This window comes from Bos taurus, chromosome 11 (assembly GCF_002263795.3).
Source record: "Bos taurus isolate L1 Dominette 01449 registration number 42190680 breed Hereford chromosome 11, ARS-UCD2.0, whole genome shotgun sequence".
Classification (NCBI taxonomy): domain Eukaryota; kingdom Metazoa; phylum Chordata; class Mammalia; order Artiodactyla; family Bovidae; genus Bos; species Bos taurus.
The window spans coordinates 98,677,846-98,815,947 of record NC_037338.1 but is presented as its reverse complement, the minus strand read 5'-3'; the positions used below and the strand labels follow the sequence as shown (position 1 = coordinate 98,815,947).

At 51.5% G+C, this 138,102-nt stretch overlaps 6 protein-coding genes across 24 annotated transcripts; 3 read left to right on the top strand and 3 right to left on the bottom strand.

The window, feature by feature from the left end:
* Positions 1–3,643: 3,643 nt before the first annotated feature.
* CIZ1 (CDKN1A interacting zinc finger protein 1) lies at positions 3,644–21,678 on the top strand. 11 transcript variants are annotated; one of them, XM_059891850.1, is made up of 17 exons: positions 3,644–3,741; positions 4,474–4,606; positions 4,837–4,952; positions 6,416–6,487; positions 8,484–8,713; positions 11,347–11,425; positions 11,633–11,741; positions 12,236–12,828; positions 13,089–13,210; positions 14,068–14,265; positions 15,015–15,139; positions 17,581–17,668; positions 18,164–18,277; positions 18,474–18,623; positions 20,580–20,649; positions 20,849–20,970; positions 21,334–21,678. In XM_059891850.1, the coding sequence occupies exons 2-17, from the start codon at positions 4,479–4,481 to the stop codon at positions 21,547–21,549; spliced, it is 2,532 nt and encodes an 843-aa protein (XP_059747833.1). In that variant the 5' UTR covers positions 3,644–3,741; positions 4,474–4,478; the 3' UTR covers positions 21,550–21,678. The 11 variants fall into 11 exon arrangements, with proteins under 11 accessions (XP_059747833.1, XP_059747832.1, XP_024855352.1 ...); XM_059891849.1 differs by having other exon boundaries at positions 11,609–11,741; XM_024999584.2 differs by having other exon boundaries at positions 11,332–11,425.
* A 968-nt stretch (positions 21,679–22,646) lies between these two features.
* On the bottom strand, positions 22,647–26,047 carry BBLN (bublin coiled coil protein). Its single transcript, NM_001195050.2, has 2 exons — positions 25,915–26,047; positions 22,647–23,126 (listed from the first exon to the last, which is right to left on the bottom strand). Exons 1-2 carry the CDS (start codon positions 25,991–25,993, stop codon positions 22,954–22,956), a joined length of 252 nt encoding a protein of 83 aa, NP_001181979.1. The 5' UTR covers positions 25,994–26,047; the 3' UTR covers positions 22,647–22,953.
* A 3,973-nt stretch (positions 26,048–30,020) lies between these two features.
* Positions 30,021–34,109, bottom strand: LCN2 (lipocalin 2). 2 transcript variants are annotated; one of them, XM_002691670.7, is made up of 7 exons: positions 33,915–34,109; positions 33,245–33,381; positions 31,754–31,833; positions 31,430–31,549; positions 31,102–31,203; positions 30,334–30,363; positions 30,021–30,207 (listed from the first exon to the last, which is right to left on the bottom strand). In XM_002691670.7, exons 1-6 carry the CDS (start codon positions 34,050–34,052, stop codon positions 30,341–30,343), a joined length of 600 nt encoding a protein of 199 aa, XP_002691716.2. In that variant the 5' UTR covers positions 34,053–34,109; the 3' UTR covers positions 30,021–30,207; positions 30,334–30,340. The 2 variants fall into 2 exon arrangements, with proteins under 2 accessions (XP_002691716.2, XP_003586723.1); XM_003586675.6 differs by having other exon boundaries at positions 30,021–30,166.
* A 17,787-nt stretch (positions 34,110–51,896) lies between these two features.
* Positions 51,897–57,262, top strand: PTGES2 (prostaglandin E synthase 2). The gene is made up of 7 exons (NM_001166554.1): positions 51,897–52,167; positions 53,466–53,663; positions 54,345–54,403; positions 54,770–54,919; positions 55,186–55,386; positions 55,677–55,794; positions 56,788–57,262. Exons 1-7 carry the CDS (start codon positions 51,898–51,900, stop codon positions 56,908–56,910), a joined length of 1,119 nt encoding a protein of 372 aa, NP_001160026.1. The 5' UTR covers position 51,897; the 3' UTR covers positions 56,911–57,262.
* A 9,766-nt stretch (positions 57,263–67,028) lies between these two features.
* SLC25A25 (solute carrier family 25 member 25) lies at positions 67,029–107,276 on the bottom strand. Of its 7 annotated transcripts, none has more exons than XM_059891304.1 (11): positions 107,209–107,276; positions 74,700–74,826; positions 74,523–74,610; positions 73,804–73,839; positions 73,420–73,531; positions 72,039–72,197; positions 70,660–70,812; positions 70,206–70,313; positions 69,939–70,106; positions 69,202–69,352; positions 67,029–69,099 (listed from the first exon to the last, which is right to left on the bottom strand). In XM_059891304.1, exons 1-11 carry the CDS (start codon positions 107,212–107,214, stop codon positions 68,915–68,917), a joined length of 1,293 nt encoding a protein of 430 aa, XP_059747287.1. In that variant the 5' UTR covers positions 107,215–107,276; the 3' UTR covers positions 67,029–68,914.
* Positions 104,169–109,330, top strand: NAIF1 (nuclear apoptosis inducing factor 1). 2 transcript variants are annotated; one of them, XR_236522.5, is made up of 3 exons: positions 104,169–105,070; positions 107,009–108,699; positions 108,784–109,330. XR_236522.5 is itself a non-coding variant. In NM_001101074.2 (2 exons), exons 1-2 carry the CDS (start codon positions 104,560–104,562, stop codon positions 107,479–107,481), a joined length of 984 nt encoding a protein of 327 aa, NP_001094544.1. In that variant the 5' UTR covers positions 104,452–104,559; the 3' UTR covers positions 107,482–109,330. The 2 variants fall into 2 exon arrangements, 1 of the variants encoding a protein (NP_001094544.1); NM_001101074.2 differs by having other exon boundaries at positions 104,452–105,070; positions 107,009–109,330.
* Positions 109,331–138,102: the final 28,772 nt, after the last annotated feature.

Sequence of the window (138,102 nt, the reverse complement as noted above, 5' to 3'; positions counted from 1 at the left end):
GGCCTCCCTGTCCATCACCAACTCCCGGAGTTCACCCAGACTCACGTCCATTGAGTCAGTGATGCCATCCAGCCATCTCATCCTCTGGAGTCCCCTTCTCCTCCTGCCCCCAATCCCTCCCAGCATCAGAGTCTTTTCCAATAAGTCAGCTCTTCGTATGAGGTGGCCAAAGTACTGGAGTTTCAGCTTCAGCATCATTCCCTCCAAAGAAATCCCAGGGCTGATCTCCTTCAGAATGGACTGGTTGGATCTCCTTGCAGTCCAAGGGACTCTCAAGAGTCTTCTCCAACACCACAGTTCAAAACCATCAATTCTTCAGCACTCAGCCTTCTTCACAGTCCAACTCTCACATCCATACATGACCACAGGAAAAACCATGGCTTGACTAGATGGACGTTTGTGGCAAAGTAATGTCTCTGCTTTTTTTTTTTTCATTCTATTTTTAATGGAATAAGTTGGCATGAAAAGGTAGGAAAACCAATTACATTTATGGTTTTAAAGTGAAAGTGAAGTCGCTCAGTCGTGCCCAACTCTTTGCGACCCCATGGATAGTAGCCTGCACCAAGCTCCTCCACCCATGGGATTTTCAAGGCAAGAGTACTGGAGTGGGTTGCCATTTCCTTCTCCATGTCTCTGCTTTTGAATATGCTATCTAGGTTGGTCATAACTTTCCTTCCAAGGAGTAAGCGTCTTTTAATTTCATGGCTGCAATCACCATCTGCAGTGATTTTGAAGCCCCCCAAAATAAAGTCTGACACTGTTTCCACTGTTTCCCCATCTATTTCCCATGAAGTGATGGGACCAGATGCCATGATCTTTGTTTTCTGAATGTTGAGCTTTAAGCTAACTTTTTCACTCTCCACTTTCACTTTCATCAAGAGGCTTTTTAGTTCCTCTTCACTTTCTGCCATAAGGGTGGTGTCATCTGCATATATGAGGTTGTTGATATTTCTCCCGGCTATCTTGATTCCAGCTTGTGTTTCTTCCAGCTCAGCGTTTCTCATGATGTACTCTGCATAGAAGTTAAATAAGCAGGGTGACAATATACAGCCTTGACGTACTCCTTTTCCTATTTGGAACCAGTCTGTTGTTCCATGTCCAGTTCTAACTGTTGCTTCCTGGCCTGCATATAGATTTCTCAAGAGGCAGATCAGGTGGTCTGCTATTCCCATCTCTTTCAGAATTTTCCACAGTTGATTGTGATCCACACAGTCAAAGGCTTTGGCATAGTCAATAAAGGAGAAATAGATGTTTTTCTGGAACTCTCTTGCTTTTTCCATGATCCAGCAGATGTTGGCAATTTGATCTCTGGTTCCTCTGCCTTTTCTAAAACCAGCTTGAACATCAGGAAGTTCATGGTTCACATATCGCTGAAGCCTGGCTTGGAGAATTTTGAGCATTACTTTACTAGCATGTGAGATGAGTGCAATTGTGCGGTAGTTTGAGCATTCTTTGGCATTGCCTTTCTTTGGGATTGGAATGAAAACTGACCTTTTCCAGTCTTGTGGCCACTGCTGAGTTTTCCAAATTTGCTGGCATATTGAGTGCAGCACTTTCACAGCATCATCTTTCAGGATTTGAAATAGCAATTTCTGAAGGCTGTGTGCTATTCCTTAAGAGGCAGACACCGTGATTTATTTAGCTATTCTCCAAAGTTGATTATTTCCCCGACCACTATTATAGATGTTTCTGTGCACCTGCTGGCTTTTAAAAAGACTTGTTTCTGATTATTTTCTTGGGCTAGATTCCTACAAGTGGAGTTACCAGGTCAAGGGGCAGAACATGTTCAAGAGTCTTGATAGAGAATTTGCAGATTACTTTCCAGAAAGATGAAGCAACACAAGAAACCAGTGCTGGCGCCCCTATTTTCACCAACATGAGCATGAGTTTCAGGTTTATATATATATTTTTTGAACTGTGGTGTTGGAGAAGACTCTTAAGAGTCCGTTGGACAGCAAGGAGATCCAAACAGTCCATCCTAAAGGAAATCAGTCCTGAATATTCATTGGAAGGACTGATGCTGAAGCTGAAACTCCAGTCCTTTGGCCACCTGATGCGAAGAACTGACTCATTTGAAAAGACCCTGATGCTGGGAAAGATTGAAGGCAGGAGGAGAAGAGGACAACAGAGGATGAGATGGTTGGATGGCATCACCGACTCAATGGACATGATTCTGAGTAAACTCTAGGAGTTGGTGATGGACAGGGAGGCCTGGCCATGCTGCAGTCTATGGGGTCGCAAAGAGTCAGACAGGACTGAGCAACTGAACTAAACCATATATATTTTTTTACTTTGGCAATTTGCTAAGCTCGCCCTGTGCGAGATGCCAGTGCGAAACATTATGTAATATCATACAGACACACACACACCCCGGGAGGGGCCACTCATTTTACGTAAAGACGAAGAAACAGGCTTAGAGAGGACTCCCGCGTCTGCCAGGGTCGCCTAGCCAGGAGGCAGAGGAGCCCCAGTTCAATCCCGGCTAGCGCCGAGATCTGCTTGGTTGGAAGCCCTGGGGAATCTCGAGCCGTGTCCGAATCTGGGCGGATGTGATGCTGTCACACAATACGCTGTCGCTTCCTGCCCTTCAGGTATAAAACCGGGCTCTGCTTCAAAGTCCGAAGCGCCCGGGCCGCCCTTCCACCCGTAGGCGGGACATCCCCTTTAGTCCCACCCACGTCCAGCCCCGTTGGCGCCTAAATCCAGGCCGAGTTTAGGCACCTGTGCTGCCGCCCCAGGGGCCGTAGTAGCGCGGGTCCCTAGCTTTAGGGCAGCGCTGGCCACGTGATTGCGATGCCTGGTTGCCCCTCCGGTCTCCGCTGGGCCAACCTCGGGCCTGCAGTCCCTTGCCCCACCGCGTGCGCCGCGGGGCACACTGTCGGCGCCGGATACAAAGCGAGCGAGTTGCCTAGGGCTGTTACAGCGGTGGTCGGCTTTGCACTACGGAAAAGAGAAAAAGGATCCCTCCCGAGTAACCGCACACTGTGACCCAGTGTGGGGACCGAGGAGTGAGGCACCGGGACACCGGACAGAGGCGAAATTAAAGGGTCTTTGAGAGTAGGACGATGAGCGCCGTTTTTTTAATCTTTGAACTCTGCCCTCCTCCCCGGCTCCGCGGCCAAACCCGAGGGAAAAAAAAGACACTTTCAAACCGAGCCCCCACCCGCACCCCTCGCCGGCCCCACCACCCTTTCTAGGGCAAATTCTTGTGCGGGGCGTCCCCTCGCTGGGTCTCGGTCCCCGAATGTACAGAGGATGGCTCCTCACCCCCTCCCAGCCCCAGCCCCACGCGGGACCCCCGGGATCGCGGGACAGTGGGGTCTTCGGGGAGGTCGGTTGGGGACAGTGCTCCTCAAAGCCCCCCGCCAAGTCCCCGCCAGACGACAGACCCCCTTCTGGGCGACAGACGGACCTGGGGCTCAGAGCCCTCCCTTCCTGATGCGGAGGTTGCGGGGCGGAGGGTCTGCTCGGTGCCCGGTGCCGGCTCGCAGCCGGGAACCACTCCCGCCGCCGGCCGCGTTGCCGGGTGAGCCGTCTCCCCCCTCCCCCAATCCCCACCGCGCACCGCCGTCCCCGCAGCGTGACCTGGACCTCCCGTCCTCCAGGGGGCGCTGCCCTGGCCCGGCCCGCAGACCGACCCTCCGAGTGGATAGGCCGGGGCGGAGCCGCGGGAAGACACGGGGACCCGCGGAGCCGCGAGCCGGAGCTGCCCGGCCCGGCCCGGCCCACCCCGCCCTGCCGGTGAGGGCTACGAGACGGCAGAGCGGGTGAGGGGAGGTGGCAGTGAGGTTCCCGGGGCGGGGACGAAGTGCGCGAGTCCGGGCACTGTTCGGGGGGACGGCCGAGGACCCAGGGGCCACTCGGATGGAGACTGAGGGCTTCGTGGGCAGGTGGGGACGCCGCATTTGGATGTGATGCTGGATCTGTCGGTAGAGGAAGAGGCTGGTAGAATGGGGTCGGGGGCGGCGGTTGGGTTAGAGTGGAGGGAAGCCTTCCTCCTACTTTGTTCGCGTAAGACAGTCAAAGGTGGCAGCAGGGTGGGGGTGGGGTGATGTTATTGACGGAACGCGCGCACCCGGGACGGGGTGGGAGCATTAGAGGGGTGTGAATGGCCCGGGGCTTGGCTTGTTCTGCACGTGATTGGCCTAAAGAAAGGCCGAAGGGTGGGGTGGGAGGTGTATCAGTGTCAGGCACCGCTCCTGGAGGCACCGGAGTGGAGAGTGGAGAGACGGAGGGCGGGATTGGGCGTTTGGAGGAGGAACTGTTGGGAAGATTTGGAGGCAGTTGGCGGGAGGGTGGTTAAACCTCGCGGCTGGTGGGATTGGAGGAGTACTGAAGGGACGGAGCGCACGCGTGGCGCGCTCTGGGCCTAACCGGGAGGGTAGCCGTGTAGCTCAGTCTGCAGCGCGCGAGGGCCGCGGGCTGGGACTGGGCGACCGGGATCCATCGACCTGACTCCCTCCCTTCTCGCAGCCACCATGTTCAACCAGCAGCAGCAGTTCCAGCAGCTCCAGCAGCAGCAGCTTCAACAGCAGCAGTTGCTGCAGCTTCAGCAGCTGCTCCAGCAGTCCCCACCGCAGGCCCCACTGCCCATGACCGTCAGCAGGTGAGCTCCCCACTGGAGGGCTGGGTGACTCTGGCCCGTGCCTTAGAGTCGCCCCCTTTCCAGACCTTTGGCCCAGGGGCAGCCCTGTCTGAGCCCTGGAGGTCATCAGTTCCCAACCCAAGGAGATTCTCTGCAGTAGAAAGGGGCAGAGAATGGAGGGGAGGGGGGTCAGAGAAGAGGGAGGGTCTGCCTCTCCCCATGACCCTCTGACCCCCGCTCTCAACACACAGGGGGCTCCCCCAGCAGCAGCCACAGCAGCAGCTCCTGACTCTCCAGGGGACCAGCCCCACCTCCCTCCTCAACGGCTCTGTGCTGCAGAGAGCTTTGCTTCTGCAGCAGTTACAAGGTATGGCTGCGGGCTCACTGAATCTCATCCAAGCCACACAGCAACTCTGAGAGGGAGCTACTGTCAATATCCCAGTTTACAGATGAGGGCACTGAGGCTCTGGGAGGTGGAAGTCCCTAGGTTGCTCAGCTGAATGCAGGTCTGTCTGATCACAGAGGAGTGCCCTTGGCCGTGGTGCTAGCTCTGTGGGCGCTACTCAGCACATATTTTGCTGACATTGAGAGATTAGATGATATGATGGATGGAAAGATCTATTTTGACCACCCTCCTTTGCATCCTGTTTGACAGATGAGGACACTGAGGTCCAGAGAAGGGAAGTCATTCTCCCTGGGTCACACAGTATCAGCAATGGCTGAGCTAGATGGAGGCCTGGGCCTCCTGACCCCTGGATCTCTGAGTAGGTGTCTCTAGCCCTCTGCATTAAGCCTGTGCCCTCACCCGGGTTTCTCCACGTGGAGAGTAGTCTTTCAGCTTTTCTTTCCATGATGCTGCTCCCAATACTTCAGCCACTGTGGGAGGAGGCAGGGGTCCAGAGACATGGAGCCAGCTCTTCTTCAGACCTAGCCCCTCCCACAGGGTATCTCTGACATGCTGACTGGTCCTTCAGGGCTGAGCACTATGCTGAGCCCCTTACAAATCCAGTTTCTTGACTCTGCTGACAACCCTAAGGGGAGATACACTCATGGCCCCATTTTACAGATGAAGAAACTGAGGCCCAGGTGTTGATTAGAGGTCTTACTACAGAGCTTTGTTCTGAGACACCGGGCTATCCTGCCTCCCAGCAGGGTATGCAGCCAGGTCAGAAGATGTGATATTGTCACTCTTCAGCCCTCCCGTTGCCACATGGGTGTGGATGATCCTAGGAGCCGGCTTATACATTATAGAGGGATGGATAGAGAGATAAGACCACATACGGAAACCCACAATGTTTACATTTTTTTTCCACTCTTTTCTTTCTCATTTTAAAAGTCACACTTCAAAGAGCAAAAGAAATATTTTAAAAAGAGGACAAGAAAATCCAAATCATATGTAGACTCACTTCTAAAGAAAAAAAATACCCATTAAAGTGTTGGTATATTTCCTCCCATTTTTTTTCTCGCACAGAATTGGGGCTTTATATATGACTGTGATTACTGATATACATGAAAAGCTGTATTTTGTTTGTTTTTCACTGAGCAGAATGGCTTGTTCATTTACCATATGATTTGACAGTTCTATAAAGATTATTTTTAACAGCTGTTTAATATTCCTCTGGAGGTGTGTGCCCTTATGTCCCTAAACTTTCTCAGCTGTTTCCTTCTTCTACTTCTTTTCTTTCTCTTTTTTGCTGCTTTAAATAATGGGGTGAATATCATGTTTGAGAATATTTTCTTAGAATGGATTCCCAAAAGTAGAATGACTGGGTCAGGGAGGATGGGTGTTTTATGGTTCTTGATAAGTATTGCCAAATTGCTTTCTCAAAGGACTGGACCAATTTGCAATGCCACCAGCCACGTATGACAGTGCCAGTTTCACCATGCCCACGGCAACACTGGGTATTATACTCTTTTCTAATATATATGTGTATATACATCTAGTCTAATTGCTTGGCAAAAAAGCTATATCACTAACGCTTTAGTTTACATTTCTTGGAGTGCTTTTAGTCACATTTCTTAGTGCGCTTGAACATTTCTCTGTGTCTGCTGAACGTTTGTAATTCATGTTGTGACTTGTCCATGTTCTTTGTCCATTTCTCTTTTAGAGTGTGCCATCTTTTATCTCACTGTTTAAGAGCTGGCTGGCGTTTTCTCTGCACATACGTGTATATGTGTTTAAGTTAATGATCACAAAATGCTTAGTAAATACCAGGCACACTTGTATATTTCACTGAATCCTCATAAAACATTGAGTCAAGCACTATTACTATACCCATTTTATAGATGAGGGAACTGAGGTTAAGACAGGGAAACTTATTTGCTCAGGGTCACAGAACTTGTACTGTGGAACCTGCATTTGAACCATTTCTCCCAGCACATCTGACCCATACATGCCTGTAACCCCTGGGTTTCCCATCCCAGCACTGGGGCAAGGATTTAAACTGTCCTTTATTGGATCAGATACTTCCCCAGTGCTCTGAATCAGATGAAGTGCCTGCCCTTAAGGAGTTCCCAGGGTGGTTAAGTGGTGGACAGTGGGAAGCGGACAAGGAAATTGTGCAGCTGGCCTGGGAACAGGGAAGCTGGGTTTCTAGGGACAGAGAGAGGGTCTGAGAAGCCCTCTCAAAGGAGAATCACCTAAAGGGGGGAATGAAGGATGACTGGTTATGCAGAGGCAGAACACACCAAGCAGAAGGAAGAGCATATGCAAAGGCCCAGAGGCAGGCACACCCAGGCTTGTTTGAGGCAGACCCATGCATGGGAGCGTGTGGCTGGAGCACAGTGGGTGTGTGTGAGAGAACTGCAAGAGAGGGGGTCGAGGGGGCAGGGCTGGACCTTGCAGAGTGAGGAGTGGGTTTCCTTCCTGAGCATCAGGAAGCTATGGATGGGTTCAGCAGAGGGAGGGGCAAAGTCAGAATGCGAGTTTTAGAAGGATCACAGTACAAAGACTGTGGCTGAAATTCACACGTGGGATGAAGCGGCTTTGGAAGGAGGAGGGGCGATAGGAGTGGAGATCCGAAGGGGAGTCAGGCTAGAGGAGGGTAAGGGTCAGGGTTAAGAGAAATGGTGTTGGCTCATATGGGGGAGGGTAAAGAGAGAGGGGAGTCAGGAGGACCCCCAGAGTCCCACCTGGGAGCCAGTGAGTGGACAGCAGTGCCGCTCCCAAAGATCCTGGACAAGCCACTCCTTCACTTTGTGTCTCTGTTTATCATCAGTAGAGAGGATAATAGTTACCCTGAAGGTGGCTGGGTGGTGTGACTAAGGCTGTTTTTAGCAAGTGCCCAGTCACCAAAAGACATTTCCTTTTTTAAAAAATATTTATTTATGTATTTGACAGCACCAGGTCTCAGCTGTGGTCTGTGGGATCTAGTTCCCTGACCAGGGATGGAACCCAGGCCCCCTGCATTGGGAACGTGGAGTCTTAACCCCTGGACTTCCAGGGAGGTCCCCAGGAGACTTTTGATGAGGGGTAGCTGGTGTTGGTAGGAGAGTTATCTTGTTATTCCAGAGACCAATCATCTTGCTGGTTCTCCCTTTGGCTCCTGTGCTGAATCTTTTATATACCTGAAAGTGTACCCTAAAGCATGCATGGGGGTGAGCAGTTTCTGGGGGTGCCCAAGCCACTGACTAGGGAGGCATTTGAGGAGGGAAAAGGGCCCCTTCCCTCACAAGCTGGAGAAGAAAACCAGCCTGAAAGCCCCCTCCCACCAGTGCTTCAGGTGGGACTGGGCCTTCAGTTCTCATCTCTTCCCCTCTGGCTGCCCTTGGGTGGGAACAGTCCCCTTTGAAGTTATCCGTGATTCCCCCATAATGCTTGGGGGCACTGACCCCTGACCCTAACCTTTACCACCCGACCACAGTTGTAACCCCCCTTTTGCCCTCTTTTCACCCACAGGTAACCTCCGTGGCTACAACCTGGCCACCCCCAACCTGACACCCCCCAGCCTCACACCTCCACAGCTGGCCACCCCAAATCTCCAGCAATTCTTTCCTCAGGCCACTCGGCAGTCCCTGCTGGGTCCTCCTCCCGTTGGGGTCCCCATCAACCCCTCCCAGCTCAACCTTTCAGGGCGAACCCCCCAGAAACAGACTCGGACCTCCTCCTCTACGACCCCCAATCGCAAGGTGAGTGGTGTCTGGGTGCAGAGCAGGTGTGGATGGGAGAGGACACATCTGGGGACCCACCAGCAGTACCCCCTCCAGCTCACACTGGCCTTGGGGCTGATCATAGCCCTCTCTGTGCCTCAGTTTCCTTATCAGTAAAATGATAGGAGAGAGAGTTAGACTTGTCTAGTGTTTCTAAAACTTTAAATATTTCTGAACCCCAAAGTGATTTTTGCTATATCCGAACACCACTCAAACTATTTATTCCCTTTTTATTTACCATTTCTATTATTTACTAATACTATTTGCTAACAATTCTCTCTTTTTGAAAAGACTGAGGTGTAATTGACATATAATACTGTATTCGTTGTAGGTATATTTTACCAACTTTCTTTAAATCAGCACTGCCCAGTGGAAATTAAATGTGAGCCACACATGTAATTTAAAAATTTCTGTATCCTGCATCGAACCTGGACTGGCGATTTGTTTCTTATATGATATTATATATGTTTCAAAAGTAATTAGCTCCAGTTAATATAAATAAATTTAAATTTTAAAAAAAATTAAAAAAGTAAAAATTTCTGGTAATCACAGTAACAAAGTAAAAAGAAACAGGCAAAATTAATTTTACTCACATATTGTATTTAACCTAATATATTAAAAATGATCATTTCAACATGTAATCGATATAAAAAATGATTATTTTTTTAATACTAATTCTTTAAAACTGGTATATATTTTATGCTTACATTTCGACTCAGCTTGCCGCAATTCCAGTGCTTGAAAGTCAGGCACATGTGCCTGCTGGCTACTGTCTGGGGTAGTATAGCTTTAAATGAACACTGCTTTTCTGTTACATTTATTTAAAAAAGAAACAATCACTATCTGAAAATTTTTTTTAAAAAAGCAACACAGTAACAGTAACTCTGAATAAATCCCCAAGCATAGAAGTAAAAGAAAAGTTACTGGGGTAAAATAATGTTATAAAATCCTAAACTCTACCCGGTTGCCGGAGAAGGCAATGGCACCCCACTCCAGTACTCTTGCCTGGAAAATCCCATGGATGGAGGAGCCTGGAAGGCTGCAGTCCGTGGGGTTGCGAAGAGTCGGACACGACTGAGCAACTTCACTTTCACTTTGCACTTTCATGCATTGGAGAAGGAACTGGCAACCCACTCCAGTGTTCTTGCCTGGAGAATCCCAGGGACGGGAGCCTGGTGGGCTGCTGTCTATGGGGTCGCACAGAGTCGGACACGACTGAAGTGACTTAGCAGCAGCAGCAACCCTGTTGCCAGCTGAAGTTTCTGAACCTTTAGTGAGCTCTCCCTGACTTGAGCAGGAAGAACCAGGGAGGTTTTCAAAGGAAATAATATGCTCCCTATGTCTGTCCTGTCCCCGGATGTCCAGACAGCTCCTCACACACACCACATTCCTGAGAGTACCCCAATTGGGAGAGGGGGCAGCACCCACCTTTTCTGGCTCTGACACCACCCACATCCAGAGGTGAGGCATTTCCCTCCAGAGAGGGGTCACAGCCTCTGACCTTCCAGTTGAGCCTGTCCTAACATGGCCCTCTCTAGTGTTTACCTTCTTGCCCCATTTTACATATGGGAAGACAGAGGCTCAGAAAGGAGGGTGGAGATTGTCCTGGGCTGCAGAGCTGTCCAGGCAGACCAAGAGTCCGGCCCTCCTGACTCTCAGACCAGTGCCTGTGTCATGCAGGGTGAGCTGGGTAGTTTCCGAAGGGCATGGAGCCCTGAAGTGGTGCATGTTTCCACTCACTGCTGGTCCCTTGGGCTTAGTAGGAGAGAGGGAAGCGGCAGATGGACCCCTGGGGCTCCCTGGGGTACCCTGGAGCCATCCGGAACCGTGTTCACTTAGCAGATGTCTGTTAAGGCCTGGCAGAGGACTCTCTGGGGCAAGAAGGCATCTGGCCCGGCTCTCCTGGAGATCCTGGGCTGGGAGGAGGTTGGTAGTGATGACAGGACCTCAATATACATAATTCTCCAGCTGATGAATGATGGCCGTGGGAAATTCCACAAAAAGGAAGTCCAAGGCCCCGGGGAGCCTGTACTGTGGGTTAGGAGGGCTTCCTGCAAGAAGCGCCTTTGAGGCCCTGGGAGAAGATCCAGGGCTTTGGGGAGCCAGAGAGGCCACCGTGGACACAGAGAGGAGAGGGGGCATGAGAGCTGAGGCTGGAGGAACAGGCCTGAGGTAGGGGCCAGACTGTGCAGGGGCCTGGGGAGGGGAGTTAGTTTCAGGCTTGGGGTAAGGAAGGAATAGTCCAGGGCTATGGGAAGTCATGGCAGGATCTCAGCCTGAAAGAGACAAGAGGCACGATCAGGTCTGCATTTGAGAAGGGTCCTTCTGGCTGCTTCGTGAAGAAGGTAAGGAATCAGGGGGCAGCATCATGGACCTGGAGGAAGTATTGCGTCGCCCAAACCTGCATTTACTTAACAGGCTGGCAGCTAGATGGAACTCCTGGACGTGATTCCCGGGGTGTTGAGGGTCTTCCCTTGGCAGCTCTGGGGCCAGGCTCCTTCATCCCCTGGAGCCTACATGTTGGAGCTGCTCTTGAGCAAGGGGGTATTTACTGGGGTGGGTGGCAGATATCAGAAATGGTTTCTGAAAGGAAGTAGGATTCTTCTTCTCAGACGACGCCTGTGGAGGACAAATCGGACCCCCCAGAGGGGTCTGAAGAAGCCGCAGAGCCCCGAACAGAAACACCCGAAGGTGAGGGAGAGAGGGAAGCTGCTGGTCCTTTGGAGGGATGTGGGTTGGGGGGAGGTGGGTGCGGGGAGCAGCCATGGAGGCAGATCTGGGAGGCAGGGCTCTTATAGGGGGCGGGGGGAATTGTGAGCCCAGGCCCCACCTCCTGGAACTGGGAACTCATACGTGCTCCACCTGGCATGGCAGTCTCTCACCTGCCCTCCATCCCAGACCAGGAACCTCCCCAGTGCCCAGATGACATCGCTAAGGAGAAATGCACTCCAGCACTTGAGCCTGAGTCTTGTGAAGCCTCTGAGCCGCCAGCTAAAAAGTCAAAGAGGTAACTGAGGCTGAAAACCTGCCTGGTACCCAGGTGTTCTCTACCCTCATTCCTGCAAAGGCAAAGGGTAGGGGTAGGTGGGGTGAGATCCTTCAAGGGAACAAGGCAAGGACCTTGGTTTCTGGCGTCGGGGGAGGTCAAACCTAATTTTGCATCTTGCCTGGGAAGGCCCTTGGCCAAATGGACTCTGGCTTCTTCACTGTGACTGGGCCACAGTGAGGTGAGGGGGCCATTGTGGAGGGGTGAAAATGTGTACTTGGAACCTCAGAGCATGGCCAGAGGGTAGGCAGGCTTCCAGGGCCTTGAATACATACTAGCAAGCTGTGGGAGGTGGGAGCAAGTGATCAGTTTGCTTAGAGGAAGCTGGGACCTGGAGAGTCTAAGGGGCTTGCGTGTACATGGCAGAGCCAGGACTGGAGCCTAGGTCAGGGCCTTTCTTGGGAGCCCCTGGGGCCAGTTGGCAAACATGAATATGATCTTCTGACCCTTCCCAGCTCAGAGGAGCCCACAGAGAAGGGGCCCCCAGGGCAGCTGCAGGCAGAGGTCCGTCTGCAGACCCGGATGATGGCACCCAAGCAGACACAGACACCCGAGCTGCTGCCTGAGCCCCTGGAAGCCCACGTGCAGCCACGATTTCAGCCCCAGGTCCTGCAGATCACAGCCCAGGTGCAGCCACAGACGCTCCCCGTAAATGCCCAGGTGCAGCCAAAGCTACAGAAGCAGGCACAGACGCAGACCTCTCCAGAGCACTCAGCACTGCAGCAGGTGCAGCGGCAGCCGCAGGAAGAGGCAGAGCCACGACGACAGGCGCAGCCGCAGCCCCCCAGGCACGTGCAGCCGCTGCTACAGAAGCAGGCACAGACGCAGACGTGCCCACAGGTCCAGGCGGAAGCACAGCCGAGGCTCCAGCCGCCGGAGCAGCCACCCAAGCAACCTCTGGTTCAGTTACCGGTGCAGCCACTGGAACCGGCCCAGGGACAGCCTCAGACTCAGCCACAGGTGTCAGTGCCAGCGTCAGAGAAAGCCCCAGTTCTGGTTCGCTCTGCAGCGCTGGAAAGATTGCCTGATACAGTAGAAGCTAGAGCAGGTAAGTGAGCAGTGACTCCCAGCCAGCCCGGTGATGGGACTTGCTCTGCTGGGACCCCGCTCCTCCCCCAGCACTGTCCAGCCCTGACTGGGTGCCGCCTGGTACTGAGGGTTGGGCTTGGATCCAGGGTTCTGGTCCATGTGCAGTGGAGGCTTCAAGGTCCTGGCCGTGGGCAGAGAAAGTGGCTCTCAGGCCCACATCCCTCAGGGCCCCGGTGGGAGATGGACTGTGGGAAATGGAGCACGCCTCTGTCATTTCAGGCCCAGAGGAGGCCCCACCAGAGCCAGGGGGCGCCCAGGCCAGCATGGAGGAGAGCCAGGAGGAGCTGACCGGTGGCCTGGATGTGGCAGAATGTGAAAAAAGAGCGAGAGAGATGCTGGGGGTGGGTAGAGATTCTGATGAGGGCTGCACTGTGTGCCCAGTGGTGGGATGGCCTCCTTCTGCCCCAGCCATGCCCCCCCTTCCCGGGACCCCTGGTGTTTCCCCTCCTGTGAAATGTGACAGCAGCCCTCCTCCTGGGTTTGCGGGCAGACCAGATTGGGTTTGACAGTGTTCCTCAGCTCTCATATGGGCCTTTATGTGCCTTTGCTCTGACAGTCTGGAGGCACTTTTGGTGATAAGGGTCCCTTCCAGCTTGCTCACCCCAAAACTAGAGCCCCCACATGAGTTACATTGCTCCAGCGGAGAGAGCGTGGTGTGGAAGCCTCCGTCTGGGGCCTGGGGCCCAGTCCTGCCTTCCACTTTGTGCTGTGTGCTAAGTCGCTTCAGTCCTGTCCAACTCTTTGCGACCGTATGGGCCATAGCCCACCAGGCTCCTCTGTCCATAGGATTCCCCAGACAAGAATGCTGGAGTGGGTGGCCGTGCCCTCCTCCAGGGGATCTTGACGCAGGGACTGAACCTGCATCTCTCGTGTCTCCTGCATTGGCAAGCGGGTTCTTTACCACTGGCGCCACCTGGGGAGCCTTACCGAATAACTGTGGCCAAGCCCCTTCCTTGCCTTGCGTCTTCGTTTCTCCATCTGTCACAGGAGGCAGGGAGAACTGAGGGGGACATGGGTTTTTGAATACTGACTGCAGTGCTGCCTGGCTGAGCGAGCCTGGGTGATCACCTAACGGCTCAGAGCCTCAGTTCTCCCACCTGTAAAATGGGCTATCAGGAGGGCTCCTAGAAGTTTAGCACAGGGCTGACTCACCATAAGCGCCCAGCTGGTGGTAGCTCTGCTCCTGCTCCCCGTGCAGGTGTGGGGGGCTGGGGGATCCCTGAAGGTCACCATCCTGCAGAGCAGCGACAGCCGGGCCTTTAGCACCGTACCCCTCACACCCGGTCCCCGGGCCAGCGACTCTACCTCTGCCACCCCTGCGGCGGCCAGCACACCCTCTAAGCAGGCCCTTCAGTTCTTCTGCTACATCTGCAAGGCCGGCTGCAGTAGCCAGCAGGTACCCTCCGGTGGGGGGGTGGGAGATCTCGTGGGCGGGTGGAGGGTTTGGGGGCTGTATGTGATGCCCAGCCTGCCTTTCCCAGGGCTGCCTCTGTGTCCACTTGGGCCCCCAAGCCCCACCTCCGGCAGCTGTACCTTAGATCACAAAACATCTCCGGACCAGCCCAGGGGGCAGGGTTTCAGAGTTGGGTGGACCTGGTGCAAATCAGCCCTGATTGACTATGTGGGTTTTGGAAAGTGAATTCCACCTTCCAAACTGAGGCATTGGTGCCTCGGTTTCTGCATGCATCAGAAGAAACATTTAGAACCCACCTCTAGAAAAAGAAAAACTGCCTCCCAGAGGGGTTCTGGGGATTCAGCAACTTGACATTGAAGTCATGAGTCGCTGGGCTAGCGCAGAGCGAGTGCAGCCTTAGTAACAGCATCACACTGGTGCGATTACTGTCACTATTGTTAGCGCTGCCCCTCTGTGCCTGGCCTGAGCAGAGCCACGGGGACCTGGAATTTGATCACACTGCTCCTCACCTCGGAGGTGCTCATGGTCTCCAGCGGGCGCAGAGGCTCTGGCTGGCATGTGCTCACTCTGGGCCCCAGTTTACCATCCTTCTCTGGCCCATACAGGGTCATGAGAGAGAAGTCCTCCCGGCAGCAGTGGGGTGGCCAGGAAGCCCAGGTTGGAGGCCTCCTCTAGCCCCAGTGTTCAGGGGCTCACTCCTCACGCCCCTTTCTCGCTCCCGCCTGCTGCAGGAGTTCCAGGAACACATGTCGGGAGCCCAGCACCAGCAGCGGCTCGGTGAGATCCAGCACATGAGCCAAGCCTTCCTGCTGTCCCTGCTGCCTGTGCCCCGGGACGTCCTGGAGAGAGAGGACGAGTGAGTGGGGGGGTCTCAGAGGCTCGGGATGGTGCAGGGGAGGTGGTCTCACAAGCAGCCCAGGCATAGGGGACCCCTGATCTACCATCCACAAGGTCTTAAGGCATTAAGATCGCCCTCTCCCAAATACTTCTTCACTAACTGTGTGGCCTGGGCCCTCAGTTTTCCTTATCTGTAAAATGGCCTGGCGAGGGGTGTAAGGCAGGAACTCATGAACTAGACAGCCTCTATGTTTTTAAAGAAAATTTGTATTTATTTATTTCTGGCTGTGCTAGGTCTTTGTTGCTGCATGCAGGCTTCCTCTAATTGCAGCAAGTGGGGCTACTCTCTGGTTGTGGAGTACGGGCTTCTCGTTGCAGTGGCTTCTTAAACAGCAGGGCACAGATTCCCTAGAGCATGCCAGCTTCAGTAGTTGTGGCTCGCGGGCTTGGTTGTCCCATGGCCCGTGGGATCTTAGTTCCTGGATCAGAGGTTGAACCTGTGTCCCCTGCATTGACAGGTGGATTCTTAACCCCTGGGCCAGCAGGGCAGCCCCTAGACAGTCTCTTAAGGCTCTATCCAGGCAGGAACAGTTTGACCCCCTATGTGGGAGGGAATTGGGTTGTGGCACAGACCCCCCACTCCCCTGGCATATGTGCTGCCTCCGACCACAGGGCCTGATGGTCAGGTGGGACCTGCTCATCTCATGGGCTGAGATTAGAACGTCCCTGGGTTTTCTCCTTTCTTAGTCATGGGGGCTTGCTCCATTAGAAATGTCAGCCCTCCAGAGTCTGGGACTGGCTCTTGGGATGCTCAGTGGGCAACCACTGAGGCCTGCAGGAGCTGGGAGGCCTCAGCAGTGAGAGAAACAGGATGGCATTGGCTCAGTCCATCCTAGGGGACGTGGGCTCTGTCTCACCAAACAGCTGCCACTCAGCTCCAGATTTCCTGGTTTCTCAGAAGCATCTAGAAACCGATTTGTATGTGAATCTCCCAATTTCATGATGTTAATAGCTAGTTCAGAGTTAAAACCAGAACAGCAGACTTCCCTGGTGGTCCAGTGGATAAGATTTCACCTCCCAATGCAGAGGGTGTGGGTTCAATCCCCGGTTGGGGAACTAAGATCCAATGTGCCTTGTGGCCAAAAAACCAAAACATAAAACAGAAGTATTGTAACAAATTTAACAAAGACTTTAGAAAAATGATTCACACCCCCCCAAAAAAAAATCTTAAAAAAATAAGAAACGAGTCCTGTGGAGGCCAAATCAGATCCTTTCCCTGGTCGGATAGGCCCTGAGTCAGTGGTCAGGGGCTCCGCCATGAGGATTTACAGAGAGTCACAGCTTGCAGCTCCCTGGGTGGGGTGAGGGGACAGGAAGGGCCCTTGGGTGGCCTCTGCTTGCATTCCCTGAGTGACGGGGAGCTCTCTCTAAAGGCTGCGTCTCTGTTAGCTGGTCTCAGTTCGAGCGGAACTTCCCTGTGGCTTTGTGGGATGCTCTCCACCCTTAAGCCTCCCCTGGCTTGCTGACCTAGGAGTTACACTTGGGCCAAATTAGCATAAAGCCAGGAGAAAGGTGACACAGAGATGTTCCTTGCAGAGTTCATGCAGTGGTGAAAACATTTACTTGGAAATGATCTAAAATATCCCAAACTATGGACTTAGATCAGTTCTTCCACTTGGTAGGAGAACTAATAATATATAGGACAACGGCAGGGAATTGCTGACAATGTGGAAACATATGCCTGATGCAATGTCAGGACCAAACAGGATCCAAAATTGCATTTGCAGAATGAGTTTGACTATATAAAAATAGATCTTGCGACAGAATGCAGAGCTGTAGCCCAAGCTGTAAACAAGCTTCAGGTGGAGAAGATTCGCTACACTGCGTCCTGACACTGCTGGATCCTGACTCGGCCCCACCCAGAATGCGGCAGTCCTTCCTTTGGGCTGTCTGTCCTTCCCTCACAGTCAGAAGCTCTGAACTGATCCCCTGCCAGACCCCAGGGATGCCGGGGTGCTGTGAGGGCAGAGAGGGAATCAGGTCCTCTCAATCCACTGTGCACAGTGCTATGGCAGTGGGACTTTGGGGGTCCCAGAGCGGGGCCTGACTTAACAGGCATGGAGACAGGTCCTGGAATTGGGGAAGGGCTCAGACAAGCTCTGGGAAAGACAGGGCATCCAAACTGAAGGATAAAGAGTTCTCAAGGCCAGATATTTTCAGCTCTGTCACCTGTCCTGGTGGCCTCCTGGTGTCCCCAGTGCTTCTAAATCTCATCCCTCCCACCGAGTCTTCTCTCTTATTCTTAAGCATTCTTCTAGACGAACCCTAGAATCCATTTGTTAAGGTTCCAAAAAAACCCGATTCTGTTGGACTTGTATTCCATTTATGGAGCATCCGGAAGAGCGGCTGTCTTTCCAACAAGAATGCGGTGTCACACATACTTGTTTTGATTGTCATCAGAGAGCCTCCACCCAGGCGCTGGTGCAACACCTGCCAGCTCTACTACATGGGGGACCTGATCCAGCACCGCAGGACGCAGGACCACAAGGTACCAGGGCGCCCCCGCCGCTGGCGGTAAAGGCACCACGTGTGTGGTCTCCAGGCCCAGGGCTGGGGAGGAGGGAGACCAGGTTGGAAGCAGAAAGTAAACGTCAGTCTTTGTCCCTGCATGGCTGTAGCTCGTGATGAGTCAGTCATGTTTCCTCTCTGGGCTTCAGTTTCCCATCTGTCCAGTGTGGGCGAGGCACCATCTCACCCCGCATTCAGCCTCGGGGCTCATGGGGTCCTCTGGCGCCTGCCCTGTCTGTCTTCTGACTGTCCTGTCTCTCTGTTGCCATCCGCCATCCCGTCTTGTGTTTGCCCGTGTTCTGTGGAGCACAGTCTGCTGATTGCAGAGTGGCCTGACTCTAACCCTAACCCTGAGACTGGAGGTAGCACACCTGAGGCCTGCAGGTGGGGGGTGGCGTCTTGCTGGGCCCTGCCCGCTGCACCTGGGAACCCTGGCCGCCCCCACTGCCCACTGGGCCTGCCTTCCATTCCTCAGTTCGCCAAACAATCCCTGCGACCTTTCTGCACCATTTGCAACCGCTACTTCAAGACCCCCCGCAAGTTTGTGGAGCACGTGAAGTCCCAGGGCCATAAGGACAAAGCCAATGAGGTAACCCCAGCTCCCTCAGAGGACAGGGGCCCAGAGCGGTATAGAGCCTTGGGCAGGCCACACAGCAGTTGAGGTGTATCCCAGTCCAAATACACAGCAGGGCTGGAGGGACTGGAGCTCTCTGGGGTGTGAGGTGTTTGGGGTGTCACATTGTGGCTGCCCAGAGCTGACCTGAGCCCTTACCCTCCCCGGGAAGCTGAAGACACTGGAGAAGGATATAGCCGGCCAAGACGAGGACCACTTCATCACGGTGGATGCTGTGGGCTGCTTTGAGGGCGATGAAGAAGAGGAGGAGGATGACGAGGAGGAAGAAGAGATCGAGGCTGAGGAGGAATTCTGCAAGCAGGTGCTTGGGGAAAGAGGGCATGGAAAGGAGGCTGGAGGCTGGACTCCCAGACCAGGAGAGACCTCCCCCCACCTCCCAGGGGCCAGGAGACGCTGTGCTGGCATTTGCAAGCACAAAGACATGCCTCAATCTAGTATTATTAGGAACCGGTTTCAACATGACAGTGTGTAAATATGCATCATGACGACGGTAGGGTGGCAGGTGAAATACGCAAGGTCTTGAAAGCCTACTTGAAATTTTTTCTTGTGTTGCGGAAGAGAAAGGCGTCCTAGGCCAAGAGAATAGCATCGCAGAGACATGGAGAGGGGAGCTACGTGGTACATATGGGAAAGTCCGTGAAAGGTGATGATGGTGATGATGATGGTGGCGAGAGCAGTCAACTTTATTTTTTTTTTAAGTACTTATTATCAAGTTCTTTACAGAGAAAGCTTGCCAGATTGCCCAATTTTTTAAATAATTTTATTTATTTGTTAATGTTTGCCTGTTCTGGGTCTGCATTGCCGCACGGGCTTTCTCTAGTTGTGGCGAGTGGCGGTTCCTCTCTAGTTGGGTGCACAGGCATCTCACCGGAGTGGCTTCTCTAGTTGCCGAGCACAGGCTCTAGAGCGCTAGGCCTTCAGTAGTTGTGGCACGCGGGCTTAGTTGCTCCTCGGCATGTGGGATCTTCCTGGACTGGGGATTTTTTATCACTGAGCTACTAGGGAAGCTCTCAACACTTTTTTTTTTTTTTTTTTGCCATGCCACATGGCTTGTGGGATCTCAGTTCCCTGACCAGGGATTGAACCTGAGCCATGGGAGTGAATGCCTGGAATTCCAACTGCTAGGGTACCAGGGAACTCCCGCAGTCAACATTTGTTGAGCGCTTACTATATGCTAGGCGTGTAACCAGGCACTTTCTTGGCAGAGTCTCACCCATTTGGATGCGAGGAAGCGAGACTCCACAGCCTGTGCTTAGAATACATCAGCTCTGCTGTCTCCCATGAGTGAGGAGCTGGAGGAGCTTTTCAGTTTAACAGGTGTTTCTGGAGCACCTGTTCTGGGCCAGGCCCTGGTCCTGGATACCAGGAATACCCAGGACCAAGGCCTGGCCCCTGTCCTCATAGAGCTTTCCAGTCACAGTCCAGGGTGGTGAGGGGGCAGCCAAAGAGGGCATGCACAGAGGGGCTGTGGATGGAGGGTTGCAGGCGTGGCCTCCAGGCCTAAACAAATTGGGGGTGATGCCAGCTTTGCTGCTCAGAAATCAGTAGTGGCATGACCTTGGGCGAACCCGTTGGTTTCTCTAAGCCTCCGTTTTCTCTGCTTAGAAGTAATAGTCCCAGCTCAGACTGTAAGGAAGGGCCACAGCCTTGGGGGTGGTCATCATTTTTAGAGGCTGTATTTGTTTGCCTGGTACGTGGTGGAGGGCACTGCTAGGCATGGCCTTGTCTGGAAGGGGCTCATGTCAAGCAGGTGACCACCCCGCCCAAGACTGTGGTCTCTGCAGCCTCTAGGAGCTGGCAGGGGTTCATGGTAAAGGCTAACCATGGCTTGGGGCTCACCAGGGTTCACCACCCTACTCCTCCATCAACCAGCTGGGTGACCCTGGGCAAGTGAGTTAATGAGCCTGGGCCTTAGTTTCCTCATATGTGAAATGGGTGAACCATAGAAAGTTGTTACGAGGATTCGATGAAATGCCACGTGTGATGTGTTGGGCATGGATTATGGCCACTGTGGGAACAGGAGGGCTTCCCGGAGAAGGGGACAGATTGAGCTGCACCTGGAAAATATAGATTGGGAAGGGCACTCTGTGGGACAGGCGCAGCACGGGCAAAGGCCTAGAGGATGCCACCCACAGCCTCCTCCTGGAAATCAAGGGGCTGGCACTGAAGAGCATGGGTGGGTCCAGGCCCCGCCTGTGTTTAGGAGGAAACTAAGGGAAGCCAGAACCAACTGGGGCCCACACTGCTGTGTTTCCAGATGAGATCCAGAGACATATCCATAGAGGAGTGGAAAGGCTCAGAGACCTACAGCCCCAACACCGCATACGGTAAGACCCCAGCCCTGATGCCACCTGCAGGAGCGGCGGGCCTCGGGTCCCAGTCACAGCGTCCTGGCCAGGTAGCCTGGCCCCTCGTCCTGGTCTCTTTGCCCACCTGGAGGGTATTAGGGGAGGCTAGGCCCCTAGGTTGGGGGGAGGCACCAGTCTGGCGTGGGGATGTGAGCGCTTAGACCCTGCTGTCCTTCAGGGGTGGACTTCCTGGTGCCCGTGATGGGCTATGTCTGCCGCGTCTGCCACAAGTTCTACCACAGCAACTCGGGGGCGCAGCTCTCCCACTGCAAGTCCTTGGCCCACTTTGAGAACCTGCAGGTGAGTCCAGCTTCCCGCCCCGCTCCGCCCTGCCCAGGGGGTCAGACTGTCCGAGCTGATGGGAAGAGCTGGTGGCCACCTCCCTTCTAGGCTTGGCCTCAGCCCCTGGGCACAGCCCCCAACGAGAGGCTCTACCCACAAAGGGAATCCAAACCAGGTTGGGGCCAAGGTCTTTTTGCAATTGTTCTGGAGCGGGTGGTGCTGAGGGATTAGCACTAGAGGTCCGCCCAGAGGCTGAGCACGTCACACAGGATCACACCGCATGTCCAACGTTGTCTCAGCGGGGCCAGGGAAGCAGCCTGTGGCCAGGAGCACGCCAGGTGGGGAGGAAGCCCGGACCTCACCTGCACTTTCTGTGTCTAGAAATACAAGAAGGCCAAGAAACCCAGCCCCACCACCAGGCCCTTGAGCCGCCGGTGTGCCATCAACGCCCGGAACGCCCTGACCGCTCTGTTCACCGCTGGCGGCCGTGCACCCAGCCAGCCCAGCACCCAGGACACAGCCAAAACCCCCAGCAAGGTGATGCCCACACCCCCTCGGCCCCGACTGCCCCGGCGCTCCAGACGCCTCAGAACCTGATGGAGGAAGCACCCCATGCCCGCCCCATCTCAGTCCCAATGGGCTAAGCTTTTTAGGAGTCTGTGTGGAGACTTTGATATGGTCGGTATTTTTACTGAAAATCCAATAAAGGAAGGAGTTTGGCCTGTATAGTCTCCACCAGCATTTCTGTCTGCATGGATAGGGGTAGGGGGGCCCTCAGCCGGCTCCCAGCTGGTGCACAGCCTCTGCAGGTAGTGAGGAGGAACAACTGGAAATCTGAAGACAGGGTCCCTCACCAGGGACTCTGGGAGTATGAGGTATTTCACCTCCTGAGCCTCAGTTTCCCTCTTAAGCATGTACCCAACCTTGGAAAGTACTACCTTCAAGTAAGATCTCATTTAATCTTCAGTGTCCCCAGGAGGGAAGTCTTGTTGTTATACCCAATTTACAGATGAAGAAACTGAGGCCTAGCAAGGTCCAGTGCCTGCAGAAAAGGTCATACATCTGGTGACAGGCCAGGATTTGATCCCAAGCCTGAGCTCTGGACCCCCATCCTGGCCTCTCTCCAGCTGGACCTTACCAAAGTTGGTGTGGGAGTGGGGGGGTCCTCACTGCTCAGGCCCTCTGGCTCCAAGTTCATGTTCATTAGTGGAGGCCCCACCCTTCTTGTCAGGAGACCTTATGATGAATCATCAGTGAGTGGGGCCCTGGCTGAGCAAGCTCTTTAGTTCTACTTCCCCATCTGGAAGGACCCTTAGAGACAGACAACCAGACCAGCCCTGTGACTGGCCAGATGGGGAGACTGAGGACCAAGACTGAGGATCAACAGCCAGAGGGCAGAACCCAAGGCTGCACAGCATGTCTTGGTGAAAGGCCCTAGAGCCCAGAGAAGCTGAGCACATCACCCAGGGTCGCACAGCATGGCCAATGCTATCTCAGCTGGCCTGGGGAAGCAACCTCTGGCCAGGAGCATATCCAGTTGGGAGGAAGCCCTGACCTCACCTGCACCTCTGTGCCCAGAAATACAAGAAGGCCAAGAACCCCAGCCCCATGTGATCAATGCCTCCACTGCCCTGTTCACCTCTGGCAGCCACTGGGGTGCTCATCCCAGGATACAGAAGAGAGAGGAGGCGCAGTTGTGTTGGAGACCCGTTTAATGTGGACACTCATGGCCTGGGCAGAATGGGGAGTGTCCAGGAGTTGGACAGGCAGGCATGGTGGGTGAGCCACTGGCCCACACCTGGCTCCAGGAGGGGATGCTGGGAGGTGGGGGCTGGCCTAGGCACACCAAAGGAAGTACCAGAAAGGTGGCCTAGGCAGGCAGAACCCCCAGGAGATCTGTCAGCCAGCCCTTGAGAAAGTATCTAAGCCAGGTGGTGAGTGTTCAGGCCAGAGCCTGAACCAGCAAGGCAGGGTTGGGGCCTGGCGGGGGGCTCCCAGAGCCTAGGGGCTGGCATCGCTGGGGGTCTCCCCAAGCTGCTGCTGGAACTCAAGGCGTGTCTGCCGGTTGGATTCAAGCAGTTCCTGGAGGCGGGCATGGAGGTGGTCATTTTTCTCTTCCAGGTGGTCCAGACAGGAGTTGATCTGGTCCAACATGGAGTTGATGGCAGCGTATTCTGGAAGAAAGGGGAAAGACAGTCAAGGTCCCATGTTTCCTCAGGGCTCCCAGGCACCCTCCCCACCACCACTATGTGCCAGCCTGTCTCTAAAAGGGCTTCGAGCAAGTCCCTACTCCTCCTTGAGCCTCACTGTCACCATCTGGAAAATGGGTGTATATCAAAAGAAGAAAGGCATTGGAGAAATAGCTTAGTGTGCCATCTTTTTCTAGGGTTAGGGTGGTCATAGGGAGGTCAGGCAGACAGTGCAGCCTGGGCAGTCCTGCCAGATGCCAAGTCTCTCTACTTCCTGCATCAACTGCCTAGAGGCCAGAGCCCATGCGCCTGAGTCGGGCAATCCAGGCCTCTGTCCCCAGGCAGACCCTACTCTCTAGCCCTGCTTGGCTCCCCTGCCCTCAGAACAGGGCTCCTGGCAGACTCCCAGGCCCTGCTCCCTTCTCTCACACCTGCCTTTGCCCACCTCAGGCCCCTTGAACCTGCTGTGGCCTCTGCCTGGAGTGTGCTGTGTCCTCCTCTGTCTGTCTTCCCTCCTCTTCTCCTGGAGGAGCCCCACCCATCCTTCAAGTGTCAGCGTGGATGTGACCCCAGCCTGGGTCAGGCCTCTATTCCTGACCCCTTGCTCTCACAGCTCCATGGCCTTCACCTCCAGCTCGACTGCTGTGATCAGGTGCCGGTCTGTCTCCTCCAGCCTGTAGTGAGAGCTCCGTGAGAGGGGGCTTGTGTCCACTGCCGTCCCCCAGTGCCCTCACTGTCACACGGTGAGCATTTGTTGAATGAATGGATGAATGAGTGGAGCCTGACTTTCCAGCCTTCTGCCTTTTCTCAACTGACCCTGCCACCCTGAATGCTTCAACCACAACAGCCATTCAAGGACCAGCTCCAAATGCCTCTTCTTCCAAGAAGCCTTCCCTGGTCTCCATCAGAAACCATCACTCTCTCCTCCACTGACCCGTCTGATCTGCCTCTCTCAGCAACACATTGTCTCTTAGGAGCCAAGGTCTGGGCCTGTGCCCACTGCGGGACCCAGTTCTGAGCCAGCCCATGACTCAGATACACCCAGATGCCAGCTTGGGACACAGGGGAAGTGGCTGGCGGTGTGTGGGAATGGCCAGTGTCAGAAAAGTGTCTGGGATAAGGGTGCAAAGGTGTCTGCCTTCTGGGGGAAGGGCACCCATTGCTCAGTTGTCCTAACTCACAGAGGACAGAGTCCTGGAAAGCCTCTGTTGGATCTTAGAGTCCAGCTCCCTTGTGGTACAAATGGGGAAACTGAGGTCCAAGAAGGAAGAGACCTGCCTAGGGTCCTGCAGCTGGTTGGTGGTGCTAGCGGAGCAGGGGCCCTTGGGTTTCAGTCCCAGTTCCTCTCCATCCCGGCAAGTTACTGCACTTTTCTGGGAAAAGGGGACAAAGTGGGTTATTATGAGACATCAAATACATATATCAAGAACTCAGGGTCTGGCCACAGCAAGCACTTAGTAGATGGTCACTATTAGCAACATTTCATATTCTGGTTAAGAGACCCAAGTGGAGAGGAGGCTGGGGAGGAGGGTGTCTCCACTCCTGGGGCTGGGCTTTGTCTGAGTCAAGTGTCAAGGGTACCTCTCAGTTCCAAGTCTTTGCCTTCCTTCCATTGAGGACACCCTCCTCCTCTATGTCCTAAATCCTGTCAATCTGCCAACTTCCACTCAACATGACTCCCGGGAGGTCCTTCCGGATGCCCCATCACAGCTCCCAGCACCTCACCTGGCTGCTCTTCACCAGCAGTGGCCGGGGGGAACCTGGCAGCCCACAGCTTACCCCATTCACTCTACCTCTTTATTAATAAAAATGCAGATCTTGAGTGAGGAAGTATTCTAAAACTATTGTGGTCTTGATGGATGGGTGCACAACTCTGTGAATATCCTAAAACCCACTGAATTGTACAATTTAAATGAGTTAATTGTATAGTGTGTGAATTACCGCTCAATAAAGCTGTTACCCAAAACAAAGCCAAAAGCAGAGTCTATACTTACCCCGCATTTACTAAGTCCTGACCTCTAAGTTAATACGCTCATCTTTATTACACTAAAGGGACTAACCATTTACAGAACACTTGCATGCTTGGAGCCTACTATTCATTCGTTTTCTCATTTAACCCTGATACATCTCAATGTGGGGGGACACTAAACCATTCTTATTTTACAGATGGGGAAACTGAGTCTCCAGAAGGTGAGAAGGGAGCCGATCTTTCTCTCTCCCCAGCCTCCTACCTCCACCCCCACTCCTTCCCCCGCGCAGTGCTGTGCAGGCAACAGGATGCTGGGGAAGCAAGTCACATTCGCCAGGGCTCCAGACCACTACCAGCTAAAAGGTGGCTGGGGATGCTGACTCAGCAGGGCGGCACGCCCACCCTGATAGCCTCCCGTGCTAACCCAGGAGGGTCCACACCCAGCTCGGCGCCCTTAGGAGTCCCCATCTCCACAGGGGCTGAAAGAGGTGGCTGAAGCAGGTCCTAATCCACCCCCTCCCCCCAAAGCGAGTGATCCCTGAAGCAGCCTCAGTTTCCTCATCTGTAAAACAGGCTCGGCTGACCACAGTTCTCCAGGGCTGCGGTTTCCAGGGGCCAGCTCGCAGGTGCTCGCCCCGAATTTCAGGAAAGCGCCTGCAGCTCCGGACCCTCCCTGGGGCGGGGGATGGGAGGGCTCTGCAGTTTCTTCCCGGCCCCGATTCCCCCTCCCAGAAGGACACCCTCGAGAAAGCAAACGTAGCTTCAGCAGCTCCCCCCACGCCACCCTACCCTACCCCGAGTCACCTGCTTCCCCGAAGCCGTCTTCCTCGCCTTCCGCGCCCGCCTCCACCGGCGTGCCCAGGTCCCCGTTGGGGCCCGACATTGCGGGCTCGGGCGCCGCAAGGGCCGCGCGAAGATGGAACGCGGCGACGGTCTCGCTGACAGCCGGCGCGGGGCGGAAGGCGGAGGCGGTGAATGGAACTCCGAGCCGGAAGGGTGGAACGCCGCCGCAGAACGCGCCGGGGCGGCCGGGAGCCGCCCCCAAGGCGGAGCCCGGAGGCTGGAGCTCCGCCTCCACGGTGCCCTGCCCCCAGAACCCCGCCCCCGGCCGAGCGCAAGGCTCCGCCCCCACAGAGCCCCGCCCACACTCTGCCTCACAGTCGAGCTCCGCCCACTTTGGCCGGTTTCCCAAGGCCCGCCCGTGTCCTGGCGGCCAAGTTGGACCATCCTGGGTGACCCCCAGAGAAACAGGCGGTGGAAGCTCGGCCTTCACCTCGGGCGAGCGACCTGGCACGAGGGCAGGGCAGCTGGGACCCCTATTCTTCCCTAGCTAGCCGGCGCCACCCCGTGGGCGAAATCGGAGACGCGTTTCTAAGGCCCCAATGTATAGAGCCTATAATTTTTGCAGTAGTCATGTATGGATGTGAGAGTTGAACCATAAAGAAGGCTGAGCGCCGAAGAATTGATGCTTTCGAACTGTGGTGTTGGAGAAGACTTGAGAGTCCCTTGGACAGCAAGGAGATCAAACCAGTCACTCCTAAAGGAAATCAACCTTGAATATTCATTGGAAGGACTGATGCTGAAGCCGAAATTCCAATACTTGGGCCACCTGATGCAAAGAGCCGGCTCACTGGAAAATACTCTAATGCTGGGAAAGATTGAAAGCAGGAGGAGAAGGGGAAGACAGAAGACGAGATGGTTGGACAGTGTCACCGACTTGATCAATATGAGTTTGAGCAAGCTCCAGGAAATGGTGAAGGACAGGGAAGCCTGGCACGCTGCAGTCCATGGGGTTGCAAAGAGTTGGACACGACTGAGCGCCTGGACAACAACAACAATGTATAGGGACGATATCCATTCACAGCCTCCTTGAGAGTCATGGTCAGTGGAGTGCAGCTTGTGGCTGTCAGTCAAGGAAGCCATCGAGGTAAGCTCTGCCCAGCTGCCATGATACCTTACTCTTTTACCAGCTTGGAAAGGGAGCCCTGCCCCAAACCATCCAGCCAGAAATTCTCTCTCCTGAGCTGGCCCCACCGGTGTGATCCTGGCCAAGGACACAGCTGAGTCAGGCTCATATCCAGGGGAGAGGGGCTTACTTACTGGGACTCCTGTCACTGTAGCTGCTCTGAGGCCTGGTTCTGGTCTCACACTGGTAGTTCCTGCCAGAAGGCCATCCTTCAGGTGGGGGTCAGGCCCAGGTGTGTGTTCCCTGATGATGACAACGAGGAGGGATCCTCTCTGTCCCGGAAGCTGCCTTGCTGTTTCTCCTGAGGAACGTGGAAGATGCAGTCATGTCCTGCAGTCAGCACCACCACTGACTTGCACGATGGCAGCCCCACCTTCTCCCTGAACCAGGTGGAGTGGAGGCGAGGCCCATGCTGAACCAGGTGGGAAGAATTGTAGTGAACAATCCCTCACCCGGGTCAGCTCACCCTCCTTGACTATAAGGGGTGGGTATCCCTCCTCTTATTCCCCTGCCTGCCAGGCCTCCACTTACTCCCCACCACCTGTGGCTGGCCACACTCCCCAGCCCTCTCTTAAGGTACTGTGCCCATGGATGGAGCAGGTGGCAGGTAGCACCTGGGCACCTCTTCCACTGGAGAGGGAAGAGTCTTGGCTTTGGAAGGGTGCTGGGAGTGTGCCTGGGGAACTGGGCACTCAGATGGGTGGATATGTGCCATCAGGTGTCCCCAAACAAGCTCCATGCATGAGCGTTCCCATCCACCTGCCATGTCTGTATGGTGTGTATCCCTACATGCGTTGGCATGTTTCTGGGAACCTGTATGTCTCTCTGAAGGTCTGCTGCTCATTGTGCCTGGGTATCCTTGTGTTTCACCCCTTGTCTGTGGACTCACACACAGAGTGGGCCCTTGTGATCCCAGGTATGATTTCACATCTGGGAGAAAACATGTGCCTGCGTTTTCCTTTGGGTGTCCTGTGCTTGTAAGGATACATGTGTTTGGATTGCATCAGCATGTCCACATATGTGATCTGTGTTTCTGCCATGTCTCTGCACACTTGTGTGCCACACACAGATGCAGGTGTTTCTGTACCCGTCAGAGGACACAGGGCTCTTCTGTCTTAGTGAAATACCATGGTCGCTGGGGGGGTGTCTCACCAGTCAACCAAAGGCAGGTGCCCAGCCCTCCTTTCTCAGCCTTGCTCACGCCTCTGCCAGGCATTCAACCCCCTCTTTCCAGGGAGACAACCCAGCCCCAGAGAATACTCTCCCCAACCCCAGGACTCCCATCCGTCAGGGGAACCAGGCAGGGGAGGCCCTTGGCTTGTCCTCTTAGAAGCTGGACTCCATGGAGAACGGGGCATGGCCCCCACCATAGTATTCAAGGAGTGGCCTTTCTTTTGGACCTGAGTGTATGCCTGGGGCCTGGGGCTAGAGATCTGGGAAGAGGGAGGCAGGTGGGAGGAAAGGAGAGGAGAGCCCAGCCAAAGCCTCACCCCCAGGCAACTGAGTGAGGGTGGGAGGATGGGGAGCTGGGTAGTGCAGGTGATGAAGCCCAGTACCTGGCAGGCCCCTTCTCTACTCCCAGAAGCCAAAGCGAACCCGGACCCTGCCCACGCCACTCCTGTGGTCAAGGTCCACAAACCAGACCACAGGACAATGCAGCCGCTACCCCAGCCAGCCCCGATCAGAAGTGGGGACCTGTCTCTAGGGTCCTCGTTCATCTCTCACTCCCCATCTCACAAAGTCTGTCATCATTCTGTCCCCAGGCCAGTGTGGCAGGCTGAATAACAGTCCCCAAAGACAACTGGGTCCTAGTCCTTGGACCTCTAGAGTCCCTTAAACAGCACGGAGATCAAATCAGTCAATCCTAAAGGAAATCAACCCTGAATATTCATTGGAAGGACTGATGCTGAAACTGAAGCTCCAATGCTTTGGCCACCTGATACAAAGTGCCAACTCATTAGAAAACACCCTGATGAAGGGGCCTTTGCAGAGGTGATGACCTTAAGAATTTGAGAAAGAGCTTATCCAGGATTATCACAGTTTGAAAAGGTGACTGGGTGGGTGTGCAAGTCTGAGGGTGGAGAAGCCTGGGTTTCTTCAGAACCCCACCTCTCCAGCCTCTGATCTTGCAACTGGAAGAAGAGGCAGGGAGGGGATTCCTGATGCCAATAAGGAGGAGTTCCAGCTCCGGCTTGTGGGTGAACAAGGGCTTGTCAGGCCCAGCCAAGTGGTGGGTGCAGGCCTGGAGCCCTTGAGTCTTTAGAATCTGGATTCCTGGTGGCGTATTTGCCTCCCTGTCATCCCCAGCTCTGCCCCTGGTGGTCTGGAGGTCATTATGGAAGGGAGGTGTGGGTGAGGACAGGACGCTGAATGGGCTCAGCATGGTCACAGCCACCCACCAGTAGGAGCCAGAGAGTGATCCCTGGGCCAACCAGGGGCAGGGAGGTTTGGCTATCAGAGGGGCAGGGGACCATGCCTGGAGACCTTCCTTCCCCTGGCACAGCCTCAGGCTGGACGTGCCTCTGCCCCACCGACTGTGCACCCCTCCTGGCCTAGCTGCCATCTTCCAGCATCCACAGGGGTCCTGAGGAAGTTGGGGGTGACAGCACCTCAGCCCTTGCAGCCCCCCTCCAGCTCCCCAGCCCTGGCTGAGCCTCTGCGGTGATGCCTATTGCAGGTGGCCAAATGTGGAAATGAGCTGTGGCCCCTTCAGTGTTTCTGCTGGGCCAGTCACTCCTTGAAGTCAGGGTCATGTGAGGCCTGCTGCTGGCCTGGGGTGGGGGACGAGGAATGGTCCAGCCAAAGCTGGCCATGGGCCCTGGGGCCGCCGTCTCTTGTGAGGACCCCAGGGGCTCCGGGAGCCATGCCAATGTGAGCCCACCCTTTGCCTGTCCTCCTCCCAATGGCCCAGGAATCCAGGAACACAGAGTCAAGCAGGACAGACTGGGGGCAGGGCATGTATTTATTTAGCAGGCAAGGCAGGGCTGCATCTTCGGGGCTGCAGGACCCAGAGAAGGGTCTCTGGGCTCTCTCCTGTCACTGGTGTCCAGGCTGGTGCGGGGGTTAACTGGGTGCTGTGCCGGGCAAAGGCTGGCGTGAGGTGGGTGGGAGAAAAGAGAGACAGGAGGCACCTGAGAGGGAGATGGGAAAGTAGAGACAGCAACTGTCCTGGGTGGGGGGCGCAGAGGTAGTTTGAGACCCCGGACCCACTGCACCCCCCTGGCTCCCATCCGCCCCCCGTCCCCAGCCATACTCACTGCAGGCTCACTGGTCATCGATGCACCGGTCTGTGGGGGAGAGAGTCTGTCAGAATGTGCAGGGGTGTGTGTGTATGTGTGTGTGTGTGACTTCTGCCCACTGGGATGCCTGCCCTGCCCCTGGGCACCCCAGGCCCCAGCCTGGCCCAGCAACTGCAGATCTGGGGGTTCCCTTCAGGGATGGGAGCAGGGGTTTGGGAGGAAGGCCTGAGGATGAGCAGCTCGGGGGGACCCCGTTCTCCAGAGCAGGCCAGCGAGGCCCTGCCACACATCCGCTCGGGCACCAGGCCGCCACCTGTTTACCTGCTGAGCCCCGGCAGTCTCCCAGCTCTGGGGGGCTGCTGGCTCCCTGGGTGGCCGGCTGGAGCCCCCTGCCCAGGCCAGGCCGCCTGAAGACAAGGCCGCCTTTCAAGTCAGTGGTGAGCAGGCCTCAAGGGAGGAGGAAAGGGGCCCCAGACAAGAGGGAGGGAGAAGGAAGTGGCCAGATGGTGAGGGCCTGGGTTGTAGGGGGAAGGGGCCCTGGGGCTGAGAGACTGGGAAAATTTGGACCTGGGCCTGAAATCCTCATCTGTCAAGGAGGAACACTTGGGGCCCAGATCCCTGGGTGCCCCACAGATGCCTGGGTTGGGGTAGGGTCTTCCTGACCCGGAGTGGCTCCCAGGGAGGGGCTTCAGTGACTGAGCAGAGGGCCAGGCCCCTCCTCCGCCCCCCTTTCCCCGGCAGGTGGGGGGACAGCAGCAGGCCTGGACAGTCCGCACTGGCCATTACCAATCGGGACAGTGAAGACGATGTGGTCATCGGTGAGGCCCAGGGACTTGGCGAAGTTGATGAAGTTTTCCCTCACTTCAGGGGTCAGCTCCTTGGTCCTCCCTGTGGTCAAGGTGGCCAGCGAGTGGCCAGCAAACACTCTATAAACATTGCTGAACGTATGAACAAGGCCTCTGACCCCTTCCTCATGGAGGGTCTGCAGAAGGGCCTCCCTCCCTGGACCCCCACAGAGGCTTGGAGCTGAACTGTAAAGGACCTCTCCTGAACCAGAGAGGACCTGGGGGGCTGGGTGGGGGTGGGTCCCCGGGGTCACAAGGGAAGGACCCACCGTAAAGGGTGATCTTGAAGTACGTCTTTTTCCTTTGAACCTTCTTGAAGTACACTATGGCAAACTGGTTGTAGTCGGTGTTCACCACCCGCACTGTGTAGCTCCTTATCCCCCGGTAGCCTGCGGAGAAGATGGGAAGGACAGGGAGGGGTCAGCCCGCCCTGGGAGGAGGGAGCTGCTTTGTTCCCTACCTGTGTACAGGGGCTCTCCACGTCGAACAGCATCTGTGTGGAGGGGCGGGGAGGTCTGTGCCCCTTCTAGGAGGACCCTGCCCCCCCACCTCCTGGAAGCCCAACCCCAGGGCCCACCTCCCTCAGGACTCACTCTTAATATTGCCCAGGGTGAACTGGCCAGGCTGGGAGCTTGGGACAAAAGTTCTGATCCAGTAGTCACAGAGGTCATCCCTGTGGGCGAGAGATGGGTAAGTGAAGGCAGAGGGGACAGGGGCTTGCACTCCTGGGGCTGGACATGGTGGGGGCCAGGGCTGCAGCTCAAGGAGCTGGGATTCTGACACCCCTGGTCTGGCCCAGCCCAAGACAGCCCATCCCCCACCATAGCAGGAGGTCCCCTCCCCACCAGCTCAGATGGGCCTCTGAGCCTACCCATGTGTGTCCCTGCCTGGTCTGCCCTGGGCCACCTGACCCTGCTCAGATCCTCCCTTTAGCACCCACTGCCCTTTCCTCTTCAGGGCTGTCTCTCCTTGGTGGTCTTCCCTACCCCCACCCCATTCCTCAGGCATTTATCCCCTACTCCTATCTTCCCTCTGCTGCTTCCCTGTCTGTAACCTCTCCTGGGGGACTCACCCTCCAAGATTCCAGTCTGTTCCATGCCAAGGACCCCTCTAGCTCCTGGATCAACCCTGACCTGAGTTCCACCCTCTCCCCTGGTATTCCAGAGCATATCTCCCCAAACCCATTCTCCCTCTGCTTCTTGCTGCACACATGCTCCAGCCTTAGTCTCCCTGGGTGCCAGAGGGGCTGGGTGTTCCTTGGCAGCCACCTTTTCTCTCTCCACCACACCCAGAGGGACCCTGCTCAGACCCACTCCTCCCCAGATCACTTCTGCGCTGGTGTCTGAGGACCTGGCAGTGTGTGGGCTGCCCCCGCTGCCAAGCCATTCATCAGCTCCTGCTGGGTAGCTGGATGATGACTTGCTGCTTCCTGAAAGAGTGCTTCCCTCTGACTCAGAGTCCACCAGCCCTTGCTATGGATGCTCTGTGCCTCCTTCCAAGGCAGAGTGGCTCCTTCAAGGCCCAGTTCTGGAGGCTACCTCCCTGTAAACCCTCGATGAAGACTTGGGTAGGTCTCCAGGCTGGATTCAGGGACCCTCTTCTCCATCCAGGAGACCCCTTCTCTCTGTGTCTTGTTTCCTGATGCCTGTGTCCATATCTATTTGCACTGAAATGACCGATAAATGTTGATCGGATGAAGGAAGAGGGCTTCCCTGGTGGCTCAGCGGTAAAGAATCCACCTGCCAATGCAGGAGATGCGGGTTTGATCCCTGGACTGGGAAGATCCCCTGAAGAAGGACGTGGCAACCCACTCCAGTATTCTTGCCTGGATAATCTCATGGACAGAGGAGCCTGGAGGGCTACAATTCAAGGGGTCGCAAAGAGCCAGGCACTACGTAGCGACTAAATAACAATAATGCAGGAAGAAATGAACAAATATTAATATCTGAATCCACTGCTGCGCAGAAGGATGAGTGACTGCCTCTCCTCTGGTCAGCCCTTGACTGTGACATGAATCTGCCTCTAGACACTCAAGCAGCCCCTCGAGTCTCCCCCACTTTCCCCAAGGACGTGGCAGCTCTCACTTTAACAGGATGGAGGTGACGTTGTAGCTGCCGTCTTCCTTCAGCTCGTAGTTGGAGCTGTACATCTTAAGCGGGTCTTGCTCTTCCTTCTTAATTGCATTCCCCGCCACGCCTACGGTGTACCACTTCCCCTGGAACTGTAATAGGGGGGCTGTAATAGGCGGAACCCACAAACCACCCTAGGGCCCCTCTACAGCACTGTCCCTGCAGGCACCCCTGGCAGCTTGCCCCCGAGCCAGGAGCCCCTCTCACTGAACAGCAGGCCTGGGACTGGGCATTCAGTTCCTGGATTGGTGAAGCCAGTGGGAGCTAGGGGAGGCCAGGCCAGGAGGGAGCCCTGAGGATGGTAGGGATGGGGTGTCCTCCCTGGGCCTCAGTTTCCTCCTCATGCAGAGGACTGAAGGTGTTCCCGTCATCCACTCACTACAGAGATGATGGGAGAGAGTGTGGACCTAGAGAAGGTCTGTCCAGGTGATCTTCTTGCCAGCAAGGTCAGGGTCAATGTGGGGCCATGGAGCCTGGCTTCCATCAGAGGGCCAGAGGGCAGGCTGAGCTGAATGAAGCCTGGGCATCCTGCCCTTGCAGGTTTGCTAAGAGCCTTCACCTCCCATCCCCTCTGCTCACACGCTTCCCTGCCCGCCCCCTGCTGCTGTCCCTCCGGGGCCCTTACCTGGTCAGCCTGGAAATTGGGCTGCAGCGGGATCCTGGACAGAGGTGGGGCCCGCAGCAGTCTGGAGGAGGAACTCCGGGCCTGGGTGTGCAGGGCCCCCAGCAGGGTGAAGCCCAGCCACAGGAGACCTACAGACATGGTTTCAGGGCAGAGGAGGCTGCCGGTCCAGGCAGCAGCTAAAGGAGGAAGCGAGTGAGCAGGCTCCCTGGGGGGACCCTATTTATGGCCCACCTGACCCGTGGCCCACCCCAGGGTGGAGTGATTCAAATTTTGCCAAATCCCGGAAGGGTGAGGCAACTGCCAGCACTCCTGCTGAAACACCTGGCAAGATTTCTGCCCCTTTCCCCGCTGGTCAGGATTGGGCAAGACCAGGGGCAGAAGGCCAGGGGGTGGGGAGGGGACCTTCCCCGGAGCTCCGCAACTTCTGGCAGGGACAAGGGCTCCCTCCACACCCGCTCTGTGCCCCTTCCCTTCACTCTGCTTGGCTCTGTCCATGGTTGGTGGTCCCTGATCCAGATGAGCTGTCATCTCTGGCTTCCAGAAGGCCCAGCTCAGCCCTAGCCCAAGTTGGGGTATGTGTGATGAGACTCCTGCTTCCAACCCCCCAGTGAAAATAGAGAATTACTCACCCTCGTAGCCCATGTAGTCAATTATTCCTGGTTCTCAGAAGGGACAAGGAAGAGTGGGGCAGCTGAGAGAATTCTGACCAGGAAGGACAGAGTGTGCGGTGTGAGCCCTGAGCTCTTGGAGCCCAGATCCTGCCCCCTGACCCCCCACCCAGGGAGCCCCACACCAGGCCAGAGGCTGAAGGACACGCATCTTCCTCGAGTCGGCCCTTCCTCTCCTCCAGCCCCTAAAGGACTTGGCCCCTGCTGTGGGTCCAGTAGATGAGACCCCCAAGCTGGACACCAGAGCCCCACGTGTGGATGCTCAGCAAAGCAGAGCGTGGATGGTACAGTCCAGGCACCATGCTGCTGGGGGTGGGGACAGCACAGGGCGAGTTTCTGCACTGAGTATGGGGGCAGGGGGCTAAGGCCTGAGGGCAGGCTATCCACTGGGCTGCTCCGGACACCAAGTGCTTTGAGTCACAGGGAGTGCAAGGACTTGGTCTTGTCTTTTTATTTTTTTTAAGATTTTTTTTTTTAAGGTGGACCATTTTTAGTCTTTAAAGTCTGTACTGTAACAAACAGTCACTTGTTACAATACTGCTTCTGGTTTATGTTTTGACTTTTTGGCTGAGAGAGGCATGCGGCACGTGGGATTCTAGCTCTCCAACCAGGGATCGAACCCCCACCCTCTGCCTTAGAAGGTGAAGATTTTTTTTTTTCATTTTGGCCACACTGGGTCTTCTTGCTGCTCAGGGACTTTCTCTAGTTGTAGTTAGCGGGGGCTTCTCTTTAGCTCTTTCTGTCACAGTGGCTTTCCTTGTTGCAGAGTGTGGGCTCACAGGCTTCAGAGAGCAGGCTCAGTAGTTGTGGCGCTTCAGCTTGGTTTGGTTGCCCTGTGGCATGTGGGATCTTCCCGGACCAGGGATGGGACCTGTGTTGTCCCCTGCCTTGGCAGGCAGATTCTTAACCATGGGACCACCGAGGAGTCCTGGAAGGTGAAGTCTTAACCATTGGACCACCAGGGAAGTCCCCTCAGCCTTCTCTTTGAGAGGTCATTGAAGCCATGTGCAGTCTCTGGCCTGGGACCCCAGAAATATCCCTGCCATGGCTGATCCCAGCTTTGTCCTTAGAGGGAGGCAGTTTCCTTCCTGGGGGCCTGGCCGTCCTTGGGAGGCAGTGGCGAGTCCCAGCCCCTGGGCAGTCACCCAAATTGCTCACCGTGAGGGCCAAGGCTGTCTGGAGGCCTGATCTGTGGCTGAAACTGAGGGTCCACTGGCCCCAAATGAGACTGACAGGGGCCTCATTGACTCTTCCCACCTGCTGCTTGGGCACCAGCGCCCCCGACCTCAGCTCTGGGGTGCCAGGCCCCGAGCGAAGAGGTTTTGGAGGGGTCCTGAGCTGGTGGGTGGCTTGTATCTTCCTGAGGCAGAGAGGCCCCCACAGGACCCCTGCCCCTCAGGCCCTGCCCTGTCCGGTGGTGAAAGCACAGGAAGCAGAGATGAGCAAAGCTTCTTCAGGATGTTACCACCAAGCCCGCCCGCACCCTCCGGAGGCACCAGAGGCCATCCCACCCTTTTCATCCCTGCTCGAAGCCCCAGGGCCTCCACCGCTGCTGCTCTCTTTGACCTTAAAAGGAATCCTCGAGTCTGTGGTTGGTCAGTTGCTAAGTCTTGTCCAACTCTTTGCAATCCCAGGGACTGCAGCACATCAGGTTCCTCCGGCCTCCCTGTCTCGTGGAGTGCCCTTAAATTCATGTCCATTGAGTTGTGGTGACTGCTAGATGCTGGGGAGGCTGATGGATGGAGCACCAAAGAATTTGAGTAGGAGAGGGGCAGTGCCTTGGATTACCAAGGAGCCACTGCAAGGAATATTCTAGATTCTAAAAACTCAGGTTACTCTTAAAAAAAAAGGAGTGGGTCCTAAGAAAAAACTAACCGAATGAGACAGAAGGAGGGGTGACCTGTTCTCTTCATTGTTTTAAGATTTCCCATTGATGTTGATAACCAATAAATGAGAAGACCTGATCTGATTGAGTAATCTCAAAAAAAAAAAAAAAAAAAAGTCAGAGTGAGGGAATTCCCTGCTGGTCCAGTGGTTAAGACTGGGTGCTTTCTGGGTGCTGCAGGTCTGGGTTCAATCCCTGGTCTGGGAACTAAGATCCTGCAAGCCTGGCAGCATGGAGAAAAATGAAAAATAAATAAAAGTGAAGGTGGCCAGTGCTCCCTGGGTATAAATTGGGGAGGGGGTTTGGGCCGGGTCTGCCGCAAGTGAAAACCAGGACCAGCTGCAGGAGTGGGGACAGGCCAGTTGCCCAGCTCAGGGGCCCCTGTTTGAATCCTGACTCCTCCAGGCACTTGCAAATCTCTGTCCACTTACCCTGACACCATCAGTTTCCCTCTCTGGAAAGAGAGCTTCACAGCAGATCCTGCGAAGTCACGTGGCCGGTGCACATATACGGGGTCACCTCTGAGTTTCTGACCAAACCCTCGTGGGGCCCATCTCTCTGTGCTGGCTACAGGCCTTTTCCAGACCTGCTGGCCTTCTCTGTCTCCCTGTCCTTATTTCTGTGTGGTCTCGGCCTTTGCTGATACCTGGTGATGGCCATCTCATTACCCCTCATCACCTGGCTGCCACTGCCTTCTCCCCTGGCCCAGCCCTGGAGGTTGGCCTGGTCCAGGAGCCAGGGGAAAGGTGAAGTGGGTGAGGCTTGTCCAGAGTCTCAGCAGTGTGCCACAGTGCCAGCCATACCTCGTGGGGGGCCTAAGGATGGTCGTGGCCTTGGGCAGAGCAGAGGTCAGGCCAATCCGAGCCAACAGGAGGTGGGTTTGGGGCTGTGTGGAGCTGAGGGGGCACAGGGGATCAGCCAGGATGCTTGCTGCAGTTTGACTCAGGAAGGGAAGGGTCCTGCGGGCTGGGCTGGGGATAAAGGTCCTGCCCACCCTATTCGGAGTCCAGCTGGGCTTTGGGGACAGGTCAGCTCAACATGCACACTGCCTCACATGAGCTGCAGACCCAGGTGCTAGGAGGGTTGGGTGAGGATCGTGGTGTAAACCTGCTGTTTAGACTTGGACCCTGGAGGCCTCGTTCCTCACGCAGCCCCCTCCCTCTGAACCTGGGGCTGGCCAAGGAGGGCACTCGCATGTCCACATTGCCCAGAGCCGGGAGCAGTTCTTGAACTCCAGGGCTTCAGAAAGTTCTGCACTGCATGCCTGGCCCAGTGTGGGCACCCCAGGTGCTTGCTTGACTTCCCTTGGCCCCTGTCTTGATTTCCCCCGTGGCTCCCGGGCTGGTCCTACAGGGCCACCCTTGCTGGTTTTCCCCACCGTCTCTCTAGGAGCTGCAGACGTCCTGAGTGAGGCCATGACCAGCACACAGGAGTCTCGGGGCCAAGCCCCTCTTGGGAGAAGCTAGGGCTGGACCTGCTCTCTGGACCTGGACCAGGGCTGGATCTCTTCACCAAAGGCAGGAACTTAAAAACCACCCACACCTGGCTCTCTGTGGCAAGAGGCCAGGAGAACTGTGGCTGCTCTGAATTTGTTCTGGCAAGCAGCTCTCCCCTCTACATGCCCCAGGGAGAAGCTCCCGGGGGCTGCTGGTGGCCTGACCTTCCAAGGAGCAACCCAGTCTAATCCAATCAGGAAGTCAGTCAAATGCTCTCTGACAGGTTTTGCATCTCAGGAATCCAGTCTAACCCCTTGGACTCGTTTCTGGAAGCTTGGGAGCCCGTGTTCAATCCAATCTGGGATGTTTGAGGCAAAAACAGCCCTCTCTCCCCGACTTGAAGGGCTGAGCGGTAGGACTCCGGGCAGGGGCCACGAGGCTCCCGAGAGCAGGGCCACACCTGGGAGCAGCTTGCAGGCATGATGCCCCCAGGAGGCCAGTCGTGGGGGGCAGGAACTCTTGGGGTCCATCAATACCCTCCTTGGCCACTGCGGGTCCAAGACGGAGAAAGGGCTGTTCAACGTGAGGGGCCTGCTCCTCCTGGGACTTGACTGGAGTCTCGAGATTCCAGAAGCAGCTTTCCAACCCCCATTGCTCATCTCTCAGCCAGGGCTCACTGGAGGATCTCCTGGTTCCTGCCCTCTCCACCTGCCAGAGATCCTACCTGTGGCAAAGCTCAGAAAGGCAGCCCATACTGACACCCCCCACCATACGCCCCCAGATTCCTCCCTCTGGGGAAGGCCGTGGGGTCTACTGAGCAGCAGTGAGGTCTGGGCCCAGGCCTTCTGCTTCTGGTCCTCAGGCGCCTGGCCCACGCATGCGCCTTAGATGGGTGGTCTTGCTCTTCAGTGCAGGGCCTGGACTCTCATTCGGGCAAGAGGGACTACGATGACCACTAGGGGGCCAGTGGACTAGAGGCCACCGCTCTGAGCTTCCCTGGTGGCTCAGTGGTAAAGAATCCGCCTGCAATGCAGGAGATATGGGTTCGATGCCTGGGTCGGGAAGATACCCTGGAGGAGGGCATGGCAACCCACTCCAGTATTCTTGCTTGGGGAATCTCCATGGACAGAGGAGCCTGGTGGGCTGCAGTCCATGGGGTAGCAAAGAGTCAGACACGACTGAGTGACTGAGCACACACAGACACTCGCAGGGGACTGGTGGACTAAGCCACTGCTCCGAGCAGGATCTGCAGGAAGCAGCAAGCATCCCACAGGTGGTGGGTGGATTCTGGGCTCCCATGGAGCTGGGCAGGGGCACCTCTATTCATAGGCCTGGCTTGATCCTGACAGCGGACAAGATCTGCTGTCCCCAGCTCAGGACCCCTCCAGCCATGAGCAAGACTGAGTGAGGACAAGGTCAGGCTCCAAAGGGGCGTCATGTCCACTCTTATAAGGACCAGGGGCCAGTGGACAGTGGGGTGAGGGGCCAGGGAGGATGGTACAGGGAGCGGAGGAGAATAAAACCCTGAGAACACCCACTAAGGCCTTGGCCTGGCCACTGCTCCTCTGTAGTCTGATTCTCAGGGAGACCAGGTAGGGATCTGGGAGAGGTGTGAATTTCTGGGGACCTCAGCTGGAGGGAGGACCCCACCCTTCCCCCTTCTCATGAGTCTCAGAATCATCTCAGGAGTGGGAACCCTCCATAGAGGCATGCTGGGCAGGCAGAGGATGCAGGGCACAGGTGTGGGTACTCCCTCTGGGCACAGAGTCCCTCAAGCCTCAGATGGATACTAGCCTCCCCAGGGTCAGTGCAGCCTAACTGCCCTCCTAGGAGCCAGCCTGGGTCTGTCAGGATTGAGTGAACTATGACTCCTTGATCTCTATCCACACCCCTGGGAACCCCTGTCCTGAGACACTGTTATGAACTGAATGTTCATGTCCCCGCTGAAATTCATGTTGAAATCCTAATGCCCAGTACGATGGTATTAGGAGGGGACACCATTGGGAAGTGATTAGATCATGAGGGTGGAGCCCTCATGAAAGGGATTAGTGCCCTTATAAGAGACCCCAGAGAACTCCATTGCCCCTTCCACCGTGTGCAGACCCAGGGTGAAGATGGCCATCTGCAAACCAGGAAATGGGTGGAAACGGGCCCTCATCAGATACCAAATGGGCCCTCATCAGATACCAAATCTGCTACTCCCATGATCTTGGACTTCCCAGACTCCAGAACCATAAGAATTAAATTTCTATTATTTTGAAGGCACGTAGTCTATGGTATTCTGTTACAGGCTGATTCAGCCTCCTGTCCACACCGCTGGGTCTCCCTGTCCTGGGCCCCCTTTCCCCTACATCAGGCGTCTCCTGCCCAGACACACCCTGGGCATTCTCTCCAGAGCAAGGCTTCCTGATAGTGAATTTCATACTTTCAGCATCTTCTGCAATCTGGATAGGCTGCATACATGTGTGATTAATCACTCAGTCATGTCTGACTCTCTGTGTGACCCAATGGACGGTAGCCTGCCAGGTTCCTCTGTCCATGGGATCTCCCAGGGAAGAGTACTGGTTCAATTCAGTCACTCAGTCATGTCTGGCTCTTTGCGACCCCATGGACTGCAGCACACCAGGTCTCCCTGTCTATCACCAACTCCCGGAGTTTACCCAAACTCATCTCCATTGAGTTGGTGATGCCACCCAACCATCTCATCCTCTGTCATCCCCTTCTCCTCCTGCCTTCAAGCTTTCCCAGCATCGGGGTCTTTTCCAATGAGTCAGCTCTTCACATCAGGTGGCCAAAGTATTGGAATTTCAGCTTCAACATCAGTCCTTCCAATGAACACTCAGGACTGATCTCCTTTAGGTTGGACTGGTTGGATCTCCTTGAAGTTCAAGGGACTCTCAAGAGTCTTCTCCAATACCACAGTTCAAAAGCATCAATTCTTTGGCGCTCAGCTTTCTTTATAGTCCAACTGTCACATCCATACATGAGTACCAGGAAAACCATAGCCTTGACTAGATGGACCTTTTTTGGCAAAGTAATGTCTCTGCTTTTGAATATGCTATCTAGGTTGGTCATAGCTTTTCTTCCAAGAAGCAAGCATCTTTTAATTTCATGGCTGCAGTTACCATCTGCAGTGATTTTGGAGCCCCCGAAAATAAAGTCTGACACTGTTTCCACTGTTTCCCCGTCTATTTGCCATGAAGTGATGGGACCAGATCCATGATCTTCGTTTTCTGAATGTTGAGCTTTAAGCCAACTTTTTCACTCTCCTCTTTCACTTGCACCAAGAGGCTCTTTAGTTCTTCTTCACTTTCTGCCATAAGGGTGGTGTCATCTGCATATCTGAGATTATTGATATTTCTCCTGGCAATCTTGATTCCAGCTTGTGCTTCATCCAGCCCAGCATTTCTGATGATGTATTCTGCATATAAGTTAAATAAGCAGGGTGACAATATATAGCCTTGACGTACTCCTTTCCTGATTTGGAACCAGTCTGTTGTTCCATGTCCAGTTCTAACTGTTGCTTCCTGACCTGCTTACAGATTTCTCAAGAGGCAGGTCAAGAGTACTGGAGTGGTTGCCATTTCCTTCTCCAGGGGATCTTCCTGACCCAGGGATCAAACTCCGGTCTCCTGCATTGGCAGGAGGATTTACAGTCTCAGCCACCAGAGAAGCCCCTAGATAGGCTGAGAATTTCTCAAATCATTGCGTTACTACAACAAACAATCATTTATTGGCTTAAAACAACACATTCCGAAGGCCAGAAGCCCCAAATCAGAGGTTCACTGTGCTGACTCTAAGGTGTGGGCAGCCACACGCCCTCGGGAGTCTCCAGGGGACTGGTCCTTGCCTCTCCAGCGCTCATGCATGGGTGGCCTCACTACTCCAGTATCTGCTTGTCTTCTCATCGCCTTCTCCTTTGTGCATAATCTCCCTCTGTTTTTTTTTTTTTTTTAAAAAAACACTTTATTGCTAAAAAAAAAAAAAAAAAAGAATACTATTATCTAAGTCTTCAGTGAGTCATAATGTTTTTGCTGTTGAAAGATTTGAAATATTTCAAAAATTACCAAAACCTGACGGAGACATGACGTAAGCAAATGCTGTTGGAAAAACGCCTACAGGCTCGCTTGATGTAGGGTTGCCAGAAGCCTTTGTAAAAAAATAAAGGTAAATGCACTATGCCTGTTATTACTTTTTAAGCGAGGCCTTCCCTCCAGCAACCTATTTAAATTGCAACCACACTTGTTCCCCACCCAGCAAGCACTCTATCCCCTCTTTCTTTGTGGCCCTTTTATTGTTTATCATCTATCTCTGTCCAGAAGAAGGTAAACCCCAGGAGGGCGGGGATTTTTGGCTATTTGGTTTTTCACGGCTCTATCCAGAGCCCTGTTAACAGTGCCTACACGTAATATTGGCACTCAAAAATGGCTGTTGTCCTTGGCGGTCCAGTGGCTAAGACTGTGTTCCCAGTGTAGCGGGGCCGGGTTCTATCCCTGGTCAGGGAACTAGATCCCACACGCCGCAACTAAGAGTTCAAATGCCAGAACTGTTAATAAGAGATCCCTCATGCTGTAATGAAGGTCGAAGATCTCACGTACCATAACTAAAGGCCTGGTGCAGCCAAATAAATAATTTTATTTATTTTTACGTTGCACTGGGTCTTCACTGCTGCATGAAGGGGCCAATCTCTGGTTGTGGTGCCCGTGCGTAGCTGCCCTGAGGCATGTGGAATCTTCCCAGACCAGGGATGGAACCAGTGTCCCCTGCATTGACAGGTGAATTCTTAACCACCCAGGAAGTCCAATAAATACATTTTTTAAATGGCCGTTGAATGAATGGAGATGTGTATACCTAGGACCCTCTGGATGCTGCAGCCCTCAACATGGTACTGCCTCCGAGTCATATTCTGTATTTTAAAACCCTTGAACCTGCAACAGATATTGCAGTCACCGTCTGTTGTTTGTTTGTTCAGTCACCAAGTCGTGTCCGACTCTTCAAGACCCCATGGACCGAAGCAGTCCAGGCTTCCATGTCCCTCACCATCTCCCGGAGTTTGCCCAAGCTCGTGTCCTGTCTATAGGAGGACCTTTGGGAGATGCTAGTCCTGTGCTACCTGGGCATGACATCCTGTAACATAACCATCCTGTACTTACCTTAAAAACAGTTACGGGACTTCCCTGGTGGTCCACTGCTCAGGACTCTGTGTTTCCACTGCAGGGGGCACAGGGTCAATTCACAGTCTGGGAACTAAGATCCACATGCCACGTGGCACAGCCAAAAAAAACAAAACAAAACACTGTCCTCATTCACTAAAGGGATCAAATCAGAATGCATCTGTTGAGTGGAAGACGGGACTGCTCACACAGTTGCCAAATAAAATATGAGATGCACTGAATGCCTAATTAAATTTTGATTCCGGATAAACAACAAGTAATTTCTTAGTATAAGTACAACCCATGCAGTTATTAAGTGGGTGTCTTGTGTTTTTATTTGCTAAACGTGGCAATGCTATACTGGTGACCGTCTAGTCCGAAAAGTTCTAGATTGGCTTCTCATGGCCTTTCTACAAGTTATTATCCTCGGGGAAGGCGATGGCAGCCCACTCCAGTGCTCCTGCCTGGAAAATCCCACGGACGGAGGAGCCTGGTGGGCTGCAGTCCATGGGGTCGAGAAGAGTCGGGCACAACTGAACGCCTTCACTTTCACTTTTCACGTTCATGTGTTGGAGAAGGAAATGGCAACCCACTCCAGTGTTCTTGCCTGGAAAATCCCACGGATGGAGGAACCTGGTGGGCTGCCGTCTATGGGGTCGCACAGAGTCGGACATGACTGAAGCAACTTAGCAGCAGCAGAAATGGAGGCAGGGAAAGAGGAGGAGACGGCCAAGAGAAATCAGCGAGAATGCGACTCATTCTCATGGCCTCTGCTCATCTTATGAGACCACTCATGATGACATTTGGGCTTCCCTCATAGCTCAGTTGGTAAAGAATCTCCCTGCAGTGCAGGAGAGCTGGGTTTGATTCCTGGGTCAGGAAGATCCCCTGGAGAAGGAAATGGCAACCCACTCCAGTGTTCTTGCCTGGGAAATCCCATGGACAGAGCAGCCTGGCAGGCTACAGTCCATGGGGTCACAAGAGTTGGACACGACTTACCAACTAAACCACCACCACCACCACCATGATGACATTTAGGGCCCCCTGGATAATTTGAAAAACTTTCATATCAAATCCCATTTAATTAAAAATTTTGAATTGCAACATTCACTTTATTGAGGTGGTCTGGGAAAACCCCAATTTATTTAGAAAGCAAAGAAGTAAGGAAAGATGGAAAGAAGGAAGAGGCTGATCACCAGGTTAGGACACCTGTCTTCTACTATTCAAATATTGGTGAATTGTGAAAATAATTTTATTCTTTTAGAAATCTGAAAACAGAATGCAATTGATCATATTATGAATCAGGAATTAGGATATTGTGAATCTGCATGAAAGCAAAAAAACAAACAAATAAAACTGGGCCATACCAAGCAAAAAATAGCTTGTTTTGTTTGTTTTTGAAGAGAGTAACACATTTTATTTATAAACTGTAACAATCAGACATTGCTGCTACTGCTAATTCGCTTCAGTCGTGTCCGACTCTGTGCATCCCCATAGAGGCAGCCCACCAGGCTCCCCCGTCCCTGGGATTCTCTAGGCAAGAACATTGGACTGGGGTGCCATTTCCTTCTCCAATGCATGAAAGTAAAAAGTGAAAGTGAAGTCGCTCAGTCGTGTCCAACTGTTAGCGACCCCATGGACTGCAGCCTACCAGGCTCCTCCGTCCATGGGATTTTCCAGGCAAGAGTACTGGAGTGGGTTGCCATTGCCTTCTCCTACTAGATAAAAATTTTTAAGTAGTAATAAAAAAAATATATATTTAACTTAGTCACATCTGCAAAGCCTTTTTTCCAAATAAAGTTACATTTACATTTGCAGGAATTTAGACATAAATATCTTTGCTGGGGCGGGGGGGTTGGGTGGGTAGTTTTAAGCCTATCAGAGTCCCATGATCCATATAGATCTCTTTTCCCCACAACCCAGTCCTCTGTCCTGAGCCATCCACACCCCAGACTTGCTCACAAAGAGACTTGGGTTCATCTCAGGCCCTGGCAGCCTAGTCTGTGTAGCTGCAGCTGGACTGCTGAGGAGCTCCAGGACTCAGCTCTGTCCAGGCAGGGTTCCTGGATGCACCGGCAGGTGCTGTGGACCTGTGGCTGCAGCTTGGAAGCCCTGCCCTTCTGCCACTCTCTGCGCCTCCTTCTGCCTCCCGATGTTCCCTTTCCTGCATGGCTGAGAGTTCTCACAGGCCCCTGGGGCGCACCAAGTGTTTCCTCCCAGTGTGTGCTGTATTAGGGGAGGTAGGATAGGCTCCTCTGCAGATGACCTTAAAGTCCCCCCTTTCCCGATCAGACCCCTCCCATTTTTATCTATGAACTATCCCTCCCAGGGGCAGGGAGGGGAAGGGGCTGTTTCCACCAGCTCCTGCCCAGTGAGGGCTATTTTGGAGAATCACTGGAGAAGGTGCAGGGCCGATTTCTGATCTTGGAGCTTGTGGATTGGAGTTGGACAACTGCCACGAAAAGTCAAAAGGCAAGGATGGACAGGATCAGACTCTGCTGGAGAGCAGAGAAGGGGAGGCTATTGAGATGAGGCTACTGCTCCGAAGGGCAGGCAGGGAGGGGTGCCTGGTTCTCCTGTGGCCCGAGTGGACGTTGGGGTGTGCACCTTGGGGGAGGGTCCATTTGAAAAGCAAACCTGGTGAACAGCAATCTGGACACGGTGAAGGGCCCTCACTGCCAGACAACCAGATCTAGCGTGAAATAGACTCTTAATGCCCTGCTGGGCTCACAAAAAACAAGGAACATTCATGGCCTTAAGGATGTGTTTTATAATAATTAGAAAGGCCCCAACATCATGAGCAAATTGTCCAGAATAAAAATGTATGAAAGAAACCACGTAATAAATCCAAAGAAAACAGAAGGAAGGAGAAAGTAAAGTTAAGGGAAGAAGTTAATAAAATATAAAGATACAATAGGAATATCAAAGCTAAAAATTTGATTCTTGGAAAACACTAATAACGGACTTCCCTGGTTAAGACTGCACTTCTACTGCAGGAGGTGTGGGTTTGATCCCTGGCTGGGGAGGTAAGATTCCACATGCCTCACGGCATGGCCAAAAAACAGGAAAAAGACTAATAACATAGAAATTTAGAAAAATTTCTCAAGACAGAAAGATATAAGGCACAGATAAACAGAAATAAAAGAAGGATATAACTATAGATTCTATACAAATTATAAAAGAACAGGCAAATGCTACAGATAATGAAATGGGAAATTTCCCACTAAATTGTAACTTACCAAAATGGATTCAAGAAGAAGAAAATCTGAGTTGCCCTATAGCCATCACAGAAATCAAATCAATCATTAACAGATCTTCCCACAAATATCAGACAAGCAATATAAACTATGTATATTCAAAGTGCACAATTTGACAAGTTTTTAAAAATAAAGTTTTAAAATAGTTTGGTTTACAGAAAAATTGTAAAGAGTTCTCATATATCCTGCACCTAGTTTTCCGTATTATTAAACTCTTATATTGATATGATACATTTGTTACAGTTAACAAACCACCAATTATACATTATTAACTGAAGTTCATGCTTTATTCAGACTTCCCTTGGTTTGTTCATAATGCCCTTTTTCCTATTTCAGGATCCCATAGTACATTTAGTTGTTATGACTCCTTAGGTTTCTTTCTGCTCTGACACTCTCTCAGATTTCCCTTGGTCTTGATGACCTTGACAGGTTGGAGGAGCACTGCTCAGGTAGTGTTGAATGTCCCTCCACTGGGATTTCTCATGTGTTATCCTCATGGTTAGATCGAGTTTAGGGGAGGAAGAGCAGAGAGGTCAAGTGCCATTTTTGCATCACATTCTATCAAGTGTACATACTATCAACATGATCACCTTTGATGCTGACCTTGGTCACCTGGCTGGGGGTGAGTGTCAGGCTTCTCTTCTGCAGCTGCCCTTCATGCCCCTTCCCACACCGTCCTAATGGGAAGGAGTCAACCCACACAGCCCGCGCCTAAGGAGGGCGGAGTTTTTCTCCACCTTCTTGAGGGCAGGATGTCTACACAAATTATTTGGAATTCTGCACAAGGGATTTTTCTCTTCTCCTCTATTTATTAATTCAATCATTTATTTATATCAGAATGGACTCATGGATATTTATTTAATATTTTGGGTTATAATCCAATACTACTTAATTTTGTTGATCAAATTGTTCCAACTTTGGCCATTGGGAGCTCTGAAGTCCTCCTGCCATACCCCGTTCATTGTGGTTTTTGAGCAGTTTGTTAAGTTATGATATATATATATAAATACCCCATGGAACCACTGCGGAGGGCATGGCAACCCTCTCCAGTATTCTTGCCTAGAGAATCCCATGGACAGAGGAGCCTGGTGGGCTACAGTCCATGGGTCACAAAGAATCAGACACGACTGAAGTGACTGAGCATGCATGGAACCACCACCACCGACAGTGAACATATTCGTCACCCCCCAAAGATTCCTCATGCTCTTTCCCTCCTGCCTTTCATCACACACTCCATACACCACCCCCAGGCAGCCCTCAATATGTTTTCTGTCACCAGAGATTAGCTGGCATTTTCTAGTTGTATATAAAAGTGGAATCAAACAGCACATATACCCTATTGCCTGGCCTCTTTCATTCAGCATAATTATTTTGAAATTCATCTCTTTCCTAGGTTTTGGGGGAGATGAAGGGGCAGTGGGACACATGGGTAGAACCCACTGGGGTGGCAGAGAAGGGTAACTGGCAGGGTCAGAGGAGGTGGCAGAGCAGGGGCTTGGCAGTCGTGGGGGGTGAAGAGGTTGGCAGGACTCTTGCATTTTCCCTTGATAGATGATAGAGGCAGGAACAGAAGAGGAGAAAATGGTTAGGTGGGAGAGATAGCCAGTTGGGTGCTTGTGCCAGGATGAAGGTGGGGTTCCTGGGGGACATCCTGGCTGTCCCAGAAGCAGGGACAGGATAGGACTGCCCTGAAACTCCAGGCTGGGCATTCACGACACAGATGGTAACAGAAACCAGGGGAGCAAAGAAGTGGCCGAGTCCATATGCCTGGGACCTAGAGAAGCCAGCACAGAACCCTGAAGAACCAAACTCTTGGGGGAGGGTGCTGCAGAAGAGAGGGTGAAGAAAAACAAAAAGGGGTGGGGTCTCAGACCCACAGAGGGACATGTGTCCGTCCAGAAGACTGGTCACTAGGGCCAGATACCAATGTGCCGGGAGCCACCACGGGAGATCCCACCCATGACAAGGTCATGTGGAAGAGATCTGATGAACAAGGCTGATCAGAACTCAAGGGACCCCCTGAATCTGCTCGAGCATCTACCCCAAAACCAAAATCTGTCTGTCTTACTATTTTGTGCCTTTCACCAACTCTTCTGACATTAACAGGGGGCAATCCCTGACCACCTTTCTCTGGAAAAAGTCAACTTAGGGGTTTAGTTAATAAGTCTCCTGGACATGAAAGGAATATTTCTATCTTAACCCCTCTGTTGGCTTTCTAGCTTGCCTGACAGGTTTATCCATACTCTTGCAATTAACACACAAGATTGTTGTTAATATTGGCATGGGAAGCCAAAACATTCTAAAAGTCCTAATGAGCATAGAGTCCTTTAAGGGATGAAAAATTATGAGAACAGATAGTACTGGTAAAGGGCTTCATTATTGGGCCAGTGCTTGCTGCCAAGTTCCCATATCCCTTATCCACTGTGCATCTGGGAGTGCATTGGTTAACATAATTGGAATGTAAGAAAAACAAGCAGCAGCCTTGGAATTAACCACATCAGACCTTTGAGCTAATTGGTTCTTTCTTTGTTGTGATCCACTGCACCTTTGCTCCGTGAGAATGTAACTCTGTTTAGTACTTTCTGAGGCTGGGAGAAATAAAGAAAAAACACTTCAAAGGAAAATAAGTTTTCTGGCTGAGCAGCCTTTATCAAAAAAGGGTCATAAAATGTTCACAGGCCTCCAAGGCCAGAAGATAATGTACACAACATTGTTTATGGGAAAGGTATGTAGAAAAAATCCTGGTTTCGATAAAGACAAAACAGATGTAATGTTTGGGCTGACTCTGTATGACTTTGCATCTTTCATTTCCCTCTATGTACAAGTCAAGGTATAAAAGTTCCTTTTGAAAATAAAGTTATGGGCCTCACTCACCGAAGCTTGGTCTCCCCGTGTTGTTCTTTTTTTCCTTTTCTCTCTTTTTCTCTCTCTGTTCTTCTTTCAGGATAACTCCTTGGAACACAGTAGCTTTATTGGCTTTCTGTGTTAATCAAGGAAGATCAAGCCTCTAATCTCTCCGCTTTGCTATCCTTATCGCCTAAGCCATCATCCTGAGGGTACCCCTGATTCCTGCTGGGGCAGGACCCTGGCACCAATGGGAGGTCATGAAGGCTGGATCCTGGAATGGGGCTCCTGGACTGGCAGGATCTGGGCTCTGCCTGAACAGAGGCTCTGTCTTCTCTGCATGAGAGGCCTGGGTCTTGGCTACCTGTCCCCAGATGTTCCACAGCAACAAGGAAGAGTATGGCCATCCCTGGGACTTGCTCAGACTTGGGCTTAGGGATCCATCCAAGTAAGTGACAGAGAGGAAGCTTTTGGCTGGAATGAGGTAAGGAAGAGGCAGTGTAGGGACCCAGGGCAGACAGCACTGGAAGACGGGCCATGAGATGTGGGTCTGCCCTTACGTCCTGCCCAATCTTGGCCAGGAGAACAAAGGGAGAATTTGCCAAGTATTTTGGTGGAGGACTGGGTTATTGGGTTTCCTTCTTATATTTGGCAAAGGTGGAACAAACTGCCAGGTGGGCAAAAAATGCTGCTGCTGCTACTGCTAAGTCACTTCAGTCGTGTCTGACTCTGTGCGACCCCATAGACGGCAGCCCACCAGGCTCCCCTGTCCCTGGGATTCTCCAGGCAAGAACAATGGAGTGGGTTGCCATTTCCTTCTCCAATGCATGAAAGTGAAAAGTGAAAGGGAAGTCGCTCAGTCGTGTCTGACTCTTAGCGACCCCATGGACTGCAGCCTTCCAGGCTCCTCCGTCCGTGGGATTTTCCAGGCAAGAGTACTGGAGTGGGTTGTCATTGCCAGGGGTCTCTAAAACACTGGCCTCTCAAGCTTCCAGACTCTTCCCATTCATTTCCCCATTCATTTCCCCATTCATTTCCCCATCTCAATGCAGGAGACACTAACCATTATCCTTATTTTACAGATGGGGGAACTGAGACTCCAGAAGGTGAGAAGGGAGCTGATAGTTCTCTCTCCTGACCCTCCCTCCTTCCTTTCCCCTGCAGTGCTGTGCAGGCAACAGGATGCTTTGTAAGCAAGCACGGCGACTGTCGCACAGAAAGGCCGACACGGGGCAGAAGGTGGGGGCTGTGGACCGAACGCTGTACCGGAGGGGCGGGACGCCGTAGAGGGGCCCCCGGCCCCACCCCCACACGCTGGCAGACTCTGCCCCGGGTCTCCACCTCACTCAGAGCCGCGTCCGTGACCCTCCAGCGCTTTACCCAGTGAGCAGAGCTCTCTGTGCAAGCCCGGCCTTCAACTCCGCCTTTCCCCGCCCGCAAGCAGTTCAAGCCCCGCCCACTCATCGAGTCCCGCCCCTTTCCCGGTCCCCGGGAGGGGCCAGCCCTGGGCTGCCTGCTGAGAAGCCTAGCCGGTGGAGGCTCCAGCCCTCAGCTTGGGTGAAAGAGCCCGACAGAGGGGCGGGACAGCTTGGAACCCCCCATTCCGCCCCATCTTACCCCTGGGGACCTGGGCAAATCGGCGACTCAGCACCTCTGGCTGGGCGAAATCCGAGACACTGGGTTTCTAAGGCCCCACAAGTGTATGGAAATTTTTATGGTTCGGGTCACAGAAGAAACAGTGCATCGGCGCGGGAGGGCAGAAAAAAAATCCTAGAGGCGGGGGAGGGGGTGGTGCGGAAATCCCGAGTCAAGGGAGTTCACCTACTACTTGTCGGGCTGGGCAGTTTCTGCGGCTCTCAGAGACCGGATGCCATGACGCTTTCCCTGATACTGTGAAAGGTTCAGTCTCTTTCGATTGGGTGCCTGTTATGGGTGACACTAAGGGCCACATATTAAAAAGCAGAGACATTACTTTGCCAACAAAAGTCCGTCTAGTCAAAGCTATGGTTTTCCCAGTAGTCACGTATGGATGTGACAGTTGGACTATAAAGGAAGCTAACCGCCGAAGAATTGATGCTTTTGAACTATGGTGTTGGAGAAGACTCTTGAGAGTCCCTTGAACTGCAAGGAGATCCAACCAGTCCATCCTAAAGGAAATCAGTCCTGAATATTCATTGGAAGGACTGATGCTGAAGCTGAAGCTCCAATACTTTGGTCCCCTGATGCGAAGAGCTGACTAATTTGAAAAGACCCTGATGCTGGGAAAGATTGAAGGTGGGAGGAGAAGGGGACGACAGAGGATGAGACGGTTGGATGGCATCACCGACTCAGTGGAGATGAGTTTGAGTAAACTCCGGGAGTTGGCGATGGACAGGGAAGCCTGGCGTGCCGCAGTCCATGGGGCTGCAGAGTCGGACGCGACTGAACTGAACTGAGGGCTACATGGCGAGCTGCATGCCTGAGTTCCTGCATTCGGCTCCGGGTCACCACCGAGACCAGTTACGTCTATACTCTAGAAGCCGGAGGCAGTTAGCAGACATCCTCAGGTGTTTCTTCGGCTTTGATGGGTGTTTTAAAAGTTGGGCGCCGGGGACTCAAGCTCAGTCCCACGAGGGCTGCCCCCGCCCCGCTCGGCGTCACCGTCACCCCTGGCAACCGGCTGGCCCCGCCCCTTCAAGGGGAGCCAGAGCCAAGGCAGTCTTTGTTTCTCGCGCCCTTCCGCGGCGCCGGCGGAGCAAACATGGCCCACGCTGTACGGGCTCTGTGGCCCCACGGGCGCGCTCTGGCCTGGAGGCTGGGCGATCGGCCGGCGCTGGGACTCCACGCGCAGAGCCGGGCCGGCTTCACCGGGGCAGCGGGAGGCTCGGGCCCCGCCGCTACGGCCCGCAAGGGGGGTCCACGGCTCCTGGGGGCGGCGGCGCTGGCCCTGGGTGGCGCCCTGGGACTATACCACACGGCGCGGTGGCACCTGCGCGCCCAGGACCTCCGCGCAGAGCGCTCGGCCACACAGGTAAGCCCGAGGTAAGGGCTTGGGTAGCAAGTCGCACAGGTAAGGACCGAGCCTCGGGTAGGGGCCCTGGGGTGAGCGCGGAACCTCGGGACTTCTGGGAACCGGCGGCGTCAGAAATCACCTCCTCTGTCGCCTCTTGACCTTGAGCGAGTGACCTGGTTTTAAGCCCTCCAGCCCTCAATGTCCTCATCTGTGAAATGGAGGCTTAATGATGCCGCTAACTGGAACTGCCTCTGTTTTAAAGTCGTTTTACAAACGTGTTTTAAGACTTTTTAATGGGAAGATTTGGAAATCACTGAAAAGGGAAAGTCTCTTGCACGGTTTATCACTTTCCAAACATTTTCCGCCTCCCTACCCCTGTCTCCAAATCCTGAGATTGTGTATTTATTAGTATTATTAGTGTTCTATTTTTACGAAACTGATGCTGGTAGATTCCAGGCCCTGAGACTAGGAACAAGGGTATGTCCCCCCAGGCAAGGGGCTGATCCAGCTGCCCTTTGCTATGCTTTGTGCACAGTGCCAGCCCCCGCCCCCACCACACATCCACAGGCGCCTCTTTCCTGAACCCCTGGGAACAGGATTGGGTAGATGGGGAGTGGAGTTCTCTGTGTCTCCCTGCCCACCCACCTCCATGGCCCAGCCTCAGTCTCCCATCTCTGAACAATGCGGCAGGGGGACCACAGCTGTGACTTTCAAACGTGAGTATGCGGCAAGCTCACCTGGGGCTCTCCTGCTCTATGAAGGCCAGCGGCCCAGATACCACCCTCTCCTGTTGGGACTTTGTACATGAGTTTGTGCAAACTCTGGGAGATAGTGAAGGACTGGGAAGCCCAGCATGCTGCAATCCATGGGGTCGCGAAGAGTCTGACACGACTGAGCGACTGAACGACCACCACCACCACTCGGAAACGCTGGGCTCTAACCCCCTCATCCAGATATGCCTTGGGTCGAGGGAGTAGGGATGGGCACTTCCGAGTTGAAACAGTTGCATCTGGGGGCACACACCTGCCGTGTCTGACATTCCCCTGGGACCGGAAGGAGCAGAGCGATGTCTGTCTAGCATTGGACAAAGATGAGACGATCCCTCCTACACAGAACAGACTTTCTGCCGGGAGACCCCCCTGGATGGGCTTGAGCCTGAACTGTCTGCTGCAAGACCCTTCCCCACCTCCCTGCCACCCATCCCCCATTCCTCCCGAAGTTCTCAGAGACCCTGGAAAACTCCCCTGGGAAAGGTTTGCTTGGAGGTGGGGCCTGGGCACCCGGCTTCAGAAGTTCCTTCTCTGCTCCTTGTCCAGCTCTCCCTGTCCAGCCGCCTGCAGCTGACGCTGTACCAGTACAAAACGTGTCCGTTCTGCAGCAAGGTCCGCGCCTTCCTCGACTTCCACGCCCTGCCCTACCAGGTGGTGGAGGTGAACCCTGTGCGCCGGGCCGAGATCAAGTTCTCCTCCTACAGGAAGGTGCCCATCGTTATGGCCCAGGAAGGAGAGAGTTTGGTGAGCCTTGGGGAGCTGCCCCCTGCCCCAGTGTCCTGGGTTGTCCTGGAACACCCCTGAGTCGGGCCCTGCTCTGCAGCCCCGGGAGGAATGTGGGCTCTTTGAATTTCCGCTGAGGATTATAAACCAGTGAGTCTAAGGGAGGCAGAGTGCCACAGAGCTTCAGTGGGTTCTGAAGTCTGGGTGGACTGGATTCAAGGAGGGGCTCTGCCACTCCCTGGCTGTGTGACTTAGGACCAGTCACTTAGCCTCTCTGACTTGGCTTCATTGATCAACAGAGAACCGTACCCTCCGGGGTGTAGGACTTAGCTCCTAGTCTGTAGCTTCTGAGTCTACCCAGCACCTCAGAGCCCAGGGGGTCACGTGGGTGAGGGCAGGGCTCAGACCCTGGGTCCTTCCCACCTCCTCCTGTCCATTAGCCACACTTGGGTCTCCCTTACACAGGACAGGGTTCCCTGACAGTGGGGACTGCGACCTGGGGGGAGGTAGAACTCAGTGAGCATCAGTTTTCAGGGAAAACCCCCAGGGACAGGGACACAACACCCAGGATCCCCCTGACCAGTTCCTGCAGAATGTCTGGGTATCAGGATTGTAGAAGAGCCCCTGGTGATCTGGCCAGTGGCCAGTCAGCCAGTCCCCACCGCCCCTCCCAGCCCTGATCTAAACCATTCTCTTCTCCAGCAACAACTGAACGACTCCTCTGTCATCATCAGCGCTCTCAAGACCTATCTGGTGTCAGGGTAAGGAGCCCCTGCGGCCAAGGCTGGCACCGTATCTCATGGCCTCTCCTGTCTCAGGGAGGCCTCCCCTGGGCTCCTCCATGGGAGTGGGGGTGGGGCTGCAGCTTAGATTTCCAGAATGGGTTGTGGGTGTCACTCTGAGATCCCCCCTTCCTCTCCTACGCACATCTCCCTCTGTCCGGGAGGTGCTTCCGGAGTCTGCCCCAAATCCCTCTTGCTGCAGGATCTCCTGTGTCACCCACAAGAGAGTGGGAAGCTTCTGCGGGTTGACTCAGGTCAGGGAGGTATTATTCATCCAGAGGAGGTGAGGGCTTAGGCTCCGTGAGGAAGAGGGAGTCGGGGTAAAACTCTAGATGTCTCCCAAAGGCAACCCCTGGCAGACATCATCACCTACTATCCACCCATGAAGGCGGTGAATGACCAGGGCAAGGAGGTGACCGAATTCTGCAACAAGTACTGGCTCATGCTGGATGAGAAGGAAGCCCAGCGGATGTATGGGGGGAAGGAGGCCAGGACGTGAGTGGGGCCGGGGCTGGCCCTGGGGATGTGGGGAGGGGGTGGTCTCCCCTCCGAGGGGACCAGGCTGAGCAAGATGCTGTAAGCCATGAGGGCTGGGGCTGGGCCACAGGTAGGACTGAGTCCCCTTGTCCCTCCCCCCACCCTGGGCGCTCATACAGGAAGCCCACCAAGCCCGCCCTCTGCCCCCCTTGCCTGCAGGGAGGAGAGGAGATGCTGGCTCAGGAAGCCCACCTGGCCTGCCCTCTGTCCCCCCTCGCCCGCAGGGAGGAGATGAAGTGGCGGCAGTGGGCGGACGACTGGTTGGTACACCTCATCTCCCCCAACGTGTACCGCACGCCGGCCGAGGCCTTGGCCTCCTTTGACTACATTGTCAAGGAGGGCAATTTCGGGACCGTGGAGGGCGCCATGGCCAAGTACATGGGTGCAGCTGCCATGTACTTCATCAGCAAGCGGCTCAAACGCAGGTGATGGTGCATGCGTGAGTGTGGGTGGGTACGTGTGTGTGCACCTGGGGGCTTCCCATCTCCCAGCATTAGCCCATCCGAGACTCAAACCCCAAAACTCCTGATTGCCTCCCCCACCCCAGGAGAAGCAGGGCTGGCCTTGGAGTCCAGTTCTGGGTCCCTGTCTTGTACCTTCCTTTGTCCCCCTCGCCCGCCCCAAGAGCTGCGCTGGTCCCCAGGCCTTCCCGTGCTCCCCACCCATGCCAGGGTTCGGAATCCCCCTGATGGACTTCTTCTCCATCCCTGCCCAGGCACCACCTCCGGGATGACGTGCGGGAGGATCTCTACGAGGCTGCCAACAAGTGGGTGGCAGCTGTGGGCAAAGACCGGCCCTTCATGGGGGGCCAGAAGCCGAACCTGGCAGATCTGGTGAGTGTGGTGGTGGCAGGGGGTGCACATATTGGAGGGTCTCTCCTTGGGGGCCCAGGCTGGGAAAACCCAGGTGTGGGCAATACCTGCATTCACAGCTCCTCCATCCCAGGGGCACCTGGCTCTACTGATTGTCAAGGGCCTAAGGAAAACGAGTGCCCCAGGCTTCTACCTAGCAAAAAGTACTGCGACAGGGTCTTGTTAGCCTGACCTCAGTGCCAATCCTTGAAGCAGTTCTGCCAGGGTAGAATATGCGGCTTGCAAGGTTCAGGTCTTGGAGTAGGTGATGGGGTCCCCTCTTCTAAAATCTCAGGAACTGAGGGTGGGGGAAGGGCATTTTCTCAAAGGAAACTCTGAATCGGGGCGGGGGGGCGTGGTTTGTTGCCCAGAAAAGGGGATGTAGGTGCAGGACAGGCAAAACCTGCAACCAGCCCACACACTTCATTCAAAGCCCCACGTGCAAAGCTGGCCCATTAGTGGGTGTTTCGCTAATCCTGCTGACTACGCCAATTGTATCGCTGATCCTGTTCGTGACGCCAGTTGTCTTGCTGTTCACACTGCACTGTTTGCTGAACCCAGGGGAGACAAGGCACGAGCTGAGAGGCTGGAAGAAAGCTCAGGGAGCCGTAGGGACTACAGACACGTTTATTCTCTCCTGGCTGGCACAGCAGCCATAGCCGCAGACATAACATAAGCTCACATAACACAACACAACCTCTGGGGCGTTCCAGGTGGAGCTTACATATGCTTATAGAACAAAAGTAGCCCGTGGCCCAGCGAGTACCTCGTGAGGCTCACGCGCAGTGCTGTAAGTGATCTCGGCCATTACATCTTGATTATTCACAAAACATGGGGCAAAGGCGAGAGGGCATGGGGCGAGAGAGCCTGACCACCCATCTTGGCTAATTTGCTGTTTCCCTAGAGTAAGTCATGGGGCTCTCAGAGAGGGGAGGTGATGGGCTGGTGTTGACACCCCTCTGTACCCACCCCCAGGCAGTCTACGGTGTGCTGCGTGTGATGGAGGGTCTAGAGGCCTTCGACGACCTCATGCGTCACACTCACATCCAGCCCTGGTACCTGCGGGTGGAGAAGGCCATCGCCGAGGCCCCCCAGTGAGCTGAGCCTCGTGATCCCTGCCAGGGGGCGGGGGGCAGAAACAGCAGAAGATGCCGGCTGTGAAGGACCAGGGCCGCTGGGGCAGCACTTGGCGACGCTGAGACACTGTGCAGTGGGGGACAGGATCATTCGGCCTCTTGTGCACCCCACCCTGGCAGACCCCTCGCCGCTAACACTGGACGTCTGCTGCGGCCCTGGGGGACAAAGCCCAGACTTGGTTTCTATCCACAGGGCATGGAAGGCTACCTCCCTCCACACTAGCCCCAGGGGATGACCCTCCCCGACTCCTGCCTGGGCCTGCCTACTCTCAGCCTTCTCTGGGGCTCTCGAGGCTGCCCTGTCTGTGCTGCGTGGTGGGAGTCAGGTCGGGCTCCTGCCCTGAGCAAGGGAAGCAGGGACCCTTTGGTTTTGGGAGACCCTGTCCTTGGCTTCCTCTGGGTCCTGCTGTTCCCAGGTACCCCACCCCCACACTGGGACTGTATATCATATTTGCAATAAAGAAAAGGTTTGCGGCTCCCCGCGTGGTGGCACTGTAGTGGAGGTCAGTGCAGGTTAGGGAAGGCCGCCCTGGCTGTTAATACTGTTTGTTCAGGGCTTAGCGAGGGTCAGGCCTGGGTGAGAGGCTCAGTGGGCTTTGTGTCCTGGAATCCCTGGGTTCGTGGCCACGGAATGCTCAGCAGGGAGGTGCAGAGATGGCCTGGGGCATGGGTCCAGTTTTGCTCCCCACTGACTGTGGGACTCTGGGCAGGGCAGCAGCACCCCTCTCTGAGCCGGAGCCTCCCCCTCTGTCAAGGGGGCTCAAGGATGGCCCCACCTCCAGGGACAGTTGTAACGGCTCAACCGCAAGATACAGGTCTGTGTGTAGAAGGATGCCCGGCTTAGCGGGGGCTGGAGTTGTTCCAGTCCTGATCTACAGACCAGGAGACCAGGGATCAGAGGACACGGGGCCCTCCGAGGCCTTCCGGCCATGGATGGCCACCCAGGGCTTCAGTCCCAGGCTTGGGACTTCACGAGATGGACGGTAGGACAGGAGTCTATAGAGAGAAGCAGCTCTGGGAACAAGGAGGGGCTGTGGGGTCCCTGCTTTCCTGGTTTCAGCAGATGATGGGCACTCTGGTCCGCCGAGGTTGCCCTCCAGAGGCTGGACAGACAGCCAGTGAGCTGATCACTATGTGCTGTGCCCTCCCTGTTGGGGAGTGACGGGCCAACTCCCTCAGATCCACCCAGGAGAGTTTAACCTTTTTCTTTAATTTTTTTTAAAACATAGAAATAATTCATGGTCTTTGTATTAGCACGTGTTCAAATAAGGTTGGTGATGGACAGGGAGGCCTAGCATGCTGCAGTCCATGGGGTCGCAAAGAGTCAGACAAGACTGAGTGACTGAACTGAACAGATAAGGCAGCACCGACCTTAAGCCCTCCGGAGGCAGACAGTGCCATGTGGGGAGGCAGGAGCCTCAGCTTCTGCAGGGCTGTCCGCCACCTGCTTGGTTTGGTTCCCATTGTGAGCATCTGCCCTCGTCACCCTGTCACATTGGCTGGGTCTTCGTGTCTGCAGAGTGCTCCTGTGGGAGGGAGGAGGGAAGCTGAGGCCTGACGTCATACCACACGTCTGAGGGATGAGGAGCCGTGGAAGCCGCCTCTGAGGGGCCAACAGGTGTTCGGGTCTCCAGTCACTGCTGCCGGGATGCTGCTCCCCCTTCACTGATAAGCTTTTAAGTCCCCAAGGGGCCTGTGATGGCCGTAGAGCCTCCCGCAGCAGGGCAGGAACTAGGCCAGGAGCTGCATGATGTGCTGGGGGAGGCCTTCCCCTCCCTGCTTTCCTTCTCTTCACAGACGGCCTTTTCCACATCACCCGCCCGGAGTTACTTGGTACTTTTCCAGCTGTTCAAGGAGGCTGGCTGGCCTTTCTCTGTCTCAATCCCAGAATCCCCAAAGGGAGCATTGGATGTGACCTGCTTGGGATAAGGCGGCCACCTTCAGTCCATGATACTGTGGCCTGGGGAGGGTCTCACGTCTCACAACCCCACCCTGTGCTCCATACCTTTTCTGCTCCTCCTGCTGAATCCGGTGATTGGGTGTCCCAGCCTTGGCTTCCTCGGGAGGCCTGGCCTAGTTAAGGAGACCCCGTGGTGCAGGCCAGACCCCAGCTGCTCATCGCCACACCTCTCCTCCTGTTCGCAGAGATGTTTTCTTCTGACTTTGTGTTTCTCAGAGGAAGATACGGTTAACGACAGAGCAGCCATCCTGGGGATAGGGGCCTGACCCCAATGAGGAGTGAGCTTGCTGCAGGCAGAGAGGAGCCTGTCCATACCTCCTAACCTCACCCACCTCCACTAAATGGTCACCTTGATGAAAAGTCCAAGTTCCTTGGACTTTTAGAACCACTAGTTAGAAGTTCCCTGTGACAGGGACTTCCCTGTGACAGGGGCTGGATAATGGCCAGTCAGCGCAAGGCCACCAATGCAAGGGGCCCCGAGTCCTGCTTCTGTCAGAGTATTCTCCCCAGAGGTGACAACCTTGCCTCACTCACCTTTTCCCATAATCGCCAGAGGGCGGTAAGAGGATGCAAAGCCCAGAGGAGCAGGTCACAAGGCCTGGTGCTGCCACCTTGCGGCCAATCCTGGGATCGCATCTTTGGGCCATCTTCCTTCTCCAAGGACTCTTACTTGCCCATCTGGAAAATGGGCTTCCTGGGTAGCTCAAATGGTAAAGAATCTGCCTGCAATGCAGGATACCTGGGTTTGACCCCTGGGTCGGGAAGATTCCCTGAAGAAGGGCGTGGCAACTCACTCCAGTATTCTTGCTGGGAGAATTCCATGGACAGAGGAGCCTGATGGGCTGCAGTCCACGGGGTCACAAAGGGTCAGACAGGATTGAGCGACTAACACAACACAACAAAAATGGGGTTAACATGCAAGGGTCTGAAGATGAGTGGGTAGGGAGAGTCACGCGTCTCAGGGGAAAGAACTGCAAGCCAGGGACCCTTGCCCCATTTTGATCAAGCTCAGGTCGTGGCGAGTGCCCTGTGGCGGTGGTGGCAGCAGTGGGTTTGAGGTGGGAACTCTATGACCTTGGGCAAGCCCTTGGAGGTCAATTACCCTTCATGAGGTGGTTGTAATCAGGGATGGGAAGGTTGCACAAAGTTGATGTGCACTGTTGATGGGTGAGGGGTGTTTTTCTGCAGCTGGTGAGGTACTGTTTCTTCTCAGAACACACTCCAGCTCTGTTTCCATCTGGGCTCCTGCAGTTCACAGCCGAGAGCTACTGTTTCCAGACAAGAGCTCCAGGAAGTAAGAAGGGGAGAGTCCTGAGACTGTGCAGATCAGGAGGGCTCCCAGGGGAGAGTGAGCCACAGCAGAGGCTTTAAGGATTAGGATTCTGGGTTGCTTTTTTTGTTAGATGGTTAAATTTTAAAATTTCATTTTTGTTATACAAATAATTGTGTATTGGGCATAAACAGATCTTGCAGAGAAGCAAAAAGATGATACCAATTATTTATAGACCCATCACTGAGATTTAAAATTTTTAAAAACAATTTAAAAATTCAGGGTGCTTCCTTGGTGGTCCAGTGGCTAAGACTCCTCACTCCCAATTAAGGAGGCCCAAGGTCAGTCCCTGGTCAGGGAGCTAGATCCCACATGCTGCAACCAAGAGTTCAAAGATCCTGCATGCCACAGTGAGGATCCTGTGTGCTGTAACTAAAACACAGCAAAGCCAAATAAATACATATTTAAAAAACAAATACAATAAGAAAAACTTAAAAACATGTTTTTTGGAGAATAGCCTTCTAGTTATCTTTTTGTAGGCTGCATTTAGTGTGTGTATATATATAGAGAGAGAGACATATAAAATATCTTACATTTTTACATATAATTTGTATTTTACATATAAGTATTTATATGTATCCAACATATAAATGTTGGAGAAGATTCGTGAGAATCCCTTTGACTGCAAGGAGATCAAACCAGTCACTCCTAAAGGAAATCAAGCCTGAATATTCATTGGAAGGACTGATGCTGACGCTGAAACTCCAATACTTCGACCACATGATGTGAAGGGTCAACTCATTAGAAAAGACCCTGATGCTGGGAAGGACTGAAGTCAGGAAGAGAAGGGGACGACAGAGATGAGATGGTTGGATGCCATCATTGACTCAGTGGACCTGAGTTTGCATAAGCTCCGGGAGATGGTGAAGGACAGGAAAGCCTGGCGTGTTGCAGTCAATAGGGTCTCAGAGTTGGACACGACTGAGCGACTGAGCAACAACAACAAATGTATCCCACAGTTGGTGGCGGTTTAGTTGCTCAGTCTTGTCTGACTCTTGTGACCCCATAGACTATAGCCCGCCAGGCTCCTCTGTCCATGGGATTCTCCAGGCAATAATACTGGAGTGGGCTGCCATGTCCTTCTCCAGGGGATCTTCCCAACCCAGGAATCAAACCTGGGTCTCCTGCCTTGCAGGATTTCTTTACTGAGCTACAAGGGAAAACCCTCCAACAGTTAAATGGGGCCTATTTTGTGGCAAGCACTGTTTTAAGCACTTTACACAAGCCTTTCAATATCCCTCTGAGGTAAGTACAAGTATTCCCATTTTACAGATGAAGAAACTGAGGCATCAGATTACGTGAATTGCTTGGTGTCACACAGTAAATAGCACAGGAAGGATTTGAACCTAGATTTCCAGGACCCAGAAACAGTGACCTTAATCAGAATATTATGATATTCCTCTCTCTAGAAATATTTTTTTAAATAAAAATTCAGATCACAATGTATTCCAGATCAGCAAGCACTCTCCCTCACTGTTTCTAGTGACTGCTCTGCTGTATGCCACTGCTGCCGAATTTATTTAACCAGTTGGATGGGAAGGATTTGGACGGGCAGAAGTGTCTAACAGAGAACAGGGCTGATACTGGAGGGGGGGATGGGGTGGTGGGCTAAATAATGACCCCCAAATATATCCAGGACCTAATCCCTGGAAGCTGGGAGCATTACCTTATGTGGCAAAAAGACTGTTGATGTGATTAAATTAATGATTTTGAGATGGAGAGATTTTTCCTGGATTATCCAGCTGGGCCCTAAATGTAATCACAGTCTGCTTATCAGATGGAGGCAGAGGGAGCTTTGACTGAAGAGATGTGAGAACAGAAGTGAGAGGCTGGAATGACGCCAGGAGGAGGTCACAAGCCAAGGAGAGCAGCCGGTCTCCAGAGGCCGGAAGAGGCAAGAGATGAATTCTCCCTGAGAGCCTCCGGAAGGAAGCAGCCCTGTGGGACACCTAGATTTCAGTCCATTGAGATAGATTTTGGACTTCCGGCTTCTAGGTCTATTGGGAATAAATACGTGCCGTTTTAAGATGCCGCTTTGTAACAGCCATCTTTGTTGTTGCTCAGTCGCTGTGTCCAACACTCTGCACCCCACAGCCTGCAGCACACCAAGCTCCTCTGTCCTTTAGAATCTTCCAGAGTTTGCTTAAACTCATGTCCATCGAGTTGGTGATGCCATCTAACCATCTCATCCTCTGCCTCCCCCTTCTCCTTTTGCCTTCAATCTTTCCCAGCATCAGGGTCTTTTCCAGTGAGTCGGCTCTTTGCATCAGGTGGCCCAAATATTGGAGCTTCAGCATCAGTCCTTCCAGTGAATGTTCAGAGTTGATTCCCTCTAGGATTGAGTGGTTTGATCTCCTTGCAGTCCAGGGGACTCTCAAGAGTCTTCTCCAGCACCACAATTGGAAAGCATTAATTTTTTGACACTCAGCTTTCTTTAAGGTCTAACTCTCACATCTGTGCATGACTACTGGAAAAACCATAGTATCGACTATATGGACCTTTGTTAGCAAAATGATGTTTCTGCTTTTGAATATGCTGTCTAGATTTGTCATAGCTTTTCTTCCAAGGAGGAAGTGTCTTATTAATTTCCTGGCTGCACTCACTGTCTGCAGTGATTTTGGAACCTAGGAAAATAAAATCTGTCATTAGGACACTAATATAAGCAGTACAGTCAGGGAACTACAGTATAGTCAGGGAAGAGAACCAGTCACAGGGAGCCAAGCGCCAGAGGCAAGTCCTGCCTCTGTGTCAGTGTATTCTCAATAAGCTGTATTCCCAGCAATCAATAAATGGACACACGTAAAAAAAAAAAAAATGCAGGGCAGGGGTTGGGCTCTTTGATGCAGTCAAGGGCCCCCAGCAAACTGGTGGGTGTGGGTGGAGCCAGCTCAGGGCCTTCACAGCTGCTGTGGAGAGAGAGTCGTTCCTCCTGGGCCACAGGGACCGTGCGGAGTGGTGATGGCAAAAGGCCCAGAGAGACCATTCCTTTGTACTCCCCATCCCCCTTCTCCGGCGCCAACCTCTGTGTTATGGAAACTGAGACTTGGAGAGGCCTGGGGGCCTGGGGCAGCCCTCTGGCCCACCTCTGGCCTCAGTCTCCTCACTCCTGGTTCCTCCCTGACCTCCTGCATCACTGCCCTCCCACTGGCCTTCTTCCCACCCAGCACTGGCAGCCTCTCCAGCCCCTCTGACGGGGCCTCGCTGGTCCGCTCCTGCTTGCTCGCTGGCCCTGGGCGGCAGAGACCAAGGTCCATGCTTGGGCAGTGGGGCCCGGCGTGCAGGCTGCTGCTCCTCTCACCCTTCCCCTACATTCCAGTCCGCTGGGACTGCTGAGAGGGGGCCTGTGGGCAGCCTGGCCGCGAACCAAGGTGAGAACCGGGCTTGGGGCTTCCGAGTCAGCAAAGCTGCTTTGAATCTTGGTTCAGCCTATGCCCTTTAAAAAGAAAAAGAATATATGTGTTTTAGCTGAGTCGTGGTTTGCAGGATCTTTGTTTCCCGACCAGGGACTGAACCCTGGGCCCTCCAAATTGAGAGTGCAGAGCCCTAACCCCTGGGCCACCAGGGGATTCCTAACATTTGCCCTTTGGATGAATCTGGAGTTCCTCCTGGCCCTGAGCTGTAAGGCAAATACCGTGCCCATCTTCCTCATGAGGAAACTGAGGCTCAGAGAGGCATGAGACTTGCCTAAGATCACACTGCCAGGTGCCAGGATTCAAGCACAGCCCTGCCTCACTTTCCTCCAGCTCTCTGGGGCCTCCTGGCTGGGAGAGCAGCCAGGGACCAGTTTGTCACCTGCCTGAGGTCAGGCAAGGAGCCCCTGCCCCTCAGTGAAGTTCTCCGCAGGTGGGTCGTGGTGTGGGTCCAAGGCTGCCAGGCCAGGTGTGGGGGCAGGGGCCAGCCGTATCTTCACCCCCAAGCACACAGCCAGAGTGGGTCACTCTGATCTGCTTCAAGGTCTTGTCACCTGTTCCCAGGGAGGCCCTGGGCAAGCCCCTGCCCCTTCCGGGGTCTTAGTTTCCACCTCTGTAAAATGGGGACATGGCGGCCCCTTCCGGGGTCTTAGTTTCCACCTCTGTAAAATGGGGACATGGCGGCAGCTGCCCTGGTCCCCTGTGTGCACAGAGCTGCAGCTCAGCGATGGCACTCCCGGGACTGAGATGAAAGCGTCTCGCTCCAGGAAGGAAGCGCACAGCACATGGGCCAGGTCTCCCCACCCTCCCACCCCACCCCCTAAAGCCAGAGATACCAGGCCTCCTCAGTGGGGGCAGGGGGTGGGGGCGGGGAGGCAGGGGAGGAGTGGAATGAAAAAGCATTTAGGGGAAATTACTCTGTGTTTGGAATCCAGGATGGGGCCAGGGTACTGCAAGTGTTTAAGGACCGGCCATTTCCGTTTCCTGTCTCGTTTCAACTTCCCAACAGCTCTCCCAAGGCGCGTCTGGAGGTCGGAAGTCTGGAGTGTGTCTCACTGGGCTGAAGTCAAGGTCGTCCTCAAGGCAGCGTTCCTTCTGGAGGTTTTCTGGGAGACTCGACCTTGCCTTTTCCAGTTTCTAGAGGCCACAGGAATCTTTAACTCGGGGCTCCTTCCTCCATCTTCAAAGCAAGCGGCTCCGGCTGAGTCCTTTGTCCAGTCTCCCTGGCTCTCTCCCTACCTTCCTCTCCCACAAGGAAGCATCTTGTGATCCTGGGTCCACCTGGATAATCCAGGCTACTCTCTCTCCCTGTTTGAAGGTCAGCTGATTGGCAAACTTAATTCCATCTGTTACCTTAATTAGCCTTTGTTTGCCTTGCCACCTAATGCAGTGGTTCTGGGGATTAGGACGTGCATGTCTTTGGGAGGGGATGTAATTCTGCTTCCCACACGACAGGATGCGTGCATGGATTTTATCCAATGACGAACTACTCGTTAGGCCTGTAGTGGGTGCAGGGCATGTACTGGGAACAGCATTTGAGAAAGTCGATCCTCTAGTTGGTCGTGAGAAGTACAAGGGAGAGAAACAAACGGGGTGGTGAATGAACTGGGCTGTGGAGGGAACAGGGCTGCCCCTGTAAGATGGCCAGGGAAAGCCTCCGTAAGAAGGTGACATGTGATTAAAGACTGGATGGAGGAGACTCCCCTGGTCCAGGGGCTGAGACTGTGCTCTCAAAGCAAGGGCACTGGGTTCGATTCCAGGTCAGGGAACTAGCTCTCCCATGCTGCAACTAAAAGATCCTGCGTGCTGCAACTAAGACCAGGGGCAGCCAACTAAATAATTAATAAGATTGGAAGGAGGGGATTAGGAACAAAGGCGGTAACCACAGAAAGGTTGGCTTGGTGACCAATATTGTCACCCGCCTCCCAAAGCGAACTTCTGTGCTGGAGGAGCCGCTCTCCCAGTGAGTGGGACCGAGCACCTGGGAACGTGGGACCCGGCCACCGTCCCAAGGAGAAGCCCGGATGGGGCGGCTGGGGGTACCCAGTGGTTGGGAAACGGTTTATGCCCGTTGCCCTGGTAACAAGGTGACGCAAATGGCGTGTTACTTTCCTAGCTGTAACAAACCACCCTGAACTTGGATGGCGGAAAACAATGGAATGGAATTCTCTCAGTGCAGGAGGCCAGAAGCCAGAAACCCCGGTGTCGGCGGTTTGGCTCCTTCTGGAGGGTCTGAGGCAGAAAGTGTGGCTGCCTCTCCCCTCGCCTCAGACACCCTTGGTGTCTGACATGTGGACTCATCACGCCATTCATTCACACTGCGCTCCTCCACATCCAGATTTCCTTCTTCTTCAGTCTTTGGACTTAGGGCCCACCCTCGCCCAGGACGACCCCATCTTGACTTGAACACTTCTGTAAAAACCCTGTCTCCAAATTAAGCGACATCTGAAGTTCCCAAAGGACATAAATTTGGGGGGTGTGGAGTGGCCCCTGTTGAGCCCAGCACAAGTGGCATATGCATTTCACACACGGGGCACACTCTTGTGCCCCCTTACGGCCTCTGAAAGCCAGAGCCCCCTGGCACGTTCCCTAAGCTGCTTCATAGTACACCGCTCCACCCCACCCCTACCAGTGGCACCCAGGGCTTGCTGGGGGACTGGGGTGTGTTGTTGTTTAATGAACACTTCTTTGCACTGGGCACGGTCTTAGGTGCTGGAAGTACGGCTGCAAACATTCCGTTTCCACAAAGCAAAAAAGAGTGTTGGGGGCCCCCCAGAGGGACGGGGAGGAACCAACTCTGCGGCTGGAGAGGGGCAGCCAGCAAGTTTGAGAGAGGAAGAGGAGTTAGGAGGGGCTTCCAGCAGCATTGAGGGATCAGCTCTGCCCTGGATAGGCTGAATCAGGTGAGGGCCGAGGAAGGACCTCCGGATACAGCAACTTCCGGGGCACTGGCGACCTGTCGGAGCACCCCAAAGCGAACAAACATCCATTCTAAAGAGGGGGTGCCTTGAGAAGCCTGGAACGGGGAGCTGCTCTGTGTGAGGGGGAGGGGGAAGTTTTCTCATGTCCTCTGATGAGACAAATGGATTTGCACTCTAACATGTAGGCTTCCCTGGTGGCTCAGTGGTAAAGAATCCACCTGCCAGGGCAGGAGACGTGGGTTTGATCCCTGGTCCAGGAAGATCCCCTGAAGGAAATGCCAACCCATTCCAGTATTCCTGCCTGGAGAATCCCATGGACAAAGGAGCCTGGCGGGCTACAGAGAGCCTGGGGTCACAGAGAGTCGGACACGACCTAAGGGACTTGAGTGACACAATATTCTAACGTGGCGACAGCCCCGTGCCACCCAAGCCCAGGTCAGCAAAAGCATGACTCTCTCATCAGCTCTTAAACAACTTTATTAGAAGGCTGTTTTAAATGACAACTCCCAATTCTTTCTTAATTTGCTTTGTCACCAATTCCAGTTATAACTCTATTTATATATAACAGTAATTTTTGCATTGATCTTTGCATCCTATTTGAATTGTCCTTATCGGGCCATTCTGGTGAATGGAAATATGGCCGTGCACTTGCACAGAGACCAGCATTATTGAGCAGGAGGAGCGGGTTGCGGGGTGGTGGCCAGGACAGAGGGAGCCCGCTTCACAGGGGATGGCGGGGGGAGCTGGTGGCCTTCTCCTCCGGCCCTCACCCCCAAACTCACAGTGATAGGTACCTCACTGCCCTATCCTTCAAAAAGGGGGGAAAATAAAGAAATCCCTCCCCAGTCCAAGAAACGATTTGGACTTCCATCTTCAATGGAGTGGGAGTTTCCCTCCCTCTTCCCGCCCCCTGATCAAACCCTCAACTCCTAAGGCTTCCTGGGTGCTGGCCCCCTCACCCCCCGACCTGCCAAGGGCCCGTCTCTCTGCGGTCAGGGCCTTTCTGCCTTCTTTGCCTTTTTTCTGTCACCAGTTCAGAGAGGAATTTCTTTGGACAGGCACGAGGGTCACGCCCACGGCCCCCTGGTCCCTCCCCCCACCCCACCTCACGGGGGCCGGGAAGGTACAATCCACCAGGAACATAAATATGAATAAAAAATGAACTTGAAAATGACAGGCTATTAATCAAACAAATCTATAAAAATAGTTAGGACGTAACTCTGTTCAAATAAATACAAAATAAATAGGCTCCAAGCAGTGTGACACATTGCATCAGCGGAATGTGAAGTGGTCCCACCTGGCCCCGTGGGGATCGGACGCGAGTCCCCAGGGGCATCAGAAACAGACTTAAATGAGGTCAGCCAAGCCGTCGGCTCTCTGTCTTCCTTCTGGAAGACCAGAACCTGCACGTTTGTTCAGCTTCTCTTTCTGAACAAAACCCTTCTTCCAATGATACGTAATTATTAAGGCCTTGAACACCTTTTCCTTCTCTCGCCAGGGCATGCAGACGCAGGGCAGACATGGCCCTTCCTGCTTCAACACGATCCCCACTGCCCTCATGCCAGCGGGGCAGAGGGACTTGGTTCTGAGCTGGTGCCAGTCCTGACAGAGTCCGGGCCCAGCTCAGAGCCTCACGAGCCCCCCTCAGCGGCAGGGAGCAGAGGCTCTCTGGGGTCCAGGACCTGTGAAGCCATGCGCCAGGCAGCCTGGCCCCCATCATGCACACGTGCATCCAGGTGCCCACCTGCTGGGCAGCTTGGAAGCCCTCTTCCCTGCACCAGCCAGCCAGCGGCAGAGCGGCCAGTTGGGAATCTGGGCTCAGGTTTCAGGTACAACTACCCTTCCCCACTGACTGAGGGGAGAGAAGCAGTGTGGGGAGAGGGCCGGGGGCCCTCCTCCTACCATTGAAAACAGCAGCGAGGAAGGAAGCGAGGTGGGCCCCCCGGGGAAGACGCGCAGCAGGCCAGAAGACGGCCCACGCCAATGGTCCAGCTGCGAGGATGCGATGGGAGGATGAAGCCGGCCTCCCAGCCCTGCTCTTCCGCAGGCGCCCCTGGGCAGCGTTCAGCCCCCAAGCGCTCGGGCCCATGTCCTGCTGAGCCCTGGGCCCTGAGGAACACTCACAGGTCCTCCCTGGAATGGACACGCGGGTCGGCCGGGGTCAGCAGGACGCACCCGGTGGCCTGCCAGCTCTGTCCCCCCAACTTGCGGTCGCACCCCAGGGTTTTCACAGCTTGGCTTCAGTCAGCGTAGTGTTGGTACATTCACAGAATGAGATGGCTACACATCCCAGGGCTGGAAGCCCGGGATCAGGGAGTCTGCACGGGCGGCTGGCCCCCCGCCTGTCACCGCGACTGCACGCCCAGGGTGATCTTCAGGTTCTCGTACACCACGTAGCTGATGCTCACGGCCGGGATCACCTTCATGAAGTTGGGGGCCAGCCCCCGGTACAGGCCGAAGGCCCCCTCGGTCCGCAGAATCTGTTTGAAGAGGCTGCTCATGGTCACCTCGGGAGCACCCTCCATGGAGGCTGCAGTGAGAGACGCCACCTGTCAGGGGCCTTTCGCCGGCTCCTCCCTACATCCCAACCTGCCCCAGGGGAGATGGGGCCCTGGGGGCCGACTGGCCTTACCTTGGGCCTGCATCCGGGTCCTGACCAGGGCCAGTGGGTAGCTGGCCAGCTGGCCACAGGTGCTGGACATGGTGCCACAGGCCAGGAGCACAAACACACCAGGGTCTGCACTGTTCACTGCATAGCGCTGCAGCCAGGCATTCTTGAGTGTCTGCAAGGGTACAGGGGGGCGGGGATGAGCTGAAGTGCCTTTAGGCCCCAGGAAGGGAAAGCCTGAGAGACAGTGAGAGCCGGCGGGGTTGGGGGCAGATATCGGATCCACATAGGAGGCGCTGCCTGGTCACATGGATGGGATCCGCAAGGCCACAGTAACCCAACTCACTTGGCCTGGGCTGGCCCTGGGGGCTGGCTGCGCTCCTGAACGGCCTGCCCTTTGTTTCTGCTGTCACTGGGGATTCCCAGATAGGATGGGGTCGGGGGGTGAGGGGTGGCGGGAAGCAGGGGCAGCAACCCCTTCTTTTCCTCGGAGGGCTGGACCCCTGAGCTCTGGAGCCTGCAGGGGCCCAGGGAGCCCCCAGGGCATCGCGCTCTCCAGATCTGTCGGCCAAGCCCCTAGGGTACAGAACCTGGGGGCTGCCATGGGCAGGCAGTGTGACAGGAGACCCCTTGCAAGGGACAAAGGAATTTGGAAGGAGACAATGGGGGGAGGTGGCTGGGGAGGGATGACACATGGCCAGCAGGGGGTTTCTGAATCTCTCCTGCCGCTCAAGGGGCCTGAGTCCTCCAGAGGGCCTCACCTCGTAGACGGCCAAGTCTATGCCAGCGTAGGGGATGATGCCCAGCATGTTGGGGACGTAGCCTTTGTAGAAGGCGGCCATGCCCTCTCGGGCCAGGATCTTCCTGGCACAGTCCAACATGCCCGAGTACTGGCCTGTCTTGCGCAGGGCCATCCGGGTCTTCAGGACCTGCAGAGCCCAGGGCGGGTGATGGAAGCGTGAGCAGGGCCCAGTCCGCCGGCCCACCCCAACACGGGCTGCCCGCCCCGGCACTGACATGGCCCTCACCTCCATCGGGTAGATACTACTCTGGGCGATGGCCCCTGCCAAGGACCCTGCCACGAGCCTCTCGTGAATCCTCAGAGTCTCCTGGTCACTCCCAATGAGACGTTTGATCTGGAATAAGGAGCCAACAAACTGAAACCCCTCTGCTGGAGACCAGCACACCTGTTGCCGCCCCGCCCGTCCTCCCGGAGCCGATCAGGTTTAACCGAGACCTGGTGTCCCTGGGACTTTCGATGCTGCCCAGAGAAGGCAGGCACTGGCCCCCAGTGGAACAGGCTAGTGGGGCAGTGCAGGGGTCAGACCCAGGCCTCTCCACCCCCCACCTGGCCTGGCTGTCCCTCAGGTTCAAGGCCTGGCTCCGGGTTCCAGGGGATCAGCAGGGCAGGGACCTTGTCCCAGGGGGTGCTCAGGATGCAGCTGCCGAGGTGCGACTCTTCCTGGAGAGCCAGGTCCTCACCTGCTCGTAGGCCATGAATTTGATGGCCGACTCGGGGGCGATTTTGAGGACGTTGATGCCATTGCCCCGCCAGAGTGATCGGGCCCCTCCTTCTCGAATCATCTGCGTGAACCCACCCACGATGCACATGTTGTTGCTGCGGGAGGCGTGGACCTGGGGGGAAGGACAAGAGGTCGGGAGCAGCCACAGCGAGCCGCCGTCGTCTGACCTTTACCAAGGTGGGAGGTCGGCAGGCACGGCTCTGCCCTCCAGTGCCTGAGACCGACTCAGCACCCTGAGGGTCAAATGTGGCTGTGCACCCAACGTTTATATGCCAACACCATGCTAAACACCTCTTACACCTCCATGAGGACTACTTAAAAAAAAAATTGAACTTTTTATTACGGAAAAACTTTCAAGCATACATAAAAGTACAGAGGAGCTTCCAGGAACCCATAATAAGGTTCAACCATCATCAGACCAGCCAATCTACGTGCCCCCTACCCATGACCCCTCTCCTACTCCCATTAATTGAATGCATTCCCAGCCTTAGTCATTTCATCCAAGGACAGCCTTTCATCTCTACAGCATTCCTGGGGATTTGGGGAAGAAAAACAAACTGACAATGCAACTGGTTCGAGCCTCTTAGTTTCCAGAGGAATAGAAGTCCTGGGAGTGAAGAGAAGTGCTCATGGTCACTCAGATGGGAGGGTGGGACCCCGGATCGGGTCCCAGGCCCAGAGCTCCTCTGCCCAAACCACTCCATCTCTCTGATTTGGCACCTTCTTCTGTCCATAGGCCTTGAACCAAGGCAGGGAAAGGAGGGCAGGGAAAGGCTGACACCTTTTCTGAGCAGGGTTCCTGGCATTAAAAAATGCCAGAACACCAGTCAGGGAACAAGGGGGTGACTGGCCACTGTTCAGATGACACTGAAGTCCAATGGTGTGTCCTCAGGCAGGTCGATTTCACAACCCTGCCCCTGACGTGCGTTCGGCTTATCTCTGCCCTGTGGACTTGGAATCAGGCACTCGGCCAGGGGACTAGTGTCTGGGCCAGGTGCAAGGAGCAGCTTGCACAGCTCTCCATGCAGTGGTCTACATAAGATGTACGTAAGGCGACAGGTTCCTGCCACAGCCCAGTTCTCACCGGGGTCAGCTGCCCACATTACAGCCCTGTAATGTGACTCCTGGCTTAAGAGCCTCAGATAAAATTAGATCAGCAATGCGCAAAAGGTCACCTGGGCCAGGATCTAATGTCACCCTGGTCTGAGCAGTAACTCCAATCTGACTTAAGAAAGGTATGGGCCCAGAGTAGGGCCCCAGACAAGGGCAGGGAAGCCACCGACCAAAGAACCCAAGGAGAAAACAGGCGGCTCAGGGCCCGTCTTCCTGCGCACATACCTGCATGAGCACCTTGAGTCTGTCCAGGGGGGCCGTGCAGGTTCTCGATACGGCCCCCGCCCCACCGCCGGCCACCAGGTGCCTCCACCACATCCCCGTCTGCCTCTCCTCCACCGTGAACTCATCGGGGACTGTCAGATTCTCACCCACATCAAAGATCTGTGAGGAACGCCAACACCGATAAATCAAGCAGGCTCCCCAAGCTTCTGGCTGAACCACCGGCCGCCAGCTAGGTCTACTGCCTCCACTGTCTAAAATGCAACCACCGCCGTCTGCACACCCCACCCCACCCCCACTCTGCGGAGTGGCAAAGCTCTGCGCCGTCTGTGGCCTCGAAGAGAGAGGCCGAGGTTAGGGTCTGAAAGCAGAGCTGGAAAAATGCGGGTACAAAACCAGGAGGACAGCCTGTCCAGATGCCACCAGGGGCTCCTGCAAGAACAGCTTACAAAGGCATTTCAGCTGAGGATTGCCAGGCTGGCTGTGCTCAAAGGATCAAGTCAGGGGTAAAAATTCTTCTGAAACACGATGTGTAACCGGGGTAAAAATTCTTCTGAAACCCGAAGAGTAACCGGATCGCGCCGGCAGAGAGTTATGCAAGGCTTCTGCAAACACGAGAGGGCTGTGCTGCATGAGAGGCGCCCTCTCCCCTGGGGTAGCTGGCAGAGCCAGCTCTGCTCCAAGCCCGGGGGGCACAGGCCCAGCCTGGGGGGCAGCCGGCTCCTACCCATGGGGTGTCTGCTTAATTTCACCCCACAAAGATGCCAGGCGTCCCCTGAGGGCACTGAGGGAGATGGAGGAGGAGGGGCGCCTGTGGCCTCCCCTCTTAGAGCTGGTGGCCTGGGATGGTGCTAGGACTGCAACCAGAGGGCACTCAGCAAGGAGCAGCAGAAAGGGATGCTTGTGCATGGAGGGGGCACGCGGGCAGGGGGTCAACGGGGCCACCACCACGGAGGGTGCTGTGTGCTTCTGATCAGAGGTGAAAGAGCTGTATGTGTGTGGCAGTGGGGAGGCATTGTTTTGCCACAGAGGGAAATGACATAAAAACTGGGGTGGGGGAGGGGGGAGACTTAACAGCTCGGCTATTTGATCTTTATTGGGCAGCTCCCACTGCCTCCCAGGAGGCTCTGCGAAAACCAGAGGGCTCAGCGAGAGGGGTGGACCCTGAAGACTGGGCAGCAACGGGGGTGACAGGAGGGTACCCTTTCTGGCAGAGGGAATCCGTGTTTGGGGAATGGGCGGGGCCGTTTAGGTTGGCTGGCACGTGGGAGACGGAGGGAGCACCTGGAGGGCTGGCAGAGGAGTGAACAGCCCTGCTGCGGAAGAGGCGGCAGGCCGGGAACCCCCAGCAGGATGGGGGCTGATGCTGGGCGGACGGACTCACCGTGGAGTGCTTCCAGTAGAGGATGATCTCAGGGATGTTCTCCACGGGGTGCAGGAGGTGATAGTCTCGCCACTCGTTCCAGTCGATGGTCATCGTGCCATTTTTGTCCATGCTGTAAGACACATGCCCGGTCACCCACGTGGACGCAGGCCCCATCTGTCAGCCACAACCCACCCCCACCGACCTCCAGGGGAGCCGAGGGCAGGCGCGTGGCCACCAGGAGACCACGGAAGGTGCCCCTGCCCTGGAGGAGAAGGGGCCAGGTGGCTCCACACCCCACTTGGCACAGACATGGGGATGTAATGGCCCACGAGCACCCCGATCTGATCAGGCACAGAAGTTAAGGAGGCAGGAAGAGGTCCCCAGGGTGACACGGATACTTACTAGGTGACAGGGCCCCAGAAGTGGCCCATTCGTATTCTGACAGACAGACAAAAGGAGGATGCAGAGGAGAGAGGAAAAACACCACCAATAAGTGCTCTGAGCGGAGGTTAGTGAGGCAAGCACACAGCACAGCATGGCGTGAGGAGGCGCTCCGCAGGTGAGGGGAGCGAGGGCCAGGGGCCGCCATCCCTACCTGCCTGCCAGCTGGCTTTGGGCCCCCCAGGACTTAAGGAGGGTGGGGAGGACAGGAAGCGACTGCGGGGCTGCTCTGGTGGGAGTTCCCAGCCCCGAGGATCACCATTTGCCTGGGGCTGACTTTCGGGGCAGTGCATCTGAGCTTGAAGTTAAGAGGAAGTTCCCCTCACTGGAGGGCGGCCCTGTGAGCCCTGCCCCTCCCTGCACGACCAGGCAGAGAAGAGTATTCCTTGCTCGCCTTTCACCTACTGAAATCTCCCCACTAGTCTTTTCTCTTCGAGAGTAGCTGGCGTTGGGCACCCTGCCCGGGGATTTGTGATTCTTCCACTGGGAGCTGACCTGGACCCTGGGGAGTGGCTAGTCTCTGGGAGGGGTTACTTATTCATCCCTTCCAACCACCAGGAGCCAAAGTTCATGGAAACAGGGTTAATACAATGAATGGCACTGTGGAGCAAGTCCAAGAATCTTCCTTTCGTCACACTTTTGTTAAAGCAAACCAAGGGACTGGTTACGCACGCACTCACCTCTTGAGGATTTTTTCTGCCTGCTGCTCAGATATCTTGACCCCCAGGTCCCGCAGGGACTGCATGATCTCCTGGGCGTCGATCCGCCCTGGAACAACAAAGGCCATGAACCTGGGGCCAGCCTGGTGCAGAGACCCAGGACTGCCGGGCAGCTGCTGGCCCCGGGACAATGCTCACCATCATTCTTTTTGTCCAAACTCTTGAACACCAGCCTCAGTTTCTTCTCGTGATCTTGGAGATAGTGGACGAACTCTTCGAAGTCTAGCTGCCCATCCAGGTCTTTGTCGCCAGCTTGTACGATTTTCTAGAAAAGAAAAGAAAAGAAAAAGAAAGGTTTCACCCCTGGGCTCAAACACCAGCTTCTCCCGCCTGTGGTGCCCCGTCCTTGGGCAAACAACGGCTCATCCATGAGGTGGCCCAGTGACCCGAGACACTTCCCCTCCTCCACTCCCAGGGTCACCGCCTGGATGCCCGAGGGCCGGCCATGCTTCCCTCGCGATCGACAAGGGAAAAAAATCAGTCCCCGAGAGAAGCCCTTCAGACAGAGGCCGACACTGGTGGGCTTGAGCCTTTCTGGTTTCACCAGGTTAGCTGCTCGGCTCCCTGCGGCACTGTCCCTGGAGTCAGGGCTCAGCCCCACATGCCCTCTGCCCACATGCAGGGTGGCCCCGGAGCTCCAGATTTCAGCAGAAACTCTGCAGCTGGCGCTTTTATCCTTAAAAGTGGCACTGGCCCAAGAACAGTTGGGGGCGACCCGGGTAAAGGTACAGGGCAGAGCTGGCCCCTGCCAATGCCTGCTTGGCATTGCAGAGAGAACTGTGGAGGCTGGGGAAGTGCTACGACCCACAGGAACTATTTTTGGGCCTGAGCTCGAAGGCGCTGACTGTCTCAGATCTCGGGGGAGCCAGATGCTGTAACCAACCTCAGCTTCCTTATTAACCAGGCCCTGGAAAGCAGGGCAGCTTGACTCAGGAATAGTTCGGTAACCCAAGGGGCCTTTAAGAGACCCCTTCCTTGGCAGTGAGGGTCCAGAAATCTGCACCTGCGCTTAGAGATGAGCTTGGTTCAAGCACTGCAGCCCGTTCTGGATGCTCAGCAACTGGAAGTTCTCCACAAAAGCACAAGCACTTGGCTTGTGCCCCAGGTCCTGCTAAATGCTTTACCTTGAGTAACCCGGTGAATCCTTGCAAATAGCTCTAAGAGGTGGGGGTCTAGCATTCCCCTCACTTTTCAGAGTCAGAGTCAGAACAGAAGTTCTGAGGGCTAAGTAATTTATCCAAGGCCATGCAGCTAGGGAAGTGGTAGGTGGCATTCAAGCCAGGCCTGCTGGATTCCAGTCACCTCCCCATTGGGAGAGCCTGCTGCCATTGTAAAGGTTAATCTCAAGAAGGTGGGGAACATACATGAATCACTCCAACCCAGCAACACCCCAAAACTAGGACCGAAAAATCTCCTAAGGAAAATGGCTATAGTCTCCTCGTGTTGCCCAGTTCTCTCAGTGAGAAATAACATCCTCTATCCACAAACCACTGTGGGTTTCCAAGTCTTCTGAGCTAGTGGATTTGGAAACTGATGGATCATTGGCTAGCTGGTCCTCTCCAGATACTGTGTCACTTAACATGATCCAAAGACCAGCTCGGGGGTGTGACTGGAATGTGAGACAGACGCTGGTACATGTTCTATCAACTCTCTGGACTCGGGTTAACTTCCTGCAGGCATTTCTGCTCTCCACCAAGAATGACACAGATTACGTACAGGTAATCATCCTAGCTTATGAGAGGAGTGGAAGTAGAACCTGCATGTCATTTAGGGAGGAGGCGAATGTGAGGAACGAAGCTCGCTGGAATCTGCGTTGCTCTGGCACCAATGTGATCCATGTGCCTTGTTGGGTGGGTGCCGGGGTACAGACAACCCAAGGACATGTTCATGCGGCTGGTTTCAAACAGTCTAAACCCTCGCTTCTACCCTAGTCTGGTCTCCTTCCTAGGATAAGCACGTCATCACCCCCTGCACACTCTCTGACCTCCACTGCCACCACGAGAACCGGGGGACAGCGAGGGGTCTGATGACCGGCGAAGCTGGGGTGTCCCTGTAGGAGGAGGCGACCCTCTCAGACGCTGTAGCTGTTTCCCCATATTTAAAATGGTAATAATCTCTGCTGCCTCTGGCTCCAAAGAGACCCCCTAGGAAGGTCCCCTCACCCCTGCCTGTTGTTCTGTTTCACCCAGAGCACAGTCCTGTCACCTCCAGCCTCTGCAGCCACAGTTCCAACTCCTGTGCCTCCAATGAGGGGCCTCTGCCCTCCCCCTCTCTGCCCCCCAGCTCAGAGAAAGACCCCCGCAGCAGCTAGACCGTGCCCCCACTTTCTGGCCCTGCACTGCCCTGCACCCACTCTCCGCAAGAAAATTCCTTTCCCTCTTCCACAAGTGCCTCCCCTATAATTCCAGCCTCCCTTGGAAGTCACATGAGAGCCAGTCTCTCCCGTGACGCAGCCCTGTAGCCGGCTACAGCCACGCGCCTGCTGGGGAAAAACTGGCACGGCTGGAAATCAAGCGAGTCGGAGGCATGGGACCCTCTACCAGCTCGGGCCTTCGCTGAGTCAACGCTGATGAAATGCCTGCCTGCCTGCCTTCTGCATCCCAGTACAGACCTGCTTCCACTGGCGGTAGGTGGAGAACTCCTGGGAGGGGATAAAGACGCTGAGTTTGAAGATGGACTTCAGCTCGGCAGGAAGCCCCTTGGACTCGAAGTACTGGAATTCGGTCTGGGCCTCCCCGATGAGGGGCACATAGAGGCACAGGCAGAGCATGCTGGCGGGAGCTGCTTCAGGCGGCGTGGACGCCGGGAATGCTGCCTGGCCCCGGCACACTTGCACAAGATATGCTGGGGCACAGCTGTCATTGGCTGCCTCAGCCCTGCCCTTTGGCTTAATTGAAAAAAAAAAATCTGCTCACTGTACTTCCAGCCAACAGCCAATGAGCACACAGCCCTGCGAGGAGGCGGGCACTGCCCCAGTGCCAGGGGATGAAGATCAGGACTGACGTCACCCGCTCCCTGGTTAACCCTTCCGAGACAGGCAGCGCATTTGGCCCTGCCCCCCAAACAAACCTTCACCCACCAGCTGCCAACCCCTCCAAACAAACAAACTGGCTCTGGCCTGTTTTTTTCCACAAGGTCCCCAAACGCGTCACACAATACCGTAGTTTCTCCCCTTAGTAAATCATTTCCAGCAGAAAAATTAGTGGAGGCAGAGATCAAATCAGGGCTCACTGAATGGGTTCAGTTTAGCTGTGAGGGCAGAAAGTCAGGGGTGGTAGGGAGATGCTAGGAGGGGTCCCATGGGATTGTAGGGGGGCTCATTCATCTGTCCTGGAGCTGCTCCTGAGCTGGCTGGCTCCAGGGACCTTTCTTTCCCAGGCCACCTTGCACATGAGCACCCCTTCTGCAGGTTTGGCCTGGAGACCCCACCAAGTGTGGAGAGGCTGACGTGGTGGTGGTGGGGGTGGGCAGGAAGAGGACATCCTAGGCTAAGGTCACTGTGCTGGGGGGACGCCTTAGCAGCACCAATCTAGGGTCAGCCTGAGCCTCACTCAGGACCCACAGAAGTAGTTTTCAGAGTCCACGTTCACTCAGAACACTCCAAAGTTCAGTGGATTGGAGCTTTTCAGCTTAGAACCGTGCTGCTCAATACAGAAATTTTTCATTTTTATTTTCATTAATTTATTGCATTGCGACATGTGGGGATCTTAAGTTACCCAATCAGGGATGGAACCCTTGTCTCCAATGCAGGGGGTCTTAACCACTGGACCACCAAGGAAGTCCTCAATTTTAAATAAATCAAAATGAAATGAAATTAAAAATTCACTTCCTTCTGCATGGGTTGCATAGCTTGACAGTCACAAGTATTCACCGAGCGTTTCCATCACCACAGAAAGTTCCACTGAACAACACTGCCCTAGAACATCCCTTTTAGGTGAGGATGAGAAAAAAAAAAAATCTCAGGTCCTGGAGAGTCAAGATCTGATCTTTATTTAAGGGCCACCCCGCCACCTCCACCTCATCCCTTCGCACTGAAGTTGTCAGATTCATGCTGCAGAGGAAGAGCCCACGTCACAGAGATGAAAAAGGAACCCGTCTCTCCTGTTCCATCCACAGTGCGCCACTTCCTAATATAGACAAAACCTCACTACTGGGATGGGTTAAAAACGGATTTTTAGCATTTGTTGATCCACAAAAGTGAAAGGAACTTCTTAAATTCACTAAAAGCTTTTTGTTAAGAACTTGAAAAAGGTTCTGAAAACAAGATGCTGATGCTTATGTACATCAGTATAAAACAGATTTTAGGAACTTATATTATGGGGTTGGCCAAAAAGTTCGTTTGGCTTTCCTGTGAGAGGCTACAGCAAAACCCGAAAGAACTTCTTGGCTAACCCCATGTTTCAGCGCTTCTAAAGAGATCTCAGGGTAAGTCTGTAAAAACAGGCCTTGGGCTGTTTTATCCATTCACTTGGGTGGATCCAATGGTGTACTCAGAGGCAGCTCAGGATTATTTGGGCAAATGCCTCCTCAGCCTCCACCTAAATCCAAGTCACTCAGTTGTCTGTTAAGCCACCCAATCCAGAATGTTCTACTTTAGGGGTATTTTAACACACATCTTATCTCTACTGTTGGGGTCCCCGAAGGCAGGGCCATTGTACCTCCTTGTCTGGAATGAGCCCTTGCCTTGATCACGGAAGGTGCCTGATAGAAGCAGTTTCTGATTGAATGAATCATCCTTGGCAGGGCTCTAAGACCCCAAGTAACAAACATGACTGTTCTCAATGAAGACCTTAGGTTTGGTTTCCCAAGTGTCTGCAGATAGAGAGTCCTCAGGGCATTTTGCCTACCTCAACAAGGTACTGTATTATTACTTTTAGTTTAAAGGAAGTTCACATTTATAAGTAAAAAAGCTGAACTTTAACTGCTGATCTTCCTTTTCAAAATTATTCATGTGTGCTTCTGAAATGAAAACAAATTACACAGATCTGTTGAAGTGTCTCATTTCAATGATGACTGTAATCCTTCCAATACAAAATGGCAAATATTTTGACTGAACGAATAAGTTGTTAAATTAGAGATGTTCATTTTCTACTAAACTGTTTTTCAAATAATGGTGGTAAACATAACTGTACCACTGAGGGCTTTTTTTGTTTTGTTTTGGTACCACTGAGTTTTATGACATATTTACAAGCCTGAAAAGAGATTTGAAAACAAAGTCATATGAAAGTGAAATCAATATTTAACATATAAGGAATGATCTATATGTAACCTTGTTGTATATTTTCCAAATCTCCTGTAAATGTGTTATCATATTTTCATCAAACAAGGGCAACTGTCTTCTACAATAAACAGAATGGAATCTTCCTGATCATAACAGAACTCATCATCCTACAGACCAATGGTACCACCAGGGTCAGAAATGTTCTCTGAAAAGTCCTACATGTGCTTGTCAAGATGTGATCTTAACAACGCTTATATTAATTCTATTCCAATGTTATTCTTAAAAAAGAGCTCCAACGTATTTCTGTTTTGCAACCGTGTTCACATCCAACAGAATGTCTTCACTGGACAAACGTACACTGGCATTTGGTTGTTTATTTAAACCATCCACCCTCCCTGAGTTGCACAGGTCATGCAGAGTTCTTCTGTCACACAGAAATGGCAACTTCCTAGTTGAGACCTCCAGGCACCTGGAGGTCCAAGGCAAATGTTCTTTTCCTGGAATGACAGACACTGGGCCCCAGAGGGGCCCTGAGGTGACCTCTTAATCTCTGACAAGAAGACTCAGACCAGGAGAGGCCACCTGGTTTGCTCAGGCCCCAGAGCCAGCTGGCGGCGGGGCTGAGGCTCACCCGGGGCCTGGCTCTTGTTACAACAGCCATGTAAATCAGCACCCAAGCCTGACACTGCCATAAAGAGATTTTAGAATTCGGTTTCAAAAGAACACTTCCTCAGCCTGACCCTGAGCATTACAATGAGCAGGACCTCACATGGGAGGTGGCAGGTGTCGGGGAGCAATTTTAGACTTAGCTTAAACAGACAAAAAAAAAAGCCACAAGAAACTCTACCTGTTACAGTGCTGAACATATACGTGGGAAATACAAATAAGGAAGAATAAAGCAGGGCTCAGGACGTGCCTGGCGGCTTGGTGGTTAGGACTCTGCTTCCACTGCGGGGGGCACGGGTTCAATCCCTGGTTGGGGCACTAACATCCCACATGTCACACGAGAGTGAAAGCGTAGTTGCTCCGTTGTGTCCGATTCTTTGTAACCCCATGGACTGCAGCCTGCGGTTTTGTCCTTTGTCCATGGGATTCTCCAGGCAAGAACCCTGGAGTGGGTTGCCATTCAGTTCTCCAGGGGATCTTCCCAGCCCAGGGACTGAACACGGGTCTCCTGCATTTCAGGCAGATTCTTTACCATCTGAGCCTCCACAGAAACCCACATGTCACGTGGCATGGCCAAAAAAAAAAAGGTTCATAAAGTAGGATGTTTGACACCAGTTCAGTTCCTGATGTTTGACACCAGCCCCAGGTGTTTCTGGATCCTTGAGTATAATGCACTCTTCCCTCTCCTGCCATCTATATGTCTTCTCCGCTCTCTTTACCTGTTCTAATTTTGTGACCCAGATCCACTTTTGTCTCCTTTCTTCCAAAGTCCACTCCTCTAACAACTAGTCCTGGGAAATGACAACAGTCACTCCTGATTCCTGAGAATTCAGTGGTATTCCATTTCCCTTAATCCGCAGTTCCTCTCACCGAGCATTTTCTCACCTTCAGACCTGCCAACGTGCCGACCCCACAGGCTTTCCTTGTTCTACTACTGTTTCATTCCAGAGAAACAGGTGCTTCCCACAAGAGCTGGAATACCGTGAGTAAGAACAGGGCAAGTAGAGTATCTATGGGAGTGTGGCATTAGCTCATAAAGCATTTCCGCCGCCCCACTCCGATGACTCAGACCAAGCCCAATATATTAATATGCGAAGGAGCCTTGCCAGCATCCGGCTACTCTAGCCCCGCCCACCCGTAAGGCTCTCAGAGCCTCATTTGCTGCTGCGGTCGCAGTGTCATTTGATGATCAGGTTGCCATGACAGCCCAGTGGAGCCGGTTTCCACTGGAGCTGCACTTGGCAATTAGACACACAATAAGCAAAAATTCTCTTGAGCTTCTGAGGAGATGGCCCCTCAGGATTTGAAAGCTTGAATGCAGCTTGGGGTACCTCCCACTCCAGACTAAAGGCTTTCTTCTTCAACTGCAGATCAACTGGAAGACAAAGATAAAGGGTGGAAACTGGAACAGTTCCTAGAATAAAAACTTGCAGGAACCTGACTCACTAGCAGACATATTTAAAAGAGGGAAGTGAGAATTAAACAGAGAAGCAATGCTGGGAAATTGAGAAGCCTGAGAACCAAAGTGAATGTCTCCACCAGGTTTCCATGCAGTTGCGGCAGCCTCTGCCTGAGAGAAATGGCAGAAAAACAGCGAGCCAGGCCCCACCGGCCAATGATCACAACCCCTAACCCTCTACCTTCAAGAGCAGCTGCGCTGGAAGAGGACACACTGCTGAACCGCTATTCCAGTTCTTAGTTATCTGCCTTTAAAGGGTCCACACTGCCCAGCTGTGCTTTCCTGCTTGCTTCAAATCAAACCGGCTGATCCACCTCCCTCTTGGGGCTCCCCCGAGCCCCAGCCAGCTGATTCATGTCCCTTTTGGGGAGAAGTGCCAGTGAGAGGTGTGGGTCTTACATTCCAGCCCGCCTTGCTCCCAATTCTGTAGGTCAGTAAAGAAGCTGTTCAGAACAGAGTTCTAATGCCAGCCAGCCCAGGCAGAGGGGGGAGGATTGGCAAAGGGTGCCAGTTATGAGTCTGGGAAATGGAGCAGTTAATTATTAAAGTAAAAAGTAGGTGAATTTAAAAAGGAGCCAGCCAATCCCATAATCCCTTGACTGTAGGCAAGCAGGTCTGGAGATAAAAGTTCCTTCCAACAGATAACCCTGCAGCCATTTCCAGGTGCCTCTAAAATGATTGAAAGGTAGACAGCGACACCTGTCATGCCTCAGGCACAGTACAGACGCTCAGACCCCCGCTGCCAGTGGTTGAACACAGACTAAAGATTTTTCTCATTGCTTAACCTACAACCACGGCAAAAGTTGTGTCATCAAAAGTCCCTCCCGGGACTTCCCTGATGGTCCAGGGGCTAAGACTTCATATTCCCAATGTAGGAGGCCTGGGTTTGATCCCTGGTCAGGGAACTAGATCCCACATACCTCAACTGAAGATACTGCATGCCGCAACTAAGCCCCAGGGCAGGCAAAGAAATAAATTTTTTTTTAAAAAAGGTCCCTCCCACTGAGCAAAGAAGACGTGAACATCTGTTTCATAAACGCAGCAGTTCAACCCAGCAGAGCCTTTTCTGGACTCTGCAGTGTGCAGCACATAGGGCAGACTCTCCTTCCTTTTTCCAGTTGATTTTTACCTTGAGAAAGGAGAAAAAATTCAGAGTAACCAAGGCTTGGGAGGTGAACACGGTATTGCTACCTCAGGAAGGAGAAATCCAGCCAAGCAGCCTTTCGGTTCTAATCCTGAACAGAACCGGAGTAGTCCCCGTGGCTTTCTTAAGGGAAGGCGAGGCAGTAGAGGGCAAAGTTCCAGGTAGACTAGAGTGAAATCTCACCCCTGCCCTTCCTTTATTGTTTAATCCTGGGAAAATTACTTTCTCTGAAATCCTGGGAAAATACCTTTCTCCACCTCAGTTTCCTCATCTGTGAAATGGGGATGCTAACCACTTACCCTGGCTCTTGAGGGGATCAGATGACATAACCCATACTCACGGCGTGAGATGGATGGAAGACCCTCGCACTCGGCAGACCTTAGGACTCCAGAAGACTACCGGCTTCTGCGCCCTGAGCCTCCAGCCTCAATTCTGCCCCCCTGCTCCCCTCCTCCCCAGTGGAACGGTAAGACGCGTCCTTTGCCCACCAAGGCAGAGGGTCTGACCTTTGGGATGCAGGACAGGCTGGTCCTCCCTAGTTCCCAGCACCTGGGTTCACCTTCGAAGGTTCGCTCTGTGGCCCGCTTGAAGTCCGTCCTCCCTGAGCTGTTTAAAATGCTAATACCTAAGACACCCTGTAACTGTCCCTTCCTTTCAAATGGCTTTCTGGGGCCACAGTGATACATCCTAGGGTTTATCTCCCATTGCATTCCACCTTCCTTCCTCAAATGGCCACTGAAGTGGTCACATAAGGTAATCAAGCTGGTGCAGCAGCCACAGGAAAACTGGACTAAAGTTGGGCTTCTTTACTGTCTAACACTTCTCCCCAGGCCCCTGGTACCACATGAATTCATTCATAAGTTTTCTCTTCCTCCCCCACTCTCCAGCTTTCTCCAGGTCAGCCCCTCACCTAGGAGGTCCTCTCGACATTGCCATTACCTTAGGAAATTGCTCTGCAGGTCCGACCACCAGCAAGATGGTGGGTCTCTTTTCCGTGGCCTCAGCCCTTCCGTCCTGCTTCCCCAAAAAGCTTGGCATCTGGTCTCTCCGAGCCGGGGCCGGGGTGCCTCTGACTTCATTCCCGCTGCCCTCTCTGGAGCCTTGGCACCCGGCCCTGGGGAAAAAGCTAGACAGAAAATGCCACAGCATCTGAAACATTCCGGCTTACTCCCCACGTTGCCGCCAGTGACCGCTCACTTCTGAGGGCTGTGATCACAACACCGAAGGTCTCTGGCTACACAGCTGCTTGGATGACTAGCCTGAGAAGTTGGGAGGGCTGGCAGCTCTGCCTGCCGTGGCTGCTTCCTGCCTTCTCACTGCTGTCGTGCCTGGCCTGCGAAGCAGCTCACTCTGACAGCCCCGTCAGGGGGTTGCTGGCCACGAGAGAGCCGCTGGAGCTTCTTCCAATCAAAATTCACTTTTGCAGGTGGACTGTGATCAAAGGTTTGGCTTTTTGGCCAAAAAAAAAAAAAAAGGAAAGAAAAGACAGAGAAGGTGGACGGCCTGACAGACCTCTCCCGAGGCAGAAGCCAACTTCTAGCTCCCGATCATTCAGCTTGTCCTCTCTGAACTAAGGAGCAGCATCACACCGGCGAGCACCAGCATCCAAGCCTGCATTCTCACTGCAGCAGGGCGCGGCCAATCACCTCTGCCGACACTACCGGGTTCATTATCCCCACCAACAACGTCCCTCCAATCACAGCCCGCCGATTTCCCGCATGCAGCCGACAGTTCTGCAGGGAGGTGCCCGCGGCAACCTCCAGAGAGGCTTCCAGTGGCCCGGAATCCACATGGAGGAGCCCGGCTTCCTCTTCTCCAACTGGCTGCTTCCGGGATGACACTCCCCCTCAAGTTTAACACGATCAAGAGATCCTGGCAACGCTTCCTAAGACATCCAGCAACCCTTCCTGTGTTCAGTTATCCCATTCTCTGCAATTGTGCGGAACACAAACGGCGCGCCCCCTACCACGGTCGTTTCTCCTCTGCGGCTCCCTCTACACGGTGAGCTGCCTGGGGACAGGGATCAAGTCACAGATCTTTCTAGCCCTCGTACCCAGGACTAGGCATAGGTGAAGGCTGTGGACTCAACTGAGTAAACGATCATGAATAAAAGGGAATTAATCTTTGGTCATTTGTTTCTTCATTTACTAAGACAAACTGCAGTGTCACGCCATCTCTTGAAAAGGCAACTCTGATAGGGTGTTCATAACCATTATTTTAAAAATAAACATAGCATGGAAAAAGTTTAATAGACTGTGTTGGAGAAACATATATCCTGATGTGCTGTTATAAGAGTGTGAACCAGTGCAATCTCGCTGGAGGACAATTTAGTCACTGCTACCAGCATATCCTAACAGAAGTAGAAGATATTAAGAAGAGGTGGCAAGAATACAGAGAAGAACTGTACAAAAAAGATCTTCACGACCCAGATAATCACGATGGTGTAATCACTCACCTAGAGCCGGACATCCTGGAATGTGAAGTCAAGTGGGCTTTAGAAAGCATCATCACTATGAACAAAGCTAGTGGAGGTGATGGAATTCCAGTTGAGTGGTTTCAAGTCCTGAAAGATGATGCTGTGAAAGTGCTGCACTCAATATGCCAGCAAATTTGGAAAACTCAGCAGTGGCCACAGGACTGGAAAAGGTCAGTTTTCATTTCAATCCCAAAGAAAGGCAATGCCAAAGAATGCTCAAACTACTGCACAATTACACTCATCTCACACGCTAGTAAAGTAATGCTCAAAATTCTCCAAGCCAGGCTTCAGCAATACATGAACCATGAACTTCCAGATGTTCAAAGCTGGTTTTAGAAAAGCCAGAGAAACCAGAGATCAAATTGCCATCATCCACTGGATCATGGAAAAAGCAAGGGAGTTCCAGAAAAACATCTATTTCTGCTTTATTGACTATGCCAAAGTCTTTGAATGTGTGGATCACAATAAACTGTGGAAAATTCTGAAAGAGATGGGAATACCAGACCACCTGATCTGCCTCTTGAGAAACCTATATGCAGGTCAGGAAGCAACAGTTAGAACTGGACATGGAACAACAGACTGGTTCCAAATAGGAAAAGGAGTATGTCAAGGCTGTATATTGTCACCCTGCTTATTTAACTTCTATGCAGAGTACATCATGAGAAACCCTGGGCTGGAAGAAGCACAAGCTGGAATCAAGATTGCCAGGAGAAATATCAATAACCTCAGATATGCAGATGACACCACCCTTATGGCAGAAAGTGAAGAGGAACTAAAAAGCCTCTTGATGAAAGTGAAAGAGGAGAGTGAAAAAGTTGGCTTAAAGCTCAACATTCAGAAAACAAAGATCATGGCATCTGGTCCCATCACTTCATGGGAAATAGATGGGGAAACAGTGGAAACAGTGTCAGACTTTATTTTTGGGGGCTCCAAAATCACTGCAGATGGTGACTGCAGCCATGAAATTAAAAGATGCTTACTCCTTGGAAGAAAAGTTATGACCAACCTAGATAGCATATTGAAAAACAGACATTACTTTGCCAACAAAGGTCCGTCTAGTCAAACTATGGTTTTTCCAGTGGTCATGTATGGATGTGAGAGTTGGACTGTGAAGAATGCTGAGCGCCGAAGGATTGATGGTTTTGAACTGTGGTGTTGGAGAAGGCTCTTGCGAGTCCCTTGGACTGCAAGGAGATGCAACCATTCCATTCTAAAGGAGATCAGCCCTGGGTGTTCTTTGGAAGGAATGATGCTAAAGCTGAAACTCCAGTACTTTGGCCACTTCATGCGAAGAGTTGACTCATTGGAAAAGACTCTGATGCTGGGAGGGATTGGGGGCAGGAGGAGAAGGGGACGACAGAGGATGAGATGGCTGGATGGCATCACTGACTCGATGGAAGTGAGTCTGAGTGAACTCCGGGAGTTGGTGATGGACAGGGAGGCCTGACGTGCTGCGATTCATGGGGTCGCAAAGAGTTGGACATGACTGAGCGACTGAACTGAACTGAACTGAACCAGCATATCAAAATTCCCTGGTGGTTCAGACGGTTAAGCATCTGTCTACACTGCGGGAGACCTGGGTTCGATCCCTGGGTCAGGAAGATCCCCTGGAGAAGGAAATGGCAATCTACTCCAATACTATTGCCTGGAAAATCCCATGGACAGAGGAGCCTGGTAGGCTACAGTCCATGGGGTCACAAAGAGTCGGACATGACTGAGCGACTTCACTTCACTTCACTTCACCAGCATACCAAAAGCACAAACCCTCTGACAGCAACTCCACTTTCAGTGAATTAACCTGCAGATATGTTTACACATGTAGGAAATCACATATACATATGTTAACATATATGGGATGCATACATGTGATAAAATATAAGGATATTTTTTACAGCTTGATTTACAATAGCACAGGTTAGACACAAGAGAATGCAGGTTCAATCCCTGGGTCAGGAAGATCCCCTGGAGAAGGAAATGGCAACCCACTCCAGTATTCTTGCCTGGATAACCCCATGGACAGAGGAGCCTGGCGGCCTATGGTCCATGGGGTCCCAAAGAGTCCCACACAACTGAATGACTGAACACAAATGGAAACATTTTAAAGTTCTTTAAAAGGGGAGCAGGTCTAAATTAATGCACACCCACACAATGGAGCCCTAGGCAGCTTCAAAAAGAGGAAGGCAGGGACTTCCCTGGTGGTCCAGTGGTTAAGACTTCACCTTCCCGTGCAGGGGGTGTGGGTTCGATCCCTGGGCTAGGATCCCACATGCCTCACGGCCAAAAAGCCAAAACATAAAACAGAAGCAATATTGTAACAGATTCAATAAAGACTTTAAAAATGGTCTACATCAAACCACCCCCCCCCCCAAAAAAAAAAGAGTACGGCAGCACTACATCTATGATTATGGAACGACTTGAAAATATCTTGTTAGATGAAAAGAGCAATGTGCAGAAAGAAGGGGATAGTATGCCGCTGCTTATTTCTATGTTTGTATACATGAAGAATCTCCCTGGAAGGACATACTAAAACTGAAGAGATGGTCTGGGCTGGGGATGGAGGGGACTTGGGAGGTTGAGGGGAGAAAGGTAGATGGGAGATTTATTTTCACCGAGTACGCTCTTATATCTTGTGAAACCAGATCATGAGCATGTATGACCAGGCACGCATGTGTGCATACATACAGCCGTTATTTAAAAATAAAACACGAGAAGCGAAAGCAAGACTGCCACGCTTGTTTGAGAGCTCAGGAGCCCACGTCAGTTGCCCTCTCGCTAGATACACAGAACAACTTTACCTAGAAGGAGTTTTGTGTGTTGATTTCATGTCTAGTCTTTGAAGCCAGACCCCAGGTTCAATCCTGGCTATCACTTACGGGCTGTGTGATCTGGGTCAAGTTACTTTACCTCTCTGTGTTTTAACAGCCTCATGAGCAAAATGGGGACAGTAACAGGGCTGTACTTCATGGAGTTGGTTGAAGGCTACATTAAATAATACATGAAAGCTCTTAGTACATAATTAGCTATTTTAATCTAGAAAATGACTGTGAGTTCATAGAACTAAATAGTTTAACTACAAAAGAAGGGCCAGTCTACGGTAAAAATCCCTAAATAAAGATCCACTACTAAAAATTAATCCTTTTTTTTTTTTAAGGCACTGAAAATCTGGTGAATTGGGGCAGCTGGTGATCTTTTGGGCCCTCATCTACAAATAAAAGATAAATCCCGTATTGAGTAAGTAACTGGTTTTTCCTTTAATAGACTCCTCTGTACCACAGAACTGAGCTATGAACTCAGGGCAGGTTCCAGCCAAGACGGAGTAACAGGAACCAATTCACACTCCCGACTATAACAACTAATGTACAGACAAAATGTGAGACGATGGTTTCCAAGACACTGGGCAACAAAGCACAGGAGGCCTTAGGTTTCCAAACAAGTGAGACCTGCAATCGCCCAGGCTTCCTGCCGAGTTTCCAGGCTATCGTGCAGAGTGGACACGCAGCAGAGCCCAGCAGTCTCCCCACACTGAAGAGCAGGAGCTGGGAGGCCAGGACAGCTGGAGTTTGCAGGGCAGAGAAGACAGAGCTGCAGAGTGAGGTCTGGAGCTCTGCTGAGGGCCTCTGGGAGTCAGAGCATGTGAGTATGAGGAAACTGCCTGTGGATGGGGAAAGAACTGGCCAAGGGCATCACAGGGCTAAGAGCAGTTCCTGTTCCCACCAGCTGGAGTGGAAAACCTCATAACATAGGTAAGTTCAGGAAGGGTACTCAGAAGGGTTTGCCTCCATAGTTGGGGCAAAACTGGCCCTAGACTAAAGGCTGTTCTTGTTGATCTAACAATATAGAAAGCTGGCCCAAGGGAGTCGAACTGTTTCCAAATAACTGCACCCTGGAATAAAGCTCAAGAATATTAATAGGAATACAAAAATATCCAAGATAAAAATCCCATAAAAAAATTAACAGCAATGCAAAGAAGCAAGAGAAGATGACCCACAATGAGAAATCAATCCATTGAAACTGACCCAGAAAGGATATGTATGATGGAATAAGGACAGAAGGATATTACAAGTCATAACTGTATTCCACATGCTCAAGAAAGAAACAGCACGTTAGAGACACTACAGATACTCTAGATGAAAATTACAATGTCTGAGATGAAAATCACACCTGGATGGTTTTAACAGCAGATGAGGCAACGCAGAAGAAAAGATTAAGGAACTTGAAGACACAGCAATAGAAACTTTCCAAAAGGAAACACACGTAGAAAAAATAAAGCCATAAAAAAGAGAGAGAGAGAAATGCATTAGTGACCTGTGGGAGAACTGCTAATATACTAATATCCACCCATCTGAAACTCATGGAGGTGGGAACATAAAAGATATTTAAATAAATAATGGCCAGGTTTTATCCAAATTTATTAAAACCTACAGATCCAAGACCTCAACAAACCTCAAGCATAAGGAACGTCAAAACAAAACAAAACAAAATTACGCTCAGGCACATCACAATTATTTCTGAAAACCAGTGATAAAGAGGAAAATCTAAAAAGCACCTTGAGAAAAACACCCATTACATTCAGAACAAAAACAAGAATGACAGGGGATTTCCATCAGAAACTGCTAACCCAGAATTTTATACCTAGAAAAATACCATCCAGAAGGAGGGCAAAACACTTTCCAGACGCACGAAAACTTAAAAGAATTTACTGACAGCAGAAGTGTATTACAAGAAATGTTAAAGAAGCCCTTCAGACAGAAGGAAAACGATACCAGATGAAGAATGGAATGAAAAGAATGAAAAGCACTAGAAATGGTAATTGTGTGGGTAGAAAGAAATTCTTCTTATTGTTTAAATCTCTTTCAAATATAAGTGACAATTTAAAGCAAAAATAAAACAACGTATTGTGGGTTTACAACATGCATCCTTCGCTTTAGTCGTGTCCAACTATTTGCGACTCTTTGGACTGTAGCCTGCCAGGCTCCTCTGTCCATGGGATTCTCCAGGCATGAATACTGGAGCGGGTTGCCATGCCCTCCTTCAGGGGACCTTTCAGACCCAGGGATCAAATCCATGTCCCTGTGTCTCCTGCATCGGTAGGCAGGTTCTTTACCACTAGCATCACCTGGGAAGCCCATAAAAAGACAAGCCATAGAGGCAGCCTGCGTGGTTTATAACATATGTAGAAGTAAAAATGTGTGAGAACCATTGCACAAAGGCTGGGGAGAAAGAAATGAAAGCATAATGTTTAATAGTCTTAAACTAGGACTTCCCTGGTGGTGGTACAGTGGATAAGAATCCTCCTGTCAACGCAGGGGACACAGGTTTGATCCCCGGTTTGGGAAGATTCCACATGCTCAAAGAAACAAAGACAGCGCTAAGTTGTGTCCGACTCTTGTGACCTATGGACTGTAGCCTGCCAGGCTCCTCTGTCCATGGGAACTTCCAAGCAAGAATACTGGAGTGGGTTGCCATTTCCTTCTCCAGGGGATCTTCCTGACTCAGGAACCGAACCCAGGTCTCCAGCATCGCAGGCAGATTCTTTACCGACCAAGCTAGGTGGGAAGCCCCACATGCAGAGGAGCAACTAAGCCTGTGTGCTGCTGCAACTACGAAGCCTGTGCTCTACAGCCTGAGAGCCGCAACGACTGAGCCCACACACCGAAACTACTGAAGCCGGAGCTCCCAGAGCCTGTGCTCCGCAACGAGAGAAACTGCAGTGGCGAGAGGCCCGTGCGCAACCACAGGGCAGCCCCCAGCTGACCTCAACCAGAGAAAGCCCGCGCCCAGTAACAAAGATCCAAGACAGCCAAACAAACAAATAAACAAATAAATAAAATGTAAAGCAGAATCTTAAACTGCTTATGAAGGGGTATAATATCAGTTGAGATAGGTTGTGATAAGTTAAAGATGTATACTATAATTCCAAAAGCTACCATTGAAGAGAGAGAGGTGGCGGGGAAAGAGAGACAGAAAGTTATAACTAGTAAGCTAACAAAAGAGATAAAGTGAAATTATAAATACTCTCTGACCCAAAAAAGAAGGCAGAAAGAGAAAGGAACATAGAATGGGTGGTACAAATAGAAAACAAACAGTGAGATGGCAGATTTATACTCAACCGTTATCAGCAACTACAGTAGATATAAATGGTTTAAACATCTCAGTGCAAAGGTAGAGATCGTCAGGCTGGTCAAAAAAGCAAGATCTAGCTAGATGTTGCCTATAAGAAACACACTTTAAATATAAAGATACACGTAGGTTAAAAGTAAAAGAATAGACATAACAATCCTAAATGTTTTAGTACCACATTGCTACTGCTGCTGCTAAGTCGCTTCAGTCGTGTCCAACTCTGTGTGACTCCATAGACGTCAGCCCACCAGGCTCCCCCGTCCATGGGATTCTCCAAGCAAGAACACTGGAGTGGGTTGCCATTTCCTTCTCCAATGCATGAAAGTGAAAAGTGAAAGTGAAGTTGCTCAGTCGGGTCCGACTCTTAGTGACCCCATGGACTGCAGTCTACCAGGCTCCTCCATCCATGGGATTTTCCAGGCAAGAGTACTGGAGTGGAGTGCCATTGCCTTCTCCGAGGACCACAATACAGAGCTTCAAAAGACAGAAAGTAAAAACCCAACAGAACTGCAAGGAAAAGAGAGTCAAATCCACTATTATAGTCAGGTCTTAACACCCTCGTCTCAGTAAATGGTAGAGCAAGTAGACAGAAAATCAGCGAGCACACAGAAGACTTGAGCAACACTACAGCTTACCTACTGACCTGACCTAACGCCTATAAAACACTCTGCTGGACGAGACTAGCGTGCACATTCTTCTCAAGTACACACAGAACACATTCTGGCTCATAAAACAAGACTCATTAAATTAAATATAAGTGGATTCAATCTGTACAAAATGTTTTTTTGACCACAGTGGAATTAAGTTAGAAATCAATGATAGAAAGGTACCTGGGAAATATTTACATGTTTAGAAATGAAATGTGTTGTTGTTTAGTCGCCATGTCTGACTCTTTTGTGACCCCATGGACTGTAGCCCACCAGGCTCCTCTGTCCATGGGATTTCCCAGGCAAGAATACTGGAGTGGGTTGCCCTTTCCTTCTCCAGGGGATCTTCCTGACTCAGGGATTGAGCCTGTGTTTCCTGCATTGGCAGGTGGATTCTTTACCACAGAGCCACCAGGGAAACAGAAATGAAATGTAACTGTAAATAATCTATGTGTCAAAGAAGAAACCAAAGGAGAAATGAAAAGGTATTTTGAATGGTATGAAACCACAACACAGCAAAACTTGTGGGATGTAGCCAGAGTAGGACTCAGAAGGGAAAGCCTACATCCTATGGTCTTAAATCCATGAGGTGTTTCTACTTACCAGAAAAGAACAAATTACACCCAAAGTCAGCAGAAGAAAAGAAATAATAACTAGGCAAGGAGGAGACAGGCCTATTTATCCTAAAATCTCCTTTGACCAGCACTTGAGGCAGCAATCAATGAAAACATATTCAATTTGCATACTTTGCCAATATTTTGACTTTAAAGCAACCTTTCTAGTACCTTTGATTTCCTTGTGGGTTAATGCAGTACCTCTCTTTCTTATATGAGAGCATCACCAGTATCTGGTCGATCATTAGTTTCTTTCAGAGTCACTATAACACAACTCCACCTCACTTAACTTTCTTGGGGGAACCCCTGATATCCAGAGAAAGAACTGGAGAGTATAACCCTCCTGCAACTGTAGATTTATAAACATCAACAGAGCCTGGTTAAGCTGAGGGTAATCACCTGCAGAAGGAACCCATTCTTCCAAGAATCTAGAAAACAGACTTAGGGATAAAAGTGTGTCTCAGGATCTCCTATACTTTTCAGAGAAAACAACAAATTCTAATGGAATGGCTTCCCAATGGGAACCCATTCTAAAGTATCCTGATGAATTGCCCTGGGTATAGAAGCCCCTGGGACATCACACAGAAGGACAATTGGAGGCTCCTGAGGGAGTCTTATAACAGGGCGGAGAGCTCTCTGATGACTGACTCCAGGGTAATTCCCCTCGTCTGCTGGTTACCAGTTTCACTACCTACAAACCATCTATCTTAGAATTATAATTAGCATTAGGAAGAGATGTAGTCAAATCGACGACTACTAACACTTTTAACCAAAAAAAAAAATGAAGCCAGATTTTATTTGAATGAAAGCGAAAATGATTTGATTTGAAAATGAGGACAGCCTTGGCCAATGGGTTATATGGAGGGTAACACATGAATGCTCAAACTACTGCACAATTGCACTCATCTCACACGCTAGTAAAGTAACGCTCAAAATTCTCCAAGCCAGACTTCAGCAATATGTGAACCATGAACTTCCAGATGTTCAAGCTGGTTTTAGAAAAGGCAGAGGAACCAGAGACCAAATTGCCAACATCTGCTGGATCATCAAAAAAGCAAGAGAGTTCCAGAAAAACATCTATTTCTGCTTTATTGACTATGCCAAAGCCTTTGACTGTGTGGATCACAATAAACTGTGGAAAATTCTGAAAGAGATGGGAATACCAGACCACCTGACCTGCCTCTTGAGAAACCTGTATGCAGGTCAGGAAGCAACAGTTAGAACTGGACATGGAACAACAGACTGGTTCCAAATAGGAAAAGGAGTACGTCAAGGCCGTATATTGTCATCCTGCTTATTTAACTTATATGCAGGGTACATCATGAGAAACCCTGGGCTGGAAGAAGCACAAGCTGGAATCAAGATTGCCGGGAGAAATATCAATAACCTCAGACATGCAGATGACACCACCCTTATGGCAGAAAGTGAAGAGGAACTAAAAAGCCTCTTGATGAAAGTGAAAGACGAGAGTGAAAAAGTTGGCTTAAAGCTCAACATTCAGAAAACAAAGATCATGGCATCTGGTCCCATCACTTCATGGGAAATGGATGGGGAAACAGTGGAAACAGTGTCAGACTTTATTTTTGGGGGCTCCAAAATCACTGCAGATGGTGACTGCAGCCATGAAATTAAAAGACGCTTACTCCTTGGAAGAAAAGTTATGACCAACCTAGATAGCATATTGAAAAGCAGAGACATTACTTTGCCAACAAAGGTCCATCTAGTCAAGGCTATGGTTTTTCCAGTGGTCATGTATGGATGTGAGAGTTGGACTGTGAAGAAAGCTGAGCGCTGAAGAATTGATGCTTTTGAACTGTGGTGTTGGAGAAGACTCTTGAGAGTCCATTGGACTGCAAGGAGATCCCACCAGTCCATCCTAAAGGAGATCAGTCCTGGGTGTTCATTGGAAGGAATGATGCTAAAGCTGAAACTCCAGTACTTTGGCCACCTCATGCGAAGAGTTGACTCACTGGAAAAGACTCTGATGCTGGGAGGGATTGGGGGCAGGAGGAGAAGGGGACCACAGAGGATGGGATGGCTGGATGGCATCACCAACTCGATGGACATGAGTTTGAGTGAACTCTGGGAGTTGGTGATGGACAGGGAGGCCTGGCGTGCTGTGATTCATGGGGTTGCAAAGAGTCAGACACGACCGAGCGACTGACTAAACTGAACTGAAGACATGAATGGGTCAAATCTGTAAAAAAACTCTAAGGTTTTGACCAAAACTGAAACCCACAAACTAAAACACTTAAACCAGATATACAGAAATTATATCCTCTGCAGCTACCAAACTTAGGACAAAAATTTTTAGATGCCAACTTAATATGCAATGAGGTACATCTTTTTTTATATATCCTTTTGAATGGTGCAGGAGCAAAAGACTGTGAAGGCTCTCTTTATACACTAGTAGTAACGATTTGCTGTTTCAAAGGCACCACTGTGGCAGGTGACTTATCCTTCTCTGACATGAGTTAACTGGAGAATTTAAATGCTTAGATCGCGGGTGTTGTCCCATGCTGTCCCATGGCAGAAGGGGTCTTAGGACGTCAGGCAGGACTGTTAACCAGCTTCCTGCCCTCGACTCAGCCCCCAATCAGATGACGAAGAGGAGCCAGGCACTGGCCTCCTTTGGCGCTGAAGGTGACAAAACTACAGTAATGAAGAAGGTGAAACCCCCTCGTCTGTTTCCATCTTAGGAGGTAAAACCAGAAAATCTAGCTTTGGCCAAAACTCCCTGAAGCGGACTCCTGTGACTGTGGGAAAGACAAGTGCCCCACAGAGGAAATAGTTTTTTGGACGCTTATTTACTCCTGGTGAAAAGCCAGTCTCCGCTGAGGTCCTAAGTTCAAGGTCAATGCCTGGGAACAAAGATGTCTTTTTCTTTTCTCTAAAAGAAAGTCAGGGGTGTGCAACATGAACCTGATTTTAAGTGTAGGGTTTTGCGACATAGAATGTAAATTAAAGAGCTGGAGAAACAAGAGACAGAATAGAAACACAGCATAATTTTTTGTCTTTTTCTGCTCTGATAGGAGCCTGATTCTCCTTTCAGATTCCATAGATGTCAAGTATAAAGGGGGGTGGGATGGGGTGGTGGTGGTGGGGAGAATATGGTATTAAGGCTGGCCATATAAACACCCTAAGTCACCTAAAGTGATCAGAAATTTCTCCAAATTGACCAGCAGGAGCCAAACCACGGGCACATGTTCAGCTTACTCGTGGAAGCCACACTTTCCTAGTCCTTCTTCGCTCCCACGTGAAGTGGCAAGCCAGCAGATTATTAAAGCAACAGTAGATGTTTGCAGTTTCTTAAAGCTGATTCCAGAATCGCCCTCTAAAACTGATATCATCTGAATGAGTGTGAATGCACGTGCGTTTGTGCTAAATCGCTTCAGTTGTGTCCAACTCTTTGCGACCCTTTGGACTCTTTGGAACCCACCAGGCTCCTCTGTCCATGGGATTCTCCAGGCAAGAATACTGGAGTAGGTTGCCATGCCCTCCTCCAGGCAGTCTTCCCGACACAGGGACTGAGCCTGCATCTCTTATGTCTCCTGCCTTGGTAGGTGGGTTCTTCACCACTAGCGCTACCTGGAAGTCCTGAGTGTGAATGTAGCTGTCACCAGTCTCTTCCTCAGTCCTGGGGGAGGACCTCAGAGAGAGGAGCTCACACAAAGGGTGTGAAACCCACCAGATGGACGGCTGCTTTCTTCAGCAAATACACATCAGAGCTGCTCAGGGTGTGAAGGGCAGATGGGAGACCTCCATGTAAGAATGACTGGTTTATATCAAGTCAGCACTTTAGAAACAATTCAGAAAAGGAAGTTTTTAGCTACAGAACCATTTACCAGATCCTATTTTATATTGCTTATATAGGCTTAAAGAAAAGCCTCTAGCCAAAAAAAAAAAAAACACCCAAGATGTAAAGGAAGAAAGGAAAAAAGTTAACCATGTCCATAAATGTATCACTAAAGGCTTCTATGGGGATGTAATCTCTCCCATAGAAGAGGCCCTACATGACCGCATAAGGTGTTTCAGTAAGACCCTGGACAAGTTATTTAACGTCTCTGACCTGGACAAACCTCAAAGCCTTTCCATTTCTAACATCCCAGGGGTTCAAACTCAATCCAAGGCCATGAACTAGAAGCAACAGGAGGGATGGTAAAAAGGCCAGGTGAGGATGGTGAAGGCGGGCACGGTAGTGGGCTGGGTTAACAGCAGGACTCTTCAGCTGCATGGGACTAAAGACAAGGAGGCGACACTGTGCCCCTTCTGGGTAATCCAAACCATCCCCTGCTCTTTATTTACCACTGGCATTTCCAAATTCTTTTTTCTTTTGCAAGTTTTCTCACACAATGGAGGTGGTTTTTCCTTGTATTTGGCAAGAAGACTCCAGCCCAGGAGGAGGGAGGGCTGCGAGAAAGGAGGCAGGAGGCCAGGCGTGGCTGGAGTGTGGGACCAGCAGCAGGAACAGGGAGAGCCACCGGGCAACACCCCCGCCCCCAACTCGGACTCTGAGAACGTAAGCCCGTGAGCCGTTAGTCACCTCCTTTTCAGGCTTCCGGGCCTGGAGTTTAAAGCGGATAAGCACCTTCCGTCCTACCTTTGTTATTCATTTACTTTAAAGGAAGGTGCATCTTAAATGAATGGCTTCTTTTTTTAGATGCTCTGTTGAGTCTTTTAGAGTCCAGAACGGACCTATTGCTTCCTGAACACCCTGGGGGGAGGTCTTAAGACACTCAGCTGGTGTCAGGGCACAGATACGCGCCTGTCACAAACTGCAAAAATAAAGGCTGCAAAGTGTTAAGGGCTACTTAAGTACCGCCAGCCATGGAAGGACAGAGGCTGTATAAGCTGAGCTAAATTGGGCTGAGAACAAATATCCTGGGTTCTGCCACTGACTCTGCCTTCAACCAGCCCGACCTCGGAACCTCAGTCCCACTTCTACAAACTAATGAGGTTAGTGAGACCACCTCCAAAGGTGTTAAGCTCTACTCGTGAAAGCACAAGAGGCTGACAAGAGCGGTGCTCACGGGGGCCCACGTCCACCCTGGGAAACATCTGGGCCGAAGACATCATTGTGTGTAGAGTAACACGACCGCTTTTTGGAAATCTCCTGCTAACAGGGTTTCTTTCTCTTTCTCTTTTTTCTGTTTCAATCTTTGGAGAAGGCAATGGCACCCCACTCCAGTACTCTTGCCTGGAAAATCCCATGGATGGAGGAGCCTGGTAGACTGCAGTCCATGGGGTTGCTAAGAGTCGGACCCGACTGAGTGACTTCACTTTCACTTTTCACTTTCATGCACTGGAGAAGGAAATGGCAACCCACTCCAGTGTTCTTGCCTGGAGAATCCCATGGACGGGGGAGCCTGGTGGGCTGCCGTCTATGGGGTCGCACAGAGTCAGACACGACTGAAGGGATTTAGCAAAGGCTGTAGGGCCCAGGTTTTCTGCAGCCCCATCAGCTGGCAGGAGACTGTGCTGCACACCCTTTATTACCGACACCCTTTACAACCACATCCCCTAGGCTTTCTCCTTCTTTCGAGTTCACTTTTCACCTCAGTTACCTAAGAAAAAAATGTAGATGATTACCCCCAACTCTGGGCATCTTATTTTCAAAGACTCCCTGGGAAAAGGTCATTTTGGGTTGAACACTGTCGCAGGTTCTTTATGAACTTCTTTTAATTCAATCCCACAACAAGCCCACTGAACTAGGTATTCCTCCCACCAGGATAAGGAGACTGAACCTCCTACTCAGCCTGGAGAGGTCGAGTAACTTGCTCAAGGTCACAGAGCTCGCAAGCAGCTAGGACAATACCTGAACCCAGGTTTACACTGTAAAACCTGTGCTGGGTTATTCAAAAGTTTGATTGAGATATTATTTGCATACCAAGGAAATCACCCATTTGAGTGTATAGTTCAGTGGCTTTTAGTATATTCAGGGATATTTGCAATCATCATCAGTTTTAGGCCACTTTCATCACCTCACAAAGAACCCTAGCCACCCCACCCCTCAAAAGAAATGCCAGACTTATTATTAGTTATCACCGTCCTAGCTCTCCATTGCCCTCCACTCCCCGGCCCAGGCAACCACTAGTCTATTTTCCGTCTCCACTGCTTTCCCTGTTTTGGACTTCCAAGGAAAATCTGTAGTCTTAATTCCAGGGCACACTGCCTCAGAGAAGGGTGCAGGGAAGTGTGGACACGTGAGAAGGGCGAAACTACCGAGCAGCAGCAGAGATTACAGGAAGACAGCTGCCTTCCGGTAAGACAGCTGTTTCCAAGGACCCTTAGATCCTGTTTCTAGGTTGTTCCTGAAGGTACACCTGGGGCAAATGGGTAATAGACTCAAGGAGACAGACTTCAGTCTGATCTGAGAATGAACTCAGACGGACCCCAACTCAGTCCACAAAGGAAAGGGCTGGATGGTCCTCTGCAAAGGAGGATGTCACAGGAGGAAATGCTGGGTGGGAGGCTGGCCTACGATGGCCAGTGACCGTCGAAGACTAAATTCTTTGGCTCTGCCAAATTCACATTAGTGAAAGAAGAAACGGTTAAAAATGAAAAGTCAGCTCAGATTTAATGAGACTAGTCCCCTGGGAGTGCAGTTTTATTCACTGAATTCATCCTGCGGCTATGTACTCAGCTGGACTAGAAACGAATACTAGCAAAATATTTGTTTCCCTCATTCCCCTGTGGTTTCTGTGAGGCTTCAACAATTGATGGCTCTTTGAACATCAAAGGAATTCACCCACTGAAGCTCCAGGTCAGGCCCACTCTGGTATGTTCTTATTTAATACTTGGTCTAAGGATCAGGGTACTGGGCTCCACCTTTCCAGATATCAACTAATTAAAAACAAAAATCTTCTAGCCGAGTTGATGATAATTCCTCCAACCCAGGAACCAATTTTACAATATAACATAATCAGTTAAATATGTAAAGTCAATCTAGTCTGCGAATGGCATTTTTCTAATGTGTCATTCTATTATACCAAGTTATGTCTCCGCCCTTTCCAGGGAAAAGGGTCTTTGTTCTGTAGAGTTTCTTACCTAAGTGTGACTATTTAGGCAAATACCTGTCCCACAAATGGCCAGACACTGAAAAGGCATAGAGTCCAACAGTAGCATATGATCAAGCATGCCAACTTGACATTATTCCAGGTCAACAGAGATTGCTTCCTATACACTGCTCAGGTCAAGGAGAGAATTAGGACAGGGTAAGCTCTCATGTTTGATAGGGTAATCTCTGAATAATCCTGAAACCTATTTTGGGGATAAAAGATGTGGTTCTAAAAAGATGGGGACTCCCCTGGTGATCCAGTGGTTCAGAATCTGCCTTGCAATGCAGGGGATGAGGGTTCGATTCCTGGTCGGGGAACTAAGATCCCAGGTGCCAAATAAAGATCCTGTAAGCCAAATAAAAGGATCATTCTTCAAGTTCTCCCCCAAGTCCAGCTTGTGAGGTTCAAACTAGATGGAGCACACCAAGTCTCTTGAGTCAGCAAACTTGACCATACCATCATCCAGAATCCTCACTTGTATCAAACACCAGCTGCTGAGGAGAGTCTCTCAAGCCTCAGCTAGAGGAACAACAGCTGACACGTCACCCAGCTTGGGTTCTTTCCCTAATTGGCTGCCTGAGTTCCAGCCTATGTTTTAAATTTGTTTTCAGACAGAGATTTTGTTTGGTCACATGAAAATGCCTTAAATAGGCAATGCTATAATTAGCTCTCGCCAGAGCCTCATCTCCCAAAGCTGCTACTGTGGTTGTCATCTTCTTTCTGTCTTTAATAAACTCTTCCCTTCTTTTGTCCCGGGACAGGCTTCCTGCTCACATGCCCTTTACAAAGAAAATTTCTCTAGATGGCTGTCACTGGTGTCTCTGGCCCACTGCCATTTAAGTAAATTTTCCTCGACTGTTCCAATTTCTTCTGAAACCAAGGGAGATGCCAAAAACTGCTGGCTCATTTCTAAAGAAAGCTCAATCCAGTGGTGGTAAGCTAGTGGGAGGCTCTGTGTAGTCACAAGGCCTGGGTTCACTGGCCGCCCACTGATAAACCCTCACGGCTGAGTCCTGTGCAAACCCACGCCACCTCAGACTGGTCCTGTGGGTTATATGGGGCAGCTGCCAGAGTTGGATGTTGTGTTTGTCAGTGCCTATTCCCGCGGCAGGCAACCCATTTTGAACTGAAGGGTATCCCCCCGGCCACCACCAATTCTCTCTTGCCTTTGCTACTTCTGCAAAACTGCAGCACCACTTTTTCTCTCTGTAGCTAATACTGATAACTATTGCAGCAGGAAGTGGTAAGGGGATTCGTGAGGCAGGGTGTCTTCCTGTGGCCCAGCTATTCACAAGAAGGCAGGTTCTCTCTCTCCTACTTAAAACCATTCGCTTGCAGGACTAGCCCGTGCTCTTCCACAGGTAATAAACGAGTAAAATGAATCATTCCCAATCTCGCAAAGCTGTATAATTTCACATTCATCAGCTGAAAGAGTTGGTAGAAGTAGTCAGTCCATACGAAAAGCCATACAGTGAAAGGAAACTTACTCCCTAAGTTAGAGATTGTAGAGCCAGTGTGACTCCAATGGGTTAGGCTCCTTTTGGTTAATCAAAAAAGTTTCAACACTGGAAAGAAAATGATCACTTTCTCCTTGTTTGCCCTTAAAATTTACATTTACTACCCCCCCCCCAAAAAAAAAAAATAGATTTGGATCCATGTCAGATGTGCCACGAATCATAAAAACACTGACTCCAGTTGAGGTGTAAACATTGAATACACTCCTGCAGCCCAAGGCCCTCCATGTAACCTGGTGGCTAGGTTCACAGAAGCAGAAAGGCTTACCTAGGCCCACACCTCCCTGAGCCCATAAGTCATAGACCCTCTGAGTTCAGCCATCTCATCTTTCCAAGTGATTTATTCATCAGTTATGGATTAGAAAATATTCAGCTCAGTTCTGTGTAACACTCCACTTGAAAAGACTTTAAAAAAATTCTTGCTTCTAAGCCTGTTGGACTTAACCCAATGATTCTATCTTGCACAGTATTACCCTTGGTCTCCCTAGGCTGATCCTAAGTAGGTGAAACAGCTTGGATGTTGAGCCAAGATACTCTGGACATGAGTTTAAAACTTTATGTACACCTATCTGAAAAACAAATTGCTTAAATTCACTGGCGTTTTACCAAAAACTTTTTTCACACTTAGCTATGAGATTCTCTAATTGCGGTATGTACAAATGGACCAAAGGAACTAACTTACAAGAGAAACAGGTTGCTAGGTAAAGTGGTCTTCCTCCAGGTTATAAATCAGGCTAAGCCACAATAAACAAAACACTTGGAAAAGGGCAGCTACAGCTACAAAGTCAGATAGGAAAACATACCATGAGAGACAGAAGAGGAAGAAACAGCCTCTGCTTGAGGGTTTCATACAGAAAGGACAGCACATCTCTGTCCCTCCTTCCCCCTTGGCCAGGCGGCCACTCCAGAACAAGAGTAACAAAGTCTCCTCCTAGGTGGGCCAGGCTTTCACTTTAAGGAAAAAAATTTCTCCTGGATTCTTTCACTCTAATCTGCAAGCTTGTAAGAGATCTTGGTCCCATTTTCTGGATAAGCATGTCAACTGGGATTGAGCCTCACCCAGAACTGTCAGTTCTTACCACCCACATGGCAGGATCTGCCTGAAACCCCAGTTCCCATTTTTTCCAACTCCCACATGTTTCTGAGAGGAACCCGATCAGGGTCCACCGCTGGCATGGAAACGTGGGGCCACTGGAAGAGGATGGATAAAACCATTAATGATGGGTAGAAGGGAACATCAAAGCTTAAGTCTTGAGGTCAGAAGGTGACATACAGCAGACTCTGGAGACCTGGCCTTCTACTTTGGGGAAAGCCCCGGCAGAAAGGGGATTTTCGGCCATCAGAATATCCAAAGGGTACCCACCTGGCCTATCCCCGCACCCCTGTCCCCAGCCCAAGCGCCTACGGAGGCCAAGAAGGAGCTCTACTCCCACTAGGGCATAAATGGGGGTGTCCAAGTCTGTCATCCAGGGGGTCTCAGCCAGCCCGAGAGGCCTCCACCAAGCCTGCCAAGCTCCAAAGGGCTGCCAGAGAAGCCGGTAGCACCTGGCTTCTGTCACCTGGACCTCCCGGAGGTGCTGGGGCGCGAAGAGGGGTCCCTACCCCGCCCGCGCGGAGGGCTGCGCGTTGCCTACCCGAAGCTCGCCCTCGGTGCGGTGTAGTCCCAGGCGCCGAAGTCCCACGGCCAAGTCGTTGACACACAGCCCGCCGTCGCGGTTGACGTCAAGAGTCTGGAAGAGGCTCCAGAGGCGCAGCCGGTGGTCCGGGCCCCCGCAGACGGCGCCGCCGCACGGGTCCACAGACGCCGGCGATGAGGCGGACGACGAGGCGGAGGCGGCGGGGTCTGGCGGCGGGGAGGCCACGCAGCGGCACAACACACTGCTCACCATCGGGCGTGAGGCTGGGACGGCGGGCCGGCGGGGAGAGCGCGGACGACACGCCGGGGTTCTCGGTCGTCTAGCGCGGGCTCTGCGTTGCCGGCAAGCAGGCGGGATGGGCAGCTTCCGGGAGCTACGCCCCGCTGCGCGCCGCCTGGATGGCCACGCCCTCGGGCACGACGCCTGCCAATCACAGGCCAGAACGGCCACCGGGGGGGCGGAGCCACCCCGAGGACTGCCCACGCAGCCCTAGGCTACCCGGATCAATGGAGAGGGCGGGGCAATCCCGGCTCAACCTGAGGCCGATTCAAATAGCGGGAGGCGGGGATTGGCTGAGTCGGGCCGGCGAGAAGAAATCACGCTGCGATAGGCAGGAGTCCTGTGATTGGCAGGCGGAAAGCCCCGTGTCCTACTTCCATTGAGCAACGCTGTTTATCCGCGGAATCTTAAAGACGCGAGGAGCCGTCGTGTACGGAGAGATCATCATCTCCAATGGGAAATAGGATTTGCTTGAGGAGCGATTGTGATCTGCGGTTGCCAAGGCAAAGTTTGCGCCCTGGGTAGAATAAAAAGTTAACTGGTCAACGGCTTAAGGCCGAAAGCACTAAGGATCCTCAAGGAAACCGGGTTTTGGTCATCTAACTCCCTAACTCACCAATAAAATAGCTGAATTTAACGGCGTAAAAGTCGTAATCATGTGATTGAACGACAGGACGACTTTCCAATAGGGGTGAGTAAAGGCTAGATTGGGTGGGGCGCTCTGTAGCGACAGACACACCTTTAGACCAATGATCAGGCGAATTCCAGTAAGTAGGCGTGCCCTTTAGCTGAGCGACAAGTAGAAAGAACCAGTGATCGATGTGATGTCTGAACCGCGACCAACCGGGAGGGCAGGTCTCCCTAGAGAAGCTCTGGAAGGCGGGAAGAGGGGAAGTGGGCGGATCTCCGCACACCCCGGCGGAAGAGGCAGATTCAGGAAGCCATTACGCAGCTGGCTGGCAGCGGCTGGGCAGGTCGGGGCTGGGCCCTACGCACTTTGCGTAGCGAGGGGGGTTACCAAAGGCCTGGTACTTGGCCTTGGACCAGCCCAGCCTATCCCCTGTAGGGGGAGTGGGTGAGTAGCGAGGCTAAGGAAGACAGAAGGCGAATTGGGGCAGTTTAGGGGATTATAGTTTCTTTAAAAAGCCGGGTGGGGAGAGGCCATGGCCGTTCCCGCCAAGAAAAGGAAGATGAACTTCTCTGAGCGTGAGGTGGAGATCATCGTGGAGGAGCTGGAACTGAAGAAGCACCTGCTGGTGAACCACTTCAACGCCGGCGTCCCTCTGGCTGCCAAGAGTGCGGCGTGGCACGGCATTCTGAGAAGGGTCAATGCCGTGGCCACCTGCCGCCGGGAGCTGCCCGAGGTCAAGAAGAAGTGGTCCGACCTCAAGACCGAGGTCCGTCGCAAGGTTGCCCAGGTCCGGGCGGCCGTAGAGGGTGGCGAGGCCCCAGGGCCCACTGAGGAAGATGGAGCAGGTGGGCCCGGGACAGGCGGTGGCAGTGGCGCCGGTGGCCCCGCTGTGGCCCCTGTACTGCTCACCCCCATGCAACAACGCATCTGCAACCTGCTGGGTGAGGCCACCATTATCAGCTTGCCCAGTACCGCAGAGATCCACCCCGTGGCCCTTGGACCCACAGCCACTGCAGCCGCCGCCACAGTCACCCTGACACAGAGTGAGTGACCTCTCCCACCCAGTCCGGCGTTCCTAAATGGGAAGGGCCAGCAAGAGCTAGGGCAGCCCAGGGAAGGTTGGCTGCCAAGGGTCAAAGGTCAGATGGGAGTCTTGGACAACCAGGAGGCCTTCCAAGGGCTCCCCAGACAGAAGTGATCTTGTTTTCTCTCTGAGACTTCCTCAGCACGCAGTCTGGACTTCGGAGGGGCTGGCTTGCCCTCCACTGTTTTGCCACCATTTGCATCCGTGACTGAACTGTTTGGTCCTTGAAGACAGAGACCATGTTTATATCCCCACAGGACTTATCCCAGAGCCTGGCGCCTAGTAGGCAGTCAGGAGGTATTTACTGAATGAATAGGCAGGTGGACATTGACTCTGGACAAAGACATTGTGGTTTTCAGTGTGAACATTCATCAGGCACTGCTGAGGAACCTCCCAGTTCCTGGTGTTAACCTACCCCTCCATTCACTCATCAACCATTAGTGCAATTCTGGGCCAAACCCTGGGCTCAGCGCTGGGACTCCCACGGTGTCTTAAGAGATAGGCCGGTTATATTCTCCGAGGACAGATAGAGGGACACATATATGAATAACTCCACTGTCAGTCGGGATCACCTAAGGACTCAGAAGAGAAAGGGGACTTCCTGGCGGGGGTGGGACACAGTTGATTTGGGCATTAAAGGGTGGGGAAGAACTGATCTTTCCGACATGCTTGGAGGCCCAAACAGCCCAGCCAGAGTGCCTTCAAACGTTCTCAAGCTAGGAATGACAATGAAACTAGTTGGTTGGACTTTTTAGTTCAGATAAGGTTTGCACCAATGACTGTTAAGTGGTCTTTGTGATGGGCTGGGAACAGAATCAATCAGTGGTTTCTCAACCGGACTTCGGAGAATTGGGTGTGTGTGTGTGTGCGTGTGTGTGTGTGTGCGTGCCATACCCCAGCAGTGTCATATTTCTCAAGGATATGGAGATGGGAAACACTGGTCTAAATCAGCTGCTGTTCTGTAAGAGGAAGGACCTTTAGGCATTCCATTGATTAAGGTGATCAAGGAGACAGGGAGGCACTTAACTGCTGCCCTCCCACTCCTGCCTCCTTTTCTGCTTGGCCATAAAAGACATGGAAATCAAGAAAGCACTGAAGGAGACAGGACCAGTGGAGTTGCAAACCCTCACCCAGGATGCCTTCTGTGTGCTGGTACTTCCAGGAGCATGTAGCCCTGCTTTTATTTGCCAGAAGCAGCCCAGTGGGGTGACTGTGAACACCTTGGGCACTAGTACTGGGGGACACCTGGCTTCCTATACCTGCTGAATAAGCTGTGTGACCTCAGGCAAGTCATACCATGGTGTCTGCGTCTGTCTTATCATCTCTGAAAATGAAGGTGACAATATCTGCCTCTTGGTGTCATTATGAGGGTTCATGGAGCTAAGGAGGGCAAAGGGTTAGCACCATCCGTGCCTAGCACATAGTAGGTGCTGGTCTTAACTGTTAGCATCTTTGCTTTTGCCTGATCTGGGGCTGACCCTTTGGTTATTAAGTAGATTAAGATTCTAAATCCTTTAGAGTCTAGATTTATACATGTGTGCTAAGTCGCTTCAGTCATGGCTGACTCTGTGCAACCCATAGACTGTAGCCCACCAGGCTTCTCTGTCCATGGGATTCTCCAGGCAAGAATACTGCAGTGGGTTGCTATGCCCTTCTCCAGGGGATCTTCCTGACCCAGGGATCGAGCCCGCGTCTCTTACACCTCCTGCATTGGTGGGCAGGTTCTTTACCACTAGCGCCACCCAGGAAGCCCCAGATTTATAAATAAAAGGCTATAAAGCCAGGGGAGGCTGAATTCTCCAGAACAAGGCTTACTGGCCTCCCCCCTACCCCATACGGCCAGCCTCGCTCTTTCTAGAAAGTGACCTGCCACTGATTTGCTCTTTCTTCCCCACAGTCCCCACAGAGACCACCTATCACACGCTGGAGGAGGGAGTGGTAGAGTACTGCACAGCTGAGGCCCCCCCGCCCCTGCCGGCCGAGGCCCCTGTGGAGATGATGGCCCAGCACGCTGATACCTCGGTCAAGCCGCAGGCGCTCAAGAGCCGCATAGCCCTCAACTCAGCCAAGCTGATCCAGGAGCAGCGGGTCACCAACCTGCATGTGAAGGAGATCGCCCAGCACCTGGAGCAGCAGAACGACCTGCTACAGATGATCCGTCGCTCCCAGGAGGTGCAGGCTTGTGCCCAGGAGCGCCAGGCTCAGGCCATGGAGGGCACCCAGGCGGCCCTGAGCGTCCTCATCCAGGTCCTCCGGCCCATGATCAAAGATTTCCGCCGCTACCTCCAGAGCAACATGCCCAACCCCGCCACCGCCTCGGAGCCTGGACAGGTGGCCCAGAACGGGCAGCCAGACAGCATCATCCAATGAGAACAGGGGTCAGGCCAGCCTTCTGCTGTGAACGGATGACACCGTGGAGGTCTTGTAAGCGGCTTGTGTGGTTGGCCTTAGGCTAGGCCCGACCACCTGAACGGCTCCCAGTTTGACAGACATTTAGGGGTCCACAGTTTCTGGGAGGTGAAGGAGACTGGGAAGAAGAATTTGTTGGGTTCCTGGGACCCAAAACTCTTGTTACCCACCCCACCCCTTGAGCTGTCCTGCTAAGAACCTGAAGACTGGATTGGGTGGGGGTCAGATGCTGGTGAGGGGACCCATGTTGTCATAAGCCAGGGCTTATGACATGACCCAGATTCAGACTAGGACCACCATGAGGAGGGCTCTCACTGCAGGGGGTTGGGGGTGGGTGGGTACATGTCACAGCTGGGGGCCGGCGCTGAAATACCCACCCCCCACAGAGGTGCCATCCTTTGGAGTAAAATAACGTCAGTGGTGCTGGCAGTAGCACAATATCTTCTTCCTCCCTTGGGAGGCAGAGTGACCCAGTGGGCTTGAGGAGGAAGCCCCGCCCTTTTCTCCTGCTCACTGTGTCTCAGTTCTCAGGGGACTCTGGTTAGGGCCGTGCACTCCCCTCTACCCCCACCGCACCCGGGCACACCGTGTTAGTGCTCTGGACTGCCCCTGCAGTATACCCAGGCTGCAACCGGCCTGGCTCAGGAATGCTGTGTGTGGTGGGGACCAGCCTGACTTCCATCTGGTCTTCCACTGCGTTCCCCGGGCAGCCCTTTGGTGGTTTGTCCCGACGCTTTTGACTCAGGTCAAGCATCAGGCTTTGGGTGCTGTAAATGTTACTCGTTGCCCCCACTTGCAGTGGCCACTGAGGCCACGGCTTCTGTAAAGAAGGCTTTGCTGCGAGCCAGTGGTATTTATGGTACACGAACCCCTCTGGGAAGGCCTCCGGGGCCTCCGAGGGCAGCTCTGGCCACGCCCTTCCTCCTTTCCCCTCTATTGATCGCGCAGTTCCAAAACTCGGTGCAGAAAACAGCCTCCATCGCATCACGCCCTGGACTGCCTTCTCACAGTTCTCTGTGCCACGTGTTCTCACGAGAGCCTCACTGACTGGTTGGGTGAATCCGAAGGCCTAATTGGCCCTGAACGTCTGCGGTGGGAGAACTGAAACTGACCCAAGAAGTGGGACCTCGGATGTCTGTGCTCGAAGGAGAGCCAACCGACCTCGGAGTGCTGGAGGAGGTGGTATTCCCTGTTCTGTCTTGACGCTTTCTCCCCATTTGTAAGGACTTTACCCAGCTGGCATCTGTCTTGTTTCATTTACAGAATCGCCATCAGTTACTGAGACCCTTGCACCTTCCCTGGTCCTCTCCCAAGTTGGCCATTTTGCTGCCGAGGAGGCCTTGGCCACACGTTGACCTCTGGTTACAACTCAAGGATCCAGATCTCAGCTAAACAAAGAAGGTGCTGCCCTTCTGGTACGTCCAGAATCACCCAGCTCCACTGTGGCAGTTACGGGAAGATGCCTCCGAGGACGGTTGGGAGGTGACTCTTTTAGCATCATCCTCACAATGGGGGACGAGGGAGGTGCCAGCTACAGAGCGAAGGAAAACTCTTCTCAGTGACTGAAAAGCAGCAGCCTCTGGCCACTTGGGCGTCCTCCATTCGTGGAGCCTGATGGCCCCTGAACTTAGGAAGTTCGGGAAATTCCTGAGGGGTTTGCAGCGTGGTTTGGTTTTTCTCTGGGGTTGGCAATCTGAGCCAATATTGTGTCTGTTCCAATTGGGTATAAAGAGGAAGTTTGGATCGCTTTGAGTGACTGGGTCTTTCCAGGTCATAATTTTAAATTAAAGAAATATCACTTAAAAAAAAAGACATATCTGTGTCTTCATTAGTTATATGTAGAGGAGATAGGGGCTGGCAGAGAGCAGGGGCTCACGGGTCAAATCTGGCCCCCCACGTGTCTTTGTAAATCAGGTTTTACTGGAACACAGCCACATCCCTTCATTTCCTTAATGTCTGGCTGTTCTGCTGCTACAACAGCAGAGTTGAGTGGTTGTGACAGATATCTGGCCCACAAGCCAAAGATATTTACTCTCTGGCTCTTTCCAGAAAAGCCTGCCTGCCTATCCCTGGTTTACAGCAATGTCTCAGACTCTGGATGAGAATTACTTGGGAGTGTTTGTTAAATATAACCAATCCCTGGCCCCACGTCAAACCTAGACGAGACTCCTGGAGGGAGAGCTCTAAGAATACGCATTATAAACAAGTTCTTTGGGTATTCTCATCTTTTCTGAAGAACTGTGGCTCATACATAGACTGGAAGAATTCAGTCTATGAATTCTAAATTCAGCTGGAATCAAGATAATGTCCCAGGAAGGACTGGTTCTCAGGAGTTTCTGCTGAACAGTTGAGAAGTCCTGCTAAGCAGTAATTCTCACTTGAGAGTGGCCCTCATTCTGGAGGGAGCCCAGCCTTTCTGAGCACAGTTAACACTCTCTCCAGTATTTAGTGAGAATAAAACCTGGCAAGTTATGGAGCCCAGGTCTTGTAAGCATTACTTTATAGACTTCTTGCAACAGCCCCATGAACTAGGTAGTAATGCTGTTTTCAGTTTACAGATGAGGCCACTGAGTATCAGAGAGGTTAAACAATTTGCCTAAAGCCACACAGCTGCCTTATACACTGGGGTAGCCTATAATCTTTAACTGCTGTTCTTTAACTTTTACTGCTCTGATCTGGCTGCTGGTGAGATGTGAAATCACTTAGAGATGATTTGAGCCTGATCTTGAGTTTTTAGGTCAGGTGAGAGGCCCAGGGGGCAACTTGTGTTGTTCTTCCTGGCACTTGAAAGGGAACACAGTGACTTCTATTCTTTGTAGGCTTTGAACTTATTCTTGTAATAGGAAAAAGGGTGGTTTTAACAGAATTAAACCCACTGCACCTTGGGACTCCCCTGGTGGTCCAGTGGTTTAAGACTCCACGCTCCCAGTGCAGGGGGCCCGGGTTTATTCCCTGGCTGGGGAACTAAGATCCTGCGTGTTACATGGCATGGCCTAAAAATGAAATAAAAAAAAAACCCACTGCACCTTGATGGTGCTGGTGAAGAACGGTCACATATATGAGGGTGATTCATTTGGAAACGTTCCCTGAAACGTGGAGTTTTGTGAAAGTGACATCTTCCAAGCCACTGAAGCTTACTACTTCAAGTATTGAAACTTTTAACTTTTTTTTTTTTTGACCCTGCCGCATGCCGGATCTTAGTTCCCCAACCAGGGATTGAACCCACACTCCCTGCCATGCAAGCTGGAAGTCTTAACCACTGAAGCACAAGGAAGTCCCAAAACCTTTTACATTTTAAATCATTCTGATAGAAGTCTCTCATAAAGATTCTCTTTGTGAGCTATATCTTACCCCGATGTTTCCTGTTCAATAGAAATTGCACAGCAGATCCGGAGAGGCAGTGCTTCCATGTGGAAAGTCCCTGGGACTCGGCAGGTTTGGGCTTGAGATCACCTCCACCCCTTATTCACTGGGTCTCTGAAGTTTTCTGAGCCTCAGTCTTCTCAGTTCTAAAATGATTATGAAGAATAATAATCCCTACTTGACTGGGGTGTTACCAGATATTGTACATTTATTGAGCACTGACCATATCTAGACCCTGTTCTAAGCCCAGTGCGTATTAACTCATTTCATGACATCATGTATGTACACGTCCCTGGTGTGTTCCTGGGATGGACATAGCGTGTGCCAGTAAATACTGGCTGCTGCCATTATTAGTATCACAAGTCTGATATTCCAGCTAACTTGTGCATCTTTTCTTGAGATCACAATGGGAGCTTGATGGCTTGATGGACTTCTGGACCTTCCCAGGTGGCTCAGTGGTAAAGAGTCCACCTACCAATGCAGGAGATGTGGGTTCCATCTCTGGGTCAGGAAGATCCCCTGGAGGAGGGCATGGCAACCCACTCCAGTATTCTTGCCTGTAAAATCCCATGGACAGAGGAGCCTGGTGAGCTACAGTCCATAGGGTCCCAAAGAGTCAGACATGACTGAGTAACTGAGCTCAACAACTCAAGGACTTCACACACGGTCCAGGGGTCAAGACTGCGCCTTCAACAGACCCTGATGCTGGGAAAGATTGAAGGTAGGAGAGGGGACGACAGAGGATGAGATGGTTGAATGGCATCACCGATTCAATGGACCTGAGTTTGAGCAAGCTCTGGGAGATGGTGAAGGACAGGGAAGCCTGGCGTGCTGCCCTCCATGGGGTTGCAGAGAGTCTGACATGACGTAGTGACTGAACTGAGGTTTAGCCTGGTTGGGGTGCTAAGATCCCGTGTGCCTCACAGCCAAAACACCAAAACATAGAAGCAATACTGTAACATGTTCAGTAAACATAAAAACAAAATTATCTACATCAAAAAAGTAAAAAAAGTGGCTTGAGTAAGATCAGAAAAGATGTACAAGGAGCAAAGAGTAGGAAGGATTGAGGGGAGAGTGGGGGATGGGAACCAAGGCCAGGGTGGGGAAGAGCTGCACACAGTGCTTTGATGGAGGTGTGGGAATCCCCTGGCGGTCTAGTGCTTAGGACTCTGTGCTTTCACAGCCAAGGACTCAGGTTCAATCCCTGGTTGGAGAACTAAGATCCCACAAGCCATACAGTGCAGCCAAAAAAAAAAACAAACCCAAAGCACACACAAAAAAGAGCTGAAATGCCATGAGTCACAGTAGACAACCCGCCCAAATGAGAGGAACAGACACGGCTTTGATCACTGGCCGTGATGACGTAAGCAAGAAGGGAAAGTGACAGCTCTTCCAGGGTCACGTTTTTGCCACAGCACAGGGCCGGGCAGGGGCAGATGAGGTGCAGGTGGGAATCATTTCACTGTTGAGAGAAGCCCCTGCTTCACGGACTTGTGTGTTTGTTGGGGGAACGAGAGCAGGAAGGCCAGGAGTGCGAAAGTGCTGAGTCAGAGCAAAACGTCTCCCCACTCCTCCCGATAAGGCCACATTTGGCAGAAGCATCGGAGGCCTCTGAATGGAAGCACCTAGGCTGGGAATGCAACTTTGCCTAAGAGCATGTAAGGTCTGCCATACAAAGCTTTCGAAATGGCCTACAGTTGTGCCTGGAAGATCACACGTTGGTTTGTGGCCAGGAGCTGGACTCCTCTTAAGTTTGTCTCAGGTCTTTGGAGTCAGCCTGCGTCTTACTGGCTGTGAGCCCTGGCATGAGGTCATTTACTTTCTCCAAGCCTTGGCTTCCTCATCTAAAAATCCTTGGGACTTCCCTGGTGATAGAGTGGTTAGGACTCCATGCTTCCAATGCAGGGGCTCAGGGTTCCATCCCTGGGTGGGGAACTAAGATCCCACACACTGGGGGTGGCAGGGAGGTTCAAGAGAGAGGGGATATGTGTATACATATAGCTGATTAGCTTTGTTGTACAGCAGAAACTAACACAACACTGTAAAGCAATTATATTCCAATAAAAAAATTAAAAAGTTCCCAGGTAAAAGAAAAACAAACTGAGTTTCCAAAAACTTAGAAAAAAGTTCTCATTCTTGTGTATTTGAATCTGTGGAATGAAATTTTTTATCAATGGCAATTATATAAAGGTATGTGTATATTGGGGTATTAATTATGTTATCAAATTAATAAATGTAAGCTATCAAATTAAAAGATCCCACATGCCTCATGGTACAGCCAAATTAAAAAAAATCCTTCTCTAATGAGATTGGTATCAAAAGTTAACAAGCTAATGCTCATATTTGACATATATGCAGAGTACATCATGCAAAATGATAGGCTGGATGAAGCACAAGTTGGAATCAAGATGCCGGGAGAAATATCAGTAACCTCAGGTACACAGATGATACCACCCTTATGGCAGAAAGTGGAGAACTAAAGAGTCTCTTGATGAAAGTGAAGGAGAGTGAAAAAGTTGGCTTCAAAGTCAATGTTCAGAAAACTAAGATCATGACATCTGGTCCCATTCAGTTCAGTTCAGTTCAGTCGCTCAGTCGTGTCCGACTCTTTGCGACCCCATGAATCGCAGCATGCCAGGCCTCCCTGTCCATCACCAACTCCCAGAGTTCACTCAAACTCACATCCATTGAGTCAGTGATGCCATCCAGCCATCTCATCCTCTGTCGTCCCCTTCTCCTCCTGCCCCCAATCCCTCCCAGCATCAGAGTCTTCTCCAGTGAGTCAACTCTTCGCATGAGGTGGCCAAAGTACTGGAGTTTCAGCTTTAGCATCATTCCTTCCAAAGAACACCCAGAACACCCCCAAAAATAAAGTCTGACACTGTTTCCCCATCTATTTCCCATGAAGTGATGGGACCAGATGCCATGATCTTCGTTTTCTGAATGTTGAGCTTCAAGCCAACCTTCTCACTTTCCACTTTCACCCTCATCAAGAGGCTTTTCAGTTCCTCTTCACTTTCTGCCATAAGGGTGGTGTCATCTGCATATCTGAGGTGATTGATATTTCTCCCGGCAATCTTGATTCCAGCTTGTGTTTCTTCCAGTCCAGCATTTCTCATGATGTACTCTGGTCCCATTACTTCATGGCAAATAGATGGGGAAACAATAGAAACAGTGACAGACTTTATTTTCTTGGGCTCCAAAATCACTGCAGATGGTGATTGTAGCCATGAAATTAAAAGTAACTTGCTCATTGGAAGAAAAACTATCACCAACCTAGACAGCATACTAAAAAGCAGAGACAGTACTTTGCTGACAAAGGTCCATCTAGTCAAAGCTATGGTTTTTCCAGTGGTCATTTATGGATGTGAGAGTTGGACTATCAAGAAAGCTGAGCACCAAAGAATTGATGGTTTTGAACTGTGGTGTTGGAGAAGACTCTTGAGAGTCCCTTGGACTGCAAGGAGATGCAACCAGTCCATTCGAAAGGAGATCAGTCCTGAATATTCATTGGAAGGACTGATGCTGAAGCTGAAACTCCAATACTTGGGCCACCTGATGGAAGAACTGACTCCTTAGAAAAGACCTGATGCTGGGAAAGATTGAAGACAGGAGGAGAAGGGGATGACAGAGGGTGAGATGGTTGGATGGCATCACTGACTCGATGGACATGAGTTTGAGCAAGCTCCTGGAGTTGATGGACAGGGAAGCCTGGCGAGCTGCAATCCATGGGGTCACAGAGTCGACACGACTGTGCAACTGAACAGCAACATCTCTCTCTCCTGTCAACCAACCCCACCTTCTCTCTCACCTGGATTACCCAAAGCAGCCTCTTCACTGGCCTCCCTGCCTCCAGACCCTTCAGGGGATGGTATTTTGCAGTAAATCTAGCCAGGCTCCTCCCTGTTCCACCCCTTCAATGACTTTCCTTAACTCTTAAAGTGCAGTTTAAGCTTCTGAATGTAACCTACAGACCTGAGCTGATGCTGCTTCCTACCCTGTACTACATTCCAGCCACACTGAACGTTTACTTCCTGGTCATTTATATCTCAATAAAACCAGGGGTCAGGGAGAGAAAGTTAACTTCCTTAAAAATTCCAGGCTCTTTCAGCCCTCCAAACCTTTATCTTCGCTGTTCTTTTGCTCAGAACAACTTTCTTGCTCATCCCTTTCCCAATTCCTAGTCATCCTTCACATTCAGCTTGGGTGTCACTTCCTCCAGGGAGCCTTCTTTGGTCACGCCCTGTGTTTCTTCCCTCAAACTGTGCTATGATTGCACTTGTTTTAAAATTTTATTTTTAAAATGAATTTTTATTGTGGTATAGTGGAAGGAGTGGTGCTAAAGCTGAAACTCCAGTACTTTGGCCATCTCATGTGAAGAGTTGACTCATTGGAAAAGACTCTGATGCTGGGACGGATGGGGAGCAGGAGGAGAAGGGGACGACAGAGGATAAGATGGCTGGATGGCATCACCGACTCATGGTGATGGACAGGGAGGCCTGGCATGCTGCGATTCATGGGGTTACAAAGAGTCGGACACGACTGAGCGACTGAACTGAACTGATAGTTGATTTACAATGTTACGTTAGTTTCTGCTGTACAACAAAATGGATCAGCTATACATATACATATAATCAGTCTTTAGATTCTTTCTCCATGTAGATCATTACTGGTAGCTCAGTTGATAAAGAATCTTCCTGTAGTGACAATATACAGCCTTGACGTACTCCTTTTCCTATTTGGAACCAGTCTGTTGTTCCATGTCCATTCTAACTGTTGCTTCCTGACCTGCATACAAATTTCTCAAGAGGCAGATCAGGTGGTCTGGTATTCCCACCTCTTTCAGAATTTTCCACAGTTTATTGTGATCCACACAGTCAAAGGCTTTGGCATAGTCAATAAAGCAGAAGTAGATGTTTTTCTGGAACTCTCTTGCTTTTCAGTTATCCAGTGGATGTTGACAATTTGATCTCTGGTTCCTCTGCCTTTTCTATAGTAGAGTGTATATATATATATGGGCTTCCCAGGTGGCTCAGCAGTAAAGAATTCGCCTGCCAATGCAAGAGATGTGGGCTTGATCCCTGGGTTGGGAAGATCCCGTGGAGAAGGAAATGGCAACCCACTTCAGTATTCTTGCCTGGTAAATCCTATGGACAGAGGAGCCTGGCAGGCTACAGTCCATTGGGTGGCAGGAGTCAGACCCGATTTAGAGACTAAACCACCGCCACCACTCTTCCTTAGATTCTTTCCCCATGTAGGTCATTGCAGAGCAGTGAGTAGAGTTCCCTGTGCTGTACAATAGGCTCTTATTAGTCACCTATTGTACACATAGCAGTGTCTATATGTCAGTCCCAATCTCCCAATTCATTCCTCCCCTCTTTTGAAAAAAAATTTTTTTTCAATTTTTCATTTGAAAGTTTCATATGAAAATTTCAGTTTTCATAGTTCGGGTCCTGCTAGAAATAGAGACACAGATGTAAAGAAGAAACGTATGGATCCTGAGGTGGGGAACGAGGGTAAGGTGAGTTAGGAGGTCAGGATTGACACATCCACACTGTGTGCTCAGTCTTTGTGACCCCGTGGACTGCAGCCCTCCAGGCTCCTCTCTCCACGGAGTTTTCCAGGCAAGAACACTGGAGTGGGCTGCCATTTCCTCCTCCAAGGGAATCTTCCCAGCCCAGGGATCAAGCCCACATCTCTTGCATTGGCAGGCGAATTCTTTACTGCTGAGCCACCTGGGAAGCCCATATATATACACTCTACTATAGAAAAGGCAGAGGAACCAGAGATCAAATTGCCAACATCCACTGGATCCTGGAAAAAGCAAGAGAGTTCCAGAAAACATCTACTTCTGCTTTATGGACTATGCCAAAGCCTTTGACTGTGTGGATCACAATCAACTATGGAAAATTCTGAAAGAGGTGGGAATACCAGACCACCTGATCTGCCTCTTGAGAAATTTGTATGCAGGTCAGGAAGCAACAGTTAGAACTGGACATGGAACAACAGACTGGTTCCAAATAGGAAAAGGAGTACGTCAAGGCTGTATATTGTCACCCTGCTTATTTAACTTCTATGCAGAGTACATCATGAGAAACGCTGGACTGGAAGAAACACAAGCTGGAATCAAGATTGCCGGGAGAAATATCAATAACCTCAGATATGCAGATGGCACCACCCTTATGGCAGAAAGTGAAGAGGAACTAAAAGGCCTCTTGATGAAAGTGAAAGTGGAAAGTGAAAAAGTTGGCTTAAAGCTCAACATTCAGAAAATGAAGATCATGGCATCCAGTCCCATCACTTCATGGGAAATGGATGGGGAAACAGTGGAAACAGTGTCAGACTTTATTTTTTTGGGATCCAAAATCACTGCAGATGGTGACTGCAGCCATGAAATTAAAAGACGCTTACTCCTTGGAAGGAAAGTTATGACCAACCTAGATAGCATATTGAAAAGCAGAGACATTACTTTGCCAACAAAGGTTCATCTAGTCAAGGCTATGGTTTTTCCTGTGGTCATGTATGGATGTGAGAGTTGGACTGTGAAGAAGGCTGAGTGCTGAAGAATTGATGGTTTTGAACTGTGGTGTTGGAGAAGACTCTTGAGAGTCCCTTGGACTACAAGGAGATCCAACCAGTCCATTCTGAAGGAGATCAGCCCTGGCATTTCTTTGGAAGGAATGATGCTAAAGCTGAAACTCCAATACTTTGGCCACCTCATGTGAAGAGTTGACTCATTGGAAAAGACTCTGATGCTGGGAGGGACTGGGGGCAGGAGGAGAAGGGGACGACAGAGGGTGAGATGGCTGGATGGCATCACTGACTCATGGACGTGAGTTTGATGGACAGGGAGGCCTGGCGTGCTGCGATTCATGGAGTCGCAAAGAGTCAGACACGACTGAGCGACTGATCTGATCTAATCTGATGTATGAAATAGACAACTGGGACTTCCCTGGTGGTCCAGTAGCTGAGACTCTGCGTTCCCAATGCAGGGGGCCTGGGTTAGTTTCCTGGTCAGGGAACTAGATCCCACATGCCACAACTAAGACCCGTTGTGGCCAAATAAATAAATTAAAATAGACAACTAATGAGAAACTACTGTATAGTTCAGGGACCGCTATTCAGTGCTCTGTGGTGACCTACATGGGAAGGAAATCTAAAGGGGAGATATATATATGTGATTCACTTTGCTGAATAGCAGAAATCAACATGACATTGTAAAGCAACTGTACCCCAGTAAAAATTAACAACATAAATAAATGTTTGGGTCCAGCTATAGAAGGGTTTCTCAACCTCAACACAATTGTCATTTTAGACTGGATCTTTCCATGTTATGGAGGGCTGTCCCATGTACTGTAAGATGTTTAGTAGCATCTTCATCTCTGAACACTGGATACCAGCAGCATATCCGCCTCCAGTTGTGACAATCAGAAATGTATCCAGATATCACCAGTGTCCCTGGGGTGGGAGGTGTTCTTAAAACCTCTGGTTAAGGACCACTGTCCTGGGAATTCCCTGGTGGTCCAGTGATCATGTTAAGGGAAGCATACTGACTGAAACCACCCAACCTGACCACGCACCATAGTAACCATTGGTGTGAGTTATTTTATGACTTGAGGTCCTAGTAAGGAACATGGAACTAATAAGCCACCGCCAACCAGAAGAATTCAGGAAAGGTCAAAAGGAGACACCGCGTGTCCAACTGCCTCCCAGAATCCTTCTCACTGGCATCCATCTTGGCTGAGCAATGTGTGCGCCCCTAGGAAGGACTCTGCGTCAGAATGATGGGCCAAAGACAACCCAGAAACGAATCTCATCACCATGATACCTGAGACTGTGAGCCACGTGGCAGAGCAGTTCTCCTGGTTCCCTTACCCGGCTGCTGTCCGCCCAGGTGCTCTCCCAACAGTCTCCTGCTTTGTCGGCATGTGTATCTCCTCAGATAATTCATTTCCGAGTGTTAGACAGGAGCCCTCTCTTGCGCCCTTAAGGGGTTCCCCTTTCTGCAACAGTCAGGACTTGACACTTTCACTGCTGTGGCCCGAGTTCACTCCCTGTTCTGGGAACTAAGATTCCGCAAGCCACTGGGTGTGGCCAAAGAATGAAAATAGAAAAGAACAACGGTCCTCCAGCAATACCATCTGTCTTATACTTCCTTGTCTAGAGCATAGCACAATCCCTGGATGTCTATTTAATCCACTTTTCATTTCGGTCTCGGTTGCCTGAACGTCAACGTCATTCCTGTCAGATGTCTTGCGTTTCCCCCACTCAGGAGATAAAAGCATTAACGCCAGGACTCTCCTGGTGGCACATCGTTTGTAAGTGGCGGAGCTGGGAGTCTATCGCAGGCGTGTCTGGCTACACAGTCTCCTCCTTATGAGTCAGCCTCCCGTGAGAGGCTGAGCATGAGTCACCTTCTGGACCTGTGGCCTGGACCCTGGACCTGTGACAGGTGAGTCAGGAATCCCACCTGGAGTGGCCCTGCCCCACCTGAGTGCTATGATGTTGGGGCAGGTCACACTCCCCACTGGGCTGCAGGGTTTCCTCTGCTATGCCACCCCTCTTGCTGAGAGCTGATGGAAGATACACAGAGTAGGTGAGTGATGGGAGGGCTGTCTGGGCACGGGGGCTCTGCACAGGACCTGGCCTGTAAAAGGTAAGGGGTATGAAGAGAGGAGGGGGCCCACCTGAGGCCCCCACCCCCGCCCCCTGACAGCACATTCTCCAAGGATTCTGCTGATGCTGAGGTCTACAGCCACTCAGTTAAGAAGCCCTTGGGTCAGATAACAAGTTCCTGCCTGCATCTGCAGGAGGTCAGATAGAGGCCTAACTGTAGGCTTCAGGCAATCCTGACAGGCAGGAATGTGGGCCCACCTGCCCAATAGTCCTTTTTTTTTTTTTTTTTTTTACAAAAGCAGCCAGAAATCTGGGGCTTTTAATAAAAATTTCCTAGTTGAAATATTTCGAGTACTAAATATTTGTAAACTCTGTACAAGGCAAACCAAATGCACCCATTGCCTAGAGTCATGGAAGTCAGCTTGCAAGCTGTATGTCACCCTCTGGGGGCCAGTCTGTACCACTCAGGAGGAGCCAGAGGAAGGCAGAGGTTGGTAGGTAGGAGGCCTGGGCCCCAGATCCCTCATTCTCTGTGCCTCAGTCTCGCCATCCCTATGATGGGTGTTGGCTGGCCTAACTGGAATGGTTCCTAGGAAGGGGCCCCTCCTGGACACCCTTCCTTTGCCCAGGCTGGGCCTGACTCACTGGGAGGATCTGGGCTGGGCTCTTCATTTGGCTCCAAGGTGAGTCAGTCTGGACATATGTGGTAATGGTACTCGCATGCCCCCTGCCTGTTAGGAACCTAGCACAAGCAGGGACAGGCCACAGAAGGGGATACCCACTGGGGTTGAGGCTGGCAACACCATGGTCTTCAGGCAACCCTCCAACATGGTCCTGTCCAGGTGGGAGGTTGAGCCAAAAGACCTCCATGATCTCCTCTGGATGGTTTGTTATTTATTTATTTGGCTGCATTGGGTCACAGTTGCAGCACGTGGGATCTTTTGTTGCGGGGCATGGACTCTCCAGTTGTGGCGTGTGGGCTATCTAGTTGTGGGCTATCAGTAGTTCCTGCACACAGACTTAGTTGCTCCATGGCATGTGGGATCTTAGTTCCCCAACCAGGGATGGAACTCGCATCCCCTGTATTGCAGGGCGGATTCTTAACCCCTGGATCACCAGGGAAGTCCCACCTCTGGCTGTTTTTAGGTTCCGCTCAGCACCCAGGGCTCCTCCTGGCTGTGGCACTCTGGTTTTCCTTTGAGGAACCATTCCTCCACTCTCAGTCCTTGCAGTTTGAGGCAGAGATCCCAATTCTGGCTGTACTGGTAAGGATGTGGCCCAGGGCTGGTCCTTGAGGAGTACAACATTCCTCTCTCCATAGTAACTGGTTAAGGGTGAGCATGTGACTCAACTGGACCAATGAGAGTCTGCCCTGGGACTTTTGCTCTTGCCATTGATACGTCTAAGCTGGCGGGATGAAAACTTACCTGAGGCTCTGAGAAGGTCACCTGCTGCTGCTGCTGCTGCTGCTGCTGCTGCTAAGTCACTTCAGTCTGCCTAATAATGAAACCAATGCAGGAAAGTCTAAGCAGAGGGTGGAGAAAGATTTCAGCTGGGGTCTGGGCTTCCCTAGTGGCTCAGACAGTAAAGAATCTGCCTGCAGTGGAAGAGACTCAGGTTCGATCCGTGGTTTGGGAAAGTCCCCTGGAGAAACGAATGGCTACCCACTCAAGTTTTCTTGCCTGGGGAATCCCATGGACAGAGGAGCCTGGCAGGCTACAATCCATGGGATCCCAAAGAGTTGGACACGACTGAGCGACTAACACTTTGAGTACTTGAATCCAGCAATTTCCTTCTTTTTAATGGTTTTTTAAAAATTATTTATTTATTCATTTGGCTGCATCGGGTCTTAGTTGCGGTAGGCGGGCTGACCAAGGACCGAATGAACTGCATCCCCTGCTTTACAGAGCAGGTTCTTAACTGCTGAACCAACAGGGAAGTCCAAATCCAGCAATTTCTGAAGCTAGATCCACCCTTCTGGATGAACCAGCTGCAACATCTGCAAATCTGCAGTTTTGCGTCTGTCATTTTAAGCAGGTGTTTGCCATCAGTGTGACTTTCCTGGTGGCTCAGTTGGTAAAGAATCTTCCCGGAAGGTGGGAGACCCAGGTTCAATCCCTGGGTCGGGAAAGTCCCCTGGAGAAGGGACTGGCAACCCACTCCAGTATTCTTGCCTGGAGAATCCCATGGACAGAGGAGCCTGGCAGGCTACAGTCCATGGGGTCACAAAGAATCAGACTCGACTGAGCAACTAATACTTCCACTTTCACTTTGCCATTAGCAGCTGGAAGAGTCCAAATACTGTTTCCAACCAACCCTAAGGGTCTACTGTTCAGATTCCAGGTCAAAGTATCTTCAGCGTGCTGGCCTAGACTAGCTGTTTCTCATGCTGTACTCTGAGAAGATTTAGCTTTAGCGGTTAATGTACATTTTTGAGCCCCGCCTCAGAGCAACTGAAACAGATACTGGCGATGTTGGGTTGTGGGTGTGGGTTTTCTACAAGCTCCCATGTGATTCTGACTAAACCTCAAGGCAGAGAACACGGGTGGCCTCTGCCCCTCGCCACTTCCCACCCTCTTCCCTGTACGTTCCAACCACATGAGTCTGCCCATCTGGCCACAGCTGATGGGCCAGGAGGGCAAACGTGGTCCAAACTGAGTCACTGGTTCTCTTTCCCCAAAATATGGAATTGGGATCCAGGGACCTGCTCTGTCTTTGTGGCTGTGTGAACCTTCTTCCACCTCACATTCCAGGAAGTAGGAAAGTTTGTTCAGAGACGTCCCTGGCTGGCCAGGGGTTAGGGCTCCGAGCTTCTGTTGCAGGGGCCATGGGCTTAATTCCTGGGCAGGGAAGTAAGATCCAGCATGCTGCATGGTATAGCCAAAAAAATTAAAGGAAAAACAAACAAACAAATGAAAAAAGATTGCTCAAAAGAGGAAGGAGGGAACACGGGAGGGGAGGCAGGGCTGAGAGAGTCCAGTGGAAATGACCACGTTTCCATAAGGTTCCCAGCCTGACCACCCAACATAGTTCCCCTTCCCCACTACCTATAGAACCCCATAGTTTCACAGCCCCTCCACTTTCTGACATAACTAACTTGGGTGATTTCTGCTGCTTGTAACCAGGAGACCTTGATCTAAGATGTCATTTGTTTCTCAAGGTGTCAGTCTCCTTATCTGTAAAATGGCCAGTGCAGCGAGTCGTGATGCCCTCCCCGGTGTGCCACAACTCCTCAGATAGGAGGCCCTGCTTAAACCACTCCTTCTATCAGGAGAGGTCTTGGTGACACGGGGGATAGGGAGCTGAAGGATTTTACTACAACAGTGCTTCTCAAAGTCTGATGTGCATTGAAATTGCGTGTGTTGTGCTTAGTTGATCAGTCGTGTCCGACTCTTTGCAAACCCATGGACTGTAGCCCGCAAGGCTCCTCTGTCCACGGGGATTCTCCAGGCAAGAATACTGGAGTTGGTTGCCACACTCTCCTCCAAGGGACCTTCCAAACCCAGGGATCAAACCCAGGTCTTCCACATTGCAGGCGCATTCTTTACCATCTGAGCCACCAGCGAAGTCCAAGAATACTGGAGTGGGTAGCCTATCCTTTCTCCAGGGAAACTTCCAGACCCAGAAATCGAACCGCGGTCTCCTGCATTGCAGGCGGATTCTTTACCAGCTGAGGTACCCAGGAAGCCCTGAAATTGTCTGAGATCTGTTTAAAATGCAGGTTCCTGGACCCTACATGGGGAAGTTATGATCATTAGGTGGGTGTAGGGGGGCCCAATTGTCTGTATAGCGTACAGCTTTATTGATGTATAGTCGACTATAATAACTCCATATATTTAACAATTTGACGAGTACACATGTATATCTGTGAAACCATCACCACAATTAAGATGGGGAAGATTGTCTTGAAAATCTCCACTTAGTTTCTTGGTGCCTCTTTATAATCATCCCTCCCTCCCTCTCCCCAGGCAATCACAGGTCTCTTTTTTCTCACTATAGATGAGTTTGCATTTTCCAGAATTTAATCTGAATGAAATCATACAGCATGTAAGCTTCCTTGGTCTGGCTTTTTTTTTTTTTTCACTCAGCCCAATTATTTTGAGACGCACCCATGTTGATGTGTTTATCAGTGGTTCACTTTTTATTGCTAAGTAGGATACATTATAATTTGTTTATCTGTTCGTTCTTTTTCGCCCATGCCGTGCAGCATGCGGGATCTTAGTTCCCTGATCAGGGATCGCGTCCAAGCCCCCTGCACTGGAAGTGCAGAATCTTAACGACTGGACCACCAGGGAAGTTCCTGTTTATTTAATCACACGATGATGGATACTTCCGTTGTTTCAATATTTAGCTTTGACAGATCTAGCTGCTGTGAACCTTGTGTTGTCCTGGTGTATCAGTCTTGGTGGTTATCAAAGTTTGTGCTGTGCTTTGTCACTCAGTCATGTCTGATTCTTTGCGACCTTGTGGACTGTAGCCCGCCAGGCACCTCTGTCCATGGGGATTCTCCGGGCAATAATACTGGAGTGGATTGCCATGCCCTGCTCCAGGGGATCTTCCCAAACCAGGGATCGAACCCAGGTCTCCCTCATTGAGGGTGGATTCTTTACCATCTGAGCTACAGGGGAAGCCCAAGAATACTGGAATGGGTAGCCTATCCCTTCTCCAGGGGATCTTCCCGACCCGAGAATCAAACCAGGGTCTCCTGCATTGCAGGTGGATTCTTTACCAGCTGAGCTACCAGGGAAGCTTACATTCAATAAATATCTAGGAGTGGATGACTAGATTATATGGCTGGTGTATGCTCAACATTTTAAGAACCTGCCAAACTGTTTTTCAAAGTGATTGCATCATTTTACATTACCATGAACGGTGCATGAGATCTCTGGTGGCTCCACAGTCTTGTCAATATTTCGTGGGGTTTTCATTTTAAGCATTCTAATAGGTGGGAAGTAGGACCTCACTGTGGTTTTAATTTGCATTTCCCTAAGACTAATGGTGTGGTTATTTGTCATCTGTAGATTTTCTTTGATGAAGTGTCTATTCTACTTAAATTGTCTTCTTATCAATAAATTCTACATATATCTAAGTACAAGTCCTTTGTCAGCTATATTTTTAAAGCATAAATTTATTCACTTATTTTTGGCTGTGCTGGGTCTCTGTTGCTGTGTGGTTTTATCTCTGGTTGTGGCAGGCATGGGCTGCTCTCTAGTTGCGGTGCATGGGCTTCTCATGGCCGTGGCTTCTCTTCTTGCAGAGCACAGCTCTCTAGGGTGCACCGGCTTCAGTGGTTGTGGTTCCCAGACCCTGGAGCACAGGATCAATTGCTGTGGTACATGGGTTTAGTTGCTCTGAGGCGTGTGGGATCTTCCTGGACCAGGGATCAAACCTGTGTGTCCTGCATTGGCAGGCAGATTCTTTACCACTGAGCCATCAGGGAAGCCCTCAGCTGTATTTTTGTAATTATTTTCTCCAAGTCTGTGCATGTCTTTTCATTTTTGTAACAAATGCCTTGGATGACTTGCATACACTTGGAGTCTGAGAACCTCTCCTTAATGACCAACAGTGCAAATTCAAACAGCAGAAAGCAATGCTGGCCCATCTGACTGACAAAAATGAAAAAGAGGGTCCTCGGGTGTCATTGGTGATGGGGAGTCAGGGGGACACTCCAGATACTCTTAGATGGAGGAGAGATTGGGGCAAAATCCTAGGAGGACGATTTTGCTGATCGTTCATCAAAATCTTTAAAGGCAGATTCCTTTGACTCAGCGAGTTCTCTTCTAGGATTTTTTTTTTCCTGAAAAAGGAATAAGCAATAGCAGTAAGTTGTCTGTCCTGGGATCTTTGGTCCCGGGGTTGTGCTGACAGGAGTGAGTTGCAGACATGCCTGGCTGGCTGAGCTGGGATCTTGGTACTCTGCTGTGTGCTCAGACCCCCAAGTGAAAGGCTCAGAGGGGCCGGGAGGTCAGTGAGGCTGATTTGACCGGCCCCCAGCAGGGAGGCTGGAGGAAAGTCCTATGCAGGTCTCACCCGACTGCGTCAGGAGTCTGGGTCCACCCTGAGCCTGGCCTGGCCAGGTTCTAACAAGCCACCACCAGTTCAGACCGGGAACAAGGGACATTTGGCTGACACAGCTACCTGGGACCTAAGAAAGGACAACCCTTTGCTCCAAATACCAGTAGCTTCCCCGGGACACAGGGAGGTGGGGCTTTGGCCAAGGCCAGCCAGGACCTGCTGGAGCCGGGCAGAAGGGAGTTGGCAGCCTGAAGACCTGGGCGGTAGATCAGCCCCTGTCCTTCTGTGTCACTTGGCCCAAGCCTGTTCCCCTACTGAGGCCCCAGTCTCCTGAGTTGGGCAGTGAACGCGTGGATCAGGTACTCAGTCCCATTCTGGCCCCACCAGAGAGGGCTGAAAGCGTGGGTATTGGAATCTTCCAAGCTTGAGTTCCATCTCTCTCTCCATCACTTTCTGTGACTTGGCGTGTTATTTTGCCTCTCTATACCTCAATTTCTTCTTAAACATTTTTATTGACCTATAGTTGATCTACAGTGTTGTGTTTCAGGTGTACAGCAAAGTGATTCATGTATATATAGATAGTATTACTTTCCCATATAGGTCATTACGAGATATCGAGTAGAGTTCCCTGTGCTGTATAGTAGGTCTTGGTTGGTTATATGTTTTGTATATAGTAGTGAGTATATTTTAATTCCAAACTCCTGATTTATCCCTTTCCCCTCTTCTCCTTTGGTTCCATTAGTTTATTTTCTGCATCTGTGAGTCTCCCTCTACTTGGAAATAAGTTCCTTTGGAACATTTCTCAAGATTCCACGTATAAGCACTATCATCTGGTGTTTGCCGTGGTCTGGCTTCCTTCACTTGGGATGATCATCTCTAGGTCCATCTGTGCTGCCGCATTGTTCATTCAAACACCTCAGTTTCTGTTTCCAAGTAGAACCCTGCAGTGGCTCCTCGATTTGCTTTCGAAAAGGGCCCTCATGATCTGCCCCTTCCCTCTTCTCCAGGTCCTGCCTCTCCCGCCTCGTCATCACAATGCAGTTACACTGTAGCCCCCACACTCCTACTGCCCACCCCAGGGCCTTTACACACGCTCTTGCCTTGTAAGTCTGTGCCTGTCTCCCCAGCTCAGTCCTACTCATTCATCAGGGCTCAGATGCCATTTTTTCAGGGTCAGACTGCCCTGATCCCAGACACAATCACTCCTGCTACTGACCCCGTCACACAGCCGTGGTCATTAAACAATGCTATCTGTGATGATTTGTTTGATGTCTGTCTCCACTTGTTTGGTGTCTCTCCCTGAGAGCAGGGACAAGACAGTCTTGTTGGGGACTGTGTCTCCTGCCCTTTACACAGGCTTGGCAGGGACTAGGCACCCCCAGCAGCTTTGTTGAACAAGTAGTGTTAACACCCTATGCCATCCATTCTAAGATGTGTTTGCACCTCACATTTTAACATCTCTGAAGTCAGGACATATATTATAACTGCAGTGACTGGACAGCAGCTGTGACATATTCCCCAGTACCTGCCGGTTTGCATTAAAACTTCCAGCTTGGAGGGACACCCCCAAGACAGCAGGGGCATTGTTGTTGCCTAGTCACTACGTGGTGTCCGGCTCTTTGCAACCTAATGGACTGCAGCCCGCCAGGCTCCTGTGTCCATGGGATTTCCCAGGCAAGAATATTGGAGTGGGCTGCCCTTTCCTTCTCCAGGAGATCTGCCTGACCCAGGGACTGAACCCACGTCTTCTGCATTGGCAGGCAGATTCATTACCACTGAGCCAGCAGAGAAGCCTCAGGACTGGCATACTCTGAAGAAAAGCTACTTTACCCAAGCTCTTGATGATATAGGACAATATTACCTGGGACAGCACAGACCTCAGTGACTCCCAGTGAAAAAGCGACATAGAAAAGTCAGATTCCAAGACTTTCCTAGGGATCCAGTGGTTAAAACTTTGCACTCCTGATGCAGAGCACCTGGGTTCTATCCCTGGTCAGGGAACTAGATCCCACATACTGCAACTAAAGATCCCACGTGCTGCAACTAAGACCTAACAGGGCCAAATATATTAAAAAAAAAAAAAGCAAGAATCAGAGTCTAAATCAACTATACTCCTCCAGGGACTCTTCCCAACCCAGGGATTGAACTCGTGTCTCATGTGCCCTGCATCGGCAGGCAGATTCTCCTCGCCACCTGGGAAGCCCATACTTCAAAGAAAAAGAAATAAATAACATGAAGTTTAAAAAAAAAAAAGATTCTGCATGTGAAAACGTTTCAGGAATATCTTCACGAAATTATTGTGATCATAGTTTCCTTTTTATGTGTGCACGTAGTGGTATATGATTAAAATGTCTGTTTAAAAGAGTGCGCTCAATAAGCATAACAATAATACAATTTCTAAGTGTTAAGGATGCTTATATCTTTCCTTTGCTCCTTTGCTTTTCACTTCTCCTTTTCACAGCTATTTGTAAGGCCTCCCCAGACAGCCATTTTGCATTTCTTTTCCGTGGGGATGGTCTTGATCCCTGTTGCCTGTACAATGTCACAAACCTCGTTCCATAGTTCAACAGGCACTCTATCTATCAGATCTAGGCCCTTAAATCTATTTCTCGCTTCCACTGTATAATCATAAGGGATTTGAGTTAGGTCATACCTGAATGGTCTAGTGATTTTCCCTACTTTCTTTAATTTAAGTCTGAATTTGGTAATAAGGAGTTCATGATCTGAGCCACAGTCAGCTCCTGGTCTTGTTTTTGCTGACTGTATAGAGCTTCTCCATCTTTGGCTGCAAAGAACATAATCAATCTGATTTCGGTGTTGACCATCTGGTGATGTCCATGTGTAGTCTTCTCTTGTGTTGTTGAAAGAGGGTGTTTGCTATGACCAGTGCATTTTCTTGGCAAAACTCTATTAGTCTTTGCCCTGCTTCATTCCGTATTCCATTACGTATTCCATTCCGTATTCATTACGTATTCATTCCGTATTGCCTGTTACTCCAGGTGTTTCCTGACTTCCTACTTTTGCATTCCAGGAAAAATATAAGCATCTGAATGCAGAGTTCCAAAGAATGGCAAGAAGAGAGAGGAAAGCCTTCCTCAGTGATCAATGCAAAGAAATAGAGGAAGACAACAGAATGGGAAAGACTAGAGATCTCTTCAAGAAAATTAGAGATACCAAGGGAACATTTCATGCAAAGATGGGCTCAATAAAGGACAGAAATGGTATGGACCTAACAGAAGCAGAAGATATTAAGAAGAGGTGGCAAGAATACAAAGAACTGTACAAAAAAGATCTTCACGACGCAGATAATCACGATGGTGTGATCACTGACCTAGAGCCAGACATCCTGGAATGTGAAGTCCAGTGGGCCTTAGAAAGCATCACTACGAACAAAGCTAGTGGAGGTGATGGAATTCCAGTTGAGTGGTTTCAAGTCCTGAAAGATGATGCTGTGAAAGTGCTGCACTCAATATGCCAGCAAATTTGGAAAACTCAGCAGTGACCACAGGACTGGAAAAGGTCAGTTTTCATTCCAATCCCAAAGAAAGGCAATGCCAAAGAATGCTCAAACTACCACACAATTACACTCATCTCACATGCTAGTAAAGTAATGCTCAAAATTCTCCAAGCCAGGCTTCAGCAATACATGAACCATGAATTTCCAGATGTTCAAAGCTGGTTTTAGAAAAGCCAGAGGAACCAGAGATCAAATTGCCAACATCCGCTGGATCATGGAAAAAGCAAGAGAGTTCCAGAAAAACATCTATTTCTGCTTTATTGACTATGCCAAAGCCTTTGACTGTGTGGATCACAATCAACTGTGGAAAATTCTGAAAGAGATGGGAATACCAGACCACCTGATCTGCCTCTTGAGAAATCTGTATGCAGGTCAGGAAGCAACAGTTAGAACTGGACATGGAACAACAGACTGGTTCCAAATAGGAAAAGGAGTTCGTCAAGGCTGTATATTGTCACCCTGCTTATTTAACTTCTATGCAGAGTACATCATGAGAAACGCTGGACTGGAAGAAACACAAGCTGGATTCAAGATTGCCGGGAGAAATCTCAATAACCTCAGCTATGCAGATGACACCACCCTTATGGCAGAAAATGAAGAGGAACTAAAAAGCCTCTTGATGAAAGTGAAAGTGGAAAGTGAAAAAGTTGGCTTAAAGCTCAACATTCAGAAAACGAAGATCATGGCATCTGGTCCCATCACTTCATGGGAAATAGATGGGGAAACAGTGGAAACAGTGTCAGACTTTATTTTTCTGGGCTCCAAAATCACTGCAGATGGTGACTGCAGCCATGAAATTAAAAGACATTTACTCCTTGGAAGGAAAGTTATGACCAACCTAGATAGCATATTGAAAAGCAGAGACATTACTTTGCCAACAAAGGTCCATCTAGTCAAGGCTATGGTTTTTCCTGCGGTCATGTATGGATGTGAGAGTTGGACTGTGAAGAAGGCTGAGCGCCGAAGAATTGATGCTTTTGAACTGTGGTGTTGGAGAAGACTCTTGAGAGTCCCTTGGACTGCAAGGAGATCCAACCAGTCCATTCTGAAGGAGATCAGCCCTGGGTGCTCAGTGGAAGGACTGATGCTAAAGCTGAAACTCCAATACTTTGGCCACCTCATGCAAAGAGTTGACTCATTGGAAAAGACTCTGATGCTGGGAGGGATTGGGGGCAGGAGGAGAAGGGGACGACAGAGGATGAGATGGCTGGATGGCATCACTGACTCGATGGACTTGAGTCTGGGTGAACTCTGGGAGTTTGTGATGGACAGGGAGGCCTGGCGTGCTGCGATTCATGGGGTCGCAAAGAGTCGGACACGACTGAGTGACTGAACTGAACTGAAGTGTTAAGGAAGAGTGTGTGTGTGTCCTGTTTTACTTGATAGTGCTGGAGACCCGCGTAGGGCGCAGAGCTCTAGGAGGCCACAAGGGGGCGCGCTGTCCACCTGCGCCTTCCCAGCCCAGAGTTTCGGGAATCGGGGCTGGGTGACTTGTGGCATGTCGTTCTCTGTGTGTCCTGTAGGTGGCGCTATAAACCCACAGTCAGGCGTAGCCCTGGGAGTCCCAGGCTGGAGGGGTGGGGATGGTGAGATAGGAGCGAGGCCTCAGGAGTGTCCTGTCCTGGAGGGGAGCAGTCTCTTCCACTACCCCAGGGAGAAGCCGTGGCCAGTTCTACCAGCGTGGCTATCCCAGAGGCAGCTCGGGGTGTGGACCGAGCTTAGGAACCAAAGTCGGCAGCGCTAACCCCACCTGGGCCGGCTGTGTGATTCTGGCTCCCCTTGCTTTTCTGGCGCCAGTCTCCCTCCCACTGCAGTGAGGGTGTGAGAGCCTCATCTGACCCCTGACAAAAGGCCCGAGGTGGCCAAAAGTCCGCCACCAGCTGCCCAGGGGGCCACTCACAGGCTCACCTGCAAAGCCGCAAGTCCCGTGACAGCTTGTCTGACCTTGCCCCCTGCCCCTGAGGTCAAGATGTTGCCCTGACTTCCCAGGTTTGGAAAGAGGGGCCCAAGGAAATTGAATGACTTCCCTAAGGCTGCAGGCCTGTGAGCGGTTGGAGCCAGGTGTGTGTGAAAAGGAACTCTGTTTGCCCCTTCCACCATGCCTGTCTGACCTCTTGTGGCGAAAGTGGATGCAGAGCAGGGTGGGAGGGAATTTCCCATTGAAGAAAAGGAGCTAATCCATCCTTGGTAAAGTGATGGATTAGTCATACATGTCTGGGACTTCCCTCGAAGTCTGGTGGTTAAGATTCTGCCCTTCCAGTGCAGGGGTGTATGTTCTGCCCCTGGTTGGGGAACTAAGATCCCACATGTCACACAGTGAAGAAGAAGAAGAAGAAAAAAAAGCCCCCAATTTATCTCCCTCCTAAAACTAGAGTAAAGAGACTTTTTAAGCCATTGTTTTTTTTGGAAAAGATACGAAAGGCACAAATTATATGAGAAAAACTTGATGAATTAGAGTCAAATGTTTAAATCTTTGCCCTTCAAAATTGTCACTAAGAGAATCAAGAAGCAAGCCGCAGATTACGATAAAAATATTTGCAATACATACCCCTGAAAAGGACTTGTATCCAGAATGTACAATGTCTACAGCTCAATAATAAGACAATCAGCTCAACTTAAAAGTGGGCAAAATATTTGAAAAATTACTTCAGTAAAGAATATACGTGCATAGCCAATTAACATATAAAAAGATACTCAGCATCATTATTTGTAAGGAAAGTACAAATTAAAACCACAATGAGATACCCCTGCCTGCCCACTGGAATGGCTAAATTTAAAAAAGGCCAATAATCCCAAGGGTTGGTGAGGGAATGACTGGAACTCTCCTATCCTGCTGGTAGAATTGTAAAATGGAAAAACCACTTTAGAAAAGAATTTTTAAGCTCTCATAAAATTAAACCTATATTTACTGCTTCTGCTGCTGCTAAGTCGCTTCAGTCGTGTCTGACTCTGTGCGACCCCATAGACAGCAGCACCCGCAAATCCACTCTTAGATATTTACCCCAAAGGAATGAAAACTTCAGTTCAGTCACTCAGTCGTGTCCGACTCGTTGCGACACTATGGAGCACGCCAGGCCTCCCTGTCCAACACCAATTCCCGGAGTTTACTCAAACTCATGTCCACTGAGTCAGTGATGCCATCCAACCGTCTCATCCTCTGTCATCCCCTTCTCCTCCTACCCTCAATCTTTCCCAGCATCAGGGTCTTTTCAAACGAGTCAGCTCTTCACATCAGGTGGCCAAAGTATTGGAGCTTCAGCTTCATCAGTCCTTCCAATGAACCCGCAGGACTGATCTCCTTCAGGATGGACTGGTTGGATCTCCTTGCAGTCCAAGGGACCCTCAAGAGTCTTCTCCACACCACAGTTCAAAAGCATCACACTTATGTCCTCCTAAAGTCTTGGGCTTCCCAGGTGACACTATGGTAAAGAACCTGCCTGCTGATGCAGGAGACCTAAGAGACCCAGGTTCAATCCCTGGGTTAAGAAGATCCCCTGGAGAAGGAGATGGTAACCCACTCCAGTATTCTTGCCTGGAGAATCTCATGGGCAGAGGAGCCTGGCGGGCTACAGACCATGGGGTCTCAAAGAGTTGGACACGACTGAAGTGACTTAGCACCAAAGTCTTTTGCAGGATGTTCACAGCAGCTTTACTCACAATAGGCAAAAACGGCTCAAGCGACCGTGTGGTCATCCATACCACAACACTTGGCAATAAAAAGGAGTGAATCGGGGACTTCCCTGGTGGTCCAGGCGTTAAGAATCTTCCTTCCAATGCAGGGGTCACAAGTTGGCTCCCTGGTCAGAGAACTAAGATCCCATGTGCCATGGGGCAACTGAGCCCACGAATGAAGAGTCTGCTCAGCCAAAAAAAAGAGTGACTCACTGACATTCACAGCAACAATATGGATGAATCTCAAAATAATGATGCTGAGTGACAGAAGCCAGACAAAAAGCGTCCACACTGCGTGAATCTGTTTAAGTCCCAGAAAATGCAGACTACAGTGACAGAAGAGGGGTGGGTGTCAGGGAGGGTAGGGAGATCAGGATTACAAAGGGACGTGAGGGACTCATGGAGGTAACGGATCTGGGCACTATCTGGATTGTGGGGTGAAATCACTGGTGGTCACATACTGAAACGTGTACTTTTTATGCCTTTTGTGTATGTGTGTGTGGCCACAGGGCATGTGGAATCTCAGTTCCCTGACCAGGGATCGAACCCACACCCTCTGCACTGGAAATGTGTAGTCTTAGCCATTGGATCGCCAGGGAAGTCTGGTACTTGTACCTTTTAAATATGTGCATTTTATTGTTCATCAATTATAGCTCAATAAAAAGTAAGTATTAGCTTCAGGAAAACAGAAAAAAAAACAATGCTTAGCTATGAATAATATTTGCAGAAGAAAAATCACGTAAACACTGAACAGTGATTTTTAAATTGAGTTTTCAGTATTCAGTGAGTTGCACAAAAAAGTGTGTAAATCTTAAGTGTGACTAGTGATTTAACACCAAACCGCGACGGTACTTCCGCAGTAGAAGATGGAGTACAGGAAATGGGGGTGGGGTGATGCAGGAAAGCAAAATCCTCCCTTCTCACAACAGGTAGTGGGTAGAGAGCATACAGAAGACAGGTAAACAGAGCAGGGAGGAAAGAATGGCTGGAAGGTATGTATCAAAAGATAGCAGTATGTGCTTATTGCTTAGAAGCATGAAACGCGTAAGTGCTAGAAAAAAAAATAAACCCAAAGACTCAAAAGTGGTTGCTTCTGGGGGAGGGGGGTGGCATGGGGAGACGGGGAGGGACAGACAGGAAACCAACGCATGTTGTTATCTTCCTTTTCGTGTTGAGTTGGTTTTGTTTCCCATACCTGCACTGTATTGCATCAATTCTAAGACGCCCATTTATTCACATGCTTAAAAACTGAAGTATAGCTGGTTTTCAATATTGTGTTCATTGGGTGTACAACACAGTGATTCATATGATGCTGGGAAAGACTGAGGACAGGAGGAGAAGGGGACGACAGAGGATGAGATGGTTGGATGGCATTACCGACTTAATGGACATGAGTTTGAGCAAGCTCCAGGAAATAGTGAAGGGGAGGGAAATCTAGCGTGCTGCTGTCCATGGGATTGCAACGAGTCGAACATGACTTAGTGATTGAACAATATATATATCTTGTATTGATCACTTCCTGGCTGGGTGACATTAAGGAAGTCACTTAGCCTCTCTGAGCCCTGAATTCTTCATCTAACAAATTTGGTAATATTCCAGAATTGTAATACTAAGTCAGCACGTGGGCAGGAAGCCCAGTGCTTGATCTACAGTAGGAGTACAATAAACAGCAGCTGCTCCAATTAGCTCTTTTTTAATTTAAAATAATTGTTATTTTGTCAAAATAATGCCACACTTCAGTGAATCTAAGACATCACCAACTATAACACGCACCATTACTTATGCACCGTGGGGAAATAAGCACTGCCAGTTATACCCGCCAGGTGCACTGCTGACTGTAAAAATACGCATCTTGATTTTAAAGATGTTAAAATGTGAATCGATGCCTAGAGACGATCATGCTGAGTGAAGTAAGCCAGCCAGACACAGAAAGATAAATATGATATCGCTTATATGTGGAATCTGAAAAAAAAAAAAAAAGAGATACAAATGAACTTATTTCCAAAACAGAAAGAGACTCACAGATACAGAAAACAAACTTATGGTTACCAAAGGGGAAAGGAGGGGAGAGGGGGGATAAATTACGAGTTTGGGATTAATACATACACACTGAAATAGACAAACAAGGAGGACCTATTGTACAGCACAGGGAATTACATTCAATATCTTGTAATAACCTATAATGGAAAAGAATCTGAAAAAGTATATATATATGTATATTATAAAACTGAATCACTTTACATCTGAAACTAACACAACGCTGTAAATCGACTATACGTCAATTAAAAAAAAACTAGGGGTGACTGGCTCCTGAGTATTACCTCTATTTTGATTAGTTGGAAAGAGAGAGGGACCATCTACGGTCCCTTCAGTTGTAAGGCCCAGAGAGAAACAGAGATTTGCTCAAAATTACACAGCCTGACAAAAGGTCAAGTTGGGCCTAGCCTGGGCCTTTAGCTGCCAGTCCAGTGTCCTTCTCCAGAAACTTGTCTCTCCCTTACTGTTACCTGGAAATCAGGACACCACTGAGAGCTTGGATTGCAGTTCCCAAGTGGAGGCAACATTTCTGGGGCCCAGGTGGGGCCCTAGGAGGTGGACTCTGGGAAGGCAGGGCCAGGCCCGGTACCTGGAGGGGCTCAACAGACTTGTCACAGGAACACAGCAGGGAGTTCTGGGTCAGCAGCAGGGCGACCTCAGGACTGGGCAACCCCACAGGAGGAGCCTGGGGGCACCAGTGTGGCGGGGCCCAGGGGCTTGTCTGGAAGCTGTACTTGTGCAGCGAGCTCACTGTTTTTAGGCAAAAGTGTCCATGGACAGAGGAGCCCGGTGCTCTACAGTCCATGGGTTGCAAAGAGTCGGACGTGACTGAAGCAACTTAGCATGTATGAAAGGGCTTGTTCAAGGTCCCTGGGGCACTGGGCGGTGGTCAGCACAATGGGGAGGGGGATAACAACGGCCAAGCAGTCCTTCAGCTTTGCTTCCTCTTTTGGCAAAAAATTGCTCCCACCTCCCAACACTGAAAAGAGCCCTTGGCACTATTTACTGAGTGTCTCACCGGTCCTCTGAACAAAGGCCCAGAGAGGTCAAGCCAGGCATCTGCAGTCACACAGCCAGCAGGGAGCCCGTCTGACTCTAGAACCTGCACTCTAATGCTCAGCAGCACTGCTCTCACATGGCGTTTCTGTGTATCTGATGGTACACGGCCATTTGGGGCACCTGCCCCCTAAAGGGAAATCTACATCCTGTTTCCGGTTCCACCTCAAAGATATGAATTGTCAATAGCAATGACTCAGGAGCTAATCCCTCAGGTGAAGCCCTGCCTCCTCTTCCTCTCTCCTCTGGCCCTCTGCAGAGCTCCCAGCAGCCCCCAGTCTGCATGTGACCATGGCCTGCCTGTGGCCTTTGCAGCATTTTCACACCTTGTGTCTCAGAGCCACGTTCTCCTCTTCTGCCAAATGGGAGGGAGAGTAAAACTGACCTCGTGGGTCTCCTTTGGAGACTGCAGGAGTTAATGCACCTTCTGTGCGGTGCACTCCACCTGGTTGGGGATCTGGGAGGAGGGTTGAGGAGTCAGGGGACACGGGTGTGACCCTTGAGCCTGTCACTGACCAGCTGTGCAGCCGGAGGCAAGTCTCCCCCTCTCTGAGCATCGGTTTCCTCATCTGTATGATGGGGAGGGGTGGCAGCCTTGCCCCACCTGTCACTTACCTACAGCAGGTTGAGGGGTGAGACTGATGTTACTGTGGTTCTCAGTCATCTTCACTGCTCCGCTCCCTTGACCCTCTTTTCCCATCAAAAGAGCCCATCTAGGGACTGCCCTGGTAGTCCAATGGCTAAGACTCTTTGCTCACAATGCAGGGGGCCTGTGTTTGATCCCCAGTCAGGGAACTAGATCCTATATGCCGCAACTAAGAGTTTGCATGCCACAACAAAGATCAAACATCCCTAATGCCACAACTAAGATCCGGCACAGACAAAAGAAAAGCCCACCTAGGAACCTTATCCCAAGACTCCTCTGTTCCCTAGGGTGCTGGGAATCCTCACAGGACTGAACTGAGGGACCACCAGGATCATCGAATCCTTCATCTGTGAAGTGGGCACAAGGACTGTGTCTGCCTCACTGCAGTGTGGGGAGAACCACGTGAGTTGATGCATGTAAATTGCCCAGGGGATCTTCTCTGATGGAGAGAAACAAGCAAGGAGGCTCACGGCAGCAGGATTTGGGATGAAGAGAAGGGCAAATCTCCACGACCCGTCTCCCACGTAGCCCCAGTGTGCCTGGATCCCTGGGATTCCTCCTTGGGAAGCCCCCCCCCCAACATGTACGAGAGATCTGCGTGACAGTGACAGAGTGGCCCACCCTTGCAGTATGATAACCACTTCTTTATTTTTTTTGAAGTTGTGTGTGTGTGTGTGTGTGTACCATTTAAAGCATTTATTTAATTTGTTACAATATTTCTTCTGTTTCATGTTTTTTTGTTTTTTTTTTTTTGGTCGTGAGGCCTGTGGGGTCTCAGCTCCCTAACCAGGGATCAGACTCTCACCCCTTCCATTGGGAAGCAAAGTCTAAACCACTAGACCACTAGGGAAGTCCCCATATAACCACTTGTGAGGTGAGGTTGTGAAAGACTGTGCCTCCACCCGGGGCTGTCTCCGGGACAAGCAACTGTCACATCCTGGGGACACTGAGACGGCCTATGGGGAGGCCAAGGAACTGAAATGTCCGGTCAAAGCCAGCAAGGAACGGATGCCAGCAGCAATCACAGAAGTGAACCTGGAAACCGATTCTCCAGCCGCTGCAGCCTGACTGCTGAGTGACCCAGAGCCAGAACAATCCAGTTGAGCCACTCCCAGACTCCTGACCCCCAGGACCTCTAAGATAGTTGGTGTTTGTCTTTTCTTTGGCTGCACGCAAGCACGCAATGCATGTAAGATCCTAGTTCCCCTGACCAGGGATGGAACTCGCACCTCCTGCAGTCAAAGTGCAGGTTCTTAACCCCTGGACTGCCAAGGAAGTCTCTAAATGTTCATTTCTCTAAGCTGCTGAGTTTTGGGGTAGCTTGTTTTACAGCAGCAGTTACTGTTATACAGCAGTAAATAACTGATACTATTAAATCCGTTTTCATGTACACTTGTTATGGAATGCTATGGTTGTTTGGTCATTAAGTCCTGTCCGACTCTTTTACGACTCCATAGACTGCAGCCCGCCAGGCTGCTCTGTCCATGGGATTCTCCAAGCAAGAATAATGGAGGGGGTTGCTATTTCCTTCTCCAGGGGATCTTCTGGACCCCAGGATCCAACCTGAGTCTCCTATTTCCAGGTGGATTCTTTGCTACTGAGCCACCAGGGAAGCCTATGGAATGCTGTGTGCGCAGTCTCTCAGTAGTATCTGACTCTT

Bases quoted from the DNA above. Each gene is read 5' to 3' on its own strand.
- CIZ1 (XM_010810500.3), top strand. From the start codon at position 4,479: ATGTTCAACCAGCAGCAGCAGTTCCAGCAGCTCCAGCAGCAGCAGCTT. The intron at 4,607-4,836 runs GTGAGCTCCCCA...CTCAACACACAG, and splicing joins CTGCCCATGACCGTCAGCAG to GGGGCTCCCCCAGCAGCAGC. The intron at 13,211-14,067 runs GTGGGTAGAGAT...CTCCCCGTGCAG, and splicing joins GAGCGAGAGAGATGCTGGGG to GTGTGGGGGGCTGGGGGATC.
- NAIF1 (NM_001101074.2), top strand. From the start codon at position 104,560: ATGGCCGTTCCCGCCAAGAAAAGGAAGATGAACTTCTCTGAGCGTGAG. The intron at 105,071-107,008 runs GTGAGTGACCTC...TCTTCCCCACAG, and splicing joins CACAGTCACCCTGACACAGA to TCCCCACAGAGACCACCTAT.
- PTGES2 (NM_001166554.1), top strand. From the start codon at position 51,898: ATGGCCCACGCTGTACGGGCTCTGTGGCCCCACGGGCGCGCTCTGGCC. The intron at 54,920-55,185 runs GTGAGTGGGGCC...CCTCGCCCGCAG, and splicing joins GGGGGGAAGGAGGCCAGGAC to GGAGGAGATGAAGTGGCGGC. The intron at 55,387-55,676 runs GTGATGGTGCAT...ATCCCTGCCCAG, and splicing joins AGCAAGCGGCTCAAACGCAG to GCACCACCTCCGGGATGACG.
- LCN2 (XM_002691670.7), bottom strand. From the start codon at position 34,052: ATGTCTGTAGGTCTCCTGTGGCTGGGCTTCACCCTGCTGGGGGCCCTG. The intron at 31,834-33,244 runs GTGAGAGCTGCC...TCTCGCCCACAG, and splicing joins GTCACCTCCATCCTGTTAAA to GGATGACCTCTGTGACTACT. The intron at 31,550-31,753 runs GTGAGTCCTGAG...TCTTCTCCGCAG, and splicing joins CACCCTGGGCAATATTAAGA to GCTACCGGGGGATAAGGAGC.
- BBLN (NM_001195050.2), bottom strand. From the start codon at position 25,993: ATGTCGGGCCCCAACGGGGACCTGGGCACGCCGGTGGAGGCGGGCGCG. The intron at 23,127-25,914 runs GTGACTCGGGGT...CCTTTCTTCCAG, and splicing joins AGACGGCTTCGGGGAAGCAG to AATACGCTGCCATCAACTCC.
- SLC25A25 (XM_005213288.5), bottom strand. From the start codon at position 103,369: ATGGTGAGCAGTGTGTTGTGCCGCTGCGTGGCCTCCCCGCCGCCAGAC. The intron at 74,611-74,699 runs GTGAGCATTGTC...TTGTTGTTCCAG, and splicing joins TTTGGACAAAAAGAATGATG to GGCGGATCGACGCCCAGGAG. The intron at 70,813-72,038 runs GTATGTGCGCAG...CCTTCCCCCCAG, and splicing joins GACTCAAGGTGCTCATGCAG to GTCCACGCCTCCCGCAGCAA.